The sequence below is a fragment of the Saccopteryx bilineata genome, chromosome 2, assembly GCF_036850765.1.
Source record: "Saccopteryx bilineata isolate mSacBil1 chromosome 2, mSacBil1_pri_phased_curated, whole genome shotgun sequence".
In the NCBI taxonomy this organism is placed as follows: Eukaryota; Metazoa; Chordata; class Mammalia; order Chiroptera; family Emballonuridae; genus Saccopteryx; species Saccopteryx bilineata.
Genome location: NC_089491.1, coordinates 30,257,772 through 30,401,950, shown reverse-complemented (window position 1 = coordinate 30,401,950; position 144,179 = coordinate 30,257,772). Strand labels below are relative to the sequence as shown.

The window sequence follows — 144,179 nt, the reverse complement described above, 5'->3', positions numbered from 1 at the left end:
TCACCAGCAACATTCTACCTGCATGTTTCTATTGCATATAAAAATATTTTTATCCAGAGACAAGATTCCTGATTTTATTCTATTTTGATGACTAAGATGCTAGAGTTACATATGTACTATATACTTCCCCAATTTATGTCAAAACTGACCTTCTAATCTGTGGTATCTGATTACTTTGTGACTTTTAAAGATTTTTTTTCCTCTCCAAATAAGGGTAAGTAAAACACAATTAGAGTTGGCACTATCAAAGCCATTTAAAAAATAATATCAACATAATAGAATTGTAGGTCTGACTTAAAGTTATTAAATAAAGACTTTCAAAGGTTCTTTATTTCCCAACAGGATCCAGAAGTTTCAAAAATCTAAGCAATTAATTTATTTTAATCTTCTAAGTCTTTAAAATGAATAAATAATCTTTCTCCATAATTTCTGCAAGATTCTTACAATTATTTCTGTATGTGAACAAACATGTTTACATTTATATTTCATTTCAATTCACACTGAAGAAAATGAAATTCAATATTATTTTGTAATGCATTTTATTTACTTCTCTAATTCCAATAATTGTCTTTTGTTTATTGTAGACATAACTGTGTCACAACCTCAGATAAAATGTGGCAACTTGCTGAATTTAAACATGTTAATCAAAAGAGATAAATATAGTAGCAAGGATTCTTTCATAATGTGTTGTGAACAGGGAAAAGCTCAGCCCTCAACTCCCACCTGGTGGTGCTGCTAGTGAAAAGTAGCATAGGGAAGATCCACACCCTGGCACTGTTGCTGGGAAACCCAACCCCTGACGCAGGCCTAGCCTATCACTTCTATCAGACCAGTAGACGCCCTGGCACTCTTGTCCTGGTCTTCCTGGAGTCATGTTGCATGGGAATGCAGCCCAAAGCAGGTGGTATATTTTATATATGGCTAAATGCCAGCATAAGACATATGATAGCTATGGTAGACATAAACAGAAGAAAAGTGTAGCCTTTAAACAATCAACCCTTTCACAATCAAATGTGCAGCTCTTAAACAATCAGACCTCTTCTAAAGTAACTACAAACAATAATTCCCTAAGTTTATTTAGAGATAAACAAAATAAATAGATGTTTTAAATGGGTAACAGGAACTTCTTGAATAGATGAAAGGTAAATACCTTGACATATGTATTTTTTGCACAGCTTAGTTGCCTTTTGAAGCTAGGTGATTCTTATTAGTTACTTGGTTTCTCCCTCATTTGAAGATTAGCACTTGGCGACATTGACTCAAATATCTTAACAGTTATTTCTTTTTAATTATTTTATGGAAAAGTAATACAGTAAATACTGAAAATAAGTCAGAATTATCTTATAGACAAGATTTTAGCAAAAAAAAAAAAACACCCCAAAACAACCCACTAGTTTTAGATCTCATCAAGCAATAACATTCCATCCTGCTCTATCCTGTAAGCTCTACCTGGTTAATGTGTCAGAAATCCTGCAAATGCCTCTGACTGAGAAGTTTCTGAGCAGCAACTCCTCTTACCCCAGGAGAGACATTTTCCATATTTGGAAAGTTCTAATATCAGAGCACATTAATATAGCTAAATGAAACTCTTATGGCTTAATTTTAATTATGTCACCGTTATAAACAATGAATTTGAATAAAATATACTTGTGTTTTGATGTGTCACATATACTGATAATGAGAATGTCTATCAAAATAAAAGACAGTAGTCAGAAGAGATATATAGCTCCTACCTAATTGAATTGTGCAATGGCAGAATCTACATGCAACAGTCACAGACCATAAGGTCAAATGTAATGAGATACTACGGATTTCTAATAAGAAGTATAATGACTTTGTTAGATCTTTGGCCTGTTAGAGGCACTGGAAAAGAAGGTAAAAGCCAGTATCTCCTTTACTTGACATTGAAGCAGAAAAAAATTAGTCAGAAAGATTTTAAAAGATGTACATAGCTAGTAGCAGAAGGTGACATCAACATTTTAAATACAATTTTGATTTGCAAGTACAAAAAACAAACGTCTGTACAAACATGAAACAATGTTTGAGAGAAGCATGCATGTATGCATATAGATGCTGTATATATGATATATATTTATAACATAAATAAGAAATGTCATATATATGTTAGTTTCCTACATGACAAATAACTTTGGAGTAGTGTAGTATTAGTAGTTTAGTATACTGCTCACAAAAATTAGGGGATATTTCAAAATGAATATGAAGTGATAAAATATCCCTTAATTTTTGTGAGAGGTTTAGTATCTACACATGCATATATGTACAAATTAAAAACAACAGTCCTGGCTGGTTTGCTCAGTGGATAGAGTGTCAGCCCAGCATATGAATGTCCCAGGTTTGATTCCCGGTCAGGGCACACAAGAGAAGTGACCATTTGCTTCTCTCCCCTCCCTCTTCTTCTTCTCTCTCTCTTCCCCTCCCACAGCCAGTGGCTCCATTGGTTTCAGCCCTGGATGCTGAGGATAGCTGGTTGGTCCAAGTGTGTCAGCCTCAGATGCTAAAAATAGCTCAACAGAATCAAGCATTGTACCCAGAGAGGGGTTTCCGGGGTGCATCGGGAGTCTATCTCACTATCTTCCCTCCTCTCACTTAAAAAAATAGTAACAACAACAAATCTCCATACCTGAAACCAAAAAATAGCTTGCTTTAAGTCTAGTTTCAGATATTCACTAATTATAATATCCGAGGCAAGTCATTTATTTTCTCAAATAATAAATAACAAATTTATTTTACTCAAAAGGTAAGCTACTTATGCAAATCTTGCTATACTAATAATTTATTATTTAATTTTAACTTGAAGACAGTTTGCTTTAGTAGACAATCCATCCTCTACAGGGTGCCAATGCAGATGAAGAAAACCATTGAAAGCAGGTACTTCTCTTCTTTAACATGAATTTTTTATGCCTTTAGTTTCCATTATGTCAAAAATTGTGTAAGAAATTTTATAAAACAAATACGTCAGACAAAATAGTTTTAAATTGGTAAGAAAACATACAAAAATTTAATAAAAATGAAAAATTAGGTGGCTATCTATAATAAGCATTTATAAGACAAAATACCATTAAATCTTACACTCCTGATACAATTTATACAACCATGGGCCTAAGGTTTCTAGAAGCCACATAGGGCTTCACATTAGTGACCATAATATTAATTCAAAATTACTCAGAAATATAACACTTATCCTCATTTCAGACCTCAGATAGGAATTATTCACATATGCTAGTATAAAGCTAATAACCTCAACGTGTGATGAAAAACATAATATTTTTATCTTAAACATAGTGATAAAATTTATTAGATTGCTTCTAAAATGTATCCCTTAAATGTACATAAGGCTAAGTTAATCAGTTTCAGAAAGGCCAATAGGATGTGGTTTAATTTCTTTACTAAAGAGCTATCACTGTTCATACATTGACGCTAAAATAATTGTTCTTAAAATCTTTTGACAGGGGCCATAAATAAAAATATATACTCTCCATTATGATCCAGTAAAAGTATGCTTGCATATGTACATATACACACATATTCACCCAACAGAAATATTAAGCAAATTAATTATAATTATGCTTATATTATTTTCTAATATTGTTATTTTATTAAAAGCATAGAATTTGCAACAAATAATCTGATTTCTTGACCTACTAATGGTTCAATAGCCATGAATAAAAATAGTGTGCTAGGTCTATATATAAAAATATATAAGGTAAAAGCCATAAATAGAATCTTGAACAGAGAGCTATGGAAATGTCATAATAAGGTCATACCGTACTCCTGAACTAAAACTTGAGTTACAAACTTTAGTGGTCAGCTGAGGCTAGCTTTGCCTACATTCCTGCAAAAGTAGATCACAATAGATCCTTGGACCATCATGCAATTTCCCATAGCAAGCCATTGTACATCCTGTTACGCCACCTACTTGGAAGGTATTTCCTTCCTCCTTATCCTGGCAAGTTCTTGCTGTTGCTCCAGGTCTCACCTCAACTGTAACGTCCTCAGAAAGGATATTTGGTATCACTTATCAAGGCCCAATCTCTTTACTTTATCTGTTCCTACTCCCATTACTTTATATTCTCTGTCAACGCAAATTCATTTTCTTTATAGCAAGGTTTTTGAAGATCACATTGATTTTAGCCCACTGATACTCATCTTTGACTTCAGATTGCCAGAACTATAAGATACTATTTGTTTAAGCCACTAGGCTTGTGATAATTTATTACACCAGAAATAGGGAACTAATATAGTTTTTAATACAAATTAATATACAACACATACCTAAATTATTAGTTCTATATGTTTAACTTTCCCTGTACTCTCAAATTGACTTACAATAGTCTTAATTAACAGTGTACTGGTTTTGTTATATCATAAAAAATTAATTATCCACAATTAATAGCCACTTCTAGGGATATTTTGATATGGTAGACTTTATAAATAAGACCCCAAAGAATATTTTGTTTCATTTCATGTTGTGTTTATTGTGTTTTTAAATGTATTTTCAAAAGTAGATTAATGAGAACAGTATAAAAATTTCTATAACTCAAAGTACATTACCATAATATTTTCAAAGAAGGTAGTACTAATTTTTCCTATGACTAGCACTCTTTATCAGTTTTACCACATACTTGAGGGTATATGAACACTGTTGAATCTTAATTTTGCAAATTCAGTATGCATAAAATAGCACTTATTTGAAGTTCTGATAATTTATTTTTCTTCAATAACTAGTAAAGTTGTTTATGTTTTCATAGAATTTTTATGGACTTTAACAGTTCTTTTCCAAGTTTCTTATTGATGTCTTATGCTCATTTAAAAACTGCTCATATCCTCTCCCTGAGGATTAATTCAAAGAATATTTGCCTTATTTACAATTACTGTGAGTAATGGTCCATTTTTCATCTTTGATTACAGAATAAATATTAAAGAGAAAAACTCATTTGTTTCACACATTATGAAATAAGTTTATTTATCCACTTTTATTGTTCCAAATAATTTAAGATGAAATTTATGACACTCTATAAACAGAACAGACTAAGATTACCCTCAGAAAACAAAAAAAAAATTATAAACAAATTTTCTTAGTTTATTTCTTTAGTCCATGTTTTCTGTTTATTTTTTAACTAAATAAAACAGAATTAGAAATCACTCAGTAGATTACTCAGGCATAGCCACTATTTATATGTTTACCCTTGTTAGCTCATTATTATAATAATGTGAAATAAAGAGAATTATTCTTTTTGGAGACTTGTTATTAGGCATTTGATATATCACATATTCTGCTGAGTCTGCAAAAATTAAAGAATAATAAATAACATGTAGTCCTTTAAATTTCTCAGTTTAGAATTAAAAAGGTACAAATATTAAATTTAATAATAATTGTAAATATTAGATTTAGAAGTATGTACATGGAGACACTATGTTAAGGAGGAGAAGATGGTCAACTTAGGACAAAGTGATTTTACAAGTAACTTTTAAAGAATGGGAATAAGAAAGAACTTAGAGACTAAAGTCAATTTTGGACAAAAGGATGTGTTAAAGTAAAATCACAAAGGCATGAGAAAGAAGCATATTTGATAAATCAAGACATTTAACATGTCTAGAGTTCAGTATATGTATGGGGGAGTATTAGGAATGGAGTAGGAAGCATTGAATATTATCAGACTCTTTATATCTTCCTTTGCAAAGAAAATAATTAAACTTTTATCCTGCTGGTTTTGTAGAGCCTTTACTAGTTTGTAAGCAGGAGAATGGCAGCATCACATTTTGATTTAGAAATACTATTCTGGTAGCAAAGTATAAAAATATTTTGAGTAGGAATCTCTGAAATGAGACCAGAAAGAATGCCTCTGAAATAGTTAAGTCATAATATGTTGAAGCCTCATTCACATCTTAAAACATATTTTAGCACTGCTGAAATAGCCAGTAGGTCTATAAATATAGTAGCCAAATGATTTATTGCTCAGCTACTTTGGAGAATAAAAAGGGTGTTATTAATAATTACATCAGCTTGACAGACATATACCAGAAGTTTTTCAAAAAAATTAAAATATACAGTTATCTTTAATGACTTGATCTATCATTCAAGATCTGCAGAAAGTTTATCTACTTCCTGTCTATAAATAAAATTCCTACAGAGTAAAGCACTAAAGATACATAAGTGGGGATAGGGTCGAGTGAGTAGCATTTGAATAGGTTAATTGATATAATGTTTTGGAGAATCTTCTAAGCATAGCAAAAAAAAATCTGAAAGCAGTAGAATTAGAAGAACCACTTCAGCTGCTCTAATCAGATGGCTTTCTAGAACCTGCACATTCTGATGAATTCCTGTGTGAGAGTCCTCATTCTGGTGAATAGAAAATGAATAGAGGAATACCAAGATGAAAGCTAAACATATGAAGACACTGATATCCTGTGTGAAAGCTTACAAAATAATATCTTTGATTTCCTAAATAGCATTAAGAATTCAGGTGAGAAGATGATTTGTTAAAAAAAATATTGACTCATTTTATGTGTTAAATAGTGGTGACTTGTGTATTTTCTATTTATTGTCTGATATATTCTAGTGGTGTTTTTTACTTCCCCAATTCAGAAATATATACAAAATTCACCCAACCACCTAGATAAAACTAAAGAAATTTAAAATTAAAGGTATAGACTACAGAGTATTCTACCATAAATCTACCAAATGTCCTTGTAAAAATAATTTTCATGGTTAATTTTTTTAATAAATAAATTTTTATTAATTTTAATGGGGTGACATCAATAAATCAGGGCACATATATTCAAAGAAAACATGTCCAGGTTATCTTGTCAATCATATATGTTGCATACCCATCACCCAAAGTCAGATTGTCCTCTGTCACCTTCTATCTAGTTTTCTTTGTGCCCCTGCCCCTCTCTCTCCTTCCTTCCCCCCACCCCTTGTAACCACCACACTCTTGTCCATGTCTCTTAGTCTCGTTTTTATGTCCCACCAATGTATAGAATCATGAAGTTCTTGTTTTTTTCTGATTTACTTATTTCACTCCATATAATGTTATTAAGATGCCACCATTTTGTTATAAATTATCCGATTTTGTTGTAAATGATCCGATGTTATCATTTCTTATGGCTGAGTAGTATACCATAGTGTATATGTGCCACATCTTCTTTATCCAGTCTTCTATTTTTTTTTTACAGTGATTAAAGCCTTTAAGCAAACTCTCGGCCAATACAGCAAGAATCCATAAAAGAGTAGTGTCCTTAACATGTTCACCAAGTCCAAGTTGGCACCAATACCATTTCAAATCCCTGCAAATGCAACCCAACCCCAGTTCAGTCTGTTAGGAGCTGTCACAAGGAGCAGGAGTCCAGGAAAAGTCCACATCCAGGAAAAGTCTGCATGGCACTGGAATTGTTGTCACAATTCTATACTTTGCAGCTCACGTCCAAGTCCCAATGACTGCTGCTTCTAGCTAGGGTAAATTTAAATATATATATACATATGTGTGTGCATATTTGTGCACATATATGTTTATATATATTTAAAGAGTTAGCACAATATTAAAAATAGAGGTACACTAGCTAGTCTTTATATGTAGATACAGGTAATCAGACAATTTTAACAATAATGGCCATACTGTATATGCTGTGTGTGTGTGTGTGTGTGTGTGTGTGTGTGTGAGACAGAGACAGAAAGAGGGAAAGATAGGGACAGACAGACAGGAAGGGAGAGAGATGAGAAGCAACAGTTTTTCATTCCAGCTCCTTAGTTGTTCATTGATTGCTTTCTCATATGTGCCTTGATTGGGGCTCGTGGGGGCTACAGCAGAACAAGTGACCCCTTGCTCAAGCCAGTGACCATGGAATCATGTCTATGATCCCACACTCAAGTAGCGAGCCCACGCTCAAGCTAGTTAGCCTGCATTCAAGCCAGCAACCTCGAGGTTTCGAACCTTTGTCCCAGTCTGATGCTCTATCCACTGTACCACCGCCTAGTCAGGCTGTATATACCATTTTTTATGTAAAAAGTATTAAACATATTGAATTTTACAGATGAAAATAACAGATGAAATCTGGCCTGACCAGGTGGTGGCGCAGTGGATAGAGCATCAGACTGGGATGCAGAGGACCCAGGTTCAAGACCCCGAGGTTGCCAGTTTGAGTGTGGGCTCATCTGATTTGAGTAAGGCTCACCAGCTTGGACCCACGGTCGCTGGCTCGAGCAAGGGGTTACTCAGTCTGCTGAAGGCCCATGGTCAAGGCACATATGAGAAAGCAATCAATGAACAACTAAGGTGTCGAAACAAAAAACTGATGATTGATGTTTCTCATCTCTCTCCATTCCTGTCTGTCTGTCCCTATCTATCCTCTCTGACTCTATCTCTGTCCCTGTATAAAAAAAAAAAAAAAAAAATGAAATTTGATTTTGGTGGTGAGGTATGGTATGTATGATGAATTACCCTGACTGAAAATGGGTATAGGCATTGTTTCATATATTTATTGGTCAGTCATATTTTCCCTTCAATAAAGTGCCGAAGTATGTCCTATTTACAGCTGTTGTGTGTGTGTGTGTGTGTGTGTGTGTGTGTGTGTGTGTGTGTGTTTGGCTTGGGTCTTTCATATTGAGTATTTATATGCTGAATATTAGTTCTTTGTAAGATGGATTAAAACTATCTTTTCTCAGTTTGTCATTTCATTTTCTTTATGGCTTCAATTAATAAATAAAAGTTAATTTTTAATAGTCAAACTTAAAAGTGTTTTTCTTTATATTTTCATGTGTGTGTTTTGTTTAAAAAGATTTCCTGCTCTATTTTCATAGACCTTACATATATATTATATTGTTTCAAAGTTTTGTTTTCTGTTTTACTAATATCCCTCATTTCTCTAGAATTGATACCAGTTTGTTATAATACAGGAATCCATTTTCAATTTTTCTGGTGAAAGAATATTCCACCTATACTATTATACCATATTTAAACAATTTATTCCCCTCCCTATCATCAATGTCATCTCTAATATTTATGAAGTGACAATATATGTATAGAATACATGCCTGAATAGTTTAATCTCTCTTTCAACCAATATCACATTCTCCTAACCAGTTCTGCGTTGTAAGAAGTCTTAAATTTTCAAATGGAAATGTCTCATCTACTTTTTCTTTGTATAATTTTTGCTGTCCCTGTTTTTTACCTACAGATTAGTTGAATCATGTGATTATGATTAGAACTGTCAATCTGAAAATGAATTTGGAGAGAACTAAAAATTGAAATTTTTTATTTTGTAACCCTCTATTCATGATATCATACTTCCTCCTTTAGAAGTTCTTTTAGGTGTTTCAATAAAGCTTTGTGTTTTCTCATAAATAATTTAAATTTATATTTGATATATTTACTGTGAGGTACTTTATATTTAATTTATACTCTGAGAATTTTACCTAAATTCTTAAGATATTAAAGTCTCAAGTTTTAAGTATATTCATTCTCCTCCTGAAGTACAAACACATTTAAATCACATTGCATCAGGCCCTGGCCGGTTGGCTCAGCGGTAGAGCGTCGGCCTGGCGTGCGGGGGACCCTGGTTCGATTCCCGGCCAGGGCACATAGGAGAAGCACCCATTTGCTTCTCCACCCCTCCGCCGCGCCTTCCTCTCTGTCTCTCTCTTCCCCTCCCGCAGCCAAGGCTCCATTGGAGCAGAGATGGCCCGGGTGCTGGGTATGGCTCCTTGGCCTCTGCCCCAGGCGCTAGAGTGGCTCTGGTCGCGGCAGAGCGACGCCCCTCCAGAGCATCCCCCCCTGGTGGGCAGAGCGTCCCCTCTGGTGGGCGTACCGGGTGGATCCCGGTCAGGCGCATGCGGGAGTCTGTCTGACTGTCTCTCCCTGTTTCCAGCTTCAGAAAAATACAAAAAAAAAAAAAATCACATTGCATCAGATAATGCCACTATTCAAAATTTATATTTATATCATTACTATTTATGCTTTAATATTTTAACTGAACAAATTCAATATTCCTACTACATCTCAGAAGTTATTTCTGGCAACATTTCCAGTGCACATCAGTGGGTTTTAAAGTGATATCATAATTATTTCCCAGATCTTTATCTCATCTGCAGTGTCTAAATGGTGTAGAATCAGTCATCTATAGCTGCTCAACAAACTACCCCCAAATCAAGTGGTTTAAAACAATAACCATTTTATTTATTTGTGTGTTTATTTCTGGTGACCGTTTATATTGTTCATCAGCCTCTGGTCAGCTGTGTGGTTCTACTGGAATAGGCACAATTGATCTCAGCGGAGCCAGCTTCCGTTCTGAGTTCAGCTGGCAGATTGGCCAGAGCTGGCAGCTAAGATGACAGGATTACTTATCTAGCGGGCTAGCGTGGGCTTGTTTGCAGGGTGGTTTGGGGTTCCAAAGGTAAGAAAAAACAAACAGCACAAAAGCCCGTTGAGGTTTAGGCTCAGAACCAGCACAACATGATGTTCACTGTATTCTTATTGATCAAAGCAAGTCACAAAGCTAGGTTCTGAGAGTACAGAAATAGACTCTACTTCTTGAGGTGCAAGTCTGTAAGGTATTGTTGGAAATGGCATGGTGGATAACTGAAGAAATGTTTGCAGTTCACCATGATTATTACCCTTACTCTGTCATTTCATCTGGATTTATTTTTTCATCCTTTCCCTTATCAGTTTGTGGTCACCTTGTTGTACAGATCATACTGAAAAAGGCAGGATGAATATCTAATTCTATTGGCATGTGCACGTGTTTTGCTTTTGTTTGTATTTTTTTTTGTGTGTAAATCAATTTCAAAAATAATGAATTGATGTCATAGCAATTTCCAATGTCAACAGGATCTCTTAGCCTTCTCCCAGATGCACAGTAATTGTCAGATCCACTTCTGAAGATTCCATTTACAGCAGGGTCTTCTCTTTTAAGGATATGTTTTTATTGATGATTCTGAGTTCTAGCATTCTTTTTTATTTTGTACATTCCTCAAAGGATGTTTAGACATTTCATATGTTAATCTAAAAATGTGTCATGCATCCCATATGTATGAATGCCAGACTTGTCCTTTGTATCTGCTACAAAAATGATTCATTCTGTCAAGAAACACATCCTTGGACTGCTTCTGGTAATAATTCAAATATGTTATTCACATCAGTGCATGTGACTTACAGCATTATTTCTATATGTAACAAATGCTATAAACTTAACCTCTGGTTAAGAATTAAAAATAACTGAGAGAGAACATAGACTTAGGGTGTCCTCCCTAAGTTCCTATGAGAATAATACAGAGGGAAGACTTTGTAAATAAGCCATGCAATAGAAATATAATGTGAGCCATATAGATAATTTTATTTTTTCAAGAAGCCACTTAAAAAAGTAAATAGAAACAAAACTCATTTTAATAACATGTTTTATTTAATCCAATGTATTATGGCATCAATAGTAATAAACATAGGAAATTATTTATGAGATATTTTCATCTTTTCTATCACACTAGGTGCCTGAAATCTAGTGTGTATTTTTAAACTAATAGTACATCTCAATTTGGAGCCACATTTTAGGTGTTAAATAGTCAGATATAATCAGTGGCATTTTATAGCATAGTGAAACTCAGTATAAGCATGAATTTTATACTACCATAAGGCAGTAATTTCCTTCTTCACTACTATCCCAGTTTAGGAATAGAATTTTAACAGATTTATTAAAACACACACAAAACAACAACAACAACCAAAATTACATTTTATCCTCTAGTGAATTGCTGATCTTTTTATTTAACCTGCTGCAAAACTATATCCTTCTTTAGGACAGGACAAAAGTTGGGAGGGAAAGGACCTGTACTCTGCCCAGAAGGTAGAGTGGGTAGCTTTCACATGGCTACTCAGGCATAACTTCGTGCTACGTCCAGAAAATAATTATATTCTAGAGCCAAGAATGCAGACCTAAAGCTACACAACATCATCACAACAAATTTGCTATAAATCTTTATAAATTTCTCTGATTATTTTATCCTAAGACAATCATAATTATGGACATAGGTTCACTTTTTTTACTTATTTATGAGGATCACATGCAAAACTACAATTTCCAACTCTTCCTGATATCACATAAACTTAAAACACTTTATACAACTGAATTCATTATACTGAATAACCCAGCATAAAAGTAGAAGCATGTAGCTCTGCATTTAAAGGCAAGTATTTAGCCACTGACATAGAAACATTTTAAAGCATCTCTTCTATAAAATGGTTCCATAGTATGGGTCATGGAAAATCGCAATAAAGTAAAGGTGCCACTGTATCACTATAAACATTTTAGATGCAATGGTAGAATTGAAATCACATTTAATTATTTGTCTGCCCAATAAAATCTAAGTTTTACTATAAAAGCAAAGGCTGAACACAAAAATTCCTTAGCTCTGAATAAATATGCTATTAACCTGTTAATACATTTAAGAAAAAACAATGTGAACTTGAGAATGCATTGTATTTATGTTTTACACAGAATACCATAATAAATAACATCATACTATTGCAGACTGGACATTAGTAACATTATACTAATGCAGATTCCTAATAACTAATTAGCTACGCCTAAGACAATCAGCCACCCAACATGGGATCATTCCTATTACTAAATGCCTGAGTATATTCTGAAGGATGAGAGGCAAAAGTAGAAAATGACCTACATGTAATTATTACACATCAAAACTATTCTAGGCACGTTAAATGTATCTTCACTGCTTTTTAATGCAACATAAAGACTTTATACACCTTCAATGTACTAATAGGAGAATCTGTTTTCATGAATTAATTATAAGGTTTCATAATAACACTGTAGTGGATTTGGGTTTCCAGGGAGGATAAGTATGCCCTCAATGTCCTGGCACTTCTATTACCACTTAATATATTACTTTCTATAATTAACTGACCTTACACTTCAGCTCAATACTGGATAAAAAAATTGCAAATGGGAGACACAGTTGGTGTTTTGGAATTGACAGTCAGCAATTTTCTGGCTAATAAATCTAAGGGCCCAACTGTTTCTCTCATTGGCAGTAATAGAGCAACAGCTACTTTAGACTCTGCAGTTTTGGTTAATTAGAACACTTCTCAGGTGGTAAAATTGATAGCCTTCAGTGTGGTATGCTTTAATGCCACGTGAGACGTGCTGTTATCATTCAGAAAGGCACTGTCTGCCAAGTACTACTGCTTAATCCACACAATTAGTTTAGCACTATAATCATTGTACTGTTTTACAAATAAAATATAATGGAAAAAATAAAACATACATATATTTTTAAAATTTATGTATGCTTTTAGAGATCCTCCTATATTGCCATCACTTTACAGATAATATGATATATCAATTGTTTTTAAAGAGCTAATAATGCAAATATAACAATAAACAATAATAAAATTTCAGGTAAAAACATACTGGCTACTTATGTTTCTATTTTCACTCTGATTAGATCTTTACATCAATTATCTGGTTTATTCCTTAAGCCTACTCTGCGTTGTAGTAGTGATTGCTATCCCAGTTTTCCCCATGAGCAAACTGAAATTAAAGGTCTATTCTTCTCTCTCCATAAGCCATAGTAATTAATTTACTTTAAAATGGACCCCAAAATAAAATGGGCTAATGGATGGTTAGAGGAATACTAATAAAATGTTAAGAGATGGATAGACGTGTATAATAAAGTGTTAATGGGAAGACCTAGATGGTGGATATATATTCTGTAGTTTTTTTCAAATTGTATGTTTGCAGTTTTTCTCAATAAAATATGAAGGAGAAAAAATAATAATAATAATTTTCCCCAAATCATACAAATGTTAAATGTGTGACTGAAATTCCAAATGAGATAGTCTCACTCTAGACTTTGCACTCTTACTGAGTATTTTTAGAGTTGTTACCATTTTAACTATACTAATTTCTTTACATATATGCCAATACTTTCATTAATGATTCAAGAAAAAGTAAATAAAATAGTATTATCTTTTCTTTTGACTGTCAAAATAAACAAAAATGAAACTCATGGAATGTATAACCCCAAGAGTGCACACTGATGTAAACTATGAATCTGGTGTGATACAGATGTGTTAAGGTAGGTTTATTGATTGGAACAAAGGTACCACTGTGGTGTAGGATGTCCATTGGGTGCATATGTGTGGACTTGGGGTACATGGGAAGTCTTTGTATTTTTTGCTTAATTTTATTGTGAACCTTAAAATTCCTCTAAAATATAAAGTTCACTAATTTGATAAAACTATAATTGTGATGACAGCAATAAAAATCATGTGCATTTTGTATGTCCTCTTATAACATATACAAGATAACAGAGATTCAATTCTAAATGTAAATTAGTTTGGTGTCCTGTCAGAATTTAGTGTTTTAACTTTACCATATCCCTTAGTAAGTATTGCTAAATATGATCATTTTTTTGTACTTGATACTCTTGAATTCACAAAATATTCAGTGATATCTCAAAAGAAAGAAAAATGACGTGCACTACTACTTTTACACAAATATTTAGGGGAATATTTCATTAGTCAATGAACTGCTTTATATATGCTTTATCTAGTTGTGGGAAGGAAATAATGAATTATATTATAAAATCACTTGAAAAAATGCTTTGTCACTTTAACATTTTATTTCCCTTGATAATATTTAGAAGAGGTAGGAAGTAAGAGATATACTGGTATGCATGTGTATGTACTTAGAGAAAGAAAGATTGTAAGTGGAGTATTTTTCTTTAATTGTATTCCTAGCTACTGCTGTTTATTTTAAATGGCCTAGTGGGAGTTCTAGAGCTATTAAACGTGATCTAAATTTTGTTCTGTTTTGCTCTTGCTTCATGTGTGAAATGATCTTGTCACTACAGGCACACCTCATTTTATTGTGCCTCACTTGATTGGGCTTCACAAATATTGCATTTCTTACAAATTGAAGTTTTGTGGAAACTCGGCATCTCCCAAGTCTATTTGGCACCATTTTTTCCAAGAGTATTTGCTGTCTTTGTGTCTCTGTGTCACATTTTGGTAATTCTCACATTATTTTAATGGTTTACGTGATTATTATGTTTGTCTTGGTGCTCTGTGATGTTACCACATATTGTAAATGTGTGGGGGAGCCATGAAACTCACCCTTTTAGTCTTAAATCTATAAATGACCTACATTGCTGGCAATACCCCCATCTCTCTCCCTCTCCACAGGACTCCCTATTTTCTGAGACACAACAATATTAAAATTAGACCAACTAATATCCCCAAACAGCCTCTAAGTCTCAAATTAAAGAGTGAGTCCCACCTATTTAACTTAATATCAAAAGCTGGAAATGTTTACTGAGGAAGGCAAGTTGAAAGCAATAGGCTGAAAGCTAGGCAGCTTTCTTTGGCCAGTTAGCCAAGTTGTGAATGCAAAGAAAACATTCTTAAAGGAATAAAAGATGCTACTGCAGTGAACATACAAATAAGAAAGCCAAACAACCTTATTGCTGATATGGAGAAAGTTTTAGTGGTCTGGATTAAAGATCAAACCAGCCACAATGTCCCCTTAAGCCAAAACCTAATCCAGAGCAAGACCCTAACCCTCTCTGAAAGCGGAGAGAGGTAAAGAAGCTGGCAGAGATGGGTTCATGAGGTTTAAGGGAGAGTTACTTTCATAACATACAAGTGCAAGGTGAAGCATTACGTGCTGATGTAGAAGCTTCAGCAAGTTACCCAGATCTAAGATAATGAACTAAACAACAGACTTTTAATGTAGATGAAACAGTCTTATAATGGAAGAGGATGCCATCTAGAACTGTCATAGGTAGAGAGGAAAATAATGCTGGGCTTCAAAGCTCCAAAGGACAAGCCGACTGTCATGTTAGGTGCTGGTAACTTTAATTTGAAGCCAATACTCACTCACCATTCTGCAAATCCCAGCACCCTTAAAACTCATGCTAAATCTACTCTACCTATGCTCTATAAGTAGAATGACAAAGCCTGGATGACAGCACATCTGTTTACAATATATTATAGTTTACTGAAGATTTTAAGCCCAATGTTGAGACATACAGCTTTTAAAAAAAATATTTTAAAAAATCAAAAACTTCCCGACCCTGGCCGGTTGGCTCAGTGGTAGAGCATTGGACTGGCATGCAGGAGTCCCAGGTTTGATTCCCAGCCAGGGCACACAGGAGAAGCGCCCATCTGCTTCTCCACCCCTCCCCCTCTCCTTCCTCTCTGTCTCTCTCTTCCCCTCCCACAGCCGAGGTTCCATTGGAGCAAAGCTGGCCCGGGCGCTGAGGATGGCTCTGTGGCCTCGGCCTCAGGCGCTAGAATGGCTCTGGTTGCAACAGAGCAATGCCCCAGATGGGCAGAGCATCGCCCCCTGGTGGGCGTGCCGGGTGGATCCCGGTTGGGCACATGTGGGAGTCTGTCGGACTGCCTCTCTGTTTCCAACTGCAGAAAAATACAAAAAAACAAAAAAATAAATAAAACCTTCCCATTGACAATGCACCTGGTCACCCAAGAGCTCTGACTGAGATGTACAATGAGATTAATCTTGTTTTCATGCCTGCTAACACAACATCTCTTCTATAGCCCATGGATCAAGGGGTAATTTCAGCTTTCAAGTTTTATAATTCAAGAAATACATCTCATAAGGCTAGAGCTGCCATAGATAGTTATTGCTCTGATGATGTGGGTAAAATAAACTGAAAAAAATACTGGAAAGAATTCAACATGCTAAATATCATTAAAACATTCATGATTTGTGGGAAACAAAGTATCAGCATAAAGAGGATTTTGGAAGAAGTTGATTCTCACTTTCAGGTATAACTTTGAGGGATCCAAGACTTCAGTGGAGGAAGTAACTACAGATGGGGTGGAAATAGCAAGAGAACTAGAATTAGAAGCGGAGTCTGAAGATGGGGCTGAATTGCTGCAATCTTATGATAAGAACAGAGAAGGAGTTGCTTCATATGGATAAGAAAGAGATTTTTGAGATAAAATATACTCCTGGTGAGAATGCTGTGAGAACCATTGAAATGACAATAAAGGATTTATAATGTTACATAAACTTAGTTGATGAAGCAGTGGCAGGGTTTGGGAACACTGACTCCAATTTTGAAAGGAGTTTTACTGTGAGGAAAACGCTACCAAATGGCATCACGTGCTACTGAGAACCAAAAGATGCTGCTGACTTCGTTGTTGTTTTATTTTAAGAAATTGACACAGATACCACAACCTTCAGCAACCACCGCCCTAATTAGGCAGAACCATCAACATGAAGGCGAGACCCCGTCCACCAGGAAAATGAGTATAACTTGCTAAAAGCTCAGATGATGGTTAGCACTCTCTAGCAATTAAGCATTTTTAATTTAGTTATGTATATTTTTTTAGAGATAATGCTATTGCACACCTAATAGAATACAGTATAGTGAAAATGTAACTTTTATATATACTAGAAAGCAAAAAATGTTCCTGGGATTTGTTTTATTATAATATTTACTTTCTTATTGCAGATGTCCAGGTATACCTGCTTTTATACATGGATAATAGTGGGCATAGAAATGAGAAATAATTTATGGATACTCAGTAATGTGGCAGCAGTGATGATAAGATATGATATTTTAAATACAGTTTAAAGAAAATCTATGTAAGCCATGGAGTTTAGTCAGGTTTTATTGGGTTATGACTCCTTAAATTATATTATGCCATAAGACAATTGTGATAAGTATTTAATACTATGACAGGAGAATTTTGTCCTTTTGATTACTAAAATAATTATATCCAACTTTTCTTGTATGCATATTATGTGCCAGACACTCTTCTAATTAGTTCAGATCTAATATTTTATTTAATACTCATAAGAACTATTCAAAGTAGATACTCACTTTACAGATTAGAAAGCAGAGCCATAAGTAATTCAATTATGATCATATTGCTACTAGATGTTACACCTGAAATTTAAACATAGTAAGTTTAACTTCAGAAAACAAAGTCTTGAAAATAGGAAGTAAAAAAAAAATTCAATGTGACTAGCTGGAAACTTAAAATAATTTATATATTTATCACTTCTAATGTCTTTGGTGAAGAACTCAGACATTTTGATCAGCATTAACAAATAATTTTTGGCATAAATGACACAAAAATTTACACCTCCCTTGCCAGACCTGTTTCCAAAAGGCATTTTCTACCTTGGAAATGTATGCCTATTAAATATATAAAATAAAGCCACATGTTAACGTAGGTTAGTAACACAAATAATGCCAATACTTACATTAATATGGAAACTATATATTACTACAAAGAAATCAAGAGGGTATTTAAAAATAAGTAGATTGACAAAGTTTCTCTATCATCATATCAAAACAAAACTGATATGCGTCCCTATGGGGAATGCATAAAAGGAATCAAATTTTAACTGCAAAATATGCATGTTTTAAACTAAGACTTACAGAACCAAATATACTAGAAGTTTTAGTTTGGACATGTCAATTCACTTTTTTTCATAAAAGAATCTCTATGCTGTACTATATATTCCTAAATTTTTACTGTTTCTTTAAGTGAGAGGCAGGGAGGCAGACAGACAAACTGCAGTGTGCACTCCAACAGGGATCCACCAAGCAAGCCCCCTCCCTATCTGGCAATGCTTTGCCCATCTGGGGCTGCTGCTCCATTGCTCAGCAACCGAGCTCTTTTAGCGCCTGAGGCAAGGCCATGAAGCCATCCCCAGTGCCCGGGGCCAACTTGCTCCAACCATTTGAGTCATGGCTGTGGAAGGTGGAGAGAGAGACAGAGACAGAGATAGAGACAGAAACAGAGACAGAGAAGGGTGAGGGGTGGAGAAACAGATGGTTGCTTCTGTGTGCCCTGTCAGCAAATCAAAACCAGGACTTCCTCACACTGAGCAGACATTCTACCGCTGAGCTAACCAGCCGGGGCCTAATTTTTTTACTTCTAAGCTTATCTAACTCCTGTTTTCACATTTGTTCTACATACTTCCCCATAGTGGGCCTGATTTATTGATAATCCCCGCCATCCTCCATGCTAGAAGTTTTCAGTCTTGAATCCTCAGAATTCCCTTCTAATAAGCACTACTATAGTCACATCCCTTTAATCCCTTTAATCTGCATCATATTTGCCTACATAGACTCTTTTCCTGGGGCAACTAATGCAGTTCTATTCCCATAATTTTTTTCTTACAGAGCTTTTGCCCCTATTATACACTAAACACCTTAAAGCAACTTAATAACAACTACAAGGTATTATCTTACTTAGTCCTTTCAAGGTAATTCTAAGTGAGTTATTCTTACTTTTATTCGGCACACATGCAGTCAGAGACACAGACACATTAAGTGACAGGTCCTAGGCCACACAGATATAGGTGGCTAAACCAAGATTTACTTTAGAGCCATACAGAACACACACACACAGTTTGACAGTGCAGTCTTCAGAAAACCCCTGAAAGACCAAGTCAACTCACCTTTTCCAGTAGAAATTGCTTGAATATTTTAGCCTCTTTGCTCTCTATCTACAGCAATTAAAATCTATAGCAAATTATTTAATATAAATACCATTCTCATTGTTCTATTTGCTTTAGCCACCTCTTCCATCATCTTCCAGATGATGCTATATAAGCAAAGGAGCTGATTTGTTTAGTCCATATTGCTGTATTCTATAAAGGTGTAACTCACAACAAAATCACTTGCACCCATTCTTAAAATGTAAACTTTGATCTCTATGTCTTGATGCTCAAATTCTGATTTCTTGACTACTTACTCTCCGAGCCAAATCCTTCTGTGAATCATTATCCATAGGTCAGCCTCTCTGAGATTTCGTTTTCATTCTCCAAGTCTTTGCTAATAGCATTTCAAGATTTCAAGTCTATCTAAAATGATCATTGGTAAAAACTGTAGGCCTGAAACTTCCATGCTACTAATGCATTGCTTTATTTATATTGTTTTAAAGACTGCAATTGCCTTTCCTTTTCCTGGGTCTCTGGTTTTCATTTTTTTCTGCTCTTTTTCCTTGGGGACCTACATCACAGGCAGTAATTTCATTAAGTTGGAAACAATGTTTCATTTCATGGTCATTTAAAACATTAATGATATTCTCATTGTCTGGGCATATAAAAGTGGCTTGACTTCCATGCACTGATTAGCTGATTGAAGTTTATACCCAAGAATACTTAAAGTTCTCAACCATTTCTATAATCCTGGACTTTCTTATATCATCTCTAGGTATTACTAACTTCTTTTGCATTTACTTATATATTTTCCAAATATTGGTGCTTTCATTTTGACATGAGTTCAATGATATAACCCTTAATAACACCAGACTTCAAGATCATATTTTGGAATATTCTTTATATAGCACAGCTTACTGAAATATATGTAAGTTTATATTTGCATTCGTGTAAGATAAAAGACATTCTAACATTATTAGTTTTGCAAATTATGGTATACTGAGTTTAATAAAATAATTTTTAAAACTTCATGATAGTTAAATTCACCTATCACTGTGGATCTACAAGAAAAATAACTTCAGGTGCATATAACGTTTTTCACAACACTATTTTTAATACAAGAAGTCTGATGTACTTAAATTAATTCTTTTAATGAAACTAACTGCAAATTTACTAAGGTACATTGACAGAATTAAATGGGCTTTGGAAATGCATTTCTTATTATCTGGCTACCTTTGTAGATTCCCCAGATTCTAATCAAATTTTCTACAGGTATTTTCAATTACCATTTAATTCATTTTATAGTGTATTTGCTATATGCTTCTCATTTAACCAGCTGTCATTTATTTCATCTATTTAAACACTTCAGATTAGTTTTCTTCAGCTTGATTTTCTCTGATGTTGGTAGCTCTAAAATCCTCAAAATATCCTTTGAGATGTAAAGAGAAAAACAGTTTCTTCCGGAATTCTCTCTTCAATTCTTGTCTCTCCCTTTCAACAGAGACACTAACACCCTTATACTCGATAGGAGTACTATGGTCATAATAATGAGGGGTCTGGATAAAGGACTCCCAGGGGGAAGATATCATACAAAACAGTGCATGTGATTAGCGTATAGAAATGATAAGGTGCTGAGCACTTGAGCTTGGGATATTATTTGTAGAGCTTCAAATATGTCAGAGCTGCTTTATATATAAGAACACACATTTAATGTGTAAAGTTTCAGAGGGCAGAATGATTAATTTGTAGAATAAAGTTAATAAAATATGAAATAATCTAAATGTCAAGAAGCTTTTATTCTCTGTAATCTGATTTAATTCAACACACATTTACGCAGTTCCAACCATAGGCACAATCATAATATAGAGAAAACTAAGAAATAAAGATAAATATAAGCACAGTGTTGAGTTAATTCAAAGCTCTGTCAGTGCCATTACCTATATAGTCTCAAGCTTTTTATTTAAGGACCTGACTATGCAGCTTCCCATTATCTGCTGCACTTTGGGACAGTTAACATCTAATATGGGTGCTCTTAGTTCTCACCCCAGTGGCCTCTTAACTCTATTTTGTCACTCAGTCCTAGAGCAGATGCACATGCATGGCTTCGTTTCTTGTCCTTCTGAGACTAGGTTAGGATAATTTAATAGCCCTTCACTAAAGGTTCAGGGCTAATAGAAAGATAGCATTAAATAGATTATAATGATAATTAAAATTAGCCAACTGATAGAAGAGAAATTAAAATCCATCGTCCTGCCATACCTTGTTCACCTTTAAGCAGCAGGGCTACTGAACTTGGGATGTTCGCTACAAGTCATTGGGGGATCTGATACCACAGATTTTGCAGTAAGGCTGAGCGGGAACACAAGCTTTTGGTGTCACAGCTGCTGCTGTTGCTCTGCTCACCACTCTGTGAGTGGCAAGGCTGTCTGTTGGGCAAATAAGTTTGTAAAATTTGTGTTATTTGGTTTTGCTCACTTTTATTGTTAAATATGGCTGCTGCCCACGTGAATTGCATTGCCCAGGTGATACTGCTATTTACCTTCCTGTTTGGGAAGGGGCTTTGTTATACTAATGTTGCTGGAGGAGGGGTTTCACTCCAAAAAGTTTTAAGGAGAAGAAGGAAGAGGAAGTGGAGGCCATTTTTTCAGGAGGCAATGTTGTTGCAGAAAAGCAGCCAAGATGGTGGAGTGCTGAAAGAGAAGCCAGTTTTGCAGAGTTTGTGCAGAGAGGGATCCAGAAGGGACTGAGCTAGTGGGGGCCTTTGATTCTAGAAAAACAGGGAGAAAGTTAGTGGCTTTGGGAGCCCTGAACGGAAAGGTAAGTGTTTTCCCGCTGTGTGTATTTACTCAACCGTCGGTGCAAGGCTAGAATAAAGACATGGCCCACCAGTTTTCAGCTCTGCTGTTTCTCTACCGTTTGTCTGAATCGAATGTGAACCTGAACGTGTCTGGCTGTGATGGCAGCCATGACTACTGGCCGTGCACTGTCCCAGATTTCTTTTTAACAAGATAAAGGGCTCCTACTCTTCCTGTCACTCTTTCTGTATCAAAATCCACATTCACTTCAGGGTGCCCTGAAGCACACAAGATCAGCTCAGAATGCAGGAAGGGATTTACTTATTAAGCCCAAATACTGACCAACTTCCCAGGCCATCCTTCCTCTTTCAGAAATGTTCGTCAGAATGAATTTTTTTTCCTGTAATTTCCCAATTTCTAATTTAGCCTGAATATCCAAGGTGATAGATATTTTTGTAATTAGTAAATAAAACAAAACAAAATTTAAAAAGCAAGTTAACAGTTTGTATTTAAAACTGTTTCAGAGTTACAAAATGGAAAACCCCAGGATTATTTCCCAGTCCTCAAAAACTTAGATACCATCAAATTAAGGGTGATATCTGTTCAATCTAAGACAGCACTTATTAATTCCCATCCAGATATTTCAATCAATCTCTCATCTTGATTGTGGTGTAGATAAGACCTGCATAGCTCTGCTGCAGTCCTCTGTAAGTGCTCACAAACAAATCACACAAAATAAATCACTCCAGAAGATAAATATGACTTTACAGGCAGAGAAGAGTCTAAATCTACTCTAAAAAAGAAGCATTTCTGCTGAGAAAATATGTATAGTATAGAAAGACAGAAAACTAGCACAACATATTCACCTATTTTTCATTATTACAGTGAGTACTTTAACTCTCTTTAAAATCATAGTTCCTCATCTCCTTTCACTTTCAATTATAGTCTCTGATTCATGTTTTCATAACTAAGCGGTTCTTTCCTTAGCCTTCATGTTTTGAGAAATAGTCCCTTCCATAGGGATTCTAAAGGTTTTAACTCATATTATGCACAAACACACAAGCAATGTTTTACAATTTCTTCTGACGCTATGGCATATTGAGATGGTACAAACATCCCTCCCCTTTTACTCCTACTATCTTCACTCTCGACACATATTTATTGAAACCTAAATTAAAAGTAAATTTGTTTAACCCACAATTTAATTTGGAAAAAAAAGAAAGAAAATAATAAAAAGAAAAGAACATCTCCACTTACCATATATGAAGGTTTGAATGTCAATAGTATATATAGCAGCTGATCCTATGATGGCCTTGAAAGTTTAGATAGGACCTAGACTATAACTCCTATCTGAAGATAGGATCGGGGTGGGGGGGGGGAACTAGGCTCATGTAAAGTATAGTGCTCAAACTAAAAACCCTTTCTAAAGCCTTTTAAAAAGTTTGACTTGACTTGGGAAAGAAATGAAGACAAAGCAAAATAAAACAAACAAACAAGCAAAAACTCCACTGGCTTAGAAAATTACAGAGAAACTAGTAGAAGAACAAAAACACAGGTCTTTAAAAAATACATCTTCAGTAAAGAATGTAAACCTGTGGGTAAGGGGTATGAATATATATTTTTGATGAAGTAAGAGGCACAAAGGAAATTGATTTATGAGTTATTCTGGAGACAACTATAACTCTAGAAGCACAAGAGGAACCATAAAAAAGCATTCTTTGACTCCATTTTGCCCACTCATTTTGAGGGTAGAGGATAAAAATAACTCTACAAAAGTGGAACTTCCAAATAAATATTATAGTTTATACACAGTAGAAAAAAATAACATGGAAAAACACTAAAACTTGCACCCATACAAAGAGAAAAATTAATTCAACCTGAGAGAAAAGTACATTTGAGAGAAATTATTGTTTTCAATTATTACAATGATTCAAAGATAAAACATAATAAAAAATAGATTATTTTATTTTAAAAATCAGAATGATAAAAATTAATGAAATAAACATTATTAGAATTTTTAAAAATCCTGAGTGTAAAATTTTAAAGGCTAATCAAAAATATATGAAAGAAATTAGTGAAATGATATTTAGAGGATAGAAATTATTCAGAATAAATCACAGAGAGGGAAAGAAATAAAACTTATCAAAAAAATCTAAGAGGCAGAGAACAAAACTAGAATGTCCAATATATATATATATTTCATAGGATTTGCCAAAGAAAATGGGAGAAACAATTTTCTAAAAAGTAATTGCTATTTCCCAACATTAAATAAAGACCTGGGTAAAAATTTCAAAGAATTTCTTTCTCAGTATAAATCAATTTAAACTCTAAGACAACATCCCATTCAAAAACAGAAATTCATATGTAAGCATTAAGAAAAAATCATTAATATTAACTAATTACAAATTAGACTGGCATCACATGTTTATGAGCCTAATAGAGAGCATAAATATGAATTGCCACTTTCAATTGTTCTTCCCTTATGAAGAACATAAGGGAATCAAAAATATTTTCAAATAACTTATGTATTCCTAGACTATGGTTCAAGAGTTTTTTAAAAGGTATACATCAGAGGGAAAAAAATGAATCCACAAACAAAGATGAGGATACAAGAAACATAGGGATAAAAGATTTAATAAACATGTTGATATATAAAAGTACCATTGATTTTTCTATTTCTTTCCCCACCAGCTTCCAGTCTATACTTCCCAACACAGTTACTGCTCAGTTCCTCCACAGTTTGAACGGCCAGGTTTCCTCCCTTTTCCCAGGAAATTAGAGGTACATATCATAGCCTGGATTTGAAGGCCTTGCTTAGTCTATCCCTTAATGCAGTGGTCCTCAACCTTTTTTGGGCCACGGACAGGCTTAATGTACGAAAATATTTTCACGGACCGGCCTTTAGGGTGGGACAGATAAATGTATCACATGACTGAGACAAGCATCAAGAGTGAGTCTTAGACAGATGTAACAGAGGGAATCTGATCATTTTTTAAAAATAAAACATCGTTCAGACTTAAATATAAATAAAATGTAAATAATGTAAGTTATTTATTCTTTCTCTGTGGACTGGTACCAAAAGGTCAACGGACCAGTACCGGTCCGTGGTCTGGGGGTTGGAAACCACTGCTAATGGACAATCTTTACCCAGAATCCTGTCTCTACCTTTGTTACACAATGTCCCACTATATTAGCAGGGCCAAGACCTATTATGACTCTGACACTTCACATGTGTAATTAAATTCCCTTCCATCCCTAATCTTGACTATCCAAATCTTGGTCATTCTTCAGATTCAGTCCTTTTGATTTTTTTTCAAGATTTTGTATTGTAAAATATACATACAATTTACCATTTCAACATTTTAAAATGTACAGAGTTCAATGATATTAAACACATTCATAATGATATGCAACCATTGTCACCATACTACCCCATAATTCTCCAACTTGTAAGACTGAATCTCTATACCCTTTAAACAATAACTCCCCATTCCTCCTCCTGCCAGCCCCTGGAAACCACTATTTTACTGGCTAGCTCTATAATTCTGAAAACTCTAAATATCTCATATAAGTGGAATCAAACATTGTTTATCTTTTATGTAACTGGTTTATTTCACTTAGCACAATATCCTCAAGATCCTTCCATGTTATAACATATGTAAAAACTTTCTTTTTTTAACAGTAAATAATAAAATGTTAAATGTATATACCACAATTTGCTTATCCATTCATCCATCAATGGACACTTGGGTTGCTACCATGTTTTAGTTATTGTGAATAATACTGCCATGAACATGTGTACAAATACCTATTTAATTCATTACTTTCAATTATTGTGGATATATAATTAAGTGGAATAAATGGATCATATGTTAATTCTCTTTTTAATTTTAATGAACTTTCATACTATTTTCCATAGTAGCTGTATCATGTTACATTCCCACCAACAGTGCAAAAGTGTTCCAAATTCTATACACCTTTGCCAAGAATTGTTTAATTTTGTCTTTTTGATGGTAGACTAAGGTGTTCTTTGTAGTTTTGTTTTGTATTTTCCTAATTATTAGATTAACATTGAGTATCTTTTCATGTGCTTTATTGGCCATGTTGATCTTTTTACAGAACCAACTTTTGGTTTCATAATTTTCCCTATTGTTTAACTGTTCTTTCTTTAGATTATCTCTGTTTTAATATTTATTATCCCTTACCTTTCCTCCCTTTGGATTTAGTTTGTTCTTTTACGGTTTCTTAAGTTATAAAGTTGGTCTGTTAATTTGATATTTTTCTTCCTGTTTAATATAACCATTTATAGCTATAAATTTCCCCTTTAGCACTGCTTTTGCTGTGTCCCATAAATTTTGGGATGCTGTGCCTTTGTTTTCATCTGTTACTTTCTAAATTTTCTGTGTTTTCAGATTCCTTTAAGCCTCAGTTCTCTAAACAAGTAGAGCAAATGAATCAAACTAAACAAATAAAAAGTTCTCATTGACTAAGATTTTATTACCTTAAAATGGCCTAGGGTTTTACCATTAGCTTTGTTGTACTTCAGAGTGATACTCAGACACAAGCATGGAATCCCTCCTTTTAATGTTTTGTGTGGCAGGCCTGTGAATTTGGGTCTGAGACCATGCATGTCCTGTGCTTAATTTAGCTGAATCCTCATAAGCATGCCCAATACTTAAAAGGACTTCTCTCTTCACTAGTAACTGAGAGACAGAAAACATAGTAAAGATTTGCAAAGACCTGTTATAAAAAGTATGCTACCTCTGTTGAGCAGAGAATTTTTGCTTACATAAAGGAAAGACAGACTGTCATCACATTGGAAGAGACCCTTTTCAAATGCTGCTGATCACCCATATGGCTTTCAAAATGTGAAAACAGCAACCACTAGATTCGTGTTTTTTTGTGTGTGAAGCCAGCATCTCAGGAGAACTGGACTGTGTTTTAAACAAAAAATTTAAAACCCAAGTTTTCATAGTAACATATCAATAGTAAACTAAACTAAAAGATCACATTCTAAGAAACTTTTTAGTATTCTTATAGTCATATTGTTGTCCTATTCACAGTAGGATTATTTCAATGTCTATAAAAATTACATTTTATTAGAAAGGAAACATGATATTTGTTACAATACCTTTTCATTCTCTACTCCCTATGGCTCCTAAAATGCCATATTCAATTAAATCTAAATTATATTCCCAATATTAACAGGTATGGATTTATAAATCTAACAGATTTTTTCTTGTTTTTGTCTTCTCTGTGATCTTTGGTTTCCCAAGAGAATCACTGTTAAATAGAATCTGAGCTTTTCAGTTATTTCAGCTGTAATCCCTATTATTATAAAGAAGCACTATCAATATAGTAGTACAATATAAGGCAATATTTTACAACTGCTGGTATGTGGATCAGTTCACTAGAAATTTCATGCTGGTCCACAAAAGAGTTAACCACTCTGATGTTGTATAAAGATTATAGACTCACTGAATTTAGGTGAATTCACTTATGGTCAGGGTGATTTCTGCCTTAGCAGTCTCCAAAATAACTCTCCTATTTTCACTAGTCTCCAAGTGTATAAAAGTTGAAAACCACTGGTGTAGGAGTTGGAAGAGGTGAAGCATTCAACGATTCTATAATTAAATCCTCTTCTTACAGTGAGTATGTTCCTCTTCAGCTCTGACCTTCATAAGTGTTCCTAATCTTCCCCCCTCCTACCAGCCTTACTTGTAACAGGAAGGCTTGGTGGGACTGGAGTTGGGTTTTCTTTTTCTCCATATCAAAATATCAAAAGTTAGAGTAGGCTATAGTTGGGTATTTTATTTCTCTCAAGACACTTAAGACCTGGTAGAACAGTTCCTCTTGATGGCAATTTCTTAGTGTTAAAAACAAAATGATCTGGATGATTTTCAAAAGTTAGTTTTACCACCTTTTCTTGGAATCTGGGGAGGAATTTTTGTCAGTCCTCACTCTGAGAACCTGGTGGGCTCTGAAATATAAAACTGTTGAAGCTGCCCTGACACTGACCTCCCAGGACTTTTATGTCTCTAATGGGACAGGGTTCCTTCTCAAGCAATCATTAATTTCCTGTAAGTGCCCCTGGAGCCAGCAATTGCTCAGGCTACTCTGTGACTCTCTGTGTTCATCCTTCTTTCCAGTTTGAGGGATGGTAATTTTCCTTGTGACCTCAAATTTCTGATGGAGCTCAGAAAAGTTACAGCTTTTCAGTTTGTTCAGCATTCTTCTTCTCTGTTCTTTATGTGTCATACTGAAACTGGAAGTCATATTACCTTCTGAATACAAATCACTGAAATTATTTATCAAGTCTATTTATAACGATTGTAAATGACCAGCTTATGAACTTGTTTTTAGACTGTACCTGGATGTACACTACAACTCTAATTGTCCATGGCTTTCTTTGAACCTCTCTTTTCTCTGACTGGAGTGAAGAGTGCTGTTGCAATCCCTTTAACATCAAGAAGCCACATCTACAACTTGATTTTCCTCCTCTGCTGTTGTTCTATTATGACTCTCTTCATTATTATCAGGTAGGCATGAAGCTTTCTATTGCAATGGTTTCCTGCTCTGGGTTTCAATCAGGACCAGGTAAAATCATTTCTACTTTCAGCTTTCTCCTAATCCTCTAATGTATTTCTCAGGTTGCACTGCACTTTGGCTCAAAGAGGGTGATATTCTATTCTGTGCCCTCTGTCTATTGCGCCATCTCTGTTTTCTTTCCTTCTTGTCCACTCTTATTGAATCAGGAAGGGGAAAAAAATAACTTTCTTTTTCCTCTTCTGGTTTGGGTGGGACATTTTAAGTCATATTGAGTTTTCACTAAAAGAGATTTTTTTCCAAGTATGCAGGAATGAGAAGATGCATTCTTCTGATCCAGCAACCTAAAATAATTTTAAAAACTCATATCAAAAAAGAATGTTTGTCTTTTTGCTGGGAAATAAAAAAAAAAAATTTAAATTACAGTAAAAGCTAAGCAGTGACATTTTTATTCTGGCATAATCAATCCTTCTCCTGAAAGACAAACCCTTGTTTTAACAAGTGGAAAGACAGATGAAAAAAATTTTCAGGGTATAAAATTAAAATTAAATATATTTTATAAAAATATCTACATGTTGAGTGAATATTCCTATTTGCTAGTGTATTTTTCACAAATTTTCTTCTTAGTTTTTAAATTTTTTCTCTTGTGAATTAATATATTTATATAAGGTCAAAATTTGAAAAATAATAAAGTTTCCTAGAATTCCTTATTTTGATGTGAGAGAACTTAGAGTCAACTAGTATGAAAATAAAATAGTATGAGCTAACCTTTAACTTCAAATTTTAGTGTTCTACTCTGAGCCATATTTTAAAATATGTGAAAAAATATTCTTTGGAAAATGAATAACAGTAATGTAATGCAATCAATGGCAACAATAAAGCATAATTGGCTAATCTGCAAAGTGGAATATCTTTTGATTGCATATATGCAAAATCAGATGTGGCAAGTCCATATGCTTGCAAACCAGGCAACAATTTCAACAACTATGCTACTCAGTTCAAAACAAGTTAGATGTGGATAAGTGAGACATGAATGCATAAAAGTTTTAGCAGTAGTAAGTTCTGGTATGACTCTTTCTGGAGGTAAGGGTTAAAATACAATCCACTTATTCCTATTTAGCTTCTATATACTAGGCATTGTCCTATTGACAAAGGATATAATAGTCAGCAAAAGTAGATATCAGTCATAGTTTCAGGTAATTACATTCTCATATAAGGTGGAAATAATAATGAACTACGTAAATAGATAAACATTTGTGTTATTCGTGCAACAGAACCATTATCAGAAGAGGAGTGTGACAGTTTTTTGACCTGGTTGAAAGTATGTGAAAAATTCTGTGAGAAAGGGTTACTGACCTGAATGACAACAAAGAGTTAACAAGAAAAACAGCAACTGGTTGAGTATGCCAGTCAGAAGAAATAACATGGGTTCAAATGTAATGCCAGGAAAACCCAAGTGTAAAGGAAACAAATGAAGTCAGTTTGATTAAAGCAGAGGAGATGAGGCAGCATGGGAGAAAATCAGAACAACAAGCCCATTTGTAAAAGGCTTTTGAAAATGTTGCCGCTTTTATTAAAAGCAAATAGTATTTGAAGTGGTAAATATAAATGAGTGTGAGAAGAAAATGAAGGTATTTTGATCAAATTTGTATCTCCAAAGGATGGCTCTGGAAAAAAATGTTGAGACAAGATGTAAAAAACAAGAATTGATACAGGTAGAGTCATTAAGCAATTATTTCAGTATTTAACAGATAACAGTAGCTTTTATTAGCACAGAGGCAAGAGAAGCAGAAAAGTAAATCAACTCAAGAGACATTTAGAAGGTAAAATTAGTAGGACCAATGATCTTAATCATCAGGTTTATAACATATTAAAAAATATGTGACAATCATTCAGGCTTACAACAACAGTAACAAAAATCTTCATGCTCAAAGATTACAGATTTGCAGCTGTGCAAATAATCTACCATTTGTTTGTCTAGAAAGGGTTTCTCTGAACCTCAAGGGACACCAAGTTGCATTCACACCTGTTCCAAGTGTCTTTTTTTTTTTTTCAAAGTTAAAAAGTTTATTGATCTTTTGTTTTTTGGTTTTTTTATTTTTTATTTTTTTATAATTTTATTTTTTTAATGGGGTGACATCAATAAATCAGGATACATATATTCAAAGATAACAAGTCCAGGTTATCTTGTCGTTCAATTATGTTGCATACCCACCACCCAAAGTCAGATTGTCCTCTGTCACCTTCTATCTTGTTTTCTTTGTGCCCCTCCCCACCCCCTATCCCTCTCCCATTCCCCCCTCCCCCCCATAACCACCACACTCTTATCAATGTCTCTTAGTTTCACTATTATGTCCCACCTACGTATGGAATAATACAGTTCCTGTTTTTTTCTGATTTACTTATTTCGCTTCGTATCATGTTATCAAGATCCCACCATTTTGCTGTAAATGTTCCGATGTCATCATTTCTTATGGCTGAGTAGTATTCCATAGTGTATATGTGCCACATCTTCTTTATCCAGTCATCTATTGATGGGCTTTTTGGTTGTTTCCATGTCCTGGCCACTGTGAACAATGCTGCAATAAACATGGGGCTGCATGTGTCTTTACGTATCAATGTTTCTGAGTTTTGGGGATATATACCCAGTAGAGGGATTGCTGGGTCATAAGGTAGTTCTATTTTCAGTTTTTTGAGGAACCACCATACTTTCTTCCATAATGGTTGTACTACTTTACATTCCCACCAACAGTGTATGAGGGTTCCTTTTTCTCCACAGCCTCTCCAACATTTGCTATTACCTGACTTGCTAATAACAGCTAATCGAACAGGTGTGAGGTGGTATCTCATTGCCGTTTTGATTTGCATTTCTCTAATAGCTAAAGAAGATGAGCATCTTTTCATATATCTGTTGGCCATTTGTATTTCTTCCTGGGAGAAGTGTCTGTTCATATCCTCTTCCCATTTTTTTATTGGATTGTTTGTTTGTTTGTTGTTGAGTTTTATGAGTTCTTTGTATATTTTGGATATTAGGCCCTTATCTGAGCTGTTGTTTGAAAATATCATTTCCCATTTAGTTGGCTTTCTGTTTATTTTGCTATCAGTTTCTCTTGCTGAACAAAAACTTCTTAGTCTGATGTAGTCCCATTCATTAATTTTTGCCTTCACTTCTCTTGCCATTGGAGTCAAATTCATAAAATGCTCTTTAAAACCCAGGTCCATGAGTTGAGTACCTATGTCTTCTTCTATGTACTTAATTGTTTCAGGTCTTATGTTTAGATCTTTGATCCATTTTGAGTTAATTTTTGTACAGGGGGAGAGACTGTAGTCCAGTTTCATTCTTTTGCATGTGGCTTTCCAGTTTTCCCAGCACCATTTATTGAAGAGGCTTTCTTTTCTCCATTGTGTGTTGTTGGCCCCTTTATCAAAAATTATTTGACTATATATATGTGGTTTTATTTCTGGACTTTCTATTCTGTTCCATTGGTCTGAGTGTCTATTTTTCTGCCAATACCATGCTGTTTTGATTGTCGTGGCCCTATAATAGAGTTTGAAGTCAGGTATTGTTATGCCCCCAGCTTCATTCTTTTTCTTTAGGATTGCTTTGGCTATTCGGGGTTTTTTATAGTTCCATATAAATCTGATGATTTTTTGCTCTATTTCTTTAAAAAATGTCATTGGAAGTTTGATGGGAATTGCATTAAATTTGTATATTGCTTTGGGCAATATAGCCATCTTGATTATATTTATTCTTCCTAGCCAAGAACAAGGTATATTCTTCCATCTCATTATATCTTTTTCAATTTCCCTTAACAATGGTTTATAGTTTTCATTATATAAGTCCTTTACATTCTTTGTTATGTTTATTCCTAAGTATTTTATTTTTTTTGTTGCAATCGTGAAGGGGATTATTCTTTTGAGTTCCTTCTCAGTTGTTTCATTGTTGGCATATAGAAAGGCTATTGACTTCTGTATGTTAATTTTGTATCCTGCGACCTTACTGTATTGGCTTATTGTTTCTAGTAGTCTTTTTGTGGATTCTTTGGGGTTTTCGATGTATAGGATCATATCATCTGCAAAAAGTGATACCTTTACTTCTTCTTTTCCGATATGGATGCCTTTTATTTCTTTGTCTTGTCTGATTGCTCTGGCTAGAACCTCTAGTACCACATTAAATAAGAGTGGAGAGAGTGGACAACCCTGTCTTGTTCCTGATTTAAGGGGGAAAGCCTTCAGTTTTGTGCCATTTAATATGATGTTAGCTGATGGTTTATCATATATGGCCTTTATCATGTTGAGATATTTTCCTTCTATATCCATTTTGTTGAGAGTCTTAAACATAAAATTGTGTTGTATTTTATTGAAAGCCTTTTCTGCGTCTATTGATAAGATCATGTGGTTTTTGTTCTTTGTTTTGTTGATATGGTGTATTACATTAACCGTTTTACGTATGTTGAACCATCCTTGACATTCTGGGATGAATCCCACTTGATCATGATGTATTATTTTTTTAATATGTTGTTGTATTCGATTTGCTAGTATTTTGTTTAGTATTTTAGCATCTGTATTCATTAGAGATATTGGCCTGTAGTTTTCTTTTTTTGTGCCATCCTTGCCTGGTTTTGGTATGAGGGTTATGTTGGCCTCATAAAATGTGTTTGGAAGTATTGCTTCTTCTTCAATTTTTTGGAAGACTTTGAGTAGAATAGGAACCAAGTCTTCTTTGAATGTTTGATAAAATTCGCTGGTATAGCCGTCAGGGCCTGGACTTTTATTTTTGGGGAGGTTTTTAATGGTTTTTTCTATTTCTTCTCTACTGATAGGTCTGTTTAGGCTTTCTGCTTCTTCTTGACTCAGTCTAGGAAGGTTGTATTTTTCTAGGAATTTATCCATTTCTTCTAGGTTGTTGAATTTAGTGGCATAAAGTTTTTCATAGTATTCTACAATAATTCTTTGTATATCTACGGTGTCCGTGGTGATTTCTCCTCTTTCATTTTGGATTTTGTTTATATGAGTTCTTTCTCTTTTTTCCTTGGTAAGTCTTGCCAAGGGTTTGTCAATTTTGTTGATCTTTTCAAAGAACCAGCTCCTTGTTCTATTAATTTTTTCTATAGTTTTTCTGTTCTCTAATTCATTTATTTCTGCTCTGATTTTTATTATCTCCTTTCTTCGGCTGGTTTTGGGTTGTCTTTGTTCTTCTTTTTGTACTTTCTTAAGGTGGGAAGTTAAGTGGTTCACTTGGGCTCTCTCTTGTTTGTTCATATATGCCTGAAGTGATATGAACTTCCCTCTTATCACTGCTTTTGCTGCATCCCATAGATTCTGATATGTCGTATTGTCATTTTCATTAGTCTGTATATATCTTTTGATCTCTGCACTTATTTCTTCTTTGACCCATTCATTTTTTAAAAGTATGTTGTTTAGTTTCCACATTTTTGTGGGATTTTTTTCCTCTTTTTTGCAGTTGAATTCTAGTTTCAAGGCTTTATGATCAGAAAATATGCTTGGTACAACTTCAATTTTTCTGAATTTGCTGATGTTGTTTTTGTGGCCCAACATATGGTCAATTCTTGAGAATGATCCATGTACACTGGAGAAGAATGTATACTCAGTCACTTTGGGATGAAATGTCCTGTAGATGTCTATCATATCCAGGTGCTCTAGTGTTTTGTTTAAGGCCACTGTGTCTTTGTTGATTCTCTGTTTGGATGACCGATCTAGAGCCATCAGTGGTGTATTGAGGTCTCCAAGTATGATTGTATTTTTGTCAGTTTTTGTTTTAAGATCAATAAGTAGCTGTCTTATATATTTTGGTGCTCCTTGGTTTGGTGCATATATATTGAGAATTGTTATGTCTTCTTGGTTCAGTGTCCCCTTAGCCATTATGAAATGGCCATTTTTGTCTCTGAGTACTTTTCCTGTCTTGTAGTCAGCATTATCCGATATGAGTATTGCTACACCTGCTTTTTTTTGGATGTTATTTGCTTGGAGTATTGTTTTCCAGCCTTTCACTTTGAATTTGTTTTTATCCTTGTTACTTAGATGAGTTTCCTGTAGGCAGCATACAGTTGGATTTTCTTTTTTAATCCATTCTTCCAAGTGTCTTTATTGTAAGGCTTAGAATAAATATTTTGCAGCTATTTCGGACATACTATTTTCTTGGTAGTTAACTAGAGTGCAAGAGGGCAAGCTAATCACATCAGTGGAGTGTAGAACTAGGAAGGAAATATTGTTAATAACATGAGAAATGGTGAGACATAGAGCCATCCAAACGAAAATCTCAGACCCAGCAAGGGCACCAAGTTTGAATCTCTGAACACCACTGAAGATAACCCTTGCCCCTATCTGATAACTCATGGAAAACCTTCCTGAAGCAACTCACATATTGTCATAGGCACTTTCAGTGACTGAGCCTAACAGGCAGCTCTCAGACAGAGGCAGATCTTGAGCCTTTTGCTCTTCTGCCCCCGGCTCAATAATAGTGGATTCTAGTGTTAGTACAAATTTTGGCCCCTCCTATGTGCACCCAGTCCCAGTAGAGGCTGTGGATTGATTTGTAGCTCCAAAAAGGTAGCCTTGGGCCAGTCATAGGCAGTGTCCGACATGGATCTACACTAGAGTCCCGCCTAAAAGGCCCCAGGACCATCATACCCAGTGGTGGGCTTCAGACCACCTCAAACACAACCCAATTAGCTCCATAAGCATCACATCTAAAGAGAGATATTAATAGGCACCAGACCCTGCTGGGGAAAATTCTGCTTTGTGAGATCAGCCCTATATTGTGAATGGGCTCAATCTTCATAATCTTCATAATCATCCATTCTGAAACTCAACATCACCCAGGGATGAGCCAACAGCAATCAACACTCAACTATAATAGGAGGGCTTGCACATAAAGAAAATTTCTAGAACACCTATCTCATGTGATCTGAAAGATAGAACCACTCAACCCCCCAGACACCTACTACATAAGGCCACAATACTAAACTGGGAGATTTACCATATCTACCTAATACACAGAAACAGCCAAAATGGAGAGACAAATGATACAAAGTATACAAAAAGAAAAAATCCCCAAGAAGAACCAAGTGAAATGGAGGCAAGTAATCTACAGATACAGAATTCAAAACAGTATTCATAAGAGTGCTCAAAGAATTTAGGAGAAAGATGGATGAATTCAATGAGATCTTAAAGAGATATTAAGCATAGAAAAAAACATAGAAACTATCAAAAATAACAAGTAAGAAATGAAGACTACAATAAAGAATACACTAGATGAAGCAAAAAATTGATTCAGTGATTTGAAAGACAAGGTAGCAGAAAACACCAACCAGAGCAGGAAATAAAAATAAAACTTTAAAAAGTGGACAATTTAATAAACCTCTGGGAACGATATTAAATGTAACAACACCTGCATCATAGGTATATCAGAAGAAAAAGGGAGAGCAAAACTATTTAAAGAAATAATGACTGAAAACCATCCTGACCTGGCAAAGAAGATAAACATATAAATCTAAAAAAGGCAGAGATTTCCAAATACAAAGAATCCAAGGAGGCCCATGCCAAGACACATCAATATTAAAATGCCAATGATAAAGACAAAGAAACAACATTAACAGTAGTAAGAGTAAGACAGTTAGTTACCCACAGGGGAACTCCCATAAGACTGTCAGCTAATTCTCAATAGAAACAATTCAGTCCAGAAAAAATGGTCATGAGTTATTTAAAGTGAACAAAAGCAGGGTCTTACAACCAAGACTTCTCCACCCAGCATGGCTATCATTAAAATTAAAGGAGAAATCATAGCTTCTCAGATCAGAAAGAGCTTTAGGAATTCATTATTACCAAACCGGTATTATAAAAGATGTTAAAGGGACTCCATTAAAAAGATGAAGAAAAAGGTCTGACCTGTGGTGGTGCAGTGGATAAAGCGTCAACCTGGAAATGCTGAGTTCACCGGTTCGAAACCCTGGGCTTACCTGGTCAAGGCTCATATGGGAGTTGATGCTTCCAGCTCCTCCCCACCTTCTCTCTCTGTCTCTCTCTCTCTCCCTCTCTCCCTTTCTCTCTCCTTTCTAAAATTAAAAAAAATTTTTTTAAAAGGTAAAGAAAAAAAGAGAATAAAATGGCAATAAATATGTACCAATGAGTAAGCACTTTAAATGTAAATGGATTAAATGTTCCAATCAAAAGACATAAGATAGCTGAATGTATAGGTAAACAAGACCCATATGCTGTTGAAGAGACCCACCTCAGCATGAAAAACACACAAAGGCTATATTTGTGAAAGATATAAAGGTTATATTGAGATACAAAAAAGTACATTACATAACGATAAAGGGATCAATTTAATAAGAGGATATAACTCTTGTAAACATTTATGCATTCAATAGAAGAGCACCTAAATATATAAAACATAAAGACATAAAAACAGAGATCAACAGTAATACAGTCATAGTTGGGAATTTTAACACCACATTCGCATTAGTGGATCAATCTTCCAAACAAAATCAACAACAATTTCAACAACAAATAATAGCAGCCTCAAATGACACACTAGACCTGGTGGATTTAATAGAAAATTTTAGATAATCTGACCCGAAAGCAGCGGAATATAAATTATTTCAAGAGTATATGGAACATTTTTCAGGACAGACCACATGTTAAGACACAAAACAAGTCTTAATAAATTTAAGAAGATTGACATTATATTTGTACTACCTTACTAGTATAAAACTAGAAATCAATTGCAAGAAAAACTGAAAAGCATACAAACAAAGACAGGGTAAATAACATGTTAGTAAATGATGAATGGGTTAACAATGAGATCAAGGATAAAATCAAAAGATATCTTTTTTTTTTTTTTTGTATTTTTCTGAAGCTAGAAACGGGGAGAGACAGTCAGACAGATTCCCACATGTGCCCTACTGGGATCCACCCGGCACGCCCACCAGGGGCAATGCTCTGCCCACCAGGGGGCGATGCTCTGCCCCTCGGGGGCGTCGCTCTGCCGCAACCAGAGCCGCTCTAGCGCCTGGGGCAGAGGCCAAGGAGCCATCCCCAGTGCCCGGGCCATTTTTGCTCCAATGGAGCCTCGGCTGCGGGAGGGGAAGAGAGAGACAGAGAGGAAGGAGAGGGGGAGGGTTGGAGAAGCAGATAGGTGCCTCTCCTGTGTGCCCTGGCCGGGAATCAAACCCGGGACTTCTGCACGCCAGGCTGATGTTCTACCACTGAGCCAATCGGCCAGGGCAAAATCAAAAGATATCTTGAGACAAAAATAAAACACAACCCCCCAAAAATCTAAGAAAAGGAATCCTAAGAGGGAAATTCATGGCAATACTGGCCTACCCAAGAAACAAGAAAAATATCAAATAAACATTTTAAACTTACACCTAAATAAACAGTAAAAATACAGCAAACAAATCCCAGTGAGTATAAGTAAGGAAAAAGTAAAGATCAGAGCAGAAATACACAAATAAAAGTCCTTAAAAAGTTACAAATAATCAATGAATGCAAGAGACCATTCTTTGAAAAGATAAAAATAATTGATAAATTTTTAATGATGCTCAAGAAGAAAAAGAGGACCCAACCAAATAATATCAGAAAGGAGCAATAACAACTGATACCACAGAAATACAAAGAATTATAAGAAAATAATATAAGCAAATTTATATGTCAACAAATTATACAATCTGGAAGAAATTGATACAATTTTAGAAACATACAATCTTCCAAAACTAAATCAACAAGAACAGAAAATCTGTAGAATTTGATTACAACCAACAAAATCAAAGCAGTAAACAAAAAACTCCCTACCTACAAAAGTCCTAAACCAAATGGCTTTACAGGTAAATTTTATCAAACATTCCTTACCACTTATCCTCAACTATTCTGAAACATTTAAGAGGAATGAAGACTCCCCAGCTTATTTTATGAGGTCATCATTATTCTAATTGCAATACCAGATATAAACCCTACAACAAGGAAAATTATAAAATAATATCCTAAATAAACATAAGGATATTGTTTCAACAAAATATTAATAAAATGAATTCATCAGTACATTAAAGAGATCATACTCCATTATCAGGTGTATTTTAATTTGTGATGCAAGGTTGGTAAAATATACACACATAAATTAAAGTGATAAATTACATAAACAAAAAGAATATAAAATTTATATAATCATACCAATAGATGCAGAAAAGGCATTTGATAAAGTCCAACACTTATTTATGATTTTAGAAAAGCTTCCAGCACCCATTTATGATATTAAAAACCTCTCAGTAAAATGGGAATAGAGGAAACACATATCAAATAATAAAGGCCATATATGACAAACCCACTGCTAACATATTCATTGGGCAAATTCTAAAAGTGTTTCCTTGAAGGTCAAGAACAAAATAGGATGCCCACTTTCACCACTGTTATTCAATATAGCACTGGGAGTCCTAGTCACAGCAATCAAACAAGAAGAAGAAATAAAAGGTATCTGAATTTACAAAGAAAGGTTACTGTCATTAATTGCAAATGGCATGATTCTATATATAAAGAACCCTAAAGATTCCATCAAAACACTATCAGAACTGATAAATTCTGTAAAGTCAAAGGATACAAAATTAGTATTTAGAAATCAGTTTCATTTTAATACACCAATAGTGAACAATCAGAAAGGGAAACTAATTTAAAAATCCAATTGCATCCAAAAAAAATACCAAGGTTTAAAAGTAACCAAAAAAGTAAATGAGCTGTACTCAAAAAATTATCAGACACTGAAGAAAGAAACTAAAGACAATACAAGTTAAATGGAAGCATATATTGTCCTAATGGATTGAAAGAATTAACATCACTAAATTATCCATACTAGCCACAACAATCTACATATATTCAATACAATTCTTATCAAAATACCAATGGTATATTTCACAGAACCAGAATAAATAATCCAAAAATGTTTATGGAACCACAAAAGAACCATAATAGCCACAGCAATTTTGAGGAAGAAGAACAAAATTGGAAGTGTTATGCTATCAGATATCAAACTATACTACAAGGTTATAATAACCAAAACAACATGATACTAGCATTAAAATAGACATAGATCAATGGAAAAAAATAGTGAGCCCACAATTAAACTCACACCTACATGGTAAATTAACATTTGACAAAAGAGGCAAGAACATTCAATAGAATAAAATCAATATATTCAATAAATGGTGTTCTGAAAATTGAACAGACACATGCAAAATAATGAAATTAGTCCACCTTCTTACAACATATACAATAATAAACTTAAAATGGGTAAAAGATTTAAATGTAAGACCTAAACTATAAAATTTCTGGAATAAATGATAAGCAGTAAAATTTCTGACATTTTTTTTCTGATAAATCTCCTTGGGCAAGGGGAACATAAATAAATAAACAAATATGATAAGGTATTATTATTCAAAATGTATAAATAACTTACAAAACTCAATACTAAACAAAAAAAATCCTATTTAAATATGGGCAAATGGGCCCTGGCTGGTTGGCTCAGTGGTAGATTGTCAGCCCGGTGTGTAGATGTCCTGGGTTTGATTCCTGGCCAGGGCACACAGGAGAAGCACCCATCTGCTTTTCTACCCTTCCCTCTCTGCTTTCTTTTTATCTCTCTTTTCCCCTCCCGCAGCGAGGCTCCATTGGAACAAAGTTGGCCCGGGCGCTGAGGATGGCTCCATGCTCTCCACCTCAGGCAGTAGAATGATGCTGCTTGCAGTGGAGCAACATCTCAGAGGGGCTGAGCATCGCCCCCTGGTGTGCATGCCGGGTAGATTCCAGTCGGGTACATGTGCAGGAGTCTATCTGCTGCCCCTCTGTTTCTCACTTCAGAAAAATAAAAAAATAAAATAAAAATGGCAGCCTGACCTGTGGTGGCGCAGTGGATAAAGCGTCGACCTAGAACACTGAGGTTGCCGGTTCAAAACCCTGGGCTTGCCTGGTCAAGGCATATAAGGGAGTTGATGCTTCCTGCTCCTCCCCCCTCCCCTCTCTCTCTCTCTCTCTCTCTCTCTCTCTCTTCTCTCTAAAATGAATAAAGTCTTAAAAAAAATTTTTTAAAAATAAAAATAAAAATGGCAGAGGACCTGAATAGATACTTCTCTATAGAGGACATACAGATGGCCAACAGACATATGAAAAGATTCTCAATGGCACTAATCATCAAAGAGATGCAAACTAAAACCACAGTGAGATATTATCTAATAGCTATCAGAATGGCCAACATCAATAAATCCACAAATGCCAAGTATTGGTGAGGATGTGGAGAAAAGGAAACCTTCATGCACAGTTGGTAGAAATGCAGACTGATGCACCCACTATAGAAAACAGTATGAAATTTCCTCAAAGACTTAAAAATGGAACTGCCTTATAACCCAGCAATTCCACTTCTGGGTATATATCTGAGGAAAATATTGCAACTTTATTTATAATACCCAGGATAAAAAAGCAACCCAATTTCTCATCATTAAATGTATGGATAAAAATGTGGTGGTGAGTTATAGACAATGGTATTCCATTGGCCATAAAAAGAGCAAAATCTTACCATTTGCAACAGTAAGGATGGACCTAGAGGGTATGATGCTAAGTGAAATAAGTCAGTCAGACAAATACATATGCCATATGAGTTCACTTATACATATAATAAAAAAAATCAAACAAATGAATGAGAAACATTCTCATAGTTACAGAGAAAAGAAGAATGTTTGCTGAAGGGGGAAGTGTCTGAGTGACTGGGTGTAAGAGATGAAGGGGTTAAATACAAATTAGTACTTACAAAATAGCCATAGGAATATAAAGTATAGCATAGGGAATATAATCAATGATATTGTAATAACTCTGTATGGCACATTGTGGGTAATGAAAATATTGGAGGAAACCTTTTGTAAAATATATAACTGTCTAAGCACTGTGCTGTACCCCTAAAACTAATATAAAATAATATTGAATGTAAATAGGAATTTAAAAATAAAATCAAATAAACCCATGTTCTTAGAAGAGAATAAAGGGTGTAGAGCCCTATGTTGACAGTAATTGTTTCTTGGTGAAAATTTATGCATGATTTACTTCTCTTTAATGTATTTTGAACTTTTTAATATTATATATGGACCAGAAAACCACAGGAGGAAAATTACATTGTGTCACCTTTGTTAAGAGCTATAGACTAAACTGACATGGAAATTATTCCAACACAGATTTAAAATAGTATGTCTATAATATAGTATGATTAAATTTTCTTAGCCATGTATTTGTCTCAAAATATTTATTTTACTTACTTGAGTAAATCACAGGGGATTATTTTATCAAATCAATTTTCTAAATTAAGCAATATATGACAAATTACTATAACAATAAAAACTTTTAAACGTTGAATTGGTTTACACACGAGTGAATTTTCAAGCTTGTAATCACTAGTGGTACACATGAACGATTTTATATGTCTTTTCCAATCTGCAATGCCATTCATCACTTTCATAGATCTAGGACCTCCAGCGATGTAGGCTGACTGCATTTTGAGCCTGTCATTTTTTTTCTCCCAGTTAATTTTATTAGTGTTGTTCATGCCTGGCTCTTTGCTAAGAGTCCTTTGGCTCCTTTAACCTTGGCTTTATTGACCTGGAAGTGACAGAAGCCAGGTGACATCTTGGCTAACTATATTTTAAAACAATATCCTATGTTCTTAAGGAAAAAAAAAAGTAAAGCATTATAGGAATATGTTAAATAAACTTACCACAGGAAGAAAAATAAGGTAATCTGAGTAATGCTTCAAAAATGGAACGTTTAGTTACATATAAGGTAAGATCTCAGGGAAGTTGTTTTAATATGTAATTGTTTTGAACATAAAGGTAAACAGAAAGGAAGGAGTGTACACAGAGACAATCTGAATCTATCTGTAAGAGTTGTGGAATTGATGGGAAAAGGTCATGGGAGGGATAAAAGTGTATGTGAATTAGTGTACATGTGGACAGACTGTCATTGGACTAGATAAGTAAAAGAACTGAAACAGAAGGAATTACCAATACACCTATATGAAGGCACTTTTCTAAATGTGGTTGGGTAGTGGACTTAAGTTTATAATTAGTTGTCTTTATTTTCTCTATGAAGATGAAGGACATTTAAGTAAAAAGAAAACAAAGTGGATTGAAAGCTGAAAAGATGCTGATGACATTTTTATGAAAAAGAAAATGAGTAAGTAATGGAGCTGGTTAGGGGAAAGATAATGTTTTTCTAAGCATACATCATTGATGTCTGAATAGACATGAATTCTCTTTGCTGTATGTTGGCACCTGTTACATTCATGAAACACAATAACTTATTTTATCTAATTAAGCTAAATGTCTGAGTGCCCAATAGATGACAGATATTATGCTAAACCCAAGAAAGAAAAAGATTTGACCTCATATCTCAAGGACCTACCTAAACATTACAAAAGTTAAGCATATACATAATTAAAATTCAAAGTAGAAGTGTTATGCACACATGGCTGCTGTTAAAAAGCATGGGTTTCACCATCAGAATATGGGGAAGTAAATAATAGCTCCACTACTTTATATCTGAACTTACTTAAGCAATGCCCTTAACGTATGGATAAGGGCACTTATCCCCACTTTTCTCCATCCCTAAAATCTAGCTAATAAACCATGTAGCTGGCACATATATGTGAATCACTTTTTAAATTCTAAAACTCTATGAAAATTCATTTTCTTTATTATTGTGTCCGATATAAATATTTTAAAGTTGTAAAGAAAAGCTTTAAAACCAAAAAAAAATAAGTGGTATAGAAAGAAATAGGGAGAGAGAAAAAAGAGAGGAAGGAAGGAAGGAAGGAAGGAAGGAAGGAAGGAAGGAAGGAAGGAAGGAAGGAAGGGAGGGAGGGAGGGAGGGAGGGAGGGAGGGAGGGAGGGAGGGAGGGAGGAAGGGTGAGAAAAAAAAGTAAAGATAAAGAAAGAAAAAGAAGGAAACAAAGGCAGGTACTCTAGTTATAATTTGAGAGCTGTTTCATAAAGGAGATGAAATTTGTCCTAGTCTGATGAATGTAGCCACTGGTAGGCAGAATTAAAAAGAAGATATAACAAGTAGAGGAAAGCACTTCAGCAACATTGAGGCCAAATTACCTTGCAGAAGGAAAATAAAAAAGGTATAAAATGTAGTTGTGGTCATATTTTAAAGGCTCTGAATTCTACACTAAAGAGTTGTCACTCAAGGCCCTGGCCGGTTGGCTCAGCGGTAGAGCGTCGGCCTAGCGTGCGGAGGACCCGGGTTCGATTCCCGGCCAGGGCACACAGGAGAAGCGCCCATTTGCTTCTCCACCCCTCCGCCGCGTTTTCCCTTTCTGTCTCTCTCTTCCCCTCTCGCAGCCAGGCGCTGGGGATGGCTCTGTGGCCTCTGCCCCAGGCGCTAGAGTGGCTCTGGTCGCAACATGGCGACGCCCAGGATGGGCAGAGCGTCGCCCCTGGTGGGCGTGCCGGGTGGATCCCGGTCAGGCGCATGCGGGAATCTGTCTGACTGTCTCTCCCTGTTTCCAGCTTCAGAAAAATGGGAAAAAAGAAAAAAAAAAAAAAAAAAAGAGTTGTCACTCAAACTATGGATAGATAGACTTTAAAACTACATGTTTTAAAGACTAGCATTTTCTGCCCCTACCTGTATGTACAGCCTCATTTTATTCACATTCTCTTCGCTTATGATGGTTCAGCAAAGCTGTTCTTTAGGTTTCCTAGACATAGCAAACTCTTTAAGACTTCTGGATCTTTACAAATACCTTTTCCAATCACTTTCAAGTCTCACTTTAAATGTCTTTTTCTCTTAGGTTCTCCTTCACTACCCTCTGTAAACTAGGGTACTTCTATTATTCTGTATCTGAACACTGTTTACCTTAACAACACTATCTATAATTTTAAATAACTGTTTTTGTCTGTTTGTTTTCATTTCCCTACCTGCCCCTCCACATCTCACTCAGAATATAACCTAGAATGATGGGGGCTATGTTTATTGTGCCCACTGTTAATTGTTTAGCTCATTATTTAGTATGTAGAAGTTTTTAATAAATACTGTGTTGTGAAAAGGTAGGTTTAGAGTTGTTCATAAGGAAAATAATAAAATAGTTAACAAATAATACAAGAATAAACTCTGTTTTGTGTACTCACAACTGTAAACCTACTTTTGCCAAAATCTATAATATTAATAGATATATTTTTTAAAGAGATAGTGAATAATTTTGAACCTGGAAAATGTTTGGGAGAAAAGGACTGTGCTTAGAAAATGTAAACTAATACTAGATTACATAATAGATTATAAAATATGAGACAACATAAAACAGTTGGTAGTTAAAGCAATAGTCATAAATATATTAATAAAGAGTTGGTCTACTGAATTTTGAAGAAATAAGGGGAAAAAGAGTGAGGCTGTCCAGAGTTTATGAAGAAGGTATAGTTGTAGAAATAGAGCAGAAGAAGACTGTATTCAAAGACAAAAAAAGCAAAGAAACATAATGTTTTTTTTTCTGTTGTTTCATCTGGTATATGATATAGAAGCTCTGTTTAACCTTTCTCTAGCAAGGAGAAGGTGGTATGGAGCCATTTCAAGAGTCTCTGATAGTTAACTTGATTTAACCCAGTGTGTTATAAAGAATTCTATAGAGCTCAAATACTGAAGTACATTGTTGAGGTATTACTTTGGAGAAATTTATGACAAAGTTTCCATTTTTATCATTTGAGGCTAAGGTCATTCTGAATTTCTGTTGTAAATTTTATGTCAGTATTTTATAGTTCAACCATTTCAAAAGACAAGCAAATCATTCTTCACTATTTGTCAATACAAATACTTTTATGTTTTAACTTTTAACAAAATATAAAGATTTCCTCAGTGAAACACATTAGCGTTACTTTGTAAAAACATTTTAGAAATTTTCAGACCATAATTTTAAGGTACAATAAAATGATAAATTCAGAGAAGTTACATTATTTCATCCAAGACATTATTACAGCTAAGAGTTATTTACACAAAACCTATTTCCTCAAGCATTAAAATATAAATATGTGCAAGAGAGAAATATATGTCAAGTAAATTTAATCAACATCAATATTGAAATATAACTCATTGCATATATAACTCTCTTCTACCCAGCAAAATATTAACCGACTGGTGGTACCTGACTGGTAGTTCGAGCAGTTTCGGAGGTCCTAGTGATTTCTATACTCCGTGGTTCTTGAAACCCCAGAGGAAACAAAACTAATATGTTTATTAACGTTATCTTTTGTAATACAAATTTTAAAAATAGAATCTACTTACTATTATTTGAACAAATTTAGGTTGAGTAGATATTTGTATTACATTTACCTTTCAAATATTTTTTCCTTTTTTCTTTTATTTTTTAGGTGAGAGGAGGGGAGATAATAAGATAGACTCCCACATGTACCCTGAAAGGGATCTACCCAGCAACCCCTGTCTCAGGCCAGTGCTCGAGTACTGAGCTATTTTTAGTGCCTGAGGATGATGCGCTCCAATGGAGCTATCCTCAGTACCCAGGGCCACACTGGAACCAATAGAGCCACTGGCTGTGGGAAGGACAGAGGGAGAGAAGGGGGAGAGAAAGCAGATGGTCACCTCTACTGTGTGCCCTGACTGGAAATCAAATTCGGGACATGCATATTCTGGGTGACACTCTATCACGGAGCCATTAGCCAGGGCCAATCTTTTAAATATTTTTAAATGCATCCCTTCATTTCTTCTTCACAGAATCCTGTACAGTATATGGTACCAATCAATCATTTCAAAAATGAAGAAATGGATTTGTCCATAGGTATATATACCTTAAATCAGGCAGAGCAAGGATTCGACTAATGTGACTGTGCAGTTTAATTTATTGAGCCTATTTTTTCTCATTGGCCAATGTAGATAATATCTGTTCACATTCTCTGTTAAAATACTGAAACTGTAAGGTAATGAACACATATAAGTATCATTGTGTTGCTTCAAGCACACAATGGTCTTTATGAGCAAAATTTGGGGAAGAAGTTGCCATTTTACTACTGGTCTTTGAAATTACTAGAGCTCTCCTTAATTTCAGGTAAAAAAATAAAGGTGGCGGAGAAAAAGTCCATACACTGTTTTCACCAATGTTGATGCTATTTGAATTTTACAAATTGGAAAATAATAAAAATTAACTAATTTTCACATTGAGTAGAAATTTGTGACTTTTTATTTATATCTAGATCTGTCCAACCCTATTGCTCTATATCTATGATACAAGGATAAAAGTGTAAGCTCCAGAGCCTGAGGTTGTGTTATTTTGAATCCTGCCTCCACTGCTTCCTTGTTAAAACAACATAAACAAGTTACTAAACCCACTATCATCTCAACTTATTCGTCTATAAAAAAGTATATAACAGTACCACTACATAAGCTGGTAAGAGAATTAAATGCAGTGTTTAAAACAAAGCCTGGCACATAGTAAGAAAGCGATAAATATTACTATCGGTGGCAACTTCTTCTCTTCCTCTTCCTCCCCCTCTTCTTTTTTTAGCACCCCACATCTTCCCTTTATCATCTTGGGAGATATATATATATTATATACATATATATTATACATATATATTGTGTGTATTCTATTATATACATAACATATAATATATAAATATATATATATTACATCTGAATTTATAATTTTTTTTTAAAGGTTGGTTAGATGTTATTCAGATCCAGTCACTCCATATCCCTTAAGAACTGACAAGGTGCATTGATCCACGTCCCTGATCCCAGAGCCTCTGGAGGTCTTTCTCACGCTTGCCATTTGAGGAAGTGGGATTGTTAACATTAGCTCCTGGTGTCACACCTGGAGCCTTAAAGCCTCCGTAAATTGGGTTGTGCCACTTAGCCCAGTAATTTGCGGCAGGCAGGTTAGGAGACATTCGAGCAGATTGCGCAAGCATAGCAGTGTATCTTATTGCACTGCTATACTTAAAGTATTGACCAGAGAACTTGCTTGACTGCTTTTAATTTCTCTTTGAATAAGATGATTTCATTTATTATTACCAGAAGATGCAAGGGGCCATCTGTGCATTGCTCCAGGAACATTCTTATGGTATAATATGTTGTCATTAGAGATCGTTGAGCAACTAACTTACTTCCATCTGGTCGAGGAATTCTTTTCCTGGTGATTCAAAATCTTGAATTAATTAAGCAAATACAAACGATCCTATCTATAGCTTTGAATAATCCAGTCCACAGCAGGCTCTGCATTGTAATTAAGAAGGAGATTGGCACTATCTCCATGAGTTGGTCTTTGCAAAGACATCAAGGTTTTGAATCGCTTTGGAGTTTGAAGACTATTTGCTCTGAACTTGTCACTGAATCCTTTCACAACTCCAATAAGAAGGTCACAACAGTGTCTCAGGATTCATGTCATTTCTAGCGCAGTGAACTGAGGATCCATTCCTTTGTATCTTGCCCCATACAATGACTTTAGAGCATACTTTCCTCTAACTGGAGTAACAAAATTTGACTCTTTCTTACTCCAACAGATGAAAGATTCTCATAAAGTCTGCCAAATAAGAAACAAAGAAATATTAAGCCGGCAGTAACAGGATGGAAAAAGGCTCGATGGGCTGAATCAAACATTGATTTTGCTGCTTTTTAAATATCCTCTTTCTCTCCTATTCCTGGATGTGGCTCATCATATGTTAGATATAAATTTATTTATAAATTCAGGAATATGTTTTAGTATTTTTTAAAAACTATGCAAATAACGTTTGAAGGAATATTGGTTGGATTTTAGAAATAAACAAACACTAGGTATATTCCACTTACAATAACAATAACTTGTCTTACCATTTTTTATTTTTGAAGTAATTTCTGTTGTCAAAATTTAAAATGAGGATATGCCTGTTATTTTTTAGTGCTACTTTTGAAGTATTATCATCTTAAGACAAAGGAATGATGGGAACTTGACAATAGATATTAAAAAGAAATGATGGCAAGACAAGCCCACCCAACAGTAGTAATGTTGACAGATCCAGAAAGAGATTCTAACTCAATTACTATGAAATGATTGAAAGAATGATTTCTTGATTGATTTATTCTTTGTAAAATAAAGCTGCACAAAAAAATCAACAAAACCCATTTAAAGATTTCTTTAAAGATATAAATACAAGTATTGCTAGTTTTTTCTGCAATATCTTATCATGATTTAAACTAATCCAAAAACAGCAAATATTTTCTTTTCTAGTTTATCAGGACTACAACACTTTTATGGCTTATGAGTAGATTAAATTTTCACATTCATGATTTGTATTATATTCTTTCATAATAGATGAATATTTTATTAGTTGCTTTTTCTAGCAGACTTTGATATGTCCTTTTAAATGCTTTTTATATACCAAAAGTAATTTATATTCACTTTTGAGAGATAATGGTCAGAACTGTGAATATAATATTGAGTAACACTTGATAAAATATGTGAAAAGACTTTTATAGTCAAATCTATTTGAGTAAACATATTTTTCATATATATCTATATCTGTTTTATAATACAATTTATAGTCATTTCCTTCTTTAAAAAAGTGTTAACATATGGTAAACTTTTTGATAATTGACAATAAATGTATGCCCATTAAAAATTTTTTTGCAATCTGAATTTATCCATATATTTCCAAAATTATAGTTGTAGATATATGTAATTATAAAATATACAACATGTGTTCTATTATTTATGCTTTTCTTTAAAATAATGACATATTTTTTGACACTTGTTCACGGTCTCCAGTTATATTTTGGACATACAGATGGCCAGTAGACATATGAAAAGATGCTCAAGGTCACTAATCATCACAGAAATACAAATTAAAACACAATGAGATATCACTTCATACCTGTCAAAATGTCTATTATCAATAAATAAACAAACAAGTGTTGGTGAGGATGTGGAAAAAAGGAAAGATGTCACATATTCCTCCCTATAGAATTCAACATAGACACTCAGGAACTTCCTATTAAAGTTGAATTCCCTAATTGGAAAGTGGAGGATGAATGTTCACATTGAATTAGGGCAAAGCTAGCTACAAAACCGATCCAGAAATGTATGATGGCTCAAACCAAACAGACATTAATTTTTATATTATGTAAGTATTGAATTCTGGTGTTCTCAGGTAACTGGGACTTTCATTTAGAAATTCACCTCTGAAGCTAGGGACAGGGTCATGTGATCTGGAGGATAAAGTATGAAAGGAATAGAAGAGCAAATGGAAATTGGGTAGGCAACCAACAATGTCCAATGCTATAATCAGTCATGTGCAGTTAGCTAAATACCTTATTACTTTCTAAATAGTTTGAAGATTTGATTTTACATATTTGTGGTGGCTATCAAAGTGTGCCACTTAAATATCCTATGAGAGAGAACTTGATGCTGCCAGTCAGTTGGAAAAAAGAAACACAAGAAAGACCATGTCTGTGATGGTGTATGAGTGAGACAGAAATGGCATGCACATTCGCTCACGTTGTATGAAAACCAGTGACAAGGCATACCCAACTATGTGGGAAGGTGGGAAATAGTGTCTATGTGCCAAAGAAGGGGAGAAAACTCTTAGCAAGCCCTGTTACCTAGATAAGAACAATATGCACAATGGTATTGTGTTATTATAGTTCTTGAGAGGCTTGCAAAAGTAAGAATTTAATACAGTTAGAAAGTAGGGTGCATAAGGGAAATGAAATATAATAAAGGTAGAAAAGCTAGTAGTTTTATAAAAGCTATTAATTAAATAAACTCAAATTTATGCAAAGGTTTTTATGATTATTTTATTCAATTAAATTTTCATACATTGTTCAATATATTTGGCATCACATCGTTTCTCTTGATCAATGTTGCTATTTTTGTGATATTATTACACTGTTCTAATTATTTTAGGAGCATTTCACTGCAAAGGGAGCATGTTTAATTTGGGCTAACCAGTATAATTGTTTCTTAATTATAAACATCAAACATAAATTTAAACTAACTTTCACCAAAGTCTACAGTTAATCTGGCCTTCATTTGTTTAGGATTACTTCAAGTAGAAAATTTGCATTCTAATGTTTTATTTATTTCAGCAATATCTGTATCCAAAATAAGAGCCTAAAGTAGCAGAAAAGTGAAAGGTCTTTGGCATGAAACAGGTTCCATTCTTCCTAGAATACATCTTTACATAGATCTTCTCTAATATTTCCTAATTATTTCATTAATAAAGACTGTGGGGAATGGGGATTTCATATCATTCTGGTGAAGGTTTAAATTGATAAGAAAAAATATTTTAAAGCACAACTGAACAGTACTTAGTAAAAGAACAATCACACATACACCAACCCAATAATTATGTCTAAATAAGTCCATAGAAAACATTTTCACAAATGCAAACAGAGAGATTTTCTTTTCTTTTTTTTTCTTTTCCAAGTGAGAGGAGGGGAGAGAGAAAGACAGATTCCACATGCACTCTGCCCGGGATCCATCTGGCAACTCCTGTCTGGGGCCAATGCTTTGCCCATCTGGGGCCATGTTCACAACTGAGCTATTTTTAGTGCCTGAAGTGGAGGCTCCACAGAGTCATGCTTAGCACCTAGGGCTGATGTGCTCAAACCAATCGTGCCATGGTTGTGCAAGGTGAAAAGAGAGGGAGAGGGGTGGAGGAGAAGATGATCACTTCTCCTGTGTACCCTGACCAGGAATCAAACCTAGGACATCCACTCACCAGGCCGATGCTCTACCACTAAGCCTACCAGCTGGAGCCAAGAATTTTCTTTTAGCAGAGATCAGAATGCGAAAAATAACCAAATTAGCCAAAATGCCCTCTATCACAGGAATGGGCAAATAAAATGTAATCCATTTATGAGAAAAAATTCTATACCACAAATAAAAAATTTTACTAGAACCATATATTGAATATTCATAAATTTTTAAAATTAAAACAGTAAGTAGAAAAAAAACAAGGTATAGAGTAATTTCTATTGTATAAATTATACAAATTAAAGAAACTGCATCTCTAATACAGGGAGGTGAGTAACAGTTCTAGGAAACAAAAGATCATTTGACATTATCTGTAATACTTACATTTATTAATTTAAAACAGAGCAAATATGACAATAGTAAGAAGTTGTCAATCCTAGGATATATGTATTTATTTCTTTTAATATTTTATAATTTCTTAGAATAATATTTGAGAGAAATAATGCATATACATCATTTTTTTAATGAATGAACTTATTGGAATAATAAATTATTAGGCAAAAATGTTGTTAGTCTTTCTTATGAAGTTATATTTAGAGAGGTAGACTAGGGGATGATGAATGCTATTGCTTAGTTTGATGTCCAATAGTCTATATGAGTAGCATCTCAGAATGACTGATATAAAACTAATCTACTTTTGTGCAAAATTAATTCAAAAACAGAATGCCCCTATGCTCTAAGAGGAAAGTGACATTTACAAAAAGGTTCTCCTGAATTTCAGCCAATGAGTAGTTCAGGAAACAAATTTATTAAGATTGATAAACAAATTAAAATGTAATGTAGGCTCTGGCTGGTTGGCTCAGTAGATAGAGCGTTGGTCTGGCATATGGACACCCCAGGTTCAATTCTCAGTCAGGGCACACAAGAAAGGCAATCATCTGCTTCTCTCCCACTACCTCTGCCCTTTCTTTCCCTCTTCCCCTCCTACAGCCAGAGGTTCAACTGGTCTGAGCGTCAACCTCAGGCACTAAGGATAGCTCAGTTGATTTGAGCATCAGCTCCAGATAGGGGTTGCTGGTAGATCCCAGTCAGGGCAAGTGTGGGAATCTGTCTCACTATCTCCCCTTATCTCACTTAAAAAAGTAAAGTAAAATAAAATAAAGTGTATATATAAATCACAGAATTTCTCACAGGAATTATTAATTTTTTCTATAGCAAATGATACAAAATTTGTACATATTTTAAGATTTATTTGTTCTGCTCAGTGATCTGGTTTTTGATGTTCTTCTATATTTATAACTTTTGTTTTCAAAATAGAAACTTGAGGTTGTTCTGTTTATTAAAAGGAATAATATACATACCTATCTTCACACAGATCCTGACAAATAAAAAGAGCTATAATGGTAATTGCTGAGAGGGTGCAGGGGGAGGGGGAGGGTTGAAGGAGAGTATAGGAGAAATAAATGATGATGAACAGAGACTTGATTTGGGGGTGATGAACACACAATACAGTGTACAGAAGATGTAGTATAGAATTGTGCAACTGAAACCTGAATAACTTTATTAACCAGTGTCACTACAATATATCCACTTTTAAAAAAGTAGCTATTATGCTTAGAAAAATAAACCAGTAAAGGAAAGACAAGTACCATATGACTTCACTCATATGTAGAATCTAATGAACAAAATGAACTAACAAACAAAATAGAAATAGACTCATAAATACATAGAGCAAACTGACAGCTGTCAGAGGGGAGGGGAGTTGGGAACTGGATGGAAAAGGTGAAGGGATTAAGCAAAAATAAAAAAAAAACCCACCTTATAGACATAGAAAACGCATGGTGATTACTAGCCGAGAAGGTGGCTAGGAAGACGTAGAGGAAGATAAAGGGCAATAAATGGTGATGGAAGGAGACTGGACTTGGGGTGGTGAACACACAGTACAATATACAGGTGATGTATTTATAGAAATGTACACCTGAAAATATATAATTTTATTAACTAATGTCACTCCAATAAATTGAATAAAAAATAAATAAAAGTAACTTTTAAAGCAGAATCCTATCCATGTAAGGTTTTTTGTTTCTGTTTTTGTTTTTTGTGAGAGAGATACAGAGAGAGGGACAGATAGGGACAACAGACAAGATGGGAGAGAGGTGAGAAGCATCAATTCTAGGTTGTGGCACCTTTGTTCTTCATTGATTGCTTTCTCATATGTGCCTTGATTGCCTTGATGGGGGGGAGGGGGATACAGCAGACCGAGTGACCCCTTGCTCGAGCCAGCGACCTTGGGCTCAAGCTGGTGAGCCTTGCTCAAACCAGATGAACCCGCGCTCAAGCTGGCAACCTCGGGGTTTTGATACTCTGTCCTCCGCATCCCAGTCTGACACTATCCACTGCGCCACCGCCTGGTCAGGCCCCATGTAAGTTTTTAACTGAAGCTAAACTGTTTTTCATGCAATTCTTTCTCATGTTTTCCCTTTTGTAAGAAAGTAATAAAAAAGAAAGAGCAGAATCTCAACTGGAGTATAAAAGAATAATTAATCTAATAGAAAAGAAAAGGTTTGGGTTTTTTAAATTTTATTAAATTTAATGGAGTGAAAATAATAAAACTATATCAGTTTCAAGTGTGCAATTCTATAATATATCTATAATTGCACTATGTGTTCACCATCCAAACTTAGGTCTCCGTTCATCGCCATATAATTGACCCCTTTTCACTTTTCTATCTTTCTTCACCTCACTTTTCCTCTAGATCAGTGGTCCCCAACCTTTTTTGGGCCACAGACTGGTTTAATGCCAGCCAGAAAATATTTTCACGGACAGATTAATGTATCACATGACCGAGACAAGCATCAAGAGTGAGTCTTAGATGGATGTAACAGAGGGAATCTGGTCGTTTTTTAAAAATAAAACATTGTTCAGACTTAAATATAAATAAAACGGAAATAATGTAAGTTATTTATTCTTTCTCTGCAGACTGGTACCAAATGGCCCACGGACCGGTATCGGTCTGCGGCCCGGGGGTTAGGGACCACTGCTCCTGATATTTGAATATCTGTGTCCCTGAGCATCTAGGACTTTGTGAAACTGAAACCAAGGACAAGGGTCAATACTTTCTATTTGTTACTATAATTCATCAAAGCCCTAAAAGCCTGTGCAGGGGAGTACCTTGAAGGCTTTCCTTTAGCTCTTCATTTCTTCAGGAGCAAATTGCATCTGCAGGGCTCTACTATTCACTTGGGCAGCAAGCACAGGGCAGTGTCCTTGCCTACCCAATGCAGAAAAAAACAAAACAAAAAAACAAAAAACAAACATACGAAAAAAAAGTGCAGAGAAAAAACAGCTGTATAGATGTTATCTTCTGAAAATGCGACTGTGTCAGGTGGCTGTCTACTGAGATTTTACACCAGAGAATTTTACCCCTCTCAGCACTGCACCTGTGATGCCGATCTATAATTGTCTGTTTCCTATTTGTTTATCCCATTTAGCTACAGATCTCAAGGCAAAATTGGTGCCAAATTAATTTCTGTATCTTCAGTACCAAAGATAAGGACCAAACAAAACAAAACACAATAACCATGAGGCACTTCATTGTTTTGTCTAAAGAAGTAAGTGAGTAAATAGTTAAAGATCCTACTCACTTCTCCCCCAACCCAAATGCTCCCCCTAATTTCCCACTAAGTCCTTTGTTTATATTGATCCATGAGACAGACTGGGCTGAGACTGAGATTAGAAGGGACATGAATAAATTTATCCCTTGGCTGAGACCGCGTGGGCTAAGATTTGACACCACTTTGATCCTTAGATTCAGAACCCACTTCAAGACTCTTCCATTGTGTAACAAAGACTAGTCCCTTGTCCACTGTAATTTAGTTTCAGCTAACCCAGTCTTGCTTCGACCACATTTTCCTATAAGAATGTACACCAGTCAGATAAAGAAAAGAAAATGTAGGATCTAGCACTATCACACTTTTACAAGACTAAATAAAACAGTAACCATAGGATAAAAAAGGGTTTCTAAAAGAGAAGAAAAGGTATATAAAGAAAGCAGCATGACGGTGTAAGTAGCTCCCTGAAGAGAAAGTGGAATTTATTGTAAGGAAAGATACATACCTAAAACACTTGAAAAAAATGGAGAATTAAAGGGCTTTCATGAGACAGATAAAACTCTTAACATTTATTAAGATATTACACCCTCTAACCTATATTGATTAATTAAATCCTTATTATACCCTCAGATGCACTATTATTATTACCATTTATACAGCCTAAGACGCAAAGAGAATTAAAAAATGAATTGCCCAATGATCTCACAAACTGGACACACAGCCAGGACCCAGCAAAGCCAAGAGACCAAGCACCTATAATTTCAACTACCACCTTACCTTGCCTTGTGAAGTATTAATTCTGAGAAGTGTATATTGCTAAAGGTCATGGTACAGTTTCCAGTCTGACTGTATCCTCTAGTGATATTAACACCATTCCATTCTCTTCACTCAAAGTTGCACCAAAGTGACACAAAGTCTAACACACCAATTCCATTTCGGTGGCTCCCCTGAGGAAACCAGTTAAACACTGTGTACAAGAATGCCTTAAGCATCATCTTCTGCCTCTTCACCACACTCAATTTCTGTTCCAACCACAACACATACTGATTTTGTCAAGCTATTTAAAAATTCTGTTCTTTCCTAAAAAACAACCATTCTGCTTTGAATGCCTTTCTTACCCTTTTGTTCAGGTTATTCTTGATTACTAGGTAGTCAGATATTCTGCTTGGAACTACTAATTCATAATCAATTTTATCTTATTTTATACTGTTTGTGTATCCAATGAACTTTATTATGTGAAAGATTATGTTCAAGTTTTATGGTACATTCTCAATGGCTGTTAAATATTAAATGAAAGAATGATGAGGAGATTGAGACTTAGATGTTTTTTTAATATAAATCTTCCAGAGGGGGATGACGTCAGAGTAATGGCGGAGTAGGAAGCGATACCGATAAATCTCCCCCAAAACTCAACAAGATCTTCAACCAGAAACAGAAAAACCTATACTTGGAGCTTCCAGATTCTTCGCAATACACCCAAAGGTATGATTGAGTGAAAAATTGGCTAAATATATAACCAAACCCCGAAGGAAATAGGGAGTAAGAAATGCTCCGCCTTCCTCACTAACCTAAACAGGGCGGCTTTCGCTGGTAACTGTGAATATAGAAACTGAGGCGGGCAAAGGGGGTGAATAGATCCAGGCCGCCGCAGCAAAAACGGCCGAACCAGGCTGTGGCTCAGAGATCCAAGCCGAGGAAAATCTGATCCTGTGGCAACCCGGGCAATACAAGCTAACACTCGCGCCAAACCCAAACAAAGAAAGACGAGCGGAGCGGCCATTTTACCCGGTCTCCTGGTCGGTGCGCAGTTAGTGGAAGAGAGATTTCTTCCTAAGCCGCGGAAGTGGGTGCCCGTGTTGCCCCACGGAGAGGCAGGGTCAGAGGCCTTTCTGTGGGCTGAGGGCAGAGTCTCTGGGCAGCCCCAGCGCCCTGGGAAAGCCACGCACGGGAGGGAGTGAGAACTAATCCCAACGGTGGAGATTTTCCGTGCTGGTGAGGGTTTTACTCAGAGGGAACCACGGCCGGCCTCATATCCTGGTGTGCGCGCGCAGATAAGGAGTGAGCGATTCCTCCGAGTGCCTCGGCAGTGCGCGCCCGTGTTATCGCACAGAGGGGCAGAGTCAGGGGCCTTTGTGTGGGCCAAAGCGGAATCTCGGGCCGCCCCAGCGCCTTGCAAAAGCCGCACACGGGGACGGAGCGAGACTCAATTCCAACGCTGCAACTTTTCCCTGCGGTTGGGGGTTTCACTCAGAGCGTGAGACTGCTGGCCGGATATCCTGGTTGCAGACAGTGAGTGAGAGTTTCCTCCAAGCGCCCCGGAAGTGGGCGCCCGCTTGTGTTACCGGACAGAGTGGCAGAGCCAGTGGTCTTTGAGTGGGCGGAAAGCCCACCTGATTATGCTAGCAGCTCTGACTGACTGAGCCTTACCCAGAGCCCTGTGCTGAGTGGAAATAGAGTGGGGAGTTGCCAGCTCTTTGAGCCTCTTACTATCCAGGCAGAGGCAGCAGCAACCCCATACCTGGACCATCAGGCTACTAATTGAGGAAGGAAAGACTAGGAGAAAGGCTCCAGGAACACGGACTCTCTCACTGTCGGAGCCTATAAATGCTAATGAGCCTCAACTCCCAACGAGAATAAAGCATAATACATGACATTGCCATAGAGACTTATCAACTGCAAACCTCTACCTGAGCGTGCCAAAGGGGCAGAACCCGGGGTACAGAGTCACCGACCAGGAAGAGGGAGAGAAAAGAAAAAGCAAGAAGATAACCTCTCAAAATCAAGAATAATCTGCAGACTTTATAACCTATCCCATTTTATTATATTTGTTCGTTTGTTTCTCTTATCTTCATTCTTGAGACTTTTTTTTCCTCCTCCAATTTGGCCGATTAACTCTCTACCGGTCTTACTCTCTCCTCTCCTTAAACTACACTACCCATAAGTGTTACATCTCCCATTATCATTTCTCTTCTCTTCCTTTCTCTCTATGAGGGTTGCACTCCAAAACCCTTAACTCTTTCTCTCTCTCTCCTTTCTTTTTTCTTCTTTTAGTGGTTCCCTCTTTTTTTCTCTCTCTCTCTTTCTTTTCTCCCTCTATATTAGTTTCTTCCTTTCTCCTTTACATCTCCTCTCATTCAAACCTCAATAACAAACAAATTATCTTATCTGGGACTCAAACCTATGTTTGTGGCATTTTGGGGGGTTTTTACTTCACCTTTTTAACTCACTAGCAGTGCTCCCATCCCTGGCTCTCCATATTATCTAGTTCTTGTTCCACTAAATACAATAGTAAGGTTTTAATTTGTCCCCCCATTTTTCCATTTTCCTCTTATTCCTCTCATCATAACTCTTAGAAAACCAACACCTAAAAGCAAATCATTTTATTCTTGACCCAAATTTTTTCCTTATTTGCTTTTTGTGGGTCCATACGCTCTTTTTTTTTTCTTTTTTCTTTTTTTTTTCTTTTCCTTTTTTTTTTTTTTTTTTCTTTCTCTCTTTTTTGCCCCTTTATTACTTTTCCCCAATTCAGGCCCTCCATCACAGGCATTGTTTGTTATAACTCACAGTCCACCACTAGATTTTCTCAAGAAAGAGGGGAGAGGAGAGGAGAGGAAAAAAAGAGGGGGGGAATAATTTCCTTTTTTTAAAAATTTTTATTTTATTTTATTTTTCTTTATTTCATTATTAATTTTTTTTAAAAAAACAACTCTTTTCGATTTGTTATTTTTTTATTTTTTTTTAACTTTTTATTCTTTATTAAATCTCATTAATACTATCAACAAAACCACCCTCAGATGCCATTAAGGAAGAGAAAATCGAATATCATGGATACAAAAGAAAGAGAGGTAACACAGCTAGATGAGGAAAAATCTATGGAGAAAAAATTTAATATATTGGAAACCTTGGAGCTAAATGACAGAGAATTCAAGATAGAAATCCTAAAAATCCTCCGAGATATACAAGAAAACACAGAAAGGCAATATAGGGAGCTCAGAAAACAACTCCATGAACACAAAGAATATATGTCCAAGGAAATTGAAACTATAAAAACAAATCAAACAGAGATGAAAAACTCAATTCACGAGCTGAAAAACGAAGTAACAAGCTTAGCTAATAGAACAGGTCAGATAGAAGAGAGGATTAGTGAAATAGAAGACAAGCAACTTGAGGCACAACAGAGAGAAGAAGAAAGAGACTCAAAAATTTAAAAAAATGAGATAGCCCTACAAGAATTATCTGACTCCATCAAAAAGAATAACATAAGAATAATAGGTATATCAGAGGGAGAAGAGAGAGAAAATGGAATGGAGAACATACTTAAACAAATAATTGATGAGAACTTCCCAAGCCTGTGGAAAGAACTAAAGCCTCAAGTTCAAGAAGCAAACAGAACTCCAAGTTTTCTTAACCCCAACAAACCTACTCCAAGGCATATCATAATGAAATTGACACAAACCAACAGCAAAGAAAAAATTCTCAAGGCAGCCAGGGAAAAGAAGAATACAACATATAAAGGAAGGCCCATTAGATTATCATCAGATTTCTCAGCAGAAACTCTACAAGCTAGAAGAGAGTGGACCCCAATATTTAAAGTCCTGAAAGAGAGGAACTTTCAGCCACGAATACTATACCCATCAAAGCTATCCTTCAAATACGAAGGAGAAATAAAAACATTCACAGATACAGAAAAGATGAGGGAATTTATCATCAGAAAACCCCCACTCCAGGAATTACTAAAGGGGGTTCTCCAATCAGATACAAAGAACAAAAAAAAAACAGAGCCACAAGTAAAAGCTCCAAGAAGAACACAATAAAACCAAATTTAAACTGTGACAACAACAAAAAGAAAGAGGGGGAGAAGACGGAGATTAACAGTAGCAAAGGACGATGGAGTGCAAAAGTACTCACAAAATAGTTCGCTACAATGAACAGGGTAGGGACCCTTTTCATTACTCAAAGGTAACCACCATTGAAAAAACCACCACAGAAGCACATGAGATAAAAAAGATAGCAACAGAGGAAAGATGTATGGAATACAACCAAATAAAAAAAAAGATAGAAAAACGAAAGAGAAGGATCAAACAAGACACAAAACTAACATAAAGCAAGATATAAAATGGCAATAGGGAACTCACAAGTATCAATAATTACACTAAATGTAAATGGATTAAACTCACCAATAAAAAGGCACAGAGTAGCAGAATGGATTAAAAAAGAAAATCCAACTGTATGCTGCCTACAGGAAACTCATCTAAGTAACAAGGATAAAAACAAATTCAAAGTGAAAGGCTGGAAAACAATACTTCAAGCAAATAACATCCAAAAAAAAGCAGGTGTAGCAATACTCATATCGGATAATGCTGACTACAAGACAGGAAAAGTACTTAGAGACAAAAATGGCCATTTCATAATGGCTAAGGGGACACTGAATCAAGAAGACATAACAATTCTTAATATATATGCACCAAACCAAGGAGCACCAAAATATATAAGACAGCTACTTATTGATCTTAAAACAAAAACTGACAAAAATACAATCATACTTGGAGAACTCAATACACCGCTGACGGTTCTAGATCGGTCATCCAAACAGAGAATCAACAAAGACATAGTGGCCTTAAACAAAACACTAGAGCACCTGGATATGATAGACATCTACAGGACATTTCATCCCAAAGTGACTGAGTATACATTTTTCTCCAGTGTACATGGATCATTCTCAAGAATTGACCATATGTTGGGCCACAAAAACAATATCAGCAAATTCAGAAAAATTGAAGTTGTACCAAGCATATTTTCTGATCATAAAGCCTTGAAACTAGAATTCAACTGCAAAAAAGAGGAAAAAAGTCCCACAAAAATGTGGAAACTAAACAACATACTTTTAAAAAATGAATGGGTCAAAGAAGAAATAAGTGCAGAGATCAAAAGATATATACAGACTAATGAAAATGACAATACGACATATCAGAATCTATGGGATGCAGCAAAAGCAGTGATAAGAGGGAAGTTCATATCACTTCAGGCATATATGAACAAACAAGAGAGAGCCCAAGTGAACCACTTAACTTTCCACCTTAAGGAACTAGAAAAAGAAGAACAAAGACAACCCAAAACCAGCCGAAGAAAGGAGATAATAAAAATCAGAGCAGAAATAAATGAATTAGAGAACAGAAAAACTATAGAAAAAATTAATAGAACAAGGAGCTGGTTCTTTGAAAAGATCAACAAAATTGACAAACCCTTGGCAAGACTTACCAAGGAAAAAAGAGAAAGAACTCATATAAACAAAATCCAAAATGAAAGAGGAGAAATCACCACAGACACCGTAGCTATACAAAGAATTATTGTAGAATACTATGAAAAACTTTATGCCACTAAATTCAACAACCTAGAAGAAATGGATAAATTCCTAGAACAATACAACCTTCCTAGACTGAGTCAAGAAGAAGCAGAAAGCCTAAACAGACCTATCAGTAGAGAAGAAATAGAAAAAACCATTAAAAACCTCCCCAAAAATAAAAGTCCAGGCCCTGACGGCTATACCAGCGAATTTTATCAAACATTCGAAGAAGACTTGGTTCCTATTCTACTCAAAGTCTTCCAAAAAATTGAAGAAGAAGCAATACTTCCAAACACATTTTATGAGGCCAACATAACCCTCATACCAAAACCAGGCAAGGATGGCACAAAAAAAGAAAACTACAGACCAATATCTCTAATGAATACAGATGCTAAAATACTAAACAAAATACTAGCAAATCGAATACAACAACATATTAAAAAAATAATACATCATGATCAAGTGGGATTCATCCCAGAATCTCAAGGATGGTTCAACATACGTAAAACGGTTAATGTAATACACCATATCAACAAAACAAAGAACAAAAACCACATGATCTTATCAATAGACGCAGAAAAGGCTTTCGATAAAATACAACACAACTTTATGTTTAAGACTCTCAACAAAATGGGTATAGAAGGAAAATATCTCAACATGATAAAGGCCATATATGATAAACCATCAGCTAACATCATATTAAATGGCACTAAACTGAAGGCTTTCCCCCTTAAATCAGGAACAAGACAGGGTTGTCCACTCTCTCCACTCTTATTTAATGTGGTACTAGAGGTTCTAGCCAGAGCAATCAGACAAGACAAAGAAATAAAAGGCATCCATATCGGAAAAGAAGAAGTAAAGGTATCACTTTTTGCAGATGATATGATCCTATACATCGAAAACCCCAAAGAATCCACAAAAAGACTACTAGAAACAATAAGCCAATACAGTAAGGTCGCAGGATACAAAATTAACATACAGAAGTCAATAGCCTTTCTATATGCCAACAATGAAACAACTGAGAAGGAACTCAAAAGAATAATCCCCTTCACGATTGCAACAAAAAAAATAAAATACTTAGGAATAAACATAACAAAGAATGTAAAGGACTTATATAATGAAAACTATAAACCATTGTTAAGGGAAATTGAAAAAGATATAATGAGATGGAAGAATATACCTTGCTCTTGGCTAGGAAGAATAAATATAATCAAGATGGCTATATTACCCAAAGCAATATACAAATTTAATGCAATTCCCATCAAAATCCCAATGACATTTTTTAAAGAAATAGAGCAAAAAATCATCAGATTTATATGGAACTATAAAAAACCCCGAATAGCCAAAGCAATCCTAAAGAAAAAGAATGAAGCTGGGGGCATAACAATACCTGACTTCAAACTCTATTATAGGGCCACGACAATCAAAACAGCATGGTATTGGCAGAAAAATAGACACTCAGACCAATGGAACAGAATAGAAAGTCCAGAAATAAAACCACATATATATAGTCAAATAATTTTTGATAAAGGGGCCAACAACACACAATGGAGAAAAGAAAGCCTCTTCAATAAATGGTGCTGGGAAAACTGGAAAGCCACATGCAAAAGAATGAAACTGGACTACAGTCTCTCCCCCTGTACAAAAATTAACTCAAAATGGATCAAAGATCTAAACATAAGACCAGAAACAATTAAGTACATAGAAGAAGACATAGGTACTCAACTCATGGACCTGGGTTTTAAAGAGCATTTTATGAATTTGACTCCAATGGCAAGAGAAGTGAAGGCAAAAATTAATGAATGGGACTACATCAGACTAAGAAGTTTTTGCTCAGCAAGGGAAACTGATAACAAAATAAACAGGAAGCCAACTAAATGGGAAATGATATTTTCAAACAACAGCTCAGATAAGGGCCTAATATCCAAAATATACAAAGAACTCATAAAACTCAACAACAAACAAACAAACAATCCAATAAAAAAATGGGAAGAGGATATGAATAGACACTTCTCCCAGGAAGAAATACAAATGGCCAACAGATATATGAAAAGATGCTCATCTTCTTTAGCTATTAGAGAAATGCAAATCAAAACGGCAATGAGATACCACCTCACACCTGTTCGATTAGCTGTTATTAGCAAGTCAGGTAATAGCAAATGTTGGAGAGGCTGTGGAGAAAAAGGAACCCTCATACACTGTTGGTGGGAATGTAAAGTAGTACAACCATTATGGAAGAAAGTATGGTGGTTCCTCAAAAAACTGAAAATAGAACTACCTTATGACCCAGCAATCCCTCTACTGGGTATATATCCCCAAAACTCAGAAACATTGATACGTAAAGACACATGCAGCCCCATGTTTATTGCAGCATTGTTCACAGTGGCCAGGACATGGAAACAACCAAAAAGCCCATCAATAGATGACTGGATAAAGAAGATGTGGCACATATACACTATGGAATACTACTCAGCCATAAGAAATGATGACTTCGGAACATTTACAGCAAAATGGTGGGATCTTGATAACATGATACGAAGCGAAATAAGTAAATCAGAAAAAAACAGGAACTATATTATTCCATACGTAGGTGGGACATAATAGTGAAACTAAGAGACATTGATAAGAGTGTGGTGGTTACGGGGGGGGGAGGGGGGAATGGGAGAGGGATAGGGGGTGGGAGAGGCACAAAGAAAACAAGATAGAAGGTGACAGAGGATAATCTGACTTTGGGTGGTGGGTATGCAACATAATTGAACGACAAGATAACCTGGACTTGTTATCTTTGAATATATGTATCCTGATTTATTGATGTCACCCCATTAAAAAAATAAAATTATAAAATAAATAAATAAATAAATAAATAAATCTTCCAGAATGTCTTGGTTTCAATAAAAAAGTTAGGCCAACAGGTTTTGTACTATCAGGAATAATGTATAATTTCCTATACTAGGACTTCAATATGACTGTAATTTTTCTTTAATATCCCAAATATTTTGAAAAATAGACAGTATGTTGTATATCCATCACCCAAAGTCAAATCGTCCTCCGTCACCTTATATTTTTTCTTTATATACAACATAATCGACTGTCCAAATGATGTAGAGATGCTTGCCCAAATCCATGTACTTTTGTTGACCAATGTCACCTTGTTAAAGTTAATTTTCTAAATAAAAAATAAAAGAAAAAATAGAGAGAATATGCCATTTTACCCTATTTTTAGTACAACTTCACACAATATTAAAACCCAGTTTAATATCAAACCAGGCAATCAATTAAATGAAATGAGAAACAATATATACTGAATTTAATTGCCCAAGGATTCAAAAAAATTTAGCTGTCATCAGATAATTCTTTGACTGAATTAACTCAAATGGTCAGCTCCAGAATCCCGTGTGCAGGAGTAAAAATGTTCCGGGGATGAATAGGTGCCCATAAACATACTTCACTCTCTAAAATAGGTGATATGTAAACACAAGGTATTACTTATACTGGCCAATAGAAGAAGGTAAAGAATAAGATATTTTATTGTTCCCATTCTCACGTTATGTCTTTTTCCCCTTCAGACAAACACTAAGGAAACAATAAAAATAAATCTATCCACAAAATGACTGGCTCACAGGATTCATTTTCATTCTAGCCATAGTTCTCCATCTTAGTACGCTCTACAACGTAAACAAAGTAATAGGATATACAAGTACCTATGTAGTTGCATTCTATTCTCTCTGCCTCGTGCTTCAATAAGTCTAGGATATAATATAAAATTATTTCTTTAATCAACTGAAATAACTACCACAGAACTGATATCTTATAAAATGGCTTGATTTTTCTGATTATACAAGTAAAATGTAGTTGAAAACTTCAGACAATACAGAAATGCCTAAGGTTGAAAATAAGGCTCACGAATGACCCAACTCCCAGAGATATTCACTGCTAACAGTAGAATGTATCTATTTACAACATTTTTTAAATATACACATACAATAAACATCTATATTTATTATAAGAGAAATAACTCAGTAGAACTATATTGGTACCTCCCATGTTAATACTAATGCATCTACTATGTTCTTTTAACAGTTCCATGTTTTGTTGTTGATTTAATTGTGGCCATTATGCTACTATGAATGGAGTAAGTTCTTCTTTTATATATTTGCATGTTTCACAAATATGCATAAGTTATAATATATAAACACATAATATACATTTCTATTATTATTTTTTCTATTATATTTACGTCACTGTTTCTTTATAGGGAAATGATTGGGTTGCTAACTATATATTTGTAACCAACAAATTAAATGAGCCATTAAGTTTTAAAAGTATTGTCATATGTTTCTTAACATTATTTCCAGGTATAGAAGTCCCTATGCTTCCTTCAAATAACAGTACATTTGTCTCCTGATATTTGTACTATAGCACAGTATGTTATAATACATAACATAACCTACAACCATATTATCTATACAATGTATTGATGCTATTTTGTGGTCCTTAATGGCATTGACTAATATTCTGAACAGTACATGGTTTCATTCAGATTTTCATTCTTTAGCATGACATAGTAAACTGACTAGCTATACCTAATGACTTCTGATTTGTATTTAGCTGTGTCCAATATTAATATTGTAATGTTATTTCTTTCTAGTAGGCATTAACCTCATATCTTTGCCTATCCTTTTATGCATCAGTATGTTTATGCATACTTCTATATATAATATATATATACACACACATATATATATGTGTTTGTATATGTATATATATATGACTTGTTCAATGTTTTTCCACCTTCTCTAACCCCACTCCTCCATAATTTAGAAACACAGCCTAGTGTAAGGCCAGGGGCCACTACCATCATGGTTCACATTAGATTCAGACAGATGGTAAAGAAACAGAGGAGTCAAAAACTGGTGGGCCTTGCCCCTATTCTAGCCTCGTAACTGCAGATGATTAAAATCACACAGGGCACCAAAACCCACTCATATGTTTTCTGGTTCCACAACCAAGAGAATCTTTTCTGTTTTTTCCTAGAATCAAAGCCCCCCCCCCCACCAGTCTCAGTAGAGCTCGCAAGAGCCCTCAACTCTGTTCCCCATCTGCACACGTTCTCCCTTCTACTCTCTGTACAAACTCTGCAAAAACATGGCTTCCTTCTTCTTCTTTCTTCTTCTCTTAAAACTTTTTGGTGTGAAAACCCCTCCTCCAGCACACATTAGCATAACAAAATCCCTACCCAGGCAGGAAGGTAATTAGCAATTTCACCTGGCAGTGCAATTCACCTGGGCAGTGGCCATTTTTAACAATAAAAGTGAGCAAAATCAAATAACCCAAATTTTACAAACTTATTTGCCCAACACCTAGGTTTACTAATGATTACCTTTAAAATACTCAAAACAATTTTCTCAATATCTCAATTACAGGAATGAAGAAATAATCGAATGACTCAGGATTCAGGCAGGAAAGCAGAAATTACTGTATATGTGTTTAATATAAAGAGTTCTGACACAGGAAATCAGAAATGTACCCAGCACTGAAAGGGTGAGTGGATGGACAGTGAGTCAGCAGCAGGACATCTCCGTGGCTTAGAATATCAAGGACTAGGACTATCAACATTGATAAAGGCATTGTCCTGTATACCAGCTGTCTGCAAACAGTAGCAATGAGTCATAAGAACTTACTTGCAAACTGTTGTGAATTTCAAGAACAGTAGAAAAAGGGCCAAAAATGACTCAGCTATTGAGGAGCCCTGAGGAGCCACTGCGCCACCTCACCCGCAGGTGTTGTAAACTACCAAAAGCTACAGAATCATTATTAATATTTTAAGAGGCTTAAAGAACATTTTATTAATTTGGGTTAAGGTGTGCAAAGAAATTTTGTGAATAATCACTATACTGTATGATTGGCATAAAACCAGGATGGCCCTTGGCATTGTATTGTAAATGCAAAGGGAAGGAAAACATGGATTCCCTGACATTCCACCATACCTGTGGGGAAAGGGGTGAATGGCTAGCCAGGTGCAGGAAGAGAAAAGCCAAAATAAACCTTTTCTTATAGTAATAAGCCATTTACGGGCATTTGTCCCCATGGAAACTACCTCTCCCAAGTGAATGCATGCAGTTAATGTGTGTGACTCTGGACAAAGAGATAGCGAATAAACATTAGAAAATATAGGAATGTCTCTTAATATGTAAAGAGACATCTTTCTATCATAGTGTTGACTTGTAAATTTTGTTTTCCCCAAAATGATGTATGGCTTGCAAATTGAACATGGTCCTATCATGTTAAAGGGCATATGACTATAACCAATAGTGGTAAAGGGCACCTAATTGCAAATTTTGCTTCTGTACTTACCACTTGCAAAACTATAAAAACTAAGTAAAGCAAAGGGCCGGCGCGCTCTCCCTCAGATTTCTGTTGGAGTTGCCGCCGCTTGGCCAAGCTAGACAATAAAGCTTTGGTGTGGAATCGACGTATTTTGTTCGTGTCTTCAATGTTTCGAGTCCCTCCGGATTAGGCTTAACACTACCTGCTACACCTGTTCCTGTGATCACAGTAGCTTGCTGTTTGACTGCCTGTAATTATCAATGAAAATAAGGGCTTTTCCTTGGCTTTTGCTTCTTTTTTTTAAATTCATTTTAGAGAGGAGAGGGAGAGACAGAGGAGAGACAGAAGGGGGGGAGGAGCTGGAAGCATCAACTCCCATATGTGCCTTGACCAGGCAAGCCCATGGTTTCGAACCGGTGACCTCAGCATTTCCAGGTCAACACTTTGTCCACTGCGTCACCGCAGGTCAGGCTGGCTTTTGCTTCTTAAATAAGTTCCTCTCACTGGAAGACTCTAACCCAGAAGAAAACATGACAGTGATTCTAGGACATTTATTTCTAAGTTTTTTCCCTGTGATGCAAAGAATAATGTAAAAGAGAAGAGTCATGAATGAAGAATGAGTAATAGGCAATAAGGAATACTTATGTCCCAAACTCATTAAAATGAAGAAAAAAATTAATGCCTTGATGCCTTTTTTCTCTATCAGAAATTCCTCCTCTTAGAAAATTATGGAAGAATTTACCCAAGCTATTATCAACAATCTACTTTTATATTAGGCAGATTTTATTTCAGTGATTGCACTATAGTAAATACATTCCATTATTGCTACCACAACTAACTACATTTTAAAAATATTTTAATTCTATCTTTAATTTGACTTATCCTTAATTACTATGAGTATTTTATTTTACTTCTTTATTTCCAAGTTGTTTTCATTAAACTTTATTTTGTATTGATGGGATTATATCTTCAGATATATCTGTTTGATGCACCTTTTGTTAAAGGTACTGGTAATGGTTAATCTAGATTTCTGTTTTCTGTTCATGTCTATAACATTTTAATTAATTACTATTCAGCTATTTTACTTATTGTATGTGAGTTATTTTTTTCTTTATTTTATGTGATTTCTCAAACCTTTTATTTATAGTATTGATTCAGATGTTTAAGATAATTCATTGTAAACTGTTTTCACTATTATGATTTTTTAAATTTTTTCCCATTTTGTTCCTAATATAATTTTTTGTTAAATTTATTTCTGTTTTACCATGTCTTCGATAAGATTACATTTCTTCATTTCTTATATTATTTTTAATTTTGTGAAATAAAACATACATGTGTAAAAGAATGTACTACTTAAAATTATTATGTTTAATGGGAATACTATTAACACTTCAGAAATTTCTTGTATGTCCCAGTTTAATCATAATATTTTACTTATCATTAATGTTAGAATAGGAAAACAAGATACTAGTTTTATGGTAAATATTTTTTTTACATTCTTTATAGTTTTATGATGCATGAATAAAATCTCTATACTACATAACATAGAATTGTCTGTTGAAGTCCTCAATATAAATGAATTGTGACTTTTTCTTCCCTTTAATCTTTGCTGTGTGTAGCTATCAAATTTTGATGTTCATAGTTGTGTAGTATTGCTTTCTTTGAATACACCATTGTTTTTTGCATTTCACTTTTGGTTATCTCCCTGGGGTATATATTTATTCACTTTTTTTAGTTTGAAGTTTATAATCTTCTTAAATTGCAAGGCAGAGTTTGTTCAGATAGGTATTCTGTTTATGTTGGAATTCTGCATTAGTGTAGTTTTATCTTTTCTGTATGTTATTATATTATTTTATTTTTTTAATTTATTGATTTTAGTGAGAGAGTAAGAGGATAAGAGGGGGAAGACAGGAACATCAACCTGTTCCTGTATGTGCCCTGACGGGATTGAACTGACAACCTCTGTGCTTCATTCGGGATGATGTTCTAACCAATCAAGATATCTGGCCAGAGCATATTTCATTAGTTTTCAAAGACGTGAATTTCACATACTAATTTTTTGACTCCTTACCTATATTGACTTCTCTGTGATGGATATCTACTTAAATAACATGAGTGTATAAAATCAAACCCATAATATAGATAAAGGATTATAAAAACATAAAATATTTGCTGAGGAGTGATCAGGAAAATATAATACAAATATTCATGAATTCAATTTAGAAATATAACTTTTTAGATCTCACTTTTTTCCATATAATTATATCTATTTGAGAGTTAGAGTAGTGAACAGAAATAGAAAATAAAATTGGCATTCATTTACAGTTACTCATGGGCAAATAAAATTTGCATTCATTTACAGTCACTCATGGTTGAAAGAGAAGAGCACAGGCAGGCAGTCTACACAGTAATGGCCTAAGTCAAGCCTTCGTGTTAAAGATAAAGCCATTATGAGTTCTACTGGAGACAAAACCACTGAAAGACCTTCTGGATCATTTTTAAGGTAAAATTAGATAACACTGTGTATTTTTGAAATTTAATTATAAAACATGGTGTTTTTATACATTAAAAATGTTCATTAGTAGAATCAAGGTCCAAAGATTTGGTGTATTAAAGTGAAAAAGTAATGTTAATCAATAAAAGTGTTTTTTTCTTTAATTGCCTCTTTAGAAAGATATTGTTATAAAACTATTGATCATGACTTCTTTAACTTAAAACATGAAATGCCATCTTAGCTGCTAAAACTTAACTAGAAAAAGCAGGCTGCTCATCAAAAATAACATTTTCTAACATTGGTAAGTAAAATCTAGGGTAAGGTTAATCATGTAAATGTTAAAACAAGTTATGCCAATTATACAAAAACCTTGGAGGGTTCTCCTGAATATTTAAATCCTGAAATACTTAAATTCTCAGAAATTCTCAAACTTCTGTTTTTTAAGTGCTACCTACCAAATAGCTTTGTTATGTAGATAGAAAATTGACCTTTTTTTTAAAGTAGAACTCTCGTTTTTTGTTGTTCCTACATAAATACAGGAGGGGATATGCAGTAGAGAAAACTGAGAGAGGAATATATTTAATTAAATTAAACCTTAGAAATTTAAAAATTGTCCCATGTAGAAATGGAGTAAAAAACATTATTTGTGCCTCATGCTTACTCGCAAAGTTAGAAGGAGGAAAATGTCCAAGTGAATGAGTTTTATAAGTTGCCCTGGCAAGGTTGCACAGGTGGAATTCTCTCTTTAACAGCACTCAGTGGTAGAATGAACAAAATGGACAATTGTACTTTCGGCAATTATGAACCTGTAATCCTCTTGTTAACAACATCAATGGCCCCACTATACCACATCCAAACACTGATAATAAAAATAATAAAGTTCTTTCAGTAATTTTCCTTATGCTTAATTCTTAGTTGCATCTTAATTTCTTAGGTAATCTATTTAGATATTGTTTGATATGTGGAGTATTACTCTCCTGAGAACTGATTCTAAATGATGCTTCCGATGTCTCTTCTAGCAAATCCATTGTGATGACTGACCTGCACTTGTTTCAAGAATCTCATATAACAGAGAAAGAGATTTTCATATATCACTAATTTTGGAGACATTTCTAGTATAAAAAACTTCAAAAATGTCTGCTTCATTGGAGTCTAAGACTTCAATCATAATATTGTTACTTTTCATTCTTATCTATTAGAATATACCTTTAGATTTTAGATTTTTCTTAAAATTTCAATTTTTATATAGTTCTGGCCTGATCCATTTTACTACATTTGATGTTTTCTAATAATGATTTAGTTCCCTTTCCTTAGCAGAGTTAAATAAAATTTGAGCATCACCTCTTACCAGAACCTGCATAGGTAACCAGATTTCTGAAGCCAAGAGCATAATCCAAAATTGGAACAGATGCAGCTACACCTGCACTTAGTCCACTAAACCAAGCAGGTAAGTCCAGACACTGGATTATCAAAGGCAAGTGGGTAATTCATGTGAAAAGAGGCCTGGACTGAGTCATTAGTTTGTAAAATTTGTTACTAAGTCAGACAAAAGTATTCATGAAGGAATGATTAGAGAAGCCAGTTATTATTATTGGGCAACAGTATTTCAGAAGTCACAAAATGACCAAATAACTTCTGGTTATTATTTAGTACAAAGAGCTCCGTATAGGCAAGGAACAGAAAGCTGAGAACCACTTTCTAAATTTCAATTGCAAGGCAGAGACGCTCTGGTAAGAAGCCACGTATCAGGCATTTTATAGCAACGGTGCTCCACTTCAACCTGCATATTGGGATACCTGGGAAGAATAAAAACAATCCTGAGGAGGCCTGGGTGGGTGCTAACCAAACCAAGGATGCGGCCTCTAAATCAGAATTTTTTTTAAGTTGCCTAGTTGATTTCATTTATAACCAAAGTTACAACCATTGCTTTGTAGTGAGCTCTACAGTTCTGGAAACATGAAAAAGTAGGTTAAAGATAATTTCAAAGATCTCTTAATGTAGTTTCGCTATTATATTTAGAAGTCTAGTTTTTTTGGTTATGGATTAAAAATCAGGTATTGACATTAGACATATTGTGTTGATCACTAATTTACTTATGTGAAGGAAAATCCTATTAGTTAAAACTATATGGAATCTGGAGTCAAACAACCTTGGGTTTGAGAAAGGGTTCTGCTAAAAAATGTTGACTTATTTTTTTTTTTGCCTTTGTTTCTTATTCTTAATAGTGAAAGGATGCGAAGAGTAATAATACCAAAACTGACTTCTGCACGGAATTGTTGTTATATATTCTACAGACATAAAAGATATTGCCTATTAAAGTGCTATATAACCCATAAACTTTGAGAAAAGATGTATTATGATTACTATTGCTATCAAGATCATCTTCATTATTAAATAGGTCTTATTTTGCAACTGAAATTATTTTTGCTTTTCTCTTAAAATATCCATTATTATATCTGACATTTAAGAAGTATCCAGTTTAGTGCATTTTATAAGAGGGAAGTTATTTTAATATTAAAGGTAATATAGCAATTTACATAAATTTCATGTATATTAAATAAACAAGTTGATTACCTTTGTCAAATATACAACCTGAATAACCACAACAGCAAGTTATGGAGCATCTCTATCACTCCAAGACAGTTTATTAATTTTTTATAGTCAATTTCCCTTTCCTCAAACAGCCACTAACTTAGTTTTATCACACTAACTTAGTTTTATCACATTTAGAATTCCACATGAATATAAACATCTGGTCTACATTCTTTTTTTATCTAGATTCTTTTACTCAGCATAATGTCTGCAACATTCACCCATGTTGTTGCATATGTCAATAACTAGATCTGTTTTATTAGATTTATAATGCACTATTAAACCACAACAGTCTTTCAATTCACCTTCTGATGAATATTCCAATGGTTTCCAGTTTTTAGCTATTTTCAATCAAGATGTCATGAACAACTGCTTACCACTCTTCTGGGGGCATATGTTTGACTTTATTTTGTATAAATTCCCAGAAGTAGAATCCCTGGGCTATATGTTATGTATATATTGTACTTAAACTTTATAAATAACCAAATTGTTTGTTAAAGTATATAATTTTATGTTCTTATAGGCTATGTATTAGAATTTCAAGTACTAGACATCCTTAATAAGACTTAAAATTCCAGTCTTTAGTCTAGGGACAATTCTTGTGGAATTGTTATTATATTATTGTTATTTTAATTAACATTTTATGATAATTGATATTAGGCATCTTTCTTTTGATTATTAACCATTTATATTTATTCTTCTGTGAAGTGCCTATCAAAGGTTTACCCATATTTGGGAAGTAATTTTCTTATTATTGAGTTATAAAAGTTCTTCACACAGTTGTATACAAATGCTTTGTCTGATATATATAATATAAATAATTACTTCCAGTCTATAGTTTGCCATTTTACTTTCTTAAAAATGTCTTGCTATAAAGAGAATTCCTCCTTTTGACCAAGTAAATTTCTTTCTAGAAAAATTGTTTAAAATTTAATAAGTACATTATGAATCATATTTTCTATATATTTTACCTTCAGTCATTTTTGGCAGCTGTTTCTCAAAGATTTTATATCTAAGTTGTAGAATTTATAGACATAAAGTTGTTCATAATATTTCTTCATATTTTTTAAATTTCTAAAATACTTGCCATGATATATGCACTTCCACCTTGAATATTATTTCTTTCTTTCTTTCTGTCTGTCTTTCTTTCTGTCTTTCTTTTTCTCTTCTCTCTCTCTCCTCCTCCCTCCCTCCCTCCTTGTCTTACTCTGCTTTTTCTTCCTTCCTTCCTTCCTTCCTTCCTTCCTTCCTTCCTTCCTTCATTTCCTTTTTTCCATGCTATTCTTGGCTATGATATTTCTCATTTTACCAAAGATTCAGAGAACTAGCTCTTGTCTTTGTAATATTCTTTTTTGTTTTAGTGTTTCTCATTTCACTTGTATGTACACTTGCCTTTAATTTTTTTCCCTCTACTTATATAAGTTAATTAAAGGTTTTCTTTTTATATAAATGTTTAAAGCTATAATTTCTACACTAGGCAGTGCTTTATCTGCATAGCACAAATCTCAAATTTTTTCCATTGTCATATAATTTGGTATGTTGTGCTTCTACAATCAATTCAAAGAATTTTTCAATTTCTTTGTAAATCCTTTTTGGACTCATCAGATACTCAAAATGTGTTGCTTAATTTTCAAATGAAGAATTTTCTCAGTATATATCTGCTATTGATACCCAATTAAATGTCTTTGTAAACAAAATTTATACTGTAAGATCATATGTTAAAAAAAGAAAAACATCTTTCTTGGTGAAATTCTTGTGTGCACTTAAAAATAATGTGTGTTTCATATCTATTAGGTATATTATTTTGTGAATGTTAATTGGGGTAAGTTGTTTAAGAGTATTTTGAATATAATTTTTATCTTTATTACTTTTTCTACTTGCCCTGTCAATTACTGAGAAAGTTGTGTTAAATAAAATATCTTATATATCTACTGTTGAGAGCAATTGGATTACAAATAAATGGCCATGGGTGAAATTTTAAAAAACTGGGAACCATGAAATGCCATTTCAATATGTCTACATTGAGTTTTAATTATAGCAAAAGTATGATTAGAGCTTCAAGTCTGATAAAAATAGTGCTAACTTAATATGGGAAATAATTGGCTAGTAGAGATGAAGTTTGGACAGGAATTGGAGCCAAAATATCTGAAGCAGGCAATACTAATAATCCAAAAACAGTAATAAAATGTTGAATTAATGTAGGAAATGGAGAGGAAAAAACATATAAGACATGATATATCTGCAAAATAATATTGAATTGGCATGCTGACAAACTGCTGAAAGAAATGTGTCTGTATTATTGATATTGATTAACAATTTTAATAGTACAACAATAAGGGCCAGACCACTGAACAAAAAGGAAAAAGCAGATTGTGGAGGAGGACTGCAGGAAGGATGATGGCATATTAACTCTCTCCCATCCATTGCACCTATTGGATGAGTTTCCACTTATGTAGCTCCTCCTCATTGATTGGTGAATGTGCTGCTGCAGATATAGATTTAGGACTGAAGAATGTATGATACTGAGAACAAAACTCAGGAAGATTGTGTGTGTGTATATATATAGAGAGATATTGTGTGTGTATATATAGATATATTTAATATACACACAGAGACATATATACATTTATTAATTTATTAAATGCATTAATGAATAGATGCATTTATTCATATATGTATAAATATATGTGTTATATGTATTTATTATAATACTCACAGTGTGTGCACGTATGTGTATATGTATGTGTGTGTATACACTCTGAAGTTGCGGAGCTGACCCAGGAGTGGGAGCAAGGAAGAGCTTTCTGTAAGAGATGAGTAGATTTAGGAAAAAGAGATCGTCTTTCAAGTAAGAAGAAGGTTAAAAATGAGGCCTCTGGTGTTGAATTTAAAATCTGATTATTTTTCTCATCAAGTAGTGATCACTTGAGAAAATAAGTATACTATGTATTCCATTCTTCTTGTTTCATTAGATCTCCTGTCAATTAAAGGAATAAGCTGTCAGTATAAAAGGAGTTTCTTAGCAAATGACCATTGTAGCTACTGAAGTATATTTAACGGGACATGGAAACTCTTGTCAGAAGAGGAATGCCTGAAAATCGCAGAAAGGAATGAAACATAAGTACCTTAAGTCCCCAAATTACAAACATCCAAATTACATACAACTCATAGTACTTACAAATACATTGCCATAATGGCTGCAGTTGGACATCAATAAAAATGATAACATAGAGTTACTTAACTCCTATGGCAAAGAACTAACCAATAAAGACCTTGTGGAGCTAGAGCAGCAGATGATAGCATTTAGGGAAGAAAACAGGGAACTAGAAACACCAGAACTGCAAAAGTTTCCTGTAAAAGAGTTGGCTGATGCTTTTTGTCTCATTGAAGCAGGAATGGCAAGTTGGAGGAACAAAATCCTGATATAGAGAGGTTCACCAAAGTTTACTGTAAAGTTATAGAAGACCTGAGATGCTACAGGACCATTTATGAAGAGAAAAAGGAAAGCTCTGTACAAACTTTCCTTGGTACCTACTTCAAGAAATTGACTCTAGCAGCAGAATCAAACCCTGACTCTAACACCAGCCCCATCCTCTCTGACACGTTCATCATCTTCTGCATCATCCAAGATTGTTTAAGGTTGTATTTGAAAGTGTTTGAGTATTCATACTTACAGAAATGTAAAAATAAATACCACATTAAGACAAACATCTGTCTAAGTTGCATTTAATAAGTAAATGTACCTGTTCCAACTTACATACAAATTCAACTTAAGAACAAACCTAGAGGACCTATTTTGTACATAACCCAGGGACTGTTGTAGAGGACTATGACATATAAGTACTATGCTTTTTTACACGGTATTCATAAAGAGGAGTAAACTGAGTGCATTCTGTGCATGTATATATGTTTACATGTGTAGGCATATGTGTATTCTATAATCACATAAATGTATACCTTGAAATTTGTAAAAGGTGTAATATTACCTAGGCTTTTGCTAATTTCCCCAAATTAATACAATTTTAACACCTGATATTTTTGGGTTAGCCAAATAATAATATCTTTCAATAGACACCATAACTTGAATGTTAATTACTCAAGCCTGTATTTCACAAATAAACATAGACATTAGAAAACTTCTCCAAGATACATTACTTAATGAAATATCAGGGCTAAGATACTGTTATTTTTTCACTTTTATTTCATAGCTTTTTATTTTAATTATGTTAAATATAGGCTAAAAGGGAGGCAACTGAATCCCCGATGCCATTCCAAATATTTCCTGATGAACTAAATGCTACTAAGTAGTATTTGAAAATATATTTAGAATGATATTTATATTTATTAAGTGACATCTGAGATCAGATAATTTGTTGGGAGGCAGAGCAGAATTAGCCTATAGGCCCTAGGGGATACTAGATATTTGTCTCTAAGGAAATACTAGCTACAGGAATGAAATCAGGGAATCAAACTGTGATTTTAATTTAAGTGACACAAGAGCTTGCAGCTTTTTTTTTTTCAATGAACTATGGTATTGAGTATGATTGAGCAATCTTCTTAGGTTTTTATTTCAGTCTCACAACTGTTTCTTTATTTGATAATTTCAAAAAATACTTCCAAGGCAATTTAGATGAAGAAAAATTGTATGTTAGAGAAAACCACCTGGATATTTTAGGATGTTAAATAATCTGAACAAAACTTTCTTTTTAAATCAAAACATCTAATGTATGCGTTCTTTGTGGTTATTTAAATATGTGCATATATTAAATAAAAGTGCTTCCATACATTTATCATCACTTTATATTATTGTAATTATTAGATAATAAGTTTCAATATTTCAGATTTTGGAACTTATTCATTCTAAAGAGAGACCATGTTAGATATCTAAATTGCATCTTATATTGCCAATGAAATTGACTGCCTCTTATCTGATAATATACTTTATTTTTCTTGCTCCAAATTCTTCCAAAAGTTGGTTGAGATAGGTTATATTAAAGGAGACAGAAAAATAACAGGGAAAGTATTTCATGCTGAAAAAAAATAAATGAAGCATAGGAAGAGTGCTAGGGGTGACATATAATATTCAAGTATAGCAACTGATGAGGGCTATGCGAACACATAAACGTTTGGGCATCCTATCAAGAATAAGAGGTTTAATATTAATATTAATACTAATATATAGTATATTAATATTATATATTATATTAATTATAATATTAACATATTAATATTAATATGATAAAACTTAGGCACTAAAAGAAGCAATATAGTATGTCCTATGTACATCAATAGACACACTGTGTTAAACCAGATATTAACTTAGTAAACAAAATCTTTAAATGAACTATTATGAATATGTTTGATGGAAGGAAATGTAAAAATGATATCTAGTCAATTAGAAAATATAAAAAAGAAACAGAAACCATAAAAATATAAATTCTTGTACTGAGGAGTACAATAACTAAAATGTAATTTTAACTAGAAGAGCACAGAAAAGACTTAAATGACAGAAGAATCAGTTAATTTGAACACCAGTTAATTGTGATTTTCTGAGGAGTGAATCTGAACCTACAATCAAAGCCTAAAAGATCAGTGGGATATCATAAGTTTCCCAACATGAATATTTGAAGAAATAATGCTTAAAGGCTTTATAAATTTAAAGAAAATAGTCATCTGTCTGCACACCCAGAAGGTCAAATAAGGTAAACCCAAAGATATTCATAATTAGACACATCATAATCAAAAGCTCAAAAACTAAAGACAAAGATAAATCTTTAAAGTAGGAAGAGAGAAGTGACTTATCATCTCACACAAATGATCTTCAATAACATTAATAGCTAACTTATCTTTAGAAACCTCTGGCCATCTTGAGGCCAGAGGCAGTGGGATGACATGTTCAGGGTGCTGAAAGAAAAAGTTGTTAATGAAGGGTTCTATACTTTAAAGGACTCCCCTTAAAAAGTAAAGCTATTAAGACTTTTCTAAATAAAAACCAAGATAATTCATTGCTATCATATGTGCTCTATAAGAAATAATAAGAGGAGTATTTCAGGATGAAATAAAAATATACCAGTCAATACCTTGAATCTACAAGAAATAGAGAACACCAGTAAGGGTAAAAAGCTTGACTCAAAACTCTTAGAGGAAAACATTCATCATGACCTAGAATTTGGCAAAAGATTCTTACCATAAGCACAGACATAAAAATAATAGCACATGCAACAGAAGAGCAAAAAGGAACTTGAATTTCATCAAAATTAATAACTTTTCTGCTTCAAAGACCAAACAACTGTCAGGCTTGAAGACAATGTTTTCAAATATATCTAATAAGTAATTTGTGTCCAGGATATTTAAAGAGTTCTTACAACTTAATGATGGAAAGACAAATAACACAATTAAAAATCAGACAAATGATTTCAACAGACATTTCTCCCGAGAAGATGTATGAACCGCTAATAGGCATAAAAACTGACACTAAACATCAGTAGTCATTAGAAAATTGCAAATCTAAACCACAATTAGCTACATCTTTACACTATCTCAAATGACTATAATCATAAGACAGATGATAACGTGTTGGTAAGGATATGGAGAAATTAGAATTTTTATGCTTTGCTGATTGGAATGTAATATTTTATCAAGAGCAACTAGTTTGGAAAAGTTTGGCATACCTCAAAATTTTTAACAAAGGGTTACTATATGATTTCAAAATTCAACTCTAGGTATCCACTGAAAAATAATGAAAATACACATCTACTCAAACACCTGTACATAAATGTCAATAGTAAAAAAAATTCAAAATAGCCTTTAGGGGATTATTACATATGCTCATCACCTGTAAAAATGATAGACAAATATGGTATAGTCATACAACTGTATATTATTCTACAATAAAAACAATAAAATACAGGCCCTGGCCGGTTGGCTCAGCGGTAGAGCATCGGCCTGGCGTGCGGGGGGACCTGGGTTCGATTCCCGGCTGGGGCGCATAGGAGAAGCGCCCATTTGCTTCTCCACCCCCCCCTCCTTCCTCTCTGTCTCTCTTCCCCTCCCGCAGGCTCCATTGGAGCAAAGATGGCCCGGGCGCTGGGGATGGCTCCTTGGCCTCTGCCCCAGGCGCTAGAGTGGCTCTGGTCGCTTCAGAGCGATGCCCCGGAGGGGCGGAGCGTCTCCCCCTGGTGGGCAGAGAGTCGCCCCTGGTGGGCGTGCTGGGTGGATCCCGGTTGGGCGCATGCGGGAGTCTGTCTGACTGTCTCTCCCCATTTCCAGCTTCAGAAAAAAAAAAATATATATATATATATATAAACAATAAAATATTAATATGTGCTGCAACATCAGCAAAAGTGGAAAACATATGCTAAGTGAAATAAAACAGTCACAGATGACCATATATTGTATGAGCCCATTTGTATGAAATGTTCAGAATAGGCAGGTCTATAGAAAGAAATATAATAAGGCTGTCTATGCCTCTAGAAGTGAGGCAATGGGAAGGAATTGCTAATAGTACAAGACAGTTGTTCTCAAACTTTTTGAAGTTGGGGTGCATTTAAAATCCTACAAATAATTGTAGGCATGCTAAATACAAATTTTTGAGAAATATGTTATAATAATTAAGTCAAATATTAAAGAAAAGATATAATGTTTAAGTGTGCTTTTATGGTAATTAAACAAAAGAAATATGATATAATTAAATTTATTCTGACATTAAAAACATTTTTATATTACATTTTTTGTTATGCTTTTTAGAATTCGTAAAAAAGAGGGGTTAAAAAATTAAAAAATGACAAAAATGTTATATATATATATATATATATATATATATATATATATACACACATTCTTAGTAAGAATTAGTAAATTTGGCAGGTCCTGGCATGAATGTGTTAATTTTTTTAATTCTCGTGTTTATGAGAAACATGAGCCTGATGTGTCCTAGTGATTTCTTCAATGTTTGGGCATATATTTGAAAGGCAAACTCTCATTTTCTTGTCAATACACTGAAGAATTCCTCTCTTTTTACTCTTGTGTTGAGTGCAGAAAACCCCCACCATACATATCATCTTAACTTTACACCAAACAAAAGCTAGAAGAAACTTGCCTCTAGTCTTTCCAGGGAACATGGGGGGTAGTGTAAACAATCCAGCACCACAGCTTAACAACCTTTTGCAACCTAATCAGGCAAGTGAGATGGAGGGTTGGGAAGACTGTCAGCTTACAGCCAATACCACACACTTCTGTCCCCCAAAAATCTAAACTCCAAAATCCCTGTTGGTTCTTTGGTCCCCAATAGGCATGTATTTCTCTGGAACACCATCGGGTGCACCTGGAAATCTTCTAGGGTGCACCAGTGCACCCTGGCGCACACTTTGAGAACCACTGGTATAAGACTTCTTTCAGGACAGGTGCCAACATTCCAACATTAGATTATGGTAATAATTATACAATACTGTAAATATACTAAAAACTCTTTTACATGGATGTACTTTATACTTTGTAAATTATACATTAATAAAGCTTCTAAAATAGTAATTATTTCCATTTCATTATAGATGGCCATGCAATTCCACATCATTTGGAATCTGTCTATTTCTCTCAAAGAAATGATAGCTACTAGGTAGAATAAAGCAAAAGGTGATAATCTGAGACTACAGCTTGTAAAAATAAAAAAGCAAATTCTATAATTGAAATAACATTTTTCTGAGCAATGAACATTGTTAGATGCTATAAGAAGTTATGTGCTACATAAAAGGGCACACAAATGTATTTATAATATCGTATATATGAGAACACATTGATATGACAAGGAAAACAAAGAGTGTTTCCTAGAATCAATCACCTTTGAAATGGACGTTGTAGAATGGGCTATATTTTAGGATGGTAGGATTGGAAAAAACATTTCAATTATTATGAGTACAATGAACAATATAAGGAGGTAGGTTGCATACAACGATATCGTATAAAATAAATGTACATAGAAATCAAACTATAGATAACTTAAATGTCATCCTTATGTAACAAAATAATATAAGTTTTATTCTCCAGACTTACAGGAGACTTGGGAGGGTTGAAGTACCTGAAAGTTCCATTCCTTTCAACAGAAGATGTCAACTAATTTCTATTATGACTATGGTGGAGAGAGTTATATATCTGAAAGAAAGGTGTAAAATTCAGAAAACAAATGAAATAATGTAACTGTACATAATACAGTGTGCCCGTAAAGTCATGGTGCACTTTTGACCAGTCACAGGAAAGCAACAAAAGATGATAGAAATGTGAAATCTGCACCAAATAAAAGGAAAACCCTCCCAGTTTCTGTAGAATGATGTGGCAACATGTGCGCATGCGCAGATGATGATGTAACACCGTGTATACAGCAGAGCAGCCCACGGCCATGCCAGTTGAGATGTGGATGGTACAGAGGAAAGTTCAGTGTGTTCTGTGGCTCGCTAAATTCGAATCCGTGACCAAAGTGCAACGTGAATATTGGTGCATTTATAATGAAGCGCCACCACATAAGAATAACATTACTCAGTGGGATAAGCAGTTGAAGGAAACCGGCAATTTGGTGGAGAAACCCCGTTCTGGTAGACTATCAGTCAGTGATGAGTCTGTAGAGGCTATACGGGATAGCTAGCTAAAGAGCTCTAAAAAATCTGTGCATAAGCCCACATCAAACTGCATTGAATATGTATAAAACTGGGAGAGTTTTCCTTTTATTTGGTGCAGATTTCACATTTCTATCGTCTTTTGTTGCTTTCCTGTGACCGATCAAAAGTGCACCATGAATTTATGAACACACTGTACTTTTTCTTAATACCTCAATCTTCAGAAGAGTTATAAACAATTGTCATTAATAGCATGATTAGCTCTCTGTGAAAAATAATAAGAAGAAAAAGCTTTTTCCTCTGGTGGGTAATATCCATAGTTTGCAAGTGTCACAAGCATAGAAACATACAAAACTGATGATAATGTAAGTTCAGTCAGTTAAACTATGTTTTAAGATTTCCATTTGCCCAAATTATAACTTAAATTTCTGATAATCAAAGATCAAGACAGGTATATCACACTTTTATTTCTATGACTTAGAAAATTTTGAGGACTTTGATTAGGGGAAATGACAATGTCCTAGTAGTGGGGAGATATACCTTCAATCATCTGTTTAAATTAATGTTGATAGCTTTAAAAGTATTTCTCAACTATTGTGGTTGTGATGGTTTAAAACATTTTTGAAAAGAATAAGGTACTAGAGTCAGTTCAGTCATATTCTACATTTCTTAGAGAGAAACAGAAAAAAAGACAAAGGAGAAAGATAGAGAATGAGAGATGGATTGATTCAATGAAGTGATTGATACAAAAGTAGCACTGAGAAGAGAACAAGGAAGGAAAACATTGGCAGAGGAAGTGCTCTCTCCACAACGTAGTTATTTCAAAATGTCTGCTTTTTCCATAAGATTAAACTGGAACGATCACTTATGAAAATATTGAGTAGTTTAAACATGGAGGCTAGATTTTTTTTTATTTTTTATTTTTGACAGAGACAGACAGAGTCAGAAAGAGGGACAAACAGAGACAGACAGACAAGAAGGGACAGAGAGGAGAAGCATCAATTCTTTGTTGCAGCATCTTAGTTATTTGTAGATTGCTTAGTTATTGATTGCTTTCTCATATGTGCCTTGACCGGGGGGCTATAGCAGAGCAAGTGACCCCTTGCTCAAGCCAGTGACCTTGAGCTAAAACCAGTTACCTTGTGCTCAAGCCAGGGACCACGGAGTCATGTCTATGATCCCATGCTCAAGCCAGCGACTCCGCGCTCAAGCAGGTGAGCCTCTGCTCAAACTGGATGAGCCTGAACTCAAGCCGGTGACCTCGGGATGTCAAACCTGGGTCCTCCATGTCCATGTTCTATGCTCTATCCACTGTGCCACCGCCTGGTCAGGTTGAGACTAGATTTTATAAGTGAGAACCTGATAGAAATGTTGGAAGAGAAGAATCAACAACAGAAACAGACTTTCTTCAGAGGGCAAATGCTTGGTAAGTAATGCTTCTTAATCTTTATTATTTGCCATAAATACCTAAACTGGTACCAATGCTTTGGAAGTTCAGGGAAACAGCTGAGAATAACAGTTAGTTAAGGGTAAGAGACACACAAGAAAGAGTAGGAATATTTGAATAAAATAATTTATCAGAGTCTATTATCTTTCCATATATGACATATGGTCTACCATGACAAATTTAGCCTTCGGAACAGCAATGCTTTGCTTATTACTGATTTAGATGAACGTCCTGTGAAGCTGTGATGCTTCTTGTGGGTTTCTTTACTTCATTGATCCTTCTCCTGGTTGCAGTGAGGTTATTGAATTAGATGAGTAAGTAAAATGCTTATCTCATTTAATAACTTGACACTTAACTAATAGAGTTTTATCAGTATTTTCCTTCTCAAATCTGAAATATAACTTCAGATTATAGGCATCTTGAATCTCGTGACTGAGATCCATGATAATTTTAATTTTCCAATCAATAACACTCCATGAATACAGAACAACAATATAATCTTCCTCATGTAATTGGATTCATAACTTGTCCTGTACTCAGCTTTATTGTAAGTGTCCTCTTCCTAAAATTCAATACTATATAGTGTTCCTTCCAATTTTCCTAGTTCAAGTATGACACTGACATTTCAGTAATAGTCTGTTATCGACCATGATATACTTTTTTACCATAAACTTATAATGACCATTTTAAAAACACCTTAGTAATTATTTATTGAGGCTATTCTCTGTGCCAGACACTGTGCTAGATACTGAAAATATAGGGCAAAGATGACCTAAACAGTTCCTAAGCAATTACAATTTACAGAGATATATAGATAAGTACACAAGTAAATTTTATGTTGTCAATAAACGGACCTAATATATATAATACTTGGAATGGGAGTATATAGATAAGGCATTTCACTAACACTTCTGGGATGAGGTATGGGTACACACTGGCAGTTATGAAATTTTCCTAGTGGGAATGGCATTTAAGTGGAGGTCTGAAGCATAAATAGCAATTAGCCAGATGGAAATGGTCATAAAAAATACATAAACACCGGAAATCACATGCCTAATGCCTGGAAGTAAGAGAAAACATGAGATGTTAGAGGAACTGAATACAATTATGTGTTGTAACATTGCGGGGTGTGTGCGTGTAATCCTTAGTCAGGGAAATATAAAGGTAAGCAGAGACCAAATCAGATTTACGTTTTCATAAAAATCAGTGCTTGACATTGCCACAAAATTTCATTGCTCTCAGACTCACTTATGCCATGCATCACAAAACTTTCTTTCTAAAATTGCAACAAGTATATATTTAGTCTTGTTCCTTGACACCAGGATACTAAGACAGGCCATTCCCACTCTTACAGAAGACAAAGCTCAAAAAGGAAAACACCCAGATGTTCATGTAAACTAAAAACAAGGAAAGTTAGGAAATTGGCAAGAGTCCTCTATTAATATAATATACAATCAATTCCTTAAGAATTACTATCATGGTTTCTCGGAATAGTAGGTATTAAGAACAGAAAATGTTTTTTCAGGGTTTACCATAAAATCAAATCATAGGTTCAATTTCCAACAAGTTTAAGGAATAGAAAGTTTTGCTTAATACAAAAAAAAAATTCTAGCAAAAAATACACACTTACATCCATAATACATTATAAAAACATGTATAAGACATCTCTTACTCACTTATTTATTAGAAAATCACCTTCAAGTACCACTACACTGTCCGTTGAGTTATGGAACTAAATAAATGCATAGACACACTTTTCTGGTCCTTTTATACAAGGTTGTCTGCATAACCCTTGCTTTTGGTGGCAAGAGTTAGCCATATTTATTTGGATCTACTTCTTCTTGAGAAAATTATCTCATTTTGATTTTATATATTCAAATAATTTATTTCTTTCTCTCTGCAATTCCTAAGAAGTCACATTAAAAATCTTTTATTGATTTTGGAACATTTTGAAAAATGGTGAAGATGAATAAATTATTTTAAATGCTTCTTTGGGTATATCGTTATGTTTCTCGAGAACAAGTAGATTATTTAGTAAACTTCTTAAAAAGACAACAGTGCTTCTCAAGGAGGAGTCCAGCCACTCAGTTTTGTAGTTTAAATTACTATAGAGACATATAGTAGTTGTTAATAAAGTTTACTTATTTAATTAGTTCCCCAGACAAGTTCAAGGTTTGGATTTTACTGATATAAATATATTTCACTTTGCTATACAAGATCATTAATGGGCCTTAACTATGGGTTGTTCTACTTTTAAATACTCCACAAAATATTTAAGTAGCATAAGTGGTTAAAATAAAAGGATTTTTTTTTTTTTGCAAAATGTATTAGCTTCTAAAGTAGAGAAATACATAGATAATTTAAAAAAATTCAAACCCTGACAAAGCTCAAGGGTAATGCCCTCCATCTTAAAAAAAATTAACAATAACAATTCATGCCAAATGTGTATTTATCATTTGTAGTAGCCTTCCTTCATCTGATTTCTTTATTTCTCACATTCTCTTCAAGATTGGAGTAGCTTTCACGCAGAATAATATGTCTAGTCTCTAATACAGTGCTCAGTATGTCAAGTCTTCTCCCTGAAGATTTAGAAATACTGCACCCATGATTTCAGAAAAAGGAATCAGATATCACTTCCCAAAGCATTCACCAGACCAGTAATTGAAGTAGAACATTTTTCTCCCCTAAAATAGCTGGGAGACAACGGACTTCAGTAGGAAAACAGTAGGCTAGTTGTCAAAGGACGTGAGGTCTTATTTCAGGGTCAGGAAGAATCGAATTTGTTTCTTCATCTCAATACTTTTCTTGGTTTTTACTCTCATGGGTTTTATTGGCAGAGGATAATATTTCTATCTTGTCAAACAGATATAAAATTGTTTTAGTGAAAATTATCTGCAAATATTATAGCTTCCATTAACATGAATTTGAACACATGATGCTGAGTTTTAATCTTGTCCTAATTAACTTTTGGGCTTTCAAAATAACTTTCCCTACTGCTCTGAGGCATTCATTACAGATTTAGCTTTTTTGGTTTTATCATCCATGGATATATGTGGGCTCTGGTTGACAACAGCACTGCTTTTGTTTGTTAACAATTAAAATTTGTTCCTTCTGATATAAGTAAAAAAAGGAATTTATTGAAAGGACATTTTAAAATCACTCAGTTGACCCTGGCCTGGTGGTTCAGTTGGTTGAGCATCGAACCAACATGCTAAGGTTGTGGGTTCCACCCCCAGTCAGATACAAGAACCAACCAACGAATGCATGAATACGTGGAACACAGCAATCGGTCTCTCTCTCTCTCTCTCTCTCTCTGACTCTCTCCCTTCCTCTCTCTCTTAAAAAAATCAATTTTAAAAAATCGCTCAGTTGATGGGGAGTTTGAACCAATCTCAGAAATTGAGCAAGCATACAGGGACACTAAAGTCACATCACAAAACCAGTCCACTGAGAAAACCAGTGTCATTAGGAGAGACCAAAACTTCAGGTTGCTCCACTGTCACCACTTTTCCTGGGAACTAGATGTAGTGGCCACCACTGTGGCACCCTTCTGAGTACATTCTGTCTGTTTCTCTCACCACTAGCTCCTAATTTGGAGTACTGGACAAACACAGGCAGGTAGGTATCTAAGTCTGAGTTGCTTGATGGCGGCCTCCTGCTGAAATTATTATGCCTGAAACTATGAAACTGGTATTTTTTTCTCAATAAAGCAGCAGTCCTGTTGCATAATTACCTCATGAAAATACATATTGTTTTTAATTGTGGGATGCTAGTGACATGTTAGCTTCCAAATGACAATGATATTAAAATTAAAATAGTTTGCAAGTCAATGAATGGTTTTTACATTATACATTGGCATATTATTTATATAACAAAAATATTTAAGTTCTATAAAGCAATTTGTTATAAAAAATATAATATAAATTATACATTTTATTTAAATAAAGGTAATAATTCTTTGAGCTATAAAATCCTTAGGAGAGAAATGTTGTTCATCTATTTTCTATTTTTAATAGAGAAACATTTTATTGCCCTCTTTCTTCATTAATATTTGCCTTAATAACAAGTCATTTTAATAGATAATAGGGTTAAATACAAAAAAATAGATGTATTCCTCTATGCATTCTAAATATTATACCCTGTTTACTTAAATGGTGAAATATTGAATTTATGTACCACTGGTTGTTTTTAATAATCAGATCATAATGCATGTTGTGTGCCTAGGCAAAAATTAGGGTGTGTCATACAGTTAATGACACTTGTCTAATAATTAATATGGCATCTTTTCTACTAAGTAAGCAAAGTGTGAAGGAAAGGAATGGAGAGCTGAGGGACAGGGAAGACATTGGAGGATTCAATAGAGATGAAAAAGGACTTTCTGTTGTCCTTTATACAAGAGAAATGAAAAGAGATATAAGAAAGAATTATAGACAAAGATACTGAATTTCTCTCCTGCTAATTCGAGAAAAACAGCATAAATGAGGATGAAATAATGGTCAGAAATAGGATATATAGATAACTGTAACCTTCTACTTTGTGTTTTGCTGGATATATGTAAGTAAAGAGAACCAGCTAAAGACACAGCATCATTGACGGGAGCAGGACAGAAGAGGGTATATATAATGGAATTGAGAAAAAAGAGAAGTCCTGATTGTTTGTTTTTTTATCAGTGGAGCCCCAGGTAAGCTGGAAGACTGAAAAGAGAAGTTAGTTCTCATTGAGGTCATTTTGCCTCACTATGGATATAAAGGGCCAAAGTATTAGTTAAATGGATTTTGCAGGAATAGGTCACATAAAAATTCTTAATGTCCAGATATGCAGTTGACTTTCTTGTAGATATATATTACACAAAATTCCTGTTACTTAGAGTTTGAATATGGTATTTTTTTTTAAATAGCTCATTGCATTTTCAGACCTTACAAGAAATGCTGAGGAAAAGGAAATGTGGTACTTAAGATAACAGGAATTCCACAAAATTAATTTACTAGGGTGTTTATCAGAACTTTTAAGTATAGTGTTGTGACCACACTTTTATGGGTTAAGAGGAGACTTCAAACTAAAGTTAGAACTTCTTCACAATCCAAGAATAGTCAATATCATTAGTAATGATAATAAGCAACTGTCTTACTGGGTTTTGTTTTTACTATACTATACTTTTGTATCAGTACTTCAGACTACACTCTTTCTACTTATAAAAAAAGTTTGCTGTAAAACAGCGCCATGTTACACAGCAGCCTCCATATACCCCATGTTTATGTCTCTTGATTGTATCATTTTCTCTTGTGCTTGATTTAATCTCATGTTCTTTTGTACAGTACCATGCTCTACATAGGTTTGTAGCCTAAGGCAATAATAGGCTCTACTATATATCCTCGTTGTATGGTGGGCTATACCATCTAGCTTTGTGCTCTTTATATTTGCACAAGGACAGCATTGCCAAATAATGCATTTTTCAGAGCATATTCCTGTCTTTAAGCAGCACTTGACTGTACTGCCAAATGATAGAATACATGTATTCCTTCAAAGGAATAAGAAAGAAGCTAGATATCTACTGAGTAAAAAGATGACCTAGATATACATTTAAAGTAAAAAAAATAGCCCTGGCTGGTTGGCTCAGTGGTAGAGCGTCGGCCTGGCATGCAGGAGTCCCAGGTTCGATTCCTGGCCAGGGCACACAGGAGAAGTGCCCATCTGCTTCTCCACCCCTCCCCCTCTCCTTCCTCTCTGTCTCTCTCTTCCCCTCTCACAGCAAGGCTCCATTGGAGCAAAGATGGCCTGAGCGTTGAGGATGGCTCTGTGGCCTCTGCCTCAGGCGCTAGGATGGCTCTGGATGCAACAGAGTGATGCCCCAGATGGGCAGAGAATCGCCCCCTGGTGAGTGTGCTGGGTGGATCCTGGTCGGGCGCATGCGGGAGTCTGTCTGACTGCCTCCGCATTTCCAGCTTTGGAAAAATGCAAAAATATAAAAATAAATAAATATAAAGTAAAAAAATAAACATGTTTTAAAACTTGTTTCCATAATGTGATCCTATTTTATAAATTTTATGAATTATACAGTATTTTATACATAGAGAAATGAAAGAGTAGAGAGCTGTGATTTTCTAATTAAATTTTTTTTATTGAATTGTTCCTAATGAGGATAAAATTTGTATACTCAGAAAAATCAACAAGTAAGTTGGCTTAGATATCAACCTCTTTATATCATCAAGTAATATTTATTCATCAAACTACTGTGTTTGGTATTGGAGAGACAGAGATGAATAAAATATATTTTCTGCTTTCAATTTTATAACCACCACATGGAGTGGTTTTAAACTGTGCTGTGCTTCAGGGATAGAATAAATGTTTGATATGAATTTAATTTTCAAAATATATTTTAAATATTTAAGCACCTGTAATAAAATAAATTAATTAAATATAATAAAATTTAACATGTTGAAACCGCCACTAGTTAATGTCCACCATCAGCTAAACTTTTTTGTGTGTGGGAGGGGCATGTAGGTTTAGTACTAAATTTTTTCTGTCATTGCTGAGTATATATTTGAATTTATTGTAAACATGTCATTATTTAGAAAGGTAGTAGCTTTACATTGGTCTTTTTAATACCTAGTCTGCATATTTCTGCTTATAGAAAACTCTACAGGCAACTATGCAACCACAGGATATGTATGCTGAGTACAATTAAATATACAACAAAGTGCAAGTTCATCTGCTTGGTATACATTCTTGCATACATTCTTACAGTAACAAAAATATGTATAACATGTCAGGTTGGGTAGATAGGGTTTTTTATATTCTTAAATTTAAAGCTTTATGAGTTTTGGTATTCCTCTTTTTTAATAAAGCATATGAGCAGTTTTTGGCTAATTTTGTGAGCAGATTTTTAAAATATTTTATTATGGACACTTTGAAACAGACAAAAAGTAAAGAATAGAATAATGAACAATGGTATACTTATCACCCAACTTTAAAAATGATTGATATTGCGTTATTCATGTTATCCAATCTCCACCTATTTCCCACTTTAATGTTTCTTCCAGTAAACATTATCCATTACAAAGAGAAAGAATAGTCAATAAATGGCAATAAAACATGACATATGTTACCAAAGAGCAGGACCCCTTCCCCAGGTAGAAAGCAAGAATAGTAAGAATAGGAAAAATGGCAAACCACTGGAACCAGAATTAGGCCCTCAATAAAGGAACTGATATACCTGAACGGCAGAGGACTATTTTCTTGCATTCTACAGTGAGCAAATATTTTTATTTTTCTAGTATTCTGAAACAGCCATTATTGCTGGTGTTCAAGCTGTGATTACCAATGGGCAATAGCAAAATTTTTGCCTCAGGAAGCTCTCAGGAAAACCAGATAAGATAAATGATACATTTTGTGATGTGCACTTGCTCTTTCTTTTCTATTTGTGTTGATGTTAAACTCAATTCAATACCATTGGGTTGACGATGGAACTTAAAACTACTCAGTTCTGAATCCCTGCAATTCTCATCCTGAGTGTCTTTTTATTGTCCCATTAAAAGATGTTGCTGTTAACAGGTTTCAGCCTTGATGAGAGTAAGGTGACCCTCAAACTTAGCAATGCAAGTCACTAGACTATTTATATTCTAAATTTGCTTCAACCAATTACCAAACCAAAGAATTTCAAGTTATATAAATTTGTTTAATCTTTTTCCTTTTACTCACCCTCTGAAATAAATGTAAAAAACAAAAACAAACTAAAAACCCCAAATGGATTTAATGACCAAGTTGAATCTCTGTGTTTTACAGAGGCCCTTAATCTTATTGAAATATGCCATATATCAGGGGTCAGGGACCTATGGCTTGAGAGCCAGATGTAGCTCTTTTGATGGCTGCATCTGGCTCGCAGACAAATCTTTAATAAAAAATATAATAAGGTTAAAAATATAAAACATTCTCATGTATTACAATCCAGTCATTTCCTACCGCTCATGTTCATGGTTGCGGGTGGCTGGAGTCAATCACAGCTGTCCTCTGGGACAACACCAAATTTTTATTGTATAACACGTAACATACACAGGTTGTTGTATGACTCTCAGGAATTACATTTTAAAATATTTGGCATTTATGGCTCTCTCAGCCAAAAAAGTTTCCTGACCCCTGCCATATATAGAGAGACAAAATGTTTAGAGTTCAAATAATGTGTTTCAAAATGACCATAGCTATTTAATCTCCACTCAGGAGAAGATACAAAACATGAACAGCATCCCAGAAGTATTACCTATGATGATCCCAATGCCAAGTTCTACTTGATATCTATTATCATAATTTAGTTACACTTTATATTTTAGTATCTTTTGTACTTTATACACTTTTCATACTTTCTTTTTTGTCAAAATATTTTTCATCAAAACATTTACTTTTGTTGATAAAACATTTCTAAACCATTCATTTTGAATGGGCATGCATTACTAAAGGGCATGGTTCTTAAATATGACTAAACAAAAATAGAGTAATCATTGAAGAGTAAAGAAGTAGTACCTATATTTTGATGAACTTTGGAAAAAAGAATACCCATTGTTGAAGTGCAGAACGAAGAAACAAACAACTGACCAGGCGGTGGTGCAGTGGATAGAGCATTGGACTGGGACATGGAGGACCCAGGTTCGAAACCCCAAGGTCACCAGCTTGAGCGCAGGCTCATCTGGTTTGAGCAAGGCTCACCGGTAGCTTAAGCTCAAGGTCGCTGGCTCAAGCAAGGGGTTACTCAGTCTGCTGTCGCCCCCCGGTCAAGGCACATATGAGAAAGCAATTACTGAACAACTAAGGTGCCACAACAAAGAGTTGATGCCTCTCATCTCTCTCCCTTCCTGTCTGTCTGTCCCTATCTGTCCCTCTTTCTGACTCTCTCTGTCTCTCACAAAAGAAATAAAAAAGAGAGAAAGAGAAACAAACAGAGACTTCAAGGTTGCCCCAAATTAAGTTAGTGTATTCTCCTTCTATTTTGTAGAAAACAAGGCCCACTGAGGGGTTTAATCATTTCTCCATGTGAGATTTAGACAGTAATTATACCTTTTATTGTTCTTTGTAATATAATAAGATGCACAGGCATATTATTTATAATTGTATATTTAAGCCTCTGACTTAGATATAAAAAGCAGTCTCCTGTAACATGTTTCTATGAAGCAAAACTATTGTCCTTCTAAGAGGTAAGGCGAACATGCCTATCATATTGTAACAATAAACATTCTGAGTTTTCCAAACTCTAAAAAAGTGGAAATATTTGACAAAAGGGAAAATATGAGTTTAACTCACATTTACAGAAGATAAGCAGACATTGGAATAAAACCACACACACAAAAACAACTGATATGTTAAGAAACATGGGTGTTTAATAACACATTAAACTTTGGCAATATATACAACTAGAATTTTCCAAAAGATAAAATCAGCTGCAGGTATATAAAAAAGAAGCACTATTTATTTCTCTGCGTATAAAATTGTGATAGCATAGTTCATCTCTCATTTGAGATAAGACTGAGTTGCAAAAATATCCTATATCCTGAACTTTAAACACATTTATTTTTTATTTAAAGATATCGTTTTTTCTAACCCAGAAGAGTGCTTTAACATTATTAATGAGAACCGTGAGAGGGAGCTCAAGGCAGTACTCCTCAACTACATATGACTTCAGAGAAGTAAGTTGAAGGGAATGACTGAAGAAAAGGCTGGCGGATGTTCAAGAAAATCACTATAATCATAAGTTACTGGTTTCAGTTGACAAGATACAATGGCTTACTGCTGTCATTGTCCATGCCCACAGATAATTTATTTTGTATTTTTGAATAAAAGACATTTGTACATTCCTGGTAACTAAGTGCAAGAGCCATGTACCAGTGTACTGCTTTCAATTTAAATCATTGAGGCATTTTTACTACTGTTCTGTTGAAATTGGGATTTTAGTGCTTGTCATCACCAGAAGAGGCAGTCTTTCTGTGGAGAGTAAGAATAATTGTGTACAAACTAGAGAAATACCCAATTATGTGACTGTTATGTAATAAAATTTGCTTAAAGTTTAAAAATTAATAAAAATAAAAATTATACCTTCAAAAATAAATTATTGATGCAACAAACTAACAAAAAGAATATCTTTTGAAAGAAGAGTGATACTCAATCGTGAGAATAGTTCAGAGTTACAGTTATTTTTTAGAGATGGAGACTAGAAGACCAGTCTCTGGACTGGGCTTTAAAAGATTGGATTGTATTTGTATGTCAGAAATTATTTAATTTTGTGACCTTGAACAAGCTGCTTAAGTTCACTGTCTCACAATTTTCCGTGAGTATAATGAGTTCAGTATTACTTGTTCCTTCATTCTAAAGATTGATTGGAATGCTCTTACCGAAGAGTGATTGTATATTAATCTCATTAGAATTACTTTTAATATTTCATGTTTTCTCCATGGAATACTTGTGCGAAAATACTTCAACAAGGCTTTCAAAGAAAGATCTACTTTAATATGCCGTGGCTCTCGTAAATGATAAGAACTGATGTTCACCTTAGAACTTGTATAACTAATAATAAGATCAGCCATGAATGGTCTATCCAGCAATTTTGGTCATTAAATTAAACAGTTCATTTTCCAAATTTTATGCTTCATGAAAATTACTTTTCTGCCTAATCAATCCTGTCATCGACTGAGCAATTAACTTGCCCACGGATATTCTGGGTGTTGATTTGTCATGAGCATTAGGTTTTCTTTTGATAAATTAAATACTGTAGTTTAAAAAAAATCTATACTTCTGCAAATACTTTTTTCATAAGGAATCAATAACACTAATGATTTGTCCAATTAATTATTTGGAGAGATTTCCTTAATGTATCCTATTTAATGTTATTTTCCTTTACAAAAGAATAAGGCATTACCTCATTAAAATAATAAGTGTCAGTAAGAACATAAAACATTGTGAAAATACATGTTTTGCTGCAAGAAAGGGTGAGGCTATAAGATAACTCTGAAGCTCAATGGTTTTATGGAATGACAAAAGGGTTTCTGAACTTATTTTTGCTGTAACAAACACAGCAGCAGGAGACAAAGGAACTCCTTCTTTCTTCTTGACTTCCAACAATAATAGTATTTATGAGAGAGCTGGTTAGGGGTTAAATGAGTAATATAAAATGTTGAACAATATTAATATTACTGTTTGACATAGTGATATATGGAAATTCAAGGAGTTGATCTTAATAAATTTCTTAGTATAGTGCCAAATAATAATAATATCCTTCTGACATGTACACTGTGCGACTAAGAGCATCTCAACATTTACCCGTTCTTTCGTTTCATACTCTCAAGTTAATAGTTTGATATTGATTGGCCTCAAAATACCTACATACTTAACTTTATACTTCATATGGCATTATTTAATACTTATATTAAGAAAGAAAAATAATATACTTTTCTAACATTTAGTAAAGTGGTTCCAAAGTCCAAAAATTGGAAGCATTTAATTTATATGAATATTGTGGGTCAAATAAGTTTGCAAATATGATGTATATGTTTGCACACTTATACTTTGCATTGGGTATTGTGGACAGGCTGTAAGCAGGCAGGGCTGTTATAGCCTAAGGCTTAGTTTTAAAACTAAGCTTTTCCCCACACCCTTGACTGTTGCATGATAGGGGGTGGTGCACTCTTATGAGGAATCCTATTATGCCTCAGATAAATGACTTTGTATCAGAGACTTCCTTGTTTGTATATTGGATTAAAGGTTTTGATTTCTACACTATAAAATGGGGCAGACTGGGAGCTTGCTCTCTCTCGGTTCCTGAGGTTAGCATTAGAGGGGAGAGCAGAGAAAGGCCACGTGGAGGAGAGGAGAAACGGCCAAGATGGCAGAGTGCTGAAGGAGAAGTCAGTTTGTGCAGAGTTTGTGCAGAGAGAAGGAGATGGGGAACAGAGGTGAATAAGGCTGGTGAGCTAGAAACCTTTGATTCTAGGAAACTCAGATAAGTCAGTGGCTTTGGGACCCCTGAGTGGAAAGGGAAGTGTTTTCCCACTGTGCATATTTCTTGCCTGCCGGGTGCAAGCTAGGATGAGAACTAATGGCCCACCAGTTCTTGGCTTCGTTGTTTCATTACTGTCTGTCCGAATCAAATGCTAACATGCATAGGCCAGGTGGCTGTGATGGTGGCCATGGCTACTGGCTTTATAGATATAAAAATATAATTTGAAAATAAAATTATATTTTAAATTCTACATTTAAAATGGTATTTTCAAGAAAAATTGAGTTTTTCCTTATTAAATAATATTAGTATTAGTACCAGCCTTCAAAGTTTAAACTGACTAGGTATTATCTTCAATTATAGCTGCCAGGCTGTGTCTCTGACCCTACTTGTATCTCCTTCCTTGGAGGTCCTCTGAGGACATAAGAGATTATGTATTATCAAGGCTTCAGCTCTGGCAAGATTTATTTATCAAACCTCAGAGAAATTCTATGGCTGAGAACCTCATTAAGAACACTATAGGCCCTGGCCAGTTCACTAAGTGGTAGATCACTGACCCAATATGTAAATGTCCTGGGTTCAATTCCCTGTCAGGGCACACAGGAGAAGTGACCACCTGCTTCTCCTCCACTGTTCCTCCTCCTTATCTCTCTCTCTCTTTCGCTCTTCCCCTCCCACAGCCATGGTTTGATTGATTTGAGAGTATCAGCCTTTGAACTGAGAATGGCTTTATGGAGCCCCCGCCACAGGCGCTAAAAATAGTTCTGTGCAAGCATTGGCCCTGACGAGGGTTGCCAGGTGGATCCCATCTGGGTGCATGTGAGAGTCTGTTTCACTATCTCCCCTCTCCACACTTAAAAAAATAAATAAAATAAATAAATTTTAAAAATAAAAGAAAGAACACTCCATTTAACCCTTGACCAGTGACTTTTAAACAGGGCAGGAGTATGATGAAAGTATAGTGTACATACAGTCCCCTGTGGCAACTTTGGAGGTGCACTGTCCAAATCTTCCTCCAAGAAGGAACTGCCACTCATGTGCAAGGAGTATAGTCAGTTATTAAGTCTCCAGCGATAGCACCTTTAGGGTACTCTGCAGTTTCAGAGCTGAGGTTACATTCTACCACAGGCAGACCAGCCAAGACTGAGCAGGACAGGAATCCCTCAGGGGTAGTTTTGGTTTGGGAGCTCCCATTGGGTTGGCCAACACTTCTTCAGATCTGCATCATGATCCAGATAACAATCTGAAGCTCTCCCTGACCAATCTTGCTTTTTCTACTCTTTCCCTCAGATCTGCATTGAAGGCTGGAGGTTTTTCTTTCCTGTTCTTCTTTCCTCTTTTATGATTCTCAGGCATTGATTTACAGTAAGGCTCTGGAACTACTAATTCTTTCTTGGTGTTTGCCTCTAACAGAACATATCCTGTCAACATATCTCTGCTCCCCAGTCATTATCCCAATCATGTGACACAACTGGTGTGACACTGAAGTGCTCTCCTCCCCACTGTCCTCCAAGCACATTAGCTCCCTTGCTTTTCTTTAAATACTCAAGGTCATTCCAGGTGCAGAACTTTACACTGCCCTCTGCTTGGAAAGCCCTTAGGCTCTTAGTTCAGATAGGTGCCAACTGGCTCCTTGTCATTATTCAGGTCTTTGGTTAAATGTCACCTTCCTTAGAGTCCTTTCTGGATCATTCTGTATGCCTCCCCATTCTATCTTCACTAAATGCATATATAGTCTTTATAATATTATTAGTAACTGAAATGGTATTATTGATTATGTTTGGATTATTTTTGGAGCTCTTACCTTTTAACAAGTAACTCCATGGGCTTGGTACTTGCCCTTTTTGTCAACCACGGTCTTTCCAGCACTTTGGACTATATTTGACAGAAGTAAGCTGGGCCAGTCATCTTTGTTGACTTAAATTTTAAATGGATTATTTTCATCTTTAGGGCTGACTTAAAAAAATATTTATGTGTCTTAAGAAAAGCTGCATGTCTCTGAGGTGGTATTTCCATTCATTAAAAAATTACCTCACAGAAAGTTATGAGCATTACATTAACTTAAATGAAGTAATGCAGATTGTAACATTTGTCCTACTTAGGCTCTCAATAAATGTTTGTTGCTTTGGTCACATAAAATATGTATTTAATAAAATAATTCAGTGACTTGACCAGGATGTGGTGCAGTGGATAGAGTGTTGGACTGGGATGCGGAGGACCCAGGTTTGAAACTCCAAGGTCATCAGCTTGAGTGCAGACTCATCCAGCTTGAGCACAGGCTCACCAGCTTGAGAGTGGGGTCACTTGCTTGAGTGTGAGATCATAGACATGATCCTATGGTCACTGACTTGAGCCCAAAGGTAGCTGGCTTGAAGTCCATGTTCACTGGCTTGAGCCCAAGGTCACGGACTTGAGCAAGGGGTCACTTGCCCTTCTGTAGCCTCTGGTCAAGGCACATATAAGAAAACAATCAATGAACAAGTAAGGTGCTGCAATGAAGAATTGATGCTTCTCATCTCTTTCCCTTCCTGTCTGTCTGTCCCTGTCTGTCCCTTTCTCTGACTCTTTCTGTCTCTGTCAAAAAAATAAAATAAAATAAAACAATTCAGTGAAGTAGACTATTAATTACAAACACATTTATGTACAAATCTTAAAAGTTGGAAAATTAAACCATAAAGAAGAAAATCTAGTTGTTGGTCATTATACAGTAAAACAGTGATTGCTTCTGAATCTTGAAGCCATATTTCTCACTTGAACCACTTCACTCGCTTGATAAAAGCACAGGGGTGAGTAGAAACTCTACACACACACTGGAAAAGGCAGTAGATAATACAAATTACTGAAACTCTGCTAAACTCAACAGTTCATTTCACTTCTAGCAGCCAATAGTCATTAAGCAGAATGGATTTAAAGCAATGACCTAGAAATCAAAGACATTGTATGACCTACTACAAACCTCTGGAGCCAGCCAGCCTGCCAACAATTTGCAAACACTCTTTTGATTTTGAAGTGGCTATGTCATAAAATAACATTTTCAAAACTGCAGAGGCAAATAATGTAGAATGTATATATGCTTTAAAATTTTAAGCTTGACTGTAATTACCAGAGAAGAGCAATAGCAACTTAGTAAAATACAATCACATTTTTTTCCACTCTAGGGATCAAAGGGAAGTTACAGAGGGAACATGGCTTATTTGTGTTTTCACTGCAACTAAAAATTTCCTCTTTCTATATCCTAATCTGACCTCCTCCTTCTCTACATTCCAGTGCTATGCATCTCATCACGCCTTATTACCAGTTAACATGTAAGTAATTGTATGGTGATGGTAATGACCCTATGGCTTTCCCTCTCTTTTCTCAGGCAGCCCTGCAGATAAATTATAAACAATCGATTCCGGTTGAAGTGAATAGATGGCCTAGTTTTGCTGCAATATTCAAGTTTTTTTCCTCTGCAGTCAATTCCCAGTGTCCCAGTGATTTATCTACCTATGCTAAATTTCGTGTTCATGTTCTTTTTACCAGTGGCATGGAATTTTAATTAGCTTTTGATAAAATGAATAAGGATTCCTTATAAACTAGGATTGGAGAAAAATTACATTTTTTGCTACCTCTACATGTCAAGATTTCTGCAAGCTAGTAGAAACTAAAATGCATTAATAGTTTGTGCATTTTTAACTAAAGATATATGGGCTCATTGTGTGACAGTTCTTTGGTTATAACCTAGGAAATCGTAGGTTCTAACAGTTTTCTCAGTATATTACAATGTGTTGAGGAACAACTGAATGTCTCTTGATCATTATTTTTACCATTTTACTAAAAAAAATTTTAAACTTAGAGAAAATTTGCAAAAATTATCCAAAATAACTGAATTTTTTCATACTTCTTACTTTTAACACCTTCTTTTTATCCTTTATCTTCTCTATAAATAAAAACATATAGTAATTTTATAATATTTTGTCATGCATTTCCTAAGACCTTTAATTACATATCTGTAATATATAATACAAAAATCAAATCTAAGAAACTTAAATCAATACACTTTTTATATACTATATATTGAATATTCCAATTTTATCAATTGTCAGAGACATGCTTCATAGTTATTTATTTTCTAGTATAAGATCCAAGCTAAGGTCAGAAATTGTATTTAATTGTCAGGTCTATTTAGTTTTCTTCACCCTAGAGTATTTTCTTTTCTTTTCTTTCTTTCATGCCATTAATATTTTTGAAGAATAAAACTAGAAATTTTATTGAATATTCCTCAACTTGAGTATTGCTGTTTTTCACATGAATAAATTCAAGTTACGCTTTTTGGTCTGGGACACTACATAAGTGATGTATTTTTTTTTCAGAGTATCACCTCTGGTAGCATATCATTTTAATTTAATTTAATGTAATGTTAGTGATGATATTAATTTTGATTGCTTGGTATATTACTTAGCTATTGTTGCATAACAATAGGGCCAAACAATTAGCAGCTTAAAGCACACACACATTTATTATATGACATAAGTCTGGGCATGGCTCAATAGGTCCCCTGCTTCCCAGTCTTATATTACTATTGCAAGTTGTCAGTTGAGGCTGTGGCATAATTTCAAGGCTCAGTTGCCAAAAGGTTTGCTTCAAATTTCACATGGTTATTGGCAGAATTCAGTCCCTTGCTGGCCATAGAACTGAAGACCTCAGTTTCTTGCTGGCTATTGGTCTGAGCCTTCCATCAATTCCATGGGTCTCTCAATAGGGCAGCTCATACAGCAGCTTGCTTAATCAAAACCAGCAAGGGAGAAAGTCTATTAGAAAAGTGCATTACAACCTTATATAATGGTACCTTGTAAGTGGCATCCCATAATCTTTGCTGTATCCTACTTATTTAAGTAGCAGGTCCTGCCTACACAGAAGACATGATTACCAGGAGGACAGTATGACCAGGAGCCATTTAAACATTTGTCTGTCTACCACACCAAAGACTTGCTCTGACATTTTCGGATTCCTTCACCACATAGTCACCATTTTTCCTTTTGTTATTAACAAGTTTATGAGGGAACTTCTTGAGACTGTGTAAATACTCTATTCCAAAACAACCCCTCCGCTCTATGGGTTTAGCACCCAATTATGATTATTATCAGAATTCAATTTACAGTATGAATATTACAATAGTAATTTTTAAATAAAGTTTTATTTTTAATTTTCTTTACTAAAAAATTTAAAATATCTTTATTAATTTATTTTTTATTCATTCATTAATTTATTTATTTGTTGAGTTGACATGGTTTGCCAAACTATACAGGTTTCAAGTGTAGAACTCAATATAACATCAACTACACGCTGCATCACGCCTCGCCTGGGCCAGGCAAGGTCTCTTTCCACCCTCACGTCCCGCGCTTTGCCCTCCTCTCCTGTCTCCTTTCCCTCTGGCTATTGCCACTCTGTTGTCTGTATCTATGTTATGTATATATGGTTTTTGGCTAATCTCTTCGCCTTCTTTGGTCCAGTCCCCTCTTCACCCTTCTGATAGTTGTCCATCTGTCCCCTGTGTCCATGCCTCTGTTTCCATTTTATCCCTCAGTTTACTGTGTTCATTAGATTTCACATATAAATGAGATTGTATGGTATTTGTTTATCTCTGCCTGGCTTATTTCACTTTAAAATAGTAATTTTCTAATTGATAATCTATTCTATATTCATTAGTCAGCATTCTACTCTTAGAAAATAATTTGCTTCTTTCATATTTATTTGTTTATCTATTTATCCGCAATCGATGTGTAATTTTCACAAATGCTTTTAATGTTTTCGCTTTGTCCCTCATTTTCAGCTATTTAATTATTATATGCCTTGATGTGACTTTCTTGATTCTGAATTTGTTGTGGTTTCTTGAACTGTTTGTCACTATATACTTTTTTTTGAATTTTGGAACATTTTGGCAATCATGTCATCAATATTTCTTTGGTCCCCCACCACCAGCTTCAGTGACTCTATTTAACTATTATACTACTTAGTATTTATCTAAAGTTTACTGAGGATTTGTCTATTATTTTTAATTCTGTTCTTTCATAACATTTTATATATATATTTTAAATTCACTGGTATTTCCTTATGCTGTTTCAAATATATCATTTATTCTATCTTGTGAAGGGTATCTTTTTTCAGCTATTATATATTTTTACCATCAGCATTCCATTTGAGTATTTTATATATTTCTCTCTTCATGATATTCAATGTTTTAATAATCTAATCTATTTTCTTGAATTCAAATAGCTCTCATTGTATTTTATGCTGCTTTTCTTTCTAATCTTAATTCATTCTTAAAATTTGAATTTCTGATTTCATTCTAGTTTAATGTTTGTGATTGTTTGAGGGTTTGGAGTGTTGTTTTGTAATTGTCTTTCATTTTGAAGTTATTTTGTTGTGAGAGATTTTAATCTGTTGATTTACATTTTCTCTGTGCTCAACGGAGCAGCTTCATACAGGGTTGGCCTAACTTTTCTTTATTTCTGGGATTCTGTCTCCTATCTCATCCTTGCCATTTATCTAAGAAGGACTACTTATCTCTATATAGCTTCCTCTTTTCATCAAAAAAATAAATAAATGATTCTTTGAGGGTGTCGTATCTGGTCCAGGTTTCTCTGAATCCCATTTTATGCAGCTAATATTGTGAACTGTCAAGTGCCAAGTGTGTGTTCAGTATCGGAACTTAGTTTTAGACTTCCTCTTTCTGTGGGATTTTATCTGCGCTTTATTTAAGACCTCCACTCTCTTCTCTTCTGCAGTCTCTTAAGCCTCTTCAAAACCTCATTTCTTACACCCTTAGAATGCACTATTAAAATCTGGTGATTACTTCTCTATAAATCATTTCATTTGTGGAAATCTCTGTCTCCCAGTATTTCTAGATTGTGAGGCATGTATTTTTATTTCATATTTTTTTGTTTTATTTTATTTGTTCATATCATGGTTATCTGGGGGAACACTTGGAGACATTTAAATTTAGGCAGCTACTCTTATCCAAGAGCAACTTTATTTGTTCTGCAACTAATTCGGCAGTGCTAAATGGCAGGATAATAGTGCAACCTTTAAAAAAAAAAGCTACCATGATTGGTTATAAGAACTTCCCAGGTTTGTTATTTAATTTTTGAGATACATTAAGATAAGCATCATTTATTCTTTCATTTTAAAGATGAAAAAATCTATGATTTCAATGGCAACCGGCAGATTTGATATTTCAGTTAAGTTCTGTTTTTCTACAGTATCTTTGCTTTTTTCACAACATTTCAATGTATAGACTTTGTTCTCAATTCTGCTATTCATATGCTTTGAGCAAGCTTCTTAAATTAAATCAGAATCTCACTTTCTGAGAATAATCGTTACATAATAAATAATGAATTATATCTCACTGGGTTGTTGAGAGAATTAAATTTATAATAAATCATCTAGCTTTCTGTCAATCAACCATAGGCACTTAAAGAATAGCAGCTTCCTATTACTCAGCCACTACGTAATTTAGGATGTGCTGAGACGAGGTGGGATGTGCCCTCTGACCATGGTGGCTTTAGCTACAGCATTTAGAGAAAGCTTAGAATCAAAGTTAAGGAGAATCAGACTATTAAAACAAATAATCTAACTGGAATGGTGAGTTTAAGGGGTGTTATCACAACATGCATCCTGAGGAAGCCAAGCAAGAATGAGGATCACAGAAGACAGAGCTAGTTGTCTTTATAAGATATCTGAGCATGTGACAACAGCTGGGACATCAATATTCAGGAAGCATAACTAGTCCCAATACTGTAGAATGACTAAAAATATTTCACTTTCTATTTTATTTTTAACTAAATCTGATGGAATTTATTGCTTTAGTTAAGGGACCTCATTGATTTCTGGAATTCCATTTAATATGTTCACAATTATACTAAATCAATGCCAACTACACATCACATGTTAAAAATGCATAAGTAACATTTGGGCCAATGTGCCTTGTATTCCATTTAGATTACTTGTTCTAAATTGTAGCTTATAATTTTTAAAGATAGAGGGTTACTTTTGATCATTCAACTTTAAAACTACATTATGTCTATTTTTCACAATAAACTATGCTACAATTAGGTACACAATGTGGCATTTGTAAAATTTAGTTTTATGATCAAGTTTCTAAATTAAAACTAAAATAACTTCTAGGAGGAATTTATAACAAATTAAGATTTTGAAAGATACAGTTTTAACAGACTATTCAAATCTCACATTAATTAACCTAGTGATTTTTAAATATATGTTATCTATGCTCCTACACACCCATTTTGATCATTCCAATGAAATACAATTAAATTAAATAATGTGTAAAGCTAGGCACCATCTGCCAATTCTTCATGTTGATTCACAACTTATTAACACTTCTTGAATAAAATCCACTGGCAGCTTTAGTAGAAAAAGTACTAAAGTCAGCAATACTAGGGCCATATCCTGGCATGACACTTTCTTCTTCAATAAAAAGGGGCTAATATGAAATCTCTGCATTTTATCAACTTATTTGAAAATAGTAATAATAATACAAACTCCATGCTACTGATGTGAAAATCAAAAACAAAGTATCTCTCATAAAACCTGGGTAAAACATAGTTTTGGTAATTTAAAAAATATATATACATGATTTCATCAAAGCATTTGCTACAGATAACTACGTGCATTGACCTTAACTTTCTATGTTTAAAAATTTTTATCTGTTATGGGCTAAATTATGCCCCCCCAAATTCATATATTCAAACCTTAACCCCCATATCCTCAGAATATAACCATATTTAGAGATAAGGTTTTTAAAAAATGTGGTTGAGTTAAATGAGACTGTTATGGTAGGGGCCTAATCAAATATGACTGAAGTTCTTAAAAAAAGAGTGAGAATCACCAAGGCACAAGTGCAAGGGGGAACTGTGTAAAAAGGGAGTAAGAAGAGGCCATCTGCAAGCTAATCAGAGAAGCTTCAAGAGAAACCAAGCTTGTTGGCACCTTGATCTTGTACTTCCAGCCTATAGAACTGTGAAAAGCAAATTTCTGTTGGTTAAGACATCCAATTTGTAATGTAATGCAGCCTTAGGAAGTTAATTCAATATTCTATTTTCTCCATTTGCATACACCAAAACAAAACTGCACAGAACAAACAATGTAGTCCATAAACATAGTTCTAAGACAGTAATACTGGTTAACATATTTTTAGTTACATAAAAGTGTTCTCCCCCAGATTAGGCTTCACTTGACAATAATCCCTGAGTCCCTTTGCTCCGTCTTTTCCAGAAACACCCTGTGAGTCATTATTTGGTAAGAGTTGTATAAAAGAGCAAGTAAAATTCTGGATTTACCTGATGCAAAGTTCACATATACTTCTGGGAAATAATGGGAACAGAAGCAAACAATAAAACCACTTGATATTTTTTCTGTTACTATCACTTGTTTAGCATTACGTGGGTGACTGTTACATACTGCAGAGGTGCAGACCAGTGCCCTCTCTTTGAGATATGTGTGTTCACAGCAATGTTTTTGCAGCATCTGCTTCCACTGTAGCTTTCCTATGTTTGTTTATTTCTTCAGTCGTCTTTGACTTTCTCAAGTTCCAGCAAGTTAAAAACCAAACTAGGTAAAATCTCTTTCACTTTATTCTGCCCCTCCATCAGATGTCCAGTGCCATTTTTAAGAAGGCACTGACTGGCCCATTCATACATTAAAAAAACATGTAATCATTTAAATACAAGTTATTTTGATACATAGAAATGATTTCATTCTGTGTTTAAGTTATTCATAGAATTGATAACCAGAAAATAACAAAAAATATATTTTTTTCTAAAAATAAAAGCTTAAACTCTAAGTTGTTGGTACGAAATAAATTCTATATCAAGCTTACACACAAAACACTCTATTTCAGTCTCTCAGATTCAATTTTGAGAATGATTCAAGAAACAAAGTTTGCTATTCTATATTCCATAACACACACACACGCCACATTGCCATTGTTGTAAAACCTCTTTGTTGATATTATTAGCATGTTCTAGGGCTCCAGTCTCAATTTCCAATACCTCCTTATCCTCATGTTTTACTTTTCGTTAGGTCCCATATATGATATTTAAATGATGCAACACCATTTATCAAATCCCTGATGCAAGATCTTCTTAGCCTGTCACCTGATGAACAGCTTTTTCCTTCTCGTTTTCAAATTCTTTAATGCTTAGAACATACTTATAGAGGGCTTTTGTTTGTTGTGATAAAAAAAGAAATTTTCTTCATAATTATATGAAAACAATTTCAATGACTATTAACAAATATTGATAACTTGAGCTCATAAAAGTATTACAGTCTTGTCTGTGTCTAATTGTCTAAGCTGGTGTCAATTTAGCTAAGCCCGTGTTGCCTCTGTTTATGGTTCCATTGTCATCATTTTGCACCATCTTAACTTGGCTCAGCTAAAATTAAATCTGAGAATATCCACCCTGTTTGATTCTAGGTTAGCATTCATCTAAAAAAGCAAAGGAAGAAGAAGAAAACCATGATATTTGGGATGTGTAAGTGAAGCACCAGGCACTACCCATGGAATGTGTCACTTACTGGAGGCAGAGTGAGGTAAAACAGCAGCTTGCAGCTCGTCCTTGGGCCAGTGTTAACCCAAAGCCCATGTCCACATACTTGGCTGTGGAGTTATGGACGCTTTCATTATAAAGCAAAGTACAACTGTTTATAGAAAGTAAGTATTTTGGTGACCATGAAATTGTTGTGATAGTGAAAATAATAGCATCAAGGAACATAAAAAGTATTATAGGTTTAGAATTTAGAGAAATAAGATGATCAAAGTTAGACTTTTAATTCTCTGCTCAGAATTTGTTAAGGATCCAAAAGCTTCTATAACTGCCCTGAAAGAAACCAGTGACTGCTACAACCGTAGAACTAAGCACAAACTCTAATCCTATAGGTCACTGCATTATTCCACAAATTATAATCGCAATCTACAGAGTCTAACGTTAAAGTTAAGGCTTTGGTTGCAGAGAAGCCCCTGAAGCTTGTTATGATGTCATTTGGGCAATTTCCAGGGAAGCTGAGGATTCTGAAGTCTTACCTCGTGTTGACCTTCCTTTGACAATACAGCCACCCCTTTTCTGCCTCTGAGAAGGTGACTCTCTTCTTAAATAAAGAACCTACAATGACCTCTGCTAAGGTAATCCTGGATGGGCTGCTGAGCTCCGTGATCTGCACTTCTCATATCATGTAAGCTAAAAAAGTGACCAGTTTTATGCAGTAGTGGAAAGCTAAACCACTCTGGTATTTAAGATAAAGTGGAAATGAAAAATCTACCTAATGGAATTCACTATTTGGGTAAGAGATTTCCCGGCATAAATTTGAAAGTACTAACTGGTTTCAATAAGGCAATCTATCATTTGATGTAAAGAAATTCACTAATAAAAAACACTTAAGTTTCTAATAGAATCTAGAGAATACAGTTCTGTATATGGCCCTGCTGGGTTTGAGAAAAAAACTGTTTCATACTGGTTTCAAAATAAAATTGGACTAAGAAAAAAGATCAAATCCAGGGCTTTCTGTCAGTCAATATGGTCCCAGGGTGAGTTCTCCAAGGGTGTGGGGGTAATGCCCTTTTGTGAAACCACACAAAGATTTAGGAGGGTGCCTCATAAAAACTCAGCTAGCCACAACTTTTTTCTAAGAGTTTTATGGGCATTCTCTTCAGACCTTCTCTTCTAGATAAGAGAGCTTCTAAAAGTCTTAATATTTTCCCTCAACACCTTGACTTAGATCCCAAGACAGAGAAGGGCTTGTCAGAAAGAGAATTATTAGTGTATCTTTGTTCCAATAAACCAGATTGCAATCTGATACACAGGAAGTCTACAAAGAAGTTATGCAGTTTGAAAAGAAAAGTACAAACATTTCAAAATGCAAAGAGATCTTTGAATCTCTAGCTTCCTACAGGCAGGAACTAGGTTAGGAAAGCTAATCAGATGTAAAAAGTGGACCCCCTTTTTTTCATGAAAAAATGAAAGAGTTAAGAGCTCAATGGGCAGAGCTTAGTTGAGGAGAACCAGCTATTAGAAACAGGGCCTAGTCAGTGAAGCCAGGGCAACTGTGAACATGTACCTAGCTATATTTTAGCATCTCTATGAACCAGAAATTACTATATGCTTCCCATTTCTATAACTCCCCTCATTTTTGTTGTTGCTTTACTTTTAGTTCCCTTGTATTTGTTTCATACTTTTATGTTGTGTATATGGAAGATAGACAATTTGTCATTTCAATTCATAGGTCTCCAGTTCAGGAGGAGCTCAAGGACCTCATTTAATGAGATATAGTAAGCCTCAAGATTGAGCCTCATTCCACAGTAGGATAAGGCTTTGGGAATACTTGGTTCTGAGTGTAAGTTTTTATAAGAATATTAAATCTTTGGGGGTCCAAAGGTCGACTGTAATAGCTAACCTCCAAAAATAGTATGTGGGTTGCAATAATCAACGGAATACAGTGGAACAGACATTGTGTCAGTTTCAGTTCTTGCCTTTAAGACAGCCGACAGCTTCCACTTCATCCCCCTTGGATCTCTTGCTTTTTGTGAACCCTAATCATCCATGCAGAAAGTCTAAGTACTGTACACTGCTGGAGAGACCATGTGTAGAAACCCATGAAAAAGCCATGTAGAAAATAGAGGCACTGTGACTACATGAACAGGAAGAGAGATTCAATTATCCCAACAGCTCAGCTGAGCCTCAGGGTGACACCAGCAGCAGTTGGGGCTTTCATGCATCTTCAGGAGAGTTCCCAACTCAGGCCACCAGAACTGCTACACTGACCCCATTAACCAAGAGAACTCTGACAGAGAATGAGTTATATATTAATCCACCAAGTTGAAAAGCAGTTTGTTATAGAGCTATAAATAACTGTGTCTTTTATCTCACATCTCTGCTGAGATACTAAAGAGAAGCTCCTGCATTAATATTTTACTTCTGAAGTTGTATTAACACTCTTTTTTGACTCTCACTTACTTATCTTAGAGAATAGATAATATTTTCTTTGTTGCTTTTACATGCTGTGGAGTTGGCAGCAACTCCTGGAGACCCTATGAATGGGTTTTCAAGGTAAGAAAGATAAGAAAGTTAAATATAAAATTAAGGGAAAAATACGCAGCAGTGATTTACCATTGCCTTTGCTGCACACCCACATATGCGTGGGTCCATCACTTTGCTAAGTTTTCAGAATTAAGGTGGAATCCAGACATGAATAATGCCTCTTGTCTGCACTGGGTCTTTGAACCTCTGAGACTCATGAGCTTGGATGAGCCAAAATTTACTAGCTCAGAGACTTGCTCTGAGATAATCATCCTTGCATGAAATGGTAATGTTAATGTTGTGATGTGGTTTCTTGAACAAAAAGAGCTTTTGCATTTTCCCCCTCAAAACTATTTTTTAATATACATTTTAAAAGTGTGAAATATTTGGGATATCCTAAAACTTTTAATGAATCTAGCTGAAAATTTTCTTCCAAAATATTTTATCAGTAATGATAAACATTGAAATAGGATGGTAAATATGTATTATTTTTGTTTCTCCTTTACATCATACAGAGGACGTTAACTAACATTGGTACTAATTTCCATTAAGCTCAGACATGACTTTAGAAACCTCCATAACATATTTCTCAGAGAAACTACTATTAGTAGATTGGATTCAGTATTGTAATATAAAAATACATTTGCTATACTTTCAATAGAGGCATTTCCATTAATAACAGGAAAAATTATGTATGATTTAAGAATATTATTTAATACTGTACTTGAAATTTCATCAAATGCAACAGAGTAAAAATAATCAAGAGCTAAGCAAAAAAGATGCCAACAAATCAATACTTAGAGATAATATAATTGTATACTCATGCTTCCAAAATTACATTGATTGAGAAAGAATGTAATTTGGGCAGATTTTGTAATTAGAAGGTATCATACAAATAAATCTTTAGGTATAATCTTTAGATATAAATCATTTCCTATATCCCCTTAAAATGGTGACTTTAAGCAAAATGACATATAACAAAACCAATTTTACCACAGGCTAGTTGATATAAATAAGAGTTAAGTTCCTACAGCATATTTTGGACACAAAAATATTACTAAACTTCTAAGTAAAAACCTCAAACACTTCTAATATTAAAAATTGAGAAAACGTGAGATATCATACTCTTAATAAAGTATAATAAAGCCTGACGTGTGGTGGCATAGTAGATAAATTATTGATTTAGAATGCAAACTGGTTGGGCAGGCACTCCCATTCACTCACGTGCACATCTCTGAGATGTGGGAGGGACCCTGAGTCCAAGGAGAAAATCCCCGCAGATATGGGGAGAATGTGAAAACTCCATAAAAACAGTGGCTCTGGGAAATTGATATATATTTTTTCTCATCATTGTTATTACAAAATGACGTTTAACAAAATATTGTTATTTGAGGAAATAAATTAAAACCCAAGAAGAAAAATTTTACATTTATCTTGGAGACACAGAAGAATGGAATGAAGGCAAAGCATACTAAGTATCTAGATGGGAAGATCAATATCACAAAAGTAACAATACTTTCAAAAAATTTATTATATTGTGATGATAACAAAATCATTTTGTTATAACAAAAACATAACCCAAGTTATTTTCTGAAATAAGCAATATTTTTTGGTATTTTAACAAGTTACAGAAATGAAGATAGGGTAATACAGACATAATAGTGGTAAGGCAGGGTAAAGCAAAAAGCAGACTAGAGAACGCAGAAACAAGCCCAAGGACAACAAATACAGCAGTTCATATTTGTAGAGAAAATACAGATTATTCAACAATTAGTATAGGGATAATTGGTTAAGGATTGGAAAGATAATATTATGTTCATATTGGCATTACATACCAAAATAGTATCACTTAAAAACTATGTAAAAAAAAAATAACAATACCTCCTCCCCCATAAAATGTAGAGAAAAGAAACATATAGGAAAATGTATAGGTGATTATAAGGACTGCTCAAACTTTTATATGTAAAAGCAAAGAAAAAAACATATTTTGATATTTTATTTGTGTAGTAATCACAGTTAGTTAAGTGTACACAGCTCTCAACAACGTTCTCGTATCAGTGCCCTTCTGCACTGAGTTCACAGAGATGAGGACATAATACCATAGTCTGGCAAATATAGGCACTTGATATTTGCCAGTTAATGTTTGACTAAGCAAGACTGTGTGTAATAATTCTCCCAAGAATCTGGAAATTCAACTCAAAGCCTATTGATTACTTCCTTCTTATGGCTGAACATGTAAAGAAAAGGACAAAAGGGCATATACCTCCCTGAAAACACAAGAAAAACTTCATCCACAGAGATAAAATATATATAGAGAGAAATTTCAGATGCCAGGGGCTTAAATATCCAAAAAAATGGAGAAATTATAAAAAAAATAGTATATTCATACAGTATATAATTATGTATTCAATAAATGGCAATTTATCAAGCATACTTAAGAACAAAGTGAGAAAAACACACTGAATAAAACCTAAGCACAAAGAATATTATGTTTATTGTTGTGATTTATTTAATATATAGGAATACAGTAAAAACCTGATATTCAAGGTGACAGAGGACAATCTGACTTTGGGTGATGGGTATGCAACATAATTGAACAACAAGATAACCTGGACTTGTTATCTTTGAATATATGTATCCTGATTTATTGATGTCACCCCATTAAAAAAATAAAATTATTAAAAAAAGTTAAAAAACAAACAAACAAACAAAAAACCTGATATTCAATCAGTAACAATCTTTGGTTATAAAATTAGAAGTCACCTATAATTGGAAATATAAGCTTTAACTTTACACACACACCTGCATATGCACATATACATGCATGTGTATCACTGAAGCTACAAATTAATTCATTGATTAAGATGTCATGTCTTTTTTGGTCCTGGTTAGTTGGCTCAGCAGTAGAGCATCGGCCAAGCATGTGGAAGTCCCAGGTTCAATTCCCCATCAGGACACACAGGAGAAGCGCCCACTGCTTCTCTACCACTCTTGCTCCTCTCTCAGGTGCTCTCTCTCTCTCTCTCACTATCTCTCTCTCCTCCCCTCTACTGCAGCCATGGTGCCAGGGCCTCACCTCAGGCACTAAAATAGCTTGGTTGCCAAGCAACAGAATGAAGGCCCCAGATGGGCAGAACATCACCTAGTAGGGGGTTTACAGCTTGCTGGCATAGGGCACATGAACGAGTCTGTCTCTTTGCCCCCTCGCCTCTCACTTAACAAAGCAAAACAAAAAAAGTCATGCCTTTTCAAAAGTCAAGCCTTCACTTAAAAAGAAATCCACCATTTAATGTAGGACTAAAGTGTACACACACACACACACACACACACACACACACACTGCTGATTAGAAACCCATATCATCTTCTCTACAGAAACTACATATAACTGTAATATGTAATCTATGGTAAGGATTCAGTATTTCTTTTAAACATAACATTGAATTAAAGACACTTGCAAAACTATCTGAAGAGTAATCACCTAGATTTTTTTAAATTTATTTATTCACTGTAGAAAGGCAACAGGGGTGGGGAGGAAGAGAGAGGGAGAGAGAAGGACAGGGGGAGGAGCAGGAGGAGGCATCAACTCCCATATGTGCCTTGACCAGACAAGTCTAGGGTTTTGAACTGGAGACCTCAGTGTTCCAGGTTGACGCTTTATCAATGTGCCACCAAGGTGAGGTTCACCTAGTTTTTACAATTGTTTTCTCTAGTCATTCTCTAAAATTAATGTTACAAAATGGTTTTCCCTTTATAAAAAATTATTGGGGTTACATGGGTTCACAAAACCATATGAATTTCAAGTGCACAACTTAATAAATCCTCATTTGCACACAGCATCCTGTGCTCATTGCCCAAGCAAAGTCTTTTTCTTTTTAAAAAATTTTTTAAAGATTTTACTTATTCATTTTAGAGAAGGGAGATAGAGGGAGACAGTGAGGGGCGGGAGAGATAGACAGGTGGGGAGAAGCCAGAGCATCAACTCGCATATGTGCCTTGACAAAGCAAGCACAGGGTTTTGAACTGGTGACTTCAGCATTCCAGGTCATCACTTTATCCACTGTGCCACCACAGGTCAGGTGCAAGGTCTCTTTCTATGCCCGTTCTTACCCCCTTTCCACCCCTTTTCCCACCTCCATCTACCCTCCATCCCCTTTGCTTCTGGCTACCACCATACTGTTGTCTGTGTGTTATATATGACACACAGACATTACATATATATGTTTTTTGGCTAATCCCATTACCCTCTTTGATCCAGTCCCCCAAGCCCTTCCCCTCTGACAGCTGTAAATCTGTTTCATATATCCATGCCTGTTTTCTATTATGTTCATCAGTTCATTTTGTTCATTCAATTCCACATATGAGTGAGTCAGTGCCTTCTTCTGACTGGCTTATTTCACTTAGCATAATAATCTCCAAGTTCCTTCATGCTATCACAAAAGATAAAAATTTACAACTTTGAATTTCTAAGCATTCCATTAGTTAAATATTTTTGTGTTGTGTCTTTTTTTTCATTTATCTTGAGGTTTTTGTTGTATTGTTGTTGTTTTTTTGTGACAGAGACAGAGATAAAAAGAGGGACAGGTAGGGACAGACAGATAGGAAAGGAGAGAGATGAGAAGCATCAATTCTTTGTTGTGGGCACCTCAGTTGTTTATTGATTGCTTTCTCATATGTGCCTTGACTGGGGGACTACAGCAGACTGAGTGACCCATTGTTAAAGCCAACAACCTTGGGCTCAAGCTGGTGAGCCTTGCTCAAACCAGATGAGCCCACAGTCAAGCTGGCAACCTCGGGGTTTTGAACCAGGGTCCTCCACATCCCAGTTCAATTCTCTATCCACTGCGCCACTGCCTGGTCAGGCTATCTTAAGGTATTTTTAAATTTCCCTTTTGATTTCTTTTTTGACCCATTGGTTATTGAGGGCTGTGTTTTTTTAATTTTTACTAATCTTTGAGTTTCCTAAACATCATTTTTGTCATTAATTTCTAATTTCTTCTCATTCTATTCAACAAACAAATCTGTATTATATCAATTCTTTTATATGAATGGTGTTTTTTTAATGTCTTAGAGCATTGCCTTTTTTTTACTGTTGATTTTCTACTTAATTGTATCACTTATTTAAAGTAAGGTTTTGAACCATCAATAGAACACAAAGACAAACTTCCAACTGGGAGAAGATATTCACCCATGACATACCTGATTGTATAGTAATGAGCTAATATCCAAAATTTATAATGAATGCATAAAAGTTAACACCAAAAAAACCAAACAACCCAATTAAGAATTGAACGAAGGACCTAAAGAGACATTTTTCCAAAGAGGACCTACAGATGGCCAACAGACATATGAAAAGATGCTCAATGTCACTAATCATCAGAGAAATGCAAATTAAAATGACAATGAGATACCAATTCACATCTGTCAGAATGACTAACATCCATAAACCAACAAATAACATTTTGATAAGAATGTGGAGAAAAAGAAACCTTTATTCATTGTTGGTGGGACTGCAGATTGATGTGGCCACTATGGAAATGGAGGATCCTCAAAATATTAAACATAAAATTACATTATGACCCAGCAATTCCATTTCTGGGTATATTTTCAATGAAACCTGGAACACTAAATTGAAAGATATATGCACTCCTATGTTCACTGCAGAATTATTTACAAGAGCCAAGATATAAAAGCAACCTAAATGTCCATCAGTAGATGATTAGATAAGATGTGGTACATACATACAATGGAATATTACTCAGCCATAAAAACAAAAAGATAACCTACCATCTGCAAAAACATGGATGAACCTAGAGCGTATTATATGCTAAGTAAAATAAGTAAGATAGAAAAGGACAAATACCATATGTGAATTCACTTATATGTGGAATTTAAGGAACAAAACAAATGAACAAAGAAAACAGAAACCAACTCATAGATACAGAGAACAGACCGATGGTTGCCAGAGGGGATGGGATTGAGGGGCTGGATGAAAAATTGAAAGGATTAAGAAATACAAATTTGTAGTTAAAAACTAGTCTGAGGGATATAAAGTACAGCATAGAGAATATAATCAATATCATTTAACAACTATGTCGGACTTACCCAGGGATTGCTTTGGAAAATGTATTAATGACTAACCACTATGCTGTACACTAATGAAATGATTATAAAATAATGTTGAGTGTAGAAAATAAAGGCTTTGAAGTCCCCATCTATTATTGTCAAGTTCTTTACTTCTTCTTCCATTTCTGTCCATTTTTGCTTTGTCTAATTTTGGTGCTCAGTTGTTAAGTGAACATGTATTTATATTTGTTATATTATTCTGATAAATTTACCCTTGTAATATCAGAAAATGTCTCTCTTTTTTTCTTGTGATTTTTTTCTTGTCAGGAGAGATGGTTTAAATTCTTTTTTGTCTCATATTAATATAGAGCTTTTTGATGGTTGCTGTGTGCATGATTTATCTTCTCCCAATTTTTCAATATTTACTTTACTTTCCATCTATTTGTCTATTTGAATCTTAATCGTGTCTCCTGTAGACAGCATATACTTGGACCTATTTTTTTTTATCCAATGCAATGACTGCTGCCTTTTGATTGGACTATTTATTCCATTCATATTTACTGTTATTATTGACATAGTTGAGTTTACATTCATCATTTTTATATAGCACATGCCTCTTTTGTTTCTCTATTAATTCCTTCCTATGTTATTTTGTATTAAATTACTATATTATAATATAGTATTTTACATTTTTAGTGACTTTCACTCTATCTTTCTTTTATCTATTTTAATTTATTGGGATGACATGGTCCACCAAACCCAGGTTTCAAGTGCACCACTCTATATAACACCATCTACATACCACATCATGTACCCTCTATCACAAACGAAGTCTCTTTTGGTCCCCATTTCCCTCCTCTTTGCCCTCCTCCCCCTACCTCCCTCTCTCCTTCCCCTCTAGCTATTGCCACCCTGTTGTCTGTACCTATGTGTTATGTATACTTGTTTATTTTTGCCAATCCATTCAACCTCTTTCCTCCATTACCCTCACCCCACCCCTCTGGCAGCTGTGTTTCTGTTTCATGACTATTTCTATTTTGTTCATCAGTTCATTTTGTTCATTATATTCCACTTATAAGTGAAATAATATGGTATTTTTATTTCTCTGACTAGCTTATTTCACTTAGCCTAATAATCTCCAGGTTCATCCATGCTGCCTCAAAGGTAAGATTTTTTTTATAGCTGCATAGTACTCCATTGTGGAAATGTACTATTGCTTTTTTTATTCACTAATAATATTGATGGATACTTAGGCTGTTTCTAGATCTTGGTCACTGTAAATAATGCTGCATTGAACATGGGAATGCATATATTTTTTTCTGAATTAGTGTTTTGGGGTTCTTAGGACATACTCCCAGAAGTAGGATAGCTGGGTCGAATGGTAGATACATTTTTAGTTTTTTGAGGAAATCTCACCTGCTTTCTTACAGTTTGTTCTCATTTCTAGATCTCAGTTTACCTGTGACCTTAATTCTTATTACAGTATCTTCAACGACCTCAAATCTAGCCTATCCAAACTCTGACTTCCTTGCTCTAAATTCTAATGAGCTTCACCTATAACTACTAACGTGTCATCCCTTCCCACAGCCTACTCTGTAAGGCATTATCCAGAAGTTGTCAATGTATTTATTTTTCAGTTCTTACTTCCCCACATTATCGCACTATCTTACAACATAACCTTTCAACTTTATTTATATTCTTCCCTCTATCTGTCCTTCACATCATTGAGAGATGGCTAATTTTTATTTACTACAGTAATTTTTAAAAATGACTTCTATTTACTGCAACTTAATTAAAACATTTTCTGGATTTTATAACAGACACTTTTTAAATGCTCCAAGTCACTCTGTTGACTTTTGTTCTAAAATTTACTCCTCCTTAAACAAGAAGATTTTTATGACTTTGCTATGTGCCCAAAGCAAGGGAAATTAGATTCTTTGCCAACATCACATTGCACCTGCTTATCATTACACTCTATATAATGTATGTTAGATTAAATGGTTAGCTGACATGAACTTACAGTACTGTTTTAGCATTGTACCAAAATGAAGGAAGCTGGGGCTGTAGGTGTCTCAGCAGATGTTTGAAAGGAGTTCTATGTTAATGAAACACACTGTGTTTGTGTGCACAGTGGAGAAGCCAATTCTGCACATCCTGGGTTATTTTAGGCCTAGGCACCACACTAGTTACAAGTTGTGCCTGTGCCCAGCCCCATTTTCATTGTTACGGAATAGTGGCACTGCCAAACCGAGGACAATCTACAATAGTTACTACTGCTTGCTTTAGATTAGCTGCTGCTGCATTAGATTTAGTCTCTCAGGAAAAATTGTTTTCAAATGCTGGTGATCTACTAATAGGTTAATAGCTTCTTTCAACTAGTCGTCGCCTTCAGTCCTTACTCCTAACAATTGGGGAATATTAATGAGGTTTTGTAAATCTACTATTTTTAGATTCACCTTTTTTAAAAAAACTTACTACAAATCAGCACATTTACTGTGTTTTATTTGTACAAGTAAAAGATTCTGGCATATGGTCAGAAAATCTTCCAAGTTTCAGGGTCATTTGGGGTTTTTTTCTTGGTTCTTATATTTCTGTTATTATCAATAATGATCAAGGTGTGGAAGGAGTGAATTAGTTGTCTACCAATATTGCATACAGAAGTTTCAAGTATTTTAGTAAAGATAACTTGACAATTATTTCCAATCTTTACTATTATCTTTGCTTTTACTTCTATAAAAAAATCTGAAATCTACTATTTAACAAGTTTAATTATATGAAAAATTCATTATAATGATATATATAAGTTAAAAAGAAAACTGAAGTGCTCATTCAATAAACAGTATTTTTTAATCAAATAAAAAGTCATTCATTCAAGAACTTTAATTCAAATAGCTTTTCATATCTAAACTCTTCATGCCAAATTTAGTCTCATGGTAATTGAAAATTGACAGAGAAATTCTATATCAATAATGACTTTTAGAATGAGATGCATACACACAAATCAGATGTACATACAACTACATACACATATACATACATAAAACTGCATTTAAAGTAAGAAACTGAAATAATATTTGGATTGTATGAATGTCAATATTCTGGTTGTGCCTGACCAGGTGGTGGCGCAGTGGATAGAGCGTCGGACTGGGATGCCGAGGACCCAGGTTCAAGACCCCGAGGTCACCAGCTTGAGCGTGGGCTCATCTGGTTTGAGCAAAAGCTCACCAGCTTGGACCCAGGGTCACTGGCTCGAGGAAGGGGTTACTCAGTCTGCTGAAGGCCCATGGTCAGGGCACATATGAGAAGGCAGTCAATGAACAACTAAGGTGTCGCAATGCGCAACAAAAATCTAATGATTGATGCTTCTCATCTCTCTCTGTTCCTGTCTGTCTGTCCCTGTCTGTCCCTCTCTCTGACTCTCTCTCTCTCTGTTTCTGAAAAAAATATATATATTCTGGTTGTGATATTGCACTATAGTTCTTGTAATTACCAATGGGAAAACCTAGGAAAAGGATACATGAGTTCTATTACTTCTTATGTATTTGTAAATTTACATAATTTACAGTTATCTGAAAATAAAAAGTTTAATATAATTGTTTTATAAATCTAAATAAGATATGTTCTACTGTAAAAATATGAATAACATCTAAATTTTAAGTTTCTTTATAAATAATATAAATTATATATAATCATGTTATAGAAATTATTTATCTTTATATCATCTATTTAAATTAACATTTTGGTCCAAGTACTAACATTTTCAAAATTACTTCCCTTAGAAATTCTTAGGTGGCCCTGGTCAGTGGCTCAGTGGATAGAGCATCAGCCTGGCATATGGACATCTTGGGCACAATTCCCAGTCAGGGCACACAAGAGAAGTAACCATCTGTTATCTCCCTCTCCCTTTTCCCTTCTCTTCCTTTTTTCCTCCCACAGTCAGTGGCTCTGGTTCACACAACAGTGCCAGGTGCTGAGGATAGCATGGATGGTCCAAGCATCAGCCTCAGGCACTAAAAATAGCTCAGTTGATTTGAGCATTGGCCTCAGACAGGGGTTGCTAGGTAGATCCCAGTCAGTGTGCATGCAGGAGTCTGTCTCACTATCTCCCCTCCTCTCACATAAAAAAAATTGTTAAGTAATTTTATTTTTATAAATAAATTCATAAGTATATTTTTATAAATTTATAAATTTCTATTTTTATGCATTTGACAACATTAATAATTAAACATGCTGAACTGGAGAGTTGGAAATCATCTCTGCATTAGGTCTAGAATAGTTTACACAACTTGATCTTCTATTAAACTTATTTATGAATGTCTGTTCATGAAACTGTATAGTTATTTCTATCTAGGTATATTTTTTATTCTCAACAACAACCATTATGATTTATCAAATAATCAATGTTAGGATTATATATATCTTTATTTTTTGATAGATGCCAGCCACTGAATGTAGAATGTAAATAAATAAAATAAGAGATCCTAAAAAGTAAAAAAACCTTAATTATAATGGCTCTATTGGTATTTCAAAACAGATTAAATATAAAGATATTGAATGACTTACCAAAATAATGCCAAATTCTCTGTATCATATTATATTGATTACACGTGTATCCATCAGTTTCTTGACAGGATATAAATTTCAAAATACACTTAATAATTTGCAAATAGTATAATAAAGCATTTAGGAGTATAGGGAAATCAGGGATAATGCAATACTTTCGGGCAAAAGGGAGGCTATCTACTCCTCCGTGGGCATGAAAAGACAAGAGAAAGCGCAAAAGGGTGTGCTGAAGCAGCTCCTTTAAGGCAAGAGAACCAGCCAATTTAATTACTATAAGTAAGTTTCCTGGATAAGAATCAAATGAGAAAGATAAAGATTGAATCTTGAAGAGCAAATAAAAGATAGAGTAGCATGTTTCGTATTTGTTTTAAGAAAATAGGAATATCCTTGTCCTTTAGAAATCTAAAGTTATTCGATAATGACCATTTAAAACTTATGAGCACTACTTGTAGCAAAACCAAACCAAATAGAAACTGCATTAACCAAGTTGAACAAATCCAATTTCATTAAACTTGTAGCACCTACTCTCCTTCTCTTTCTCCTCCCCTACAAAAGAACAATAAAAACAATGAAGTCATGATGACATGTCTGGGGTTCATTCAGTATGCTATAGAACACTCCCAATTGATTCATTCGATGGACTTGTGTTGCGCACCTTTCTATGTGCCTGGAATTATGTGACATACTGAGATACAAAGATGAACAAGCCTAGGTCTCCAGGTACACATATCTCAATGATAGCAGTTATTTCTCATTCTTTCACAGGTTTTTTTGTATCATCTCCCCTGTCCCACATCAGTTGATCTATTTTTATAAGTGTACTTACTGGTTTGCATCCTTGATGCTTACATTGTACTTTTAATCTACTCCTTTTCCAAAGGACATTTATATTACGTATTCTCCTCTTGGCTGTTTCTGCAAATTAGACTTAGTGACAGTGGAACATATGAACACAAGTTCATGTGATAGACCAGTGAATTTCAGGTAAAGCTGAGTGTATTGCCTTTTGGGTCTAAAAGCAAGAGAGAAGCAAAAGTTCAGAATCTTGCTGATTTTGTCGGTATAAACTTCCCTCAGTCATCCCCTCTCCCTCTTCTGAACTTTCATTCTCAGACTGTGGTTGGTCACTGCTTGCAGTCGCCTTATCAGTGTCACCCTTTCTCTATGTTTGTTCTCATTATTTCTGTTATTTTGATATAAATTTGTAATGCTTTTCATTAAAGTCCATCACTTCTGCATGTGGCCCTTATTCGAATACCTGTGGTTAGTGGTCCCAGAAAAACCAATATTGACTGATGGAAATAGTTTCTAAAAAATAGCTATCCGGTAGAGGTGCTGACACCTGGTAAAATTATATCCTATGGACCTGTCTCTTGTGTGCAGGGGTACATAAACTATTTTAACTGTAGTGTCTGCAGGACAGTTTTAGATAAGTCAATCATTCTGCCACTCGTAAAACCTGAGACAACATGAGCTCTAAATCTTTGTTCCTATGGTAATGTACTAATCTGTTTATTATCTCTGCTGCCTTCACTGACCACTGGCAATGGTGATCTTAGCAAAATTCCAAACATATCACATTCCTGCAAAATAATACACCATCTTCTTCAGACTAAAATCCATACTGGCCACAGACAATCCCTCCAACTCATTCCTTGTTTGTCCCCAAAATTAAGCATCAGGACATATCAAATGAACAATAAGATCCTAAGGTTTCCATCCCTCTTCATACTCTTATAACTTTTTATGTCCTCTGCCTTGGCTAGACTATCTTTTCCTCTAAGACCAACTGTCTAAAACCAATATAAATTTCAAGAATGAGTCAAGCCTTTCCTCCTCTGCAAGAATCCCCTCTATTGTCTAAACATGTTGAGACACCTTCTCCCTTTGGTACCCTGCTGTAATCTGTACTTATCTCTTCTTGTAGTACTTTTTCTTCTTTTACCAGTGTTCTTATCTCCCTTACACCATTCTCTACATTATATTTGTATAACCTTATTCTTCTAAGCTTGGTATTCTCTTTTTTTTTTCTTAAAAGATGGGAATTATCTTTTTATCTTCTTTATGGTTCTCATAGGACCTTGAAATTACTAGGCATTAAATAAATATTTGCTGAATAATTATATTAGGTGTTTCACATTATATTGATTATCACATGCATACATTAGAGTCCTGACAAGACATGAATGTCAAAACAGAGCTGAGTAATTTGCAGAGTATAATAAAGCATTTCAGTAGGGTGTAGAGAAATCACAGAAATATTGCAATACTTTAGGGCTGGTAAAAGGGAGGCTAAGCATTTCTCTGTAGGCATGAAAAAACAAGAGAAAGAGCAGAAGGAGGATGAGCTGAGGTAGCCTCCTGCAAGAAGTTCCTGGAGCATCCAGAAAAATGGTATTGCCAAGTAGTATAATAATTCTGCCTTCCTAATATTATTCATTGAAATTTTGTGCATATTTTATGTATTTCAGTTATTTTATTAAAAAATTAGCTGAGGTATGAAAAGCATGAATAGTTTAGTTTCAATTATTCTGGTATATTCAGCCTTCTCAAGAAGGGAAATGAAAGAGAATGTAACAAACAAAGCAAACCTCACTGGGAATTTTGCATTGATTCTTCTTCATGTGTAATATTATTAACATGACTATTTTGTGGAGTTTACCTACAAATAAATCTGGTCATAAAAAATAATTTAAATATGAAGTTTCAGATCTTTGTCCTAATAATAAAGGCATAATGAAAGTCATAAATTAGCAGTTTACCACTATGAGATACATTTATATGCTCTGTTAGTACTTTTCAAACATTTTCTGCCTCTTGCTTAAATCAGTCACACCTGCTTTTAAAGCTCATAGAATTTTTCATTTCAGATATCTCAAGTTTACTCTTAAGAAATATAGTGATTGGGAAAATGGATAGATAGCCATAAGATTAAGAAGCACAGTTCTTGAAATAAAGCAAAATAAAAGGGCCTATTTTTACAAATAACTTTCCTGTAGTTGATTCTTGCAGCAATCAAAATACCATTGAGGCAGAAATCAAAATGCCATTGAGGTAAAAATAGAAAAAATCAAAAGAAATGATGCATAACTTCCTATATATATGATTTTAAAATATATAACATATATTTAACATATATCTCCTGATATTAAAAGTTGAATAATTTATATTAACTTAATAAAAATGTGAGCATTATGTGCAAAATATATTAAAGAATAAAACAAATTATTTTTACACTATGTTGGTAACTGAAACATGAAAAGGCAATCCACAAAGTGAAAAAATATTTGCAAATTCTTATTAACAATATAAAATAACAAATACAAATTAATAAGAGAGACAAAATTGGCATGCAGTTTTAGGTTAAAGGCATGAATAGACACTTTACAGAAGAGAACATTCAAATAGATAATTACTATACATACAAAATGCTGAACATCATAATATCTCTGGAAAATATTCAAATTAAACCCATAATGAGGTAAAACTATATACATGCACACTGGTTTATACATCTGATAATCAATTTGTATATAATCATAAACATACATGTATGGAAAATCAATTCAGTTATTTCTTGAAAATGTGGGCCTTTTGAATGCTCAAGCTTACACCTCAATATAAAAAAACAAAAATAATAAAAATCAGAGGGACATGGATCGTAGGAGAAATAAATATGTACTCTGGATTTGGAACTCTCATTCAGAGAGATTTTTTGATGGTTGTAGTGAGGCAAGCCACGTGTATTAAAATTCACTTTATTTTAGTGGTTTTCCATCACCGGTCCACCAGAAATTTCATGCCGGTCTGTGAAAGACTTAACGACCTTTATGTTGGATGAAGATTATATAGTCCATAATCATTGGGTCTGTAATCTTTTTACAATATCAGAGCAGTTAACTCTTTTGCAGACTGGTGGTGGAAAAACGCTGCTTTATTTAATGACTCCTTTGTATTTTTTTCATTTTAAACAGAACTTTTCCTTTTGATACCAGAGAAATGTGCTTGGTCACAGTTTGGGCATGGAGTTAAAGGAAACAGAATGAAAGTTTAGCAGAGGTTCCCTTGAAGAAGGAAGGAACAAATGAAGGGACAGAATGGAGTGAGAAGGGTGGAAAAGAAAACAGAAAAGGTTAATTTATCATTTTTTTCCACTTTGTCACATCCATGTTAATAAGTGCTTTGAGTTTAGATTTAATGGTCTGTAATAATATACAGCTTGGACACAAAATTGAATCTAGTTACTCTCTGTTTGGAGCAATGTTATATTCTAAATAATTTGTTCTCTATTCAGATACTAATATATTGATTGTATAATCTATGTTAATTCTAAGATCTGTTTATTAATGCAAATTTTTGGGATAAAAATTGATTAATATTTAATTTAAATAAATAGACAAATTGTGTTTTCAACCTAAAGGCTTCACAATTCATCTGCAGAAATATATTTAAACTAACAACAACAGAGTGAAATATATTTTAATAATTATTGTACCCCCCCAAAATGAAAAGCAATGTTAGGCACTTTTTAAAAGGTAAAACATTATACTAATTACCACATTCTATGTTTTTATCCCTATGCTCTCTGATAATTATTGAGACACTAAAACAAAAATTAAAAAAAAAAGACATTGGGCCACAGTAAACACTCACACACTACTGATATTATGGTATTTAATATCTTTGGTGACTATAATATAATTATGATCAGAAATCAGGAGCCAAAATGCACACATAAAAATCACTATTATGCTACGAAAAAGTACATATATTTGAAACTAGTAAAAGTTCTCTGTGGCTATAGGTAAATTTGAATATTATCAGTGACTTCAGCTACTCTATGATTTAAAAAGAACAGATTTAGATATGTAACTGTCTAGTGAGATTATTGGATGCAAATATTCAGGTTGCCTTCCTTTCAAAGTGTTCCAGTTGTTCTTCATCTTTCATTAAAATTATAGCATCTGTTTCAAGTGGCTAGCAATTTCTTTCCCTTTATCTTATTGACCTAAAACTAATGAGAATCATGTCTGCTATGTTTTCAGAATCTATTGCTGTCCTCTAGTTTGAGCCCTAACTTGCCAGGCACTATTGACAATTGGAGGTTTGTTATGGCAACCAGGATATTTAGAGATTTCTGGTAACATCCAAAGCTCTTTTTCAAAGATGATTTAAAAATAATAAGTAAATAAACAAACCTTTTTAATTATACGCCACCCCCTCATGTTCACATTTGGATCAGTTATGATTGCAGCCAGAATTACTCGGTTTAAAGCATCTCATCTCTTAGGAGCTGTCATCTTTCAGGAGTTACACAATGAATCTTTTCCTGGAATTATTAAACTCTGCCCTTCTCAGGTGACCTCTTTGACCCAGGCCCTTCCCAATCACCAGCCTAAAACTGATTTGTCAATTTCTCTGAGGATTCCTGTCATTTCTGTTTAACTCACTTTATCTGTCTTGATTCCAACTAGATGCATGGTTTAAGCACTTCTACTGAATTCCTTTATTTCTGGGATATACCTTTATTTTAAATTTTCTTGGCTAGTTTATTTTCTTCTCTTTTTCTCCCATATACCTCGGCAATACATTTCAATTTATATAGCATTGGCACAGAATTTTTCCTCTATTATTCCTCTTCTGCCTCGCTTGTAATACACTCAGCCTCTAGCAATTTTTCAAAATTACCATTTAAATTTCCTACTAGTTACAGCTCCAGTGCTTTCTGTTCCAGGTAAGCAGGTCTTGGTTCTTATCTCTCTCTTGAGGCACCTAGGTCTCTAGATCTCAGAGAGTAGTTTGTCATGAAACCTAAGTTCTTTGATGGGTCCAAAAAAAGTCATTGAGTTTTAGTTTGGCCAGCTTCATCTTAATGTGTGAATGAGAGTGACATCTTCCAAGCTCTTTGCATTTCAAATTTAAATGAGATTTTGGCTTTGATTTTTAATATTCCCAATTAATTCTGATACTTTCTGTTATTTTATTCAGTCAATATTTAATTTGCTTACATTTAATACATAGTTATTTTATATCTTGTATATAAATGTTTGGATTAGTTGATATCTAAATAATTATTTATGGTATTTAATTTTGGATAGGTAAGTACAGAGTTATGTTAAAACTGTTTACTCTTGAGGAAATTTCGGTTTGTTTCTGCTGGGTTCGTTAAGTATCATCATTCTGTAGACACTTTCATTAATATCTTGGTTTGGGCTGTCTTGGAATCAAGGATACTAAATATTCTATCCTCAAAACCATATGAAAGCAGATTATTATTACTTCTTCTCAGAGGGATTTTTATTTCCATTTTCTAGTTAGTGTAGGTTAGACATGCCTCTCATGATTTTATTACCCTTTACTTTTATGGAAGTTGTAACAATACAAAGAACCTTTTTCAGGTTCAGCTGTTGGTTAGACTGTACATTCCCCCAAATCTACTTTCCCAGTTACTGGTATTTTTCCCAGGATACCCTGGGTCTCTGATTTTGTTTTGTATTCTTCTTTCTGATCTTGGTTTATTTTAATGAGTCCGTTAGTGATTTCCTTCAATCTTCTGTTAGTTCAGCAGTATATTTTAAATAGTTAACATTTTGGGGGTAAAATCTATATATTTTGCAAAAGGACTTTTCTAAATATCTAGTTGATAACTCTGCTGAAAGCTGAATAATTCACTCACTCTTCAACCTTCTCTAAATGGCTTCTTATTTCACAATTACTATGACAATGCCCTGTCATCAGTGATCTCTAGGTTGAAAACTTTTTGGCTCCTAGACTTTTCTGTCCCTTTGTTAACCATCTGCTCATCAGCATCTTGCAGAGCGGACCTTGCTTCCACTTTTGAGATGCTATATTTTTGGCTGCCTGGGTAATCATTTTCCACTTATGCCAGGCAAATTTCCTGATTATTAGTATACTTATTATTAAAGGGGGGATAGGAAGGGAGAGAGAGAGGGAGGGAGGGAAGGAAGGAAGGAAGGAAGGAAAGAAGGAAGGAAGGAAGGAAGGAAGGAAGGAAGGAAGGAAGGAAGGAAGGAAGGAAGGAAGGAAGGGAGAAAGGGAGAAAGGAAAAAGGAAGGGATGGAGGGAGGAAGGAAGGAAAAAGGAAGGGAGGGAGGGAGGAAGGAAGGAAGGAAGGAAGGAAGGAAGGAAGGAAGGAAGGAAGGAAGGAAGGAAGGAAGGAAAGAGGGAGGAAGGGAGGGAGGGAGGGAGGAAGGAAGGGGAAACTGCAGAAAATTTAGAAACATTTATCTGCCTTTTCTTCTTCATATAAAGCCACTATCTATCCTTCCTTCTCTAAGAAATACTCCATGTCTTCTCCATTCCATATCATTTCAATGCACTGATCTTTTATTGCACATTTTGACAGTACCATTCAGTTTAACACTACATTTTTGCTTTACTTTTCATATGTGTAAATCTTGAGTTAAACATATTTTAAAGACCCTAAGAGTAGGAATTATTGTGCCCTTAAATAATGTATCTCTCAACTACAAAATTTAGCACAGTGCACAATTATGAACCCATCATATTTGTGTTAATGGAATAGTGTCTGGCACATGGTTGTTACTCAAAAAATTTGTCAGATTCTATAATGGCTTCTTATTTTGTTCAGAGTCTGAAATAGTGCCACAAGACTTTTCCCCTACTCTCACTCCCTTAATCTCTCTGCTGACACCTATTGATTTTGTCCTCACTCCACACCAGCAGCATTGGCCATCTTGCTCTTCCTTGAACATGCCTGGCATGCTTACACCTCCAAAATTCTGCAGTTGCTGATTTCTTTACCTTCTTGCTTTCAAAATATTATCATGGCTTTTTCCTCAATCACGTTCTAGTCTTTACTTTAATGTTAATTTACTTCTCACTAACCATGCTTTTTAAAATTTCATCTTTCCCGAAAACTTTCTATCCCATTTTATCCTTCCAGATTTATTTTTCTCTCTAGGGTTATATCACAATATGATAGTCCTTAACTTTTACTCTCTATCTTTTTATTTTATTTTCTCTAGAAGAAGGAAAGTTCCAAAGAGCAGTTGCTTGTCTTTTTGTTTATTTTTTTCTTCAATTTCCTGGAATACATTCTAATACATGGTAGGAGCTCAGAAAAAATATGTTAAATACATACATAAATTAAGTGGTGAACTGTTTGTGTGGCTTTGAATAAATGAGAAGGCTATCATCAGAAAATCTTTCTGTATTTTATAAACCCCTTACCTAAGAAATCTTGGTGAGAAACTGTCTGATTCCCAATTAGAAGTTTATATTAACAGATTAATTTTCAAGGCTTCTCTTGCAACTACTCACATGACCATTTAACTCATCAGATACATCCTTGAAGTTAAATTATAAATTAGAGAAAGGAAATGTCAAAGGTGAACTTTTTTCTTTTTTTCTATGGGATGCTTCAAAAAAAAAAAGGGATTTTAAGGCAGGTATGGTATAAATTAAGGGAATCATTGACTACCTTCCGCTGCTTAAAGTCATAAAATAGCTCAGCCATTCCCGAAAAACCAGCTTCATCAATATATCCCCAATTTTGTATGATTTCTTTTGCCTGGCAATACAATTATAAACTTTTCAGTAACCTATAGAGGCATTGATTTTAGCTTTATGTTTTTGTTTAATAACTTTCACACAGTTCTAGCCTTTTCCACTTCAGAATCTCTCTCACTAAACACTCAGGGGGCAAAAAAAAAAGTTACAAGATTGACACACTTAAGGGGATTCTAGACCTTTTGTTTGCTTCTTGTTTTATTAGTAAAAGATTTGAACACAAGAAGCACTATCATGTTTCTGATCTAGTAATAGTAATAAAAATAAAACCACACCATAGTTTTGTAAATTATTCATATTTTTTCTGTGACACTTTCTATTAAAGTAGACCTCTTATAAAATTAAATAAAACCATCCATAGTCTTAATAGCAAGACACAGTTCCTAGGCTTCCACTTAAGGGACATACATGGAATTCATACATGACATTGATAATGACAATTTGTTACTTGAGAGTATAATCATAAATTGTTACTTGATGTATAATGCAACCTCACCCATCATTTGCAGCGAAACTCTACTACATTGACATAATTTTATTAAAAATTTGGTATTTTTTAAATAATGAAAAAAATTACAGATTTGAACATTTTATGTTTTTATTTGCATTGTGTTTATCAGAGAACTGAAGCCTCGATCTAATATTTGACTACTTGATGAATCTCATTTCTAAGAGGTTATATGCTCATTTTATAAGTCAGGTATAGATCTGAATCCTGGCTCAACAATTTATTGAGTGGGATATCTTAGGCTAATTACTAAAATATTTAGAAATTCAGTTTTCTCACAATTAAAATGAGAATTAATTATATGTTACTATTTGTTACATAAATTAAATGACATAATATATATGTCATATATATATAAGTATATATATATGACATATATAAATTCTAATTGTTATATGAATTAAATGACCATTTAAAGTCACACACACACACATACACACACAGCTCTAAATAGTACCAGATACTATTTAATACCTAGAATGCATACAATAAATTAAATCTAGCTTCTACAATAAGAGCACAATGTAGAATATGCATCTAGAAAAATCTGTCATATAAATTAATACAAATATTATTACTATCATTGTTTTTTATTACCGTTCTACTCCAGTGATATGAACCTATTTTTGATTTTATGAGTCTACAGTGCTCTTTTTTGGCTTCTGACACTTTTCATGCCTCCCCTCACCTTTTTGGAATGTCTGTCTTTTTTTCTACCTAGTAATTACCTGTTCTACAGCTATAACTCATATCCAGTGTCACCTCATCTTTGACTTTCCTAGACCAAAAAACCCCTGATACCTGAGTTGTTTATAAAATACTGACTTTATGTCTGATATAAGGTGTCTGTCAACTAATATAAGGTGCTTTAAATGTTGTCAACTGTTGATATCTATCACCAGATTATTACTCATCAAAGGAAGGAGTTATGGATTGTGTATCTGTTTCTCTCAAAGAGCTAGCATACTGCATTATGATGAAAAATGGCTGGTTTCATTATTTCTTTTTTTGCAAATCAATGCTGCTTTCTCTAATGCAATTCAATATTCTCTGTCAGGTATTTAATATTTATCTTGAAGCCATACTGGAATTAATGAGATGCAGAGAGAGGAGAGCATGATCTCTGACCCAACATTTCAAGCTTCATTTCATGGTATCTATAATATTTAATGGTAGATGAGGAAGTAATTTGACTGAATATCACTGCAATAGCGATTCAAACTATTGTGTAATGTACATTGTCTCTAAAAGAAAAGACACATTATATTTCATTTAGGACAATCAGCATGATTGTCTCATTTTGGAAAAACTACCAATGTCCTGTCATACATACAATTTGAATAACTTAAAATACAATTTGTTTTCAGGTTGAAGATTTAGTACTATGGTGATCCTTAAAATACCAACTGATATTTCTGAACATTTTTTGGTTTTGAAGCATACATTTTTATAAAGTCGCTAATTATAGGGCTATTGTACATTTTCAGAGCCATAGCACAGATAAATTCCTTTGAATCATGAGTAAAATACATGAAATCACTGTAATCTAGAGAAACAAATAGTCATTTAATTTTCAAAAGACCTCGACCAGAATATATTTTCTTGCTTTGCTCTCTCATTGCCCAATGTGGTTTGGTCTATCTCATATGGGACAACGAATCATGATCTTTCGTGTCCCTCATCTTGAGAACAGGGGCGTTCAAGTCATCCTCATTTATCTGCCATTACTAAAACCATTCTTCTCACTTGTAGGTCATGACAATCTCTATACCAATTTCCCTCTCCCCTGTACAATGATGTGTTGCAGAAAAACTGAAGATTCCAGTTGCTTGAAAGCTATGTATTGATTTATTTGAACTTGTTCTTCCAAATTCAAGGTGAATCACTGGACATAACTTCTGAACATGCATTCAAAGCTTTATTTTACCCTAAGCTATATGGAGAGGTCAGTAATTAGAAGTTTGACAAAGTGAAAAATTTTCTGAAATGTGATCTTAAGGACTAATAATCCCTTCTAGAATGTCACTAATTAAGATCCACAATAGAAGAAGAACATCTGTTGTCAGCTTTTTAAAATGTGTTTTTTTTTAATTTTTAAACTTTTAATTTGTTAAAATACATATAAATGTACCATATTAATCATTTTTTATTTTTCCCCTTACACCTCAATATTTATACACCTAGTCCTTCAATACACATATAAAAAAATCATATTTTGCCAATATTAGCACACATCCAATGAAAATTTCATCTTACTTATTCTGAGTTACTCCCTTTCCTACTCTGATTCTGTGATGCCTATTTTATTTTTTACTTTTTAAGTGTACAATTCAGTGGCATTACAACCATCACCACCATATAGCCTTAGATTTCTTTCCATCTTGCAGTACTGAAAACCAACAATCATTAAACAATAATTCCCATTCCCTGCAGCCTCTGGTAACCACCATTCTCCTTTCTGTCTCTATGAATTTGGCTAAACTTTGTGCTCATATAAGCAGAATCATACAGTATTTTGTCCTTTTGAAACTGGCTTATTTCATTTAGCATAATGTCCTTAGCTGTATCCAGAGTATATAGCATGTGTGATTCTGTGATTATAGCTACATTCCATATTTGTACTGCCTAATATGATAGCCACTAGTCACATGTGGCTATTAAACACCTGAAATATGATAAATGTGATTTAGGATCTAAAATTAAAATTAAAATTTATTTTAAAGAACTTGAGTTAAAATTGTCATAGATGACTAGTGGCTATTTCATTAAACAGCACAGCTCTATATAATCTGTGTTTATGATTTCCTAATTTATCAATTTTAGATATGATTTTATTGCTATTATATATTATGGTTAAATTTATATACATCCTCTCATGCAACCACTATCAGTTTTAAAAATAAATTTATGTCCCAGTTATTTTTGTAACAGTTTTTTTCATTTCTTTTAAATGGTTTATTGACTTTATTAGGGTAATATCAGTTAACATAATTATACAGGTTTCAGGTGTCCAATTATGCGAAACATCTCTGTACACCATATTGTAGTTCACTACCCCCACAAGTCCAGTCTTTGTCCATCACCATTTAAAATAATGAGCTGAACATCTGTGTTTTATTAATCAACTATAAACAACCTGCTGAATGGTATTAACTATCTTGTCTTTTCTTACAGCTTTCTGTACTTTTATTTTTACATGTCATAAAAGTTTATAACAATGTGATTTCTTCTGTAATCATAATTCAGGCTTCATTGTTTTGAGCTGAAAATATTATTTTCAGCAAATCAAAAAAGCATTACATTTACCTCTTCTTTCTGTACTGATATTTGTTTCTCTCATATATTAAATTGAAATTCCAATCAGTTTACTGGAAATATTTTATGGGAATCCCCAGGAGGATATTCAGATTAATTTTCTTGGCTACATAATGGTTCCCAATATTTTTCTTCTCTCATGCTTTAACTCCGTTATGGGCTGTCTCCTGTGTATACAAGGTCCCAAAGTGGTGGCAATCCACTGTTCATACTCATCAGTGATTAGAAAAAACATGTACAATTCTCTCTCTCCACCCCACCCCCCACCATTGCAATGTACGCACATTTGAACATTGGTATATGTTTTTAAGATGAGCATTATGTCTATCCATGATTAATAATTTGCTCTATGCTTAAAATAGCCTCAGAGAATAACCCAATTCATTTAGTATTTTACTGAAATAGGAAAATTAACCAAAGACTAGAATCTAGGGCTAGTAAGTCCCAATTTTTATTTTTGCTTCCTCTAATAAAATGTCCTGCCAGAAGGAAGGTGTAGGCTCTTTCTCTCATAAACTACAAGACAAAAATATCCCAGAGAGATCTTTTAAAAATTGAGATATTTTTCTTATATTTGAAAATTCATCAAGTCTCAGTTTAGAAAAAGATGCCCAAGAGAGCAACCAGATAATCATTCTCCCTATGGTATTATGTCAAATTTTTAAAATGTTGAGTTTGAAGTTTTTCAGAGTAATTTCAAATTTTTAATGTAAGGTTTTCCTTCACCTATGGTAATTTATTCCAGTTATTTCTATATCATCTTACCAGCATCTCACCACTCATTTATAACTGATTTTTGTGTCTATCAATAGAATTTTTATAAGGCAAAAATTTTGTTGGGAAGGGAAGCACACGTGAAAATAATCTGATAATCTAGCCAAATTTAAAGTTGCCCAAAACAAAATCACAATGACAACTAATTCTTTCATTACATGAGAAGATTCTAACCTTTTCCCCCACATTGGGTCCAGGTTTAATAGGTTTCAATGCATCAATATCACCTAAAGTTTCTCTAATTTCTATTTTGAAATTTCCCATATGAGGCATAAAACTAGTTCCTTATCAGAGATATTATATTTTCCTCAAACTCTTAGTTTCAAGTTTGCACTGAAACGGTACATTTTTTAAAATGAGAAATCTAACTTGCCCTTGAGAATGTGTCCTGAATTTTAAATATGACTAGCCTATCTAATTTCTTAAAATTCACATATATGTCACTAAAGCATCGTACTTCTATTCCTTATATTAATTAGGATTCTTCCCCTGTTTTATTCTGATTACAAATAGGGTCTGGCTCTTCATCCTTATTTCATACCTAAATTTTCTCAAGCATATATTCCTTGTGATTAATTAGCTATGAATTGTGTTTCAAACTCTTTCCACATGGACCACCAGTGGAATTTCTTCCTTGTAGAAACTTCTGTTGGAGAAAAAAAAAACTAATCTCAGAATAAAACTTGAAAATTAGTGAAAATGTATGGCTTGTTTTGGGGGCTTGTGGTATACACAAGCAGGTTTCCTTATTTTGTTTCTATTTTTCTTTCTCTAGACTGTCGGTGGTGAAATGAATAAGAAAGATACAAATAATTCTGCCAGTTTTTAAAATACTCTTAATAGATTTGTTTTCACTCAAGAGAGTTCTGAAAGATGTGGTTTTGTTTTCTATTTAGCTGTTGTTATCTTTGTTTCAAAAACTAAGGCAAGCAACTTGAAATAGTTAGCTGATGACAAATAGCTAACCAACAAGTAACTCCAGAGCACCAACAAAGATACGGATATTTTTCCCTGGGACCACTGAAAACAAAGCCAATGCTACCTGTGAATGTGCAGGTGTGTGAATGCAACTGTGTGTTTGCTGGTATGCCAAAGGGCCAACCTCAATCCTGTGTGAATACTAATCATTCACTACCACCCAACCCAACTCCAGAATAGTCACTGCTGTAGTAATTCACAGATATAACTGTGAAACGTTCAAGAGTGCTATGGCAGCACAGATATAGTAAATTTCCTTCAAGTGAATGAAAGGTTTTTAAGTGTTGGGAACCAATAAGCTGATGAAATACAATTCTCACATGTGTTAGGGGCATCAAGCTGGTTTTTCTTAATTAAAGACTATCAGCATATCTAGTCATATGTATGTATGTATGTATGTATGTATGTATGTATGTATATACTTCAATAGCCACAGAAGAGGTAAAAGCCTGAGAATCCTATTGTTCAGATGAGAGATGTGTTAATTATTGGAATTCTTAAAAATACTTCTGAACTCTTGTCCAGTGATAAATTTGTCATTGAAAAATGATATAGCAGTATTACTCTATCCACAGAGACTGTCTGCATTTTAAATAGAGGTCTCCTATTTAAAGCAAATCTAATTGACTTTTTTAATCCCTTCTTTTTCTGTTGCCCAGGGGAAGCTCTAGGAGCTAAGCTCTGTGATATACTCTAGGCTCAATCAAATTGGTCTATTAACTGCAAGGAACCCCCAAAATGTGCCTCTTGGTGGTATTCTCTTCTTAGAACCACCAATACAAAAAGTCCCTGAGCTCAACTACCTGAAAATAAAGTATACTTTCTTTTTATTTAAAGAAATCAACCCAAAGCCCCCTATATACTCAAACAAAAATAAACACAATGTGTGCTCACACACAATAAAACAAAGAGCAGCTGAAAAAATTCTACCTCATTTACCTTTATGTATAAAAGCTATATTGCAGCTTGACCCATGGTGGCGCAGTGGATAAAGCAATGACCTGGAATGCTGTGGCCATCAGTTGGAAACCCTGGGCTTGCCTGGTCAAAGCACATACTAGAAGCAAATGCTACCCATTTCTATTCCACCTTTCTCTCTCTCTGTTCTCTCTCTAAAATCAATAAATAAAATCTTTCAAAGAAAAGCTATATTGCAAAGTCTTGAGACATATATGTTGGGGTGCTGTGCGAATGACAAGAACATATTTGTCAGGCCCTTGAACCCCTCCATTCTGGTCATGAGTATGAGTCATTTGTTAAGCATATCCTTGTACTTAACCATCACTGGTAATTCTGCCTCCTATACCAGAAAGAAAGAAGTCAGGTGCTTGGCATTTCTGTTTTATGTTTTTCTCAAGATGTAAAAAGGATGTGAGTTGGAAACAAACATTGAGATGAATGGTGGTGGAATGACTTAAGTAGTCCTCAATAAGGCCACCATTTAAAAAATAAAAGTAAATTAAAAGTAAAATAAAAATTTCATAGAAAGCCTGACCAGGCGGTGGCACAGTGGATAGAGCGTTGAACTGGGATGCATAGGACCCAGGTTCGAGACCCTGAGGTCACCAGCTTGAGCGCGGGCTCATCTGGCTTGAGCAAAAAAAGCCCACCAGCTTGAACCCAAGGTCGCTGGCTCCAGCAAGGGGTCACTGGGTCTGCTGAAGGCCCGCGGTCAAGGCACATATGAGAAAGCAATCAACGAACAACTAAGGTGTTGCAACGCGCAATGCAAAACTAATGATTGATGCTTCTCATCTCCCTCCGTTCCTGTCTGTCTGTCCCTGTCTATCCCTCTCTCTTACTCACTCTCTCTGTCTCTGTAAAAAGAAAAAAAAAATTTCATAGAAAAAATATAAATGCAACACAGGGTAATTTTGTGATGCTTTGATATAAGTTATCCTTTTATTTCTTTTGGCTTCATTCTAATATTTTAATAATACTCGTGTTTTATTTTAAATACAAAAGTTATATTTAAAGTAATATTCCTTGTTGATAATAAAAGAAAATATTTTTGATGATGGCAGCCCATCAAAGAGGTATAACTTCAAAGGAAAAATATTTCATGTTTCAAAGTTCTGAAGTGTTAAATTCTTTTTATAATAGATTTTATTCATTTACTTGTCAAAAATCAGTTAGAGCTAAGTCTTAAAAGGAGTATGAAACTGCATGGAGCCATTCTTTTAGAAATAACTGTTAAATATTTAATAGCATATGCAAATTGCCATTGCATTAGGATTCTCACAGCAAGATTAATCTGAGGTTAGAGTACAATATACCTGAACATCCCTTCTCAATAATGAAAATTTTTATTTGTATTCCAATCAGAAAATTACCCTGCTTGCTGAAAGTTGCAATGCAGGAATAGGTGGTTAGTTGGTTGACCAAACTGCACCTGCTTCCTTTTTGGAAGTGATTTTTCTGAGTCTTTGAAACTCACTGCTTCAATATGCTTGCTTCTAGTTCTTCGATCAACTTCGAAGACGATCAGTGTCATCATTATCAGGAACAGACTGTCATGTAGCATGGCCTCCAGGGACTTAAGTTCACCAAAATGGACATGATAAAGGTAGAATTTAAGAGATTTTATTGACTTTACCTTGTTCCTAATAACCATTGATGTAAGGCATTTTTCAGGTTTACCCCTGGCTCAGTGATTCTTATGCAAAGATTTTATAAGCCAGTCTTCATTTGTTCAGTACTCAATTATTCTACCTCAACCAAATGCAAGTTGTATGACTTGGGAGGTGAGGATGGAAATGAGGGTACAGAGAGAGAATGTTATCATAAAGAAAAACTAAGCTAACTACTGAAGCTCTACCTTTTGTTCTGAGAACAATCCTCCAAAAGTCTCCTTAAATTCTAGGCATTTCTTTTTTATAATTATTGACATCTATTCGGAAATCCTTATGATTCTAGGTTTCAGTGTACATCTTCGATTTTGTAACTATTTCTCCTTGATCTAGCATTACAAGTTCAGGAGGCAAATATAAGGGTTGCGTATGTCCAACACTTGACCTGTGAACATTGATAAGCCAGAGGATTTTCCCAAGCAATTCAGTACTCTCAGTAAGCAAATGAAAACTGAAAGTATATTTCACCAAATTCTGTATCATATATGACTCAAAATCCTTACTGTTTTTATGGGCAAGCCTAAATATGTCCATAAATCCAACAAAGTTATTTTCTTTTATTCTTTATTATTATTTTTTTTTACTTTTCATTGAATTTATTGTGGTGACATTAGTTAATACAATTATATAGGTTTCAGGTATTCAACTATATAATACAACTGTGTACTGTATTGTGTGTTCCCCATCCTAAGTATTCTTCCATCACCATTTATCCAACCTATACCCTCTAAGACCACTCCCACCACCCATTCCCAAGGATAATCACCAGATAAAGACAAGTACCCTATGATTTCACTCATATGTGGAATCTAATGAACAAAATAAACTAACAAATAAAATAGAAACAGACTCATAGACAAAGAATAGACTGTGTCAAAAAAAGAAAAGGGGGGTGGGAGGTTAAGGGACTATGTAAAAAAGGGGGAAGAGTTAAGTCAAAAAAGAAAAGAAAAACTCAACAAAAATACTAAAATATTAAATATTCTATTCTCTTATATTTTACTCCTCTTACAAAACCCTGTATTTCTTGGCCTTATTAAAAAAAATTCAATGTAATCTAAATTTACCAATTTCCTACTTAAGGCAGAATACTACGATCTTTGGGAAAGATGAAAAGAATTGGATTAAATTTGAGAAGGGCAAGGAGCTGGGTTTTTTGTTTGTTTGTTTGTTTTTTACCTTCTTCCCCCGGAACCTATTTTTCACTTTTTCTTCCTTGATTTGTGAAATGAAGACCAAGCCCTATAGCATATTATTGCATTCAGACTTCCTTTGCAGTCAGCCTCATATTGAGTGCAGCCCATGGAAATGTTAAGCATAGATCGGAAGGTTGGAGGAGACAGATGTGGAGATATTTCTTATATGCTCCTTCCTATTCCGACATTAGTTGTATCTCCCTAGGGCTACAATGACTACCAGGAGGCCCCTCTGTCAGAATTCCACGTAGCACCTTGCTTCAGTACTCCACTTCTTCTGTACCTTCACCCCTGGCATGGGAACGGCAGCTCGTTTACTATTAGTGTCTAAATCCATCATGATGGATTTATGACATTCACTCTTGAAATAATCTTCCTTTTCACTATTTTTAAAGTTGTCTTTGTACAAAAAACTAATATGTTGTCTTGCTTTTTTAGTTTTCAGTGTTATTGTGAATTGTTCCAGCTTTCTGTGCCTCCATGGAAATTGTATAATTGTTTTAGGAGATGTTGGCCAGGTGCCAATTTAAATCTTACATATTTAATTAGAAAAGAATATATTTTGGTATTGTGATGAGTTGTTTTCTCAAAATTTATAATTAATATTTAAAATCTAATAATGCTCACATAATTTCTTTACTTAAAATATTAAATGACCTGTGCTGCTGCTCATTGGATAAAGTTGAAATTTCTTTAGAATTTAGTTTCTTAAAGTAAGAGTCATAGACCTTTGTGGCTTCTCAAAGATATTTCAAAGATATGTGAGCAGTCAAAACCATCTACATAACAATGCAAAGATAGTTACCACTTTGTTCATTGCCCTGACATTTACACTGATGGTTCAACAACATGGACACATAAACTGCTTGTGCCTTAGCATGAGTCGCAGTGATAGTGACAAAGTAGAGTAAGCAGTCACTGTATTCTTCACCACATGAGCTTGACCAATAAATAAATAAATAAATAAATGTAAGCAAATTTCACTTAGAATATACTTAATGAAGTAATAAAAATGATTAATTTTATTAAAACTATTTAGTCTCAACCTCTGAGTGTATATCATTTTCTATGGGATAACAAGAGAAGTACATATACAATAGTTCTGCTGCATACTAAGTGTGATGTTCGCCTCAGGAACAGACACTTACTTGTACAAATGTGTATGAAACACAATTTTTACTGCAATAAATGACTAATAGAAAAACTATCATTATTCAATCCTGAGTAAAGGATTCCCCCAAATAGCAGACATGTTTTCATGAACTAATTGAGGAAAACAATTGATAATATATATTCCCAATGGTAAAATTTGAGCTATCAAGCCAAAATAAAATTATTTTTTGAAAACTTGTATTCATTGTATGCTTTACACTTTCCTGATAACCAAAGCTTATCAGCTTAGTCAGTGTTGATATTAATATGATTTTTGATATTGTGTAATAAATTGAGTCACCTATTTGAAAGATACTCATAAAGAATCAGTGGACCAATATTTCCCAGAAGCAATGCATAAATTTTGGAATCATACCTTGGTAAAAGTTCATTCTAGATCCAAGACAGACAAATGTGTTTTAATGTAACTATGCAAAAGTTAATTTACATGATTTTTTTATTTCACACTGCAACTAACCTATAAGAAACTGATTCCTGTCAAGTTTTGATGCATTAAAAAAATCCACAATTACTTAAAATGACTATTATAATACTCTTTCCTTTCCAAACTACAAATCTGTCTGAGATAAAATTTTCTTAGAGTATTTCAATCAAAAAAATGTAACAAATAAAATGCAGAAGCATATATGAGAACATAGTTATTTTCTATTAAGCCAGAAGTTTTATAGAATTTTTTAAAAGGGAAAAGAAGGTCACTCTTTACACTTAGTTTTGGCTTTGGAAAAGTATAGTTTTTTTGTTTGTTTGTAAAATACATTATTTATGTTAACTCAACTGTGTTTATTATTGTTATTTATTTATTTATAGCAAGAGAGACACAGAGAGAGAGAGAGAGACAGTCAGACAAAGAGACAGGAAGGTAGAGAGATGAGAAGCATCAACTCGTAGTTGTGACATGTTACTTGTTCATTGATTGCTTTGTCATATGTGCCTTGACCGGGAGGCTCCAGCCAAACCAGTGACCCCTTGCCTAAGGCAGCGACCCGGGCTCAAGCCAGCAACCTTTGGGTAATGTCTATGATCCCATGCTCAAGCTGGCAACCCCACACTCAAGCTGGAAATCCTGTGCTCAAGCCAGATGAGTCCGTGCTCAAGCTGGTGACATCGGGATTTTGAACCTGAGTCCTCAGCTTCCCAAGTCAATGCTCTATCCACTGTGCCACTGTCTTGTCAAGCATATTATTGTCATTTTTTAAATAAACTAACAACTGATTATTAACTTTTGTCTAGTATCTAGGTTTACCCCACAATAATAAAATGTTACTGAGATTCTCAGTGCTTTTTCAAATTGTAAAACAGTGCTGATGTTAATATTGATATATTTGAGAAGTAAAATACTGTTAAGATTTTATCCATCTATTTCTCCAGCCTCACTTGCCACCAATACCCACCTCTAAAACTCCAAATTGTCAGTTTTAATATTGCCTGAACAAACCAATTTTTCCTCTATTCCAAGTGCTTTAACAGATCTTATTTCATCTAACTGAAATGTGGGGCTGAGTATGTCTAGAACACTGTCCCTGACTACCATGCGGATTCCCCTGGTTCATTTGCTAAATAGTAGTATTGTGTATATATTTGAAATCTATGAAACTGTTGAGAACAAAAAATTCTACTTTCACTTCTTTTTAAATAAAGGTTGTGGATGTGGGGGGAGATGGTATTGAAATAGTTAGCTTAATTTTAAAATTTCAAGTGTGATTTGAGAATAAAGACAGAGCAGCATGTTTCACATGAATTTTTATACAGATTTAGTGAACTTGTAAAGTGCTGAGTACAGGTACTATATTGGGGACTGAAAATTACTTTTAAGAATTACAAAAAATATCTTGGTAAAACTGTAAAATATTATGATTATAAATTAAACAGATTAGAGGCATCTGACAATTCTTAGCTGTAAAATGTCTGAAAAGTTCAGAAGTGAAGCTCAATGCTTAGATATCCATCCACCCATGCGGGCAAGTGCACGAACCTTAACATTTAACAAAAATTGCTAAAAGTCATCCTATGGATATCAGCACACTTAATGGAATGGAAATCATGATAATGGCAAGAAAAGTCTGTGCCTGATCCACAAGAAATAGAGAATAGATATCAACAGTAAACCAAGAAATAATGCATCTGTATAGAAATGCAAAAAACTAATAGAAGAAAGTAATGGAAAATTTCAGAGTGACAATAAATTAGAGAGACACAGTTTTGATATTTTAATAAAGAATGTGGAATAAAAATTTTCTTTAAGAGAATAATGAAACTAAGAGAGACCAAACAGGGTAAAACTGTGTAATGATTATACCTTTAAAACAGTAATTTTAAAATAAACTAAAAATGTATAAAAACAAATGAAAAATCATTTATAAATTCATCCTATAATGCAGTTGTGAATATCATGCTGATGTAGTCTTTTTATTATTTCTTTTATTCTCAGTTAAAAGAGAGGCTTTTAAGCCATCTGATTCACTCTCTTCAATTGTTCACTATCATATAAAGAACATTGCAAGAGTAAAAAAAAATAATAATAAAACATAACAACTGGACACAATGTATGATAGGTAAGACTCTAAATTGTTTCAGCCAATCTTTTCCTAATGGAAAAGAGTATGTGACGGTAGTTATTACAGCATTATTTCACCTTCATATATTTAACTGATACTAATTATGATTTGGAGGCCCTGGCCAGTTCACTCAGTTATGGAGTATCGGCCAGCCCAGCATACATGCACCAAGTTCAATTCCTAGTCAGTGCACACAGGAGAAGTGACTCTCTGCTTCTCTACCCTTCCTCTTTCCCCTTCTCTCTATTCCCCTCTCTCTCTCTTCTCCTCCCATAACCATGGCTCGATTGATTTGAGTGCATCATCCCTGGGCACTGAAGTTGGCTACATAGAGCCTCCACCTCAGGTGTAAAAGTAGTTTGGTTGTGATCATGGCCCCAGATGGGCAGAGCACTGGCCCAGACAGGAGTTGCTGGGCGGATCCCCATCCAGGTGTATGCAGGAGTCTTTCTCTCTATCTCCCCTTCTGTCACTTGGAAAAGAAGGAAAAAAATTATTATTGGGATATATAGAAACTAAAGATCTAAGTAAAATTCACAACCAATTCCACCATCTATTAAATAATATAGAGTAAGCATTTTACCTTTAATATTTTTATGATTTTAAACTTACTGAATTATTAATTTATTTATTAAACTTATTATACTGAAAAAAGCATAGACTTAAGCAAAGGTTGCAAAGATAATTTTTGTGTACACTTTACCCTCATTCCCCTAATGTTAACATCTTACATAATTTTTGTACAATGCCCAAAATTATGAAATTAATGTTGTTTTGATGCTATTAACTAATCTGAAGACTTTATTCAGATGCCATTATTTTCTACTAATGTTCAGTTTTGGGTCAGGATTCTATCTAGGATATATTGTGTTTAGTTGCTACTTCCCCCTAATCTTCTGCAATTTATAACCTACTTCAGACTTGTCTTTTGAAACCTTGACACTTTTGAAGGGTATTAGCCAAGTTCTTTGATAAATGGTTCTCAATTTGGTTTTATCTGATATTTTGTCATAATTAGATTAAGGTTATAAATTATTGTGAAGACTAGCATATATATTTTAACACTATTAAAAGTATTACCCTTAAACAATTTGAAACTTGATTTTCTCAATATATTATATGTCCTCCCCATATCAATTATTCTTTACATTGGCATCAGTTTCTCATCTGAGGAAATTAAAAGCAAGTAATAAATAGATGATATATACACTAATAATAAACTATTACAGTATAATAGCATATTTAGATAAGGTAAAAAAGACAGTTACAAATCACCAATGATGTCTAATATCACCAGGAATGATTAATTGGTAGCTAGAATTTGAGATGGGGTTTGCAAGGTAGAAGAAATATTGCTAACTAGGGAGGTTGAAACTTTTATATCTGGCAAAGACAGTGAGTTGGAAATATATTAGGAGTAGGGACACAGGATAGAGTGAAGATACTATAAAGACATTATCCAGTTGATTTTAAAATATTTAAACAAATATTATATTCTAAAAATAAAACTATAAAATAACTTACCTACTTTCATTAATGAAATTAATTGAGGCACAAAAAACTGATAATTGGTTAACAGATCACCCTTTGTAAACAGGACATGAAAAATCAAATTCAGATTATTTGGATGCCTTATTTTATTCTTTCCATAACATTTTTGGTGCAATTAACTTGGGATAAATTGGTGATGTAATAAAAAAGACTCCATCTGAAGCATATTTTTTAATTCCTATTTTGCTCAATCTCATAGATAGCTGAGAGACAGTTAATGTTTCTTTTCCAGAAATTATATTATAAGCTTTTTAATACCTATAACTATTTCCTTTCTGTTGCCTTCACAAGAATCAGCAAACATTTGGGGGTTAACTATTTTTTTAATCAAAATGCTACAGAAGTTTCTTTTATGGATTTATTATTACTGAGATATCTGATACAAGCCTGATAGTTATTATTTTTAAAAAACCCTGTAAGACAATGAAACATAAAACAAGTTTTAAAAATAGGGTTGATACAATACTGTTTTACTTCATTTTAGTAGGCAATGCAGTCATACTTTTCATAAAACTATACAGATTTACTTGTAGGTTTGTGTATGTATATATGTATGTACTTGCTCTTATGCCCAGTCATCCATTTCCTTAGTTCTGCCTCATGCTTATCCACAGGTAATTTGTTATTGGTTTCTTGTGTATCCTTCCAACATTTCTTTATATATACACATATATGCATATAAGTATATACAAATAAACATCTGTTCTTTTCTAACACAAAATAAAATCCAGTACAGTCAACCCTTAAACAAACTGGGTTTGATCTATGTGCATCCACTTACATGTGGATCTTTTTCAATAAACATCCATACTGTTTTTCATCTGTGATTATCAGTCTATACTGACTGTAGGACTGACTGTATGCACTGATCTAGCCCATTTTATATAGGGAACTTGAGAATCCACAGATTTGGTTATCTATGGTAGCCCTGAAACCAATCCCCAATAAATAGTGAGAAACAATGAAATTTATGGAAATATAAAGTTACACAGAGATTTTTAACATGTGGAGGTTGGTGCTGCATCCTCTGCGTTGTTCAAGGTCAATTGTATTTATACTGCTCAAGAACTAGTTTTTTCATAGAAAATAAATATTGGAGATCTTTCCACACAGAGTTTCTTCTTATTTTTACAACATAGTATTCTATTATACTGAGTGCAGAATTCAGCGTATATTAACTCATGGGAAAATACTTTGTAATTAAATATATTAGGGTAAGGGCTCAGATAATTATCAGTATTTTTTTTTTGCTCGTTTAAATGAATGTCCAACAGAACACGAAAAATTTTTCCACTCACGAGAATATTCTGTCTGACATGCTTGGCTCCTCATCACA

The 144,179-nt window shown here is 34.4% G+C and overlaps 1 pseudogene; it reads right to left on the bottom strand.

The window, feature by feature from the left end:
- Window positions 1-47,517: 47,517 nt before the first annotated feature.
- On the bottom strand, window positions 47,518-137,904 carry LOC136322195 (endogenous Bornavirus-like nucleoprotein 1; annotated as a pseudogene).
- Between the last annotated feature and the right edge of the window lie 6,275 nt (window positions 137,905-144,179).